The 104,257-nt window shown below is 41.3% G+C and overlaps 2 protein-coding genes across 7 annotated transcripts; one reads left to right on the top strand and one right to left on the bottom strand.

Moving 5' to 3' along the window:
- Positions 1 to 2,932: 2,932 nt before the first annotated feature.
- On the bottom strand, positions 2,933 to 19,534 carry DUSP13B (dual specificity phosphatase 13B). Of its 3 annotated transcripts, XM_087431997.1 has the most exons (8): positions 19,457 to 19,534; positions 17,815 to 18,214; positions 15,267 to 15,474; positions 12,670 to 12,873; positions 11,538 to 11,632; positions 7,148 to 7,321; positions 5,400 to 5,620; positions 2,933 to 4,705 (listed from the first exon to the last, which is right to left on the bottom strand). In XM_087431997.1, exons 2-8 carry the CDS (start codon positions 18,021 to 18,023, stop codon positions 4,503 to 4,505), a joined length of 1,314 nt encoding a protein of 437 aa, XP_087288123.1. In that variant the 5' UTR covers positions 18,024 to 18,214; positions 19,457 to 19,534; the 3' UTR covers positions 2,933 to 4,502. The 3 variants fall into 3 exon arrangements, with proteins under 3 accessions (XP_087288123.1, XP_014640294.1, XP_014640297.2); XM_014784811.2 differs by lacking the exons at positions 2,933 to 4,705; positions 5,400 to 5,620; positions 7,148 to 7,321; positions 11,538 to 11,632 and adding an exon at positions 16,804 to 17,021 and having other exon boundaries at positions 12,768 to 12,873; XM_014784808.2 differs by lacking the exons at positions 11,538 to 11,632; positions 12,670 to 12,873; positions 15,267 to 15,474; positions 17,815 to 18,214; positions 19,457 to 19,534 and adding an exon at positions 8,399 to 8,766.
- Positions 13,995 to 87,425, top strand: SAMD8 (sterile alpha motif domain containing 8). Of its 4 annotated transcripts, none has more exons than XM_087431996.1 (6): positions 13,995 to 14,099; positions 63,225 to 63,817; positions 75,808 to 75,903; positions 78,450 to 78,567; positions 82,441 to 82,591; positions 82,764 to 87,425. In XM_087431996.1, the coding sequence occupies exons 2-6, from the start codon at positions 63,240 to 63,242 to the stop codon at positions 83,066 to 83,068; spliced, it is 1,248 nt and encodes a 415-aa protein (XP_087288122.1). In that variant the 5' UTR covers positions 13,995 to 14,099; positions 63,225 to 63,239; the 3' UTR covers positions 83,069 to 87,425. The 4 variants fall into 4 exon arrangements, with proteins under 4 accessions (XP_087288122.1, XP_014640291.1, XP_004426988.2 ...); XM_004426931.3 differs by lacking the exon at positions 13,995 to 14,099 and adding an exon at positions 19,680 to 19,868; XM_014784806.2 differs by lacking the exon at positions 13,995 to 14,099 and adding an exon at positions 19,691 to 19,924.
- The last annotated feature ends 16,832 nt before the right edge of the window (positions 87,426 to 104,257 follow it).

Here is a 104,257-nt window from a genome sequence, read left to right as displayed (position 1 = left end):
CTTGGATGGATTGTTCTTCTGTTCCACGTGGTGTTGACTGAGGTCACTTGGTGGTAATTAGCTGGCAGATGTGCTGGTCTGGAGAGTTCAAGAAGGAGTCACTCAAATGTCTAGTGCCTTGGCAAGACACTGGCTGGAAGGCTGGACTCTGCTGGGACTGTTGACCAGTTTCCTTAACACGGCTTCTCTAGCATGGACCTTCCCCATAGGGTAGTGAGGATTAAATGAAATGTATAGTTTGACTTATTGGCTTTGATGAGTTATTTCATCTAAGCACTATAAACTGGGTCATCATTACCTTTTTCTTGAAGCAAGATTATCCATAATAAAGCCTCTTGAAGGTTTTAAAAGGATAACATGTGAATTTGCAGTATTTGAGGCCTGAAGCCAGTAATAATGGTACCATATTAATTCAGAATACTTCCTAAATGGAGTCCTAAAATCCATTTGCTGATGGGTTTCAAAACATAAATATATAGAGTAGGATGTTTCTAATTTTAAAAGTTAGTCAATTTATTTTTGATTTTTTAAATTAGGAAATATTTTAAAGAATACAAAAAAAAAAAAAGATATAACAAACACCTATATTTCCACAACTCAGTATGGTCAAACCTTAACATTTTGCTATATTTGATTTGTGTTTTTTCTGAAGAAATAAAACATTATGGATGAAATTGAAAAAAAGATGTCTCTAAAGCACTTAGCATAGTGCCTGGCACATGCAAAGCAGTCAGTAATTGTCAGCAAATTTTTTATAACTCTTTATTTTGAAACAATTTTAGATTTACAGAAGAGTTATAAAGATAGTAGGAACATTTCTTATATACCTTTCACCCAGCTTCCTCTACTGTTAACTTCTTACATAACTATGGCACATTTATCGAAGACATTAAAATTGGTGTAACACTATTAACTAAACTACAGACTTTTTTCAGATTTCACCAGTTTTTCTACTTATGTCCATTTTCTGTTCTAGAATCCCATCTGGGATACCATGTTGCATTTAGGTCAGCTAATTTTAAATCATTCATTCATTCATTCAACACACTGAGAGTGCTGCCAACTTTTAGTTCAAGACTGAGGGCTCTGTGTAGCAGACGATGCCAGGAGCCCCTGCATTATGTACTATGACAGTAATCACAGCTCTCATTTTTGAGAGCTTGCCCCATGTTGTATAAAGCCACTTCTGTATACCTCACTTAATCCTTACAACAATTCTGTATGTTGGCTATTATTACTTTAATGTTATAGATGAGGAAACTAAGGCATGGAGAGATTAACTGAGGTCACACACCTGGTAAAGGGCAGAGGTAGTACTTGAACCCAAGTAGTCTGGCTCCAAAGTCATGCTCTTAACAATATACCACTCCTTTCATGAGGCTATTCTAGAGAAGAGGGGGAGCAGACACATCATCACAGACTTCCTGGGGCAAGTGTGGCAGGCAGGAAGGCTTCCTGACAGAGGTGCCAGTCTGGAGCTCAACCTGTTTCCCTGGGTGCTCTGGAAAATGTTTGGCTTTCCCACCACCTGCCTTCTCAGAGCTTCCCCCCCCTTCCCCCTTCAGCCCTAGATTCTGAGCCCAATCCTCAGAGCCCCAAGAAGGTGACATGCTGAAACTCAAGCCCCAGAGTGCAGTTCTGTCCCAGCCTCTGGGCACCCTACCACAGCCGGTCAGGACAGGCTGCCCGCACTCGTAGACCCGGATGTTGATTTAGAGACTGGCTTCTGGAGCCACTATTTTGGATTCCGCTGACAGTGCATAAGCAAGAAATAGCAACGAGGGCTGAGTTGTCAGGCAGAGGAGGGATCCAAGGGAACTGAAGGTGGGCAGGTTAGGCTACTGAGTGGGGACTAGCTTTGTCTGCTCTGGAGAATTATAGGCCCCACCAACCTGAGGATGAACTGAGGACAGTTTTCTATCCCAGATTGGAAAGGAGCCCTGCCTGGTTGGGCACAGCAGCATCAGCCCTTCTGCCATCCTCCAGCCAGGATGTATGTTTACCCTTTGGAAAAGGCCCAGCGAGCACCTGAGGCAGCCAACAGCCAGCTGGGATAAGGACCAAGTGCTGCAGGGAGCAGAGGAGCTGGCTGGGCAGCTCCTGGACTCCTCAAGCCTGAGAGAAGTGCTCCTCCTCAGGCTCCCAGAATGTCCATCTACCCCTTGATATCACCTGTCACTCTGAATTATAATTGCCTGGTGCCTTGTCATTCTCTTCCAACTGGCTGTCTCTGACCAGGTTTTCTCTGGGCTCAAGGTCCCCTTGGCTCTCACACTCTCTGGCTATGACTCTGCCCTCAGGTATAGCTCTGTGGTTCCATGCCACTCGGCCCTCTCTACAGAGGCCACCAGGGGGAGTGGATCCCAGCTGGCCCCAGGACTGGGCCCACCTCCAAAGGGCACCTCCTCTCCTCCCAGCTCCACCTGCAGGCAGCATCTCACCATTTGGTCACCCTCACACCCTCTTCCCAGCACATCTTGTCCCTCTTGGCCTAGCTTTGACCCACCTCCTCACTCCCCACCAAGGCTCTCTGGGGCCAGTTCTGCCTTCTGGGGGCTTAACGGGGCTTTGCCCTTCTCTGCCATGTGGTCTATTTCCTGAGGGCAAGTGTTTTTACTTTGTGTAAATCAAAAAAGGTGCTCCTCTGGGCAAATCAGCCTTTTGGGCAGAAGCACTCCTAGCAACCAGCCTGGTCAAGTGGATGTAGCTCCAAGTCAGGGTGCCCAGCTGAGCTGAGCACAGGCTGTGTGTTAGCCCCCATTCACTCCTACAATTTATAAACTGTACAAACGTATGCCGCCTTGTCTGGGATGTAGGGATTACTATCCCCATTTTACAGATGAACAAACTGAGGCTCAGAGAAGATGAAACGAAGAAGAACTGACATCTCAACTGAGACTCAAGAAGACCCAGTGTAAATGGGTGAGGGTGGTGCATTCAAGTGGTACGACCTGAAGCATCTGCAAAGTAGCAGCGGTGAGAGAGTGTTGTACATTCTGGAAACTGCAAGTGGGTTTACCATTTCTTAATTACAGGGTATGCATGGGAACAGAATTATAAAAGATATGGCTGGAGATATGAGCAGGTCTCAGATAATGAAGCACCTTATACTTTGTCAAGGTGTTGGTACTTCAGGGGTTGTAAGCAGAGATATTTTATTTTAGTAAGATGTCTGTGTACTGTGTGGAGGATGGAGAGGCAAGGCTGGAGGCAGAGAGACTGTTAGCAGGCTGTTGCAAGAATCCAAGTGAGAGGTGGCTTGAACTTGGGTAGTCACAACAAAGATGAAGCTAAGTGAGCAGATCCAAGCAGTATGTAGGAAGCAGAACTGATAGGAGGTACAACTGACAATTGTACAAGAGGCAGGAGTCCAGGGTGACCCCCTCACTGAATTGGGTAACAATGACTGTCAGAACCCTTCACTAATATGGGGAACTCGGAAAAGGAGTGGGTCTGGGTGGGAGTGATGAAAAGTTCAGCTGAGTTTGAAATTCAAGTGTAATATTCAACAGAGGTAGCAGTGGGATACATAGGTTTTGAGCTTGGGAGAGAGACTTGGGCCGCCATAGGCGTCTGAGAGTCATCAGCCTAGAGATGTGAACTGAGGCTGTGGGAGCACGAGGATCTCCCAGGAGTGTGGGAACACTGGGGGAGAGAAGAGGCAGAGGCCAGAACCCTGAGAAACCTTGACGTTTAAGGGTCAGCTGGAGGGGACAAGGGTAAACAGGAGTGGCCAGGGAGGTAGAAGGAAAGACAGCCCATTTAATCCTCATACATACCTTGTGCCACTTACAGGTGAGGAACTTGTGGGCTTTTTACATTGTTTTATTTTATTAGGGCACAAGAACTAAGTAACCCAGAGCTAAATGTTTTGCTCCATCATATAATCACCCTTCACCTAAGATTTCTGGGGTGTCTGCACCCCAACCTCTATCCTCTTGTTTAATGCCTCTACTTTTTAGGTGTCTATAATTTTAGTCAGTCTTTTTGAAAGTAGAGTATAAATGAAAATATTGAATGGATTCAGGAGATGCTATTTGTGCACAGTGAATTTTGATAGTTGGTTTTTGATAGGGTGGGCATGGAGAGAGGATGGTGACACATCGAACTTTGGTCTTTATTCAGACAATGGACTCAGACTCCTCTAGGCCGCTATCATGCTAAATCAGAGTTGGCAAGCCTTCTGCATCCTCATGGCCACCCTGGAAGGAAGCCACTGCCCCACAAACCACTAGAAGATCTCCTGTCTTTATTACGATGAACCTTTTATTATAGAGACAGACTGAACTCTCTTTTGCATAAAGAATCTCTGGATTGGGTCAGGGAAATCCACCTGCTAAATGTCACCACCCTGCTCTCCCTGCCTCTGCCTCAGCTAAGCCACCACTTGCTATTTACATCTCAAGGTCACTGGAAACAGCAGAGGCTGCTTTCCCCAGGGCCAGGCTGGTTGGGTTGGGCCATGCTGGCCGGAGGGTCAGGGCTCCTGGCTGTCCACCAGGTCAAAGCCGCCCAGTCTCCCGCCCCAGTCGGTTGTCCAGAACCTGGAGCTGCCGGAGGAAACCTGAGTTGGGGCAGATATTGCGGTGGGCCTGAACCGTCCGGATGGCCTCCACCAGCGTCATGTTCTCGTAGATCATGAGGAAGGCCAGGACGACTGTGGCAGAGCGGCTTACCCCCATGGCGCAGTGTACCAGCACACGGCCTGCGGGGAAGACGCAACCTAGCGTCAGCTGCCTGCCCTTGCACTGCCCACCCCTTGGGGAATCAGAGATGCTTCTGACCATCCTTCAGTCCACCTATCACAGTCCTGGAATACTGACACTGTTCTCCCTATCAGACAGGGCAACTGAGGCCCAGAGAGGGAAAGATGCTGGCTCAAGGTCGCCCAGCAAGTTAGTGGCAGTACTAACGTTAGCAGCTGGGATTCCCTTCTCCTGGTCCAAGGTGCTTCCTTTGCAACTGTGGTGGGGTGGACAGGGACAGTACTCCTAGAGACCCCTGGGTTTGCAGCAGATTATAGGGGGTGTCCACGTACCTCCCCTTACCCCTAGTTCTACCCTCTCCTCTGCCCCTGCCAAGGCCTCATCTTAGAGGGGCCTGCTCAGCCTTTGCTAGGTCCTGTACCTTCTGCCCAATACCTGACCTCTTACTGAGGGATATGGTTACACTGACGACCGCACTGGACCTCAGTTATGTCTGTGATTGTTGGTTTCCAGGATGTTCCTGAAGGGGATGCTCACTAAATGGTAGTAGCTATTTGCCTCATGGGGTGGGAGGGTTGTTGAAGGGGTTTGTGGCTCTGGACACCCCACCCATCAGTGCTACCGGAAAAACGGAAAGCCCCAAAGCCTTCCCTCACCCCCATCTCCACCCCAGTGCCTTCCCCTGCAGCTCACCTCGGGGAACACTGAGGGCAGTTCGGATGTATCGAGCAACTGGCAGAAAGTAGACACTGAGGTCGAAGAAGGGGTTGTCATCAGCCTCGACGCCATAGTACTCCAAGGGCATTCCGTGGTAGAACTTGGCACCTGTGTCCACTTGAAACTTGCCTGCAGCGACATTCACGACGTGGGTGATGCCCAGCTGGGTCAGCTTGTTCTTGTCCCGGGCTGCATACCTGGAGGGAGGGCACAGGGGAAGTTGGGAAGTAGGGGCAGAGCTCACTGGGTCAGCTCTGGCTGGGCGGGAACTCATCCCCTTTCCTCTTCTGTCATTCCCCTCCAAGGGTGAGACTGGAACCAGTGAACTGGCCTGGGGTGAAGGGGCTCCTCTAGTTGGAGGTTAAGACTCTCCTTCACTCAGGCCACTCTGGGGGGCAGTTTGGCCATATGCATCAAAAGCCTTAAAAATGTACACATACTTTGCCCCAGCAAGTTTTCTTCTAGGAACTTAATTAAAGAAAGAATCCAAAATGTTCCCACAGATATATGTAAACTGGAACTAATAATACTTAAGATAGTGAAAAATTGGGGGAAAAAAATCACTAAATATCCTATAATAGGAGATTGAGCATGATATAGCTAAATGAAATACTATGCAACTGCTAAAATGTGGTCGATAGATGTGGGTAAACAAGGAAAGATGTCTGTGCTATATTGAGAACCTGTGAAAAATGCAGGATACAAAAACAGAACATTGTTTAAAAATGTTTTAAAAATATGCTGTGTGATTCCATTAAAAAGCTTTCTATGTAAAGCAGATTACAAAATGGAATTACAGCGTGATCCCATTTTTGTAAAAAAATAATTGTGGAAAAGCATATGGTGTGTATGTGTGTATGCATTTTTAAAAAATTCAACAGGGATTTTTATTACTGAGTATCTGTGTGTGTGTGGGGGGGGAGAATAGCATATTTGCCATATTGTTAACAAGATATTGATCCATGTTTTCTAAATGCTAAGGAAAATTTCTAAAATTTACATATATGGATCCATATGTTCTAAATTTTAAGAAAACTTTTAGGGAAAATGACTCACAGCTCTACTCTCTATATATACGCCCTAGAGTAATTCGTGTGTATGTACCCAGGACACATGTACTAGAATGTTCCTAGGATCACTGTTCATAATAGCCAAAGAATGGAAACGACTCAAACGTCCATATACAATAGAATGGATAAACTATGGTGTATTCATACAGTCAAGTAGTATACAGCAATGAAAAATGAATGAACTGCAGCTACACATAATAACATGGGTAAATCTTACAATTTTGAGTAAATGATGCCAGGCACAAAACACACACCATAAGATTCCATTCATATACCTTTAAAAGACAGGCAAAACTAACTACATTGTAGGTACATAGGTGGTAAAACTATAAAGAAAAGCAAGGAAATAATTATTTCAACACTTAGATAGTGGTTACCCACAGGAAAAAGGGTTATGATGAGAAAGGTTCAGTGGGGGCTTCTGGGGTACAAATAATGTCCTATTTCCTGACCTGGGTGGTGGAACAGTCCATATATACTCTATGCACTTTTCTTACATGTGTTGTATTTCCACAATTAAAGAATAAGACAAAAGGAAAGAAACACGTGGAATGAGATGGTGGTAGGCAAAGAGGTTGCCACCTCTGCCCCTAGGGGGCTCTGGGAGAGGCTCCCTTTCTGCTCCCTTCACCCCCCACCGTGGGTTGTATTTACGCATCTCCCAAGAAGAGGTTGGGCCAGACTTCATCGATGTGGCTCAGTGTGGCTGCCCGACGGACCCAGAGCAAGCGCTGCAGCGAGGCCAGTGTGGGCGGCTGGTAGGGGGGCACCCGGACTGTCCCGTGGATCTTGGGCCTCCGGAGGTCCTGCTTCTGCAGTGAGTCCATCCTGGAACAGAGTGGACACCGCAGTGGCTGGGGCAGGCTCCCCACAGGTGGGTCCAGCTGATGTGGAGGTGCCCCTGGGATGTTGTGGGAAGGTCCTCAGCTATTTTATTTTTTTTTTTATTTTTTATTTTTTTTTAAGATTTATTTATTTTCGCCCCAAAGCCCCAGTAGATAGTCGTATGTCATAGTTGCACAGCTTTCCAGTTGCCGTATGTGGGACATGGCCTCAGCGTGGCCGGAGAAGTGGTGCGTCGGTGTGCGCCCGGGATCCGAACCCGGGCCGCCAGCATCAGAGAGCACGCACTTAACCGCTAAGCCACAGGGCCGGCCCCCTCAGCTATTTTAGATGAGGTTATTTGCCAGCTCAGCTGGGCTGAGTCCTAGACCCTCTCCCCAGGGAACAAGGGAATCAGTCCCTTGTCACCATTGTGGAGCTGGGAAGCCCTCTCTCTGGCCCTCTCCAGAGTTCCCTGATGTTGGAAGCTCTGGGCAAGGGGCCCTTGGAGTTCCGTTTGTGGCAACCAGTTAGTGCAGACCCCACCCCTTAAGTCGCTGGTCACATAAGTCACTGGGACTTTGTGGGGATGGAGACCCCAGATGGCTGTGGCCCTCAGAGGGCATGCAGGAAGGACGCCCCCAATCTGGGCAGCTCCTCTGCTACTTCCAGGGCTGGTCCTCAGGCCCCTATCCCCTTCCAGTTTCAGGTGCTTGGAGGGCAGAGCCCGTCTCTGGAGTGAGAAGCCTGGGCTATGAACTGATGATTGTTAGCATTTCCACACTGAATGATCTAATGCCTCTTCTGGGCCTGGTGCCTCATTTGTGGTAAGTCCCTATTTTACACAGGAGGAAGCTGAAGTTAAGAGAGAATTTTTTTAAGTGGTGCCCAAAGCCATATGGCTGGTAAGTAGCAAGGCTGGGGTTTCAATCCGGTTCTGTGCTCCTTCAGCTCCATCCCCAAGCCTTCCAGTTACCATCTTGGGGACTCCAGAGAGTGGTCACTAACCCGTCCATCTCTATAGGGGAGCCTTGGTGTTGCTGTTACACAACTGCCTATAGGCCCTGGGATTTTCCTCCTTACCCCCACGACTCAGGCCAGCGCTGCAGGTCAGGCCTCACCCAGGTGGGGTGGGTTCTGTCAGGAGTCAGCTGGCTGAGGAAGTCCGGGACCCTGCAGAGCTGGGATATCGGTGGCACCAGAACCTGGGTCTGGTGCTGTGCTGGGAAGGAGTGCTTATCTTGGCTAACTGTCCCTGGCCCCTTCAACCAGTAACTAGGGAAGGTACAAACTGGGAAGAACGTCTTTTCTCTTTGGTAGGCAGTGCCAGGACCAGGAAGGGAAACAGGCACCCAAGAGGCCACTGGCTTGGCCAAGCTCACCCAGCGGGCAGCCGGTGGGCAGGGCGGAAGTGAAGACCCGGCCTTCCCCCTCATCCCCCACTGTGACCTCTCAGGGCAGGCTGAGTGGCCTGCCACCTACCTAGGGCATGGTCTGGGGCTGGGAGTGGGGGAGTGGGTGCAGGGACAAGACTCAGCACGTGAGCGGAACAGGGCTGGGCAGGTTCTGCCCAGAACACAAACGCTGTGAAGCGGCTAGAATTCCAAGTCCTTCCCTGGAGCCCAGGGGGGTGGGGCCTGAGAGCAGACCCAGGCTGCTGTGGACAGAAGTGCAGTCCTTCCAAACCCCCAGGCCCCCTCTCTGCCTGGAGTTTCTGGGATTAAAGGCTCTTGGTATTGGAACTCCCACAAAGATGGGAGGCTACCTGAGTGGTGGGAAGGGGGCTTTAGACAGAGGGAGGAGAGCCTGGCCACGACTCATTCTGTGACCTGGAGCAAGTCTCTTCTCCTGTCTGGGTCACAGGTTTGTTTCTCATGTCGAAGAGCCTGGCCTTGCCTGACCTGCAGGATTCTCTGGGGGTCTGACTTGAGAATGAGAGGAGTGGCTGTGTATGCAGTAACTACAGGGTAGAGAGCGGTGTAGTGTGTTGTGTGGGGGAAGCCCCCAGGCGCCAGGGTTGTCTGATGGCCACACTGGTCTGGAGCCGCCAGCTGGGGTTGCAGGAGCCCCAGGCGGGACCAGATGGGGCTCTGGGAAGCCTGGCAGGCGCCTGCGCAGGCCTCTGAGCTTGGCGTGGGGTAAGGCCGCCGCCCAGTGGCCAGTCAGTGCCTCACAGCCCAGTTGTGTCTGAGCAGGCAGCCAGGCTCCAGCTGAGACAGAGCTGGACCCTGCTCCTCCTAGAGGCTCCTGGGGAGCTGCTGGGAGAGGCAGCAAAGGGGTCAGAGATTGAGGACTGCTAGGCCACAGCCCACTCCTCAGCCTCCTAGGAGCCCAGGGCCCAGGTCTGGAGAGGGGGCTTTTCCTTGGACTTAGGGATACTCCTTGTCAGGTCCCACCTAGGGCCTCACTCCTGATGCTCATGGATGTACCCCCCACCTGTCTGCTCTATCCCACTGGGGGTCTAGCCTGCCTTGCCAGCCAGAGTCAGGCCCAGCCCCCTGCCCAGTGACTCATCCTTCAAGCTCCAGGCACACCCAAGGAAGGGGAGTCAGTCGTTACAGCAGCTCCTCTGGTTTCTGCCACCCCCAGACCTGAACTGCCAAGGACCCTGCCTGATACTTCCTCCCACATCTCCTCGGCCACCGCAGGGTGAAGCAAGGGCCTGATGTCCAGCGGAGACAGGGCCCGGCCTGGCTCTTCTCCCCACTCCCTCTAGCCTGCATTCTGCCTCCTTCCTGCCTCTCCCCCGAAGCTGAACAGCTGCCTCTGTGGGCGGGGGTTTTCCTGCTTTTGCGTTGCTGCTGTTGATAAGTTCAGACACTTGTTTTCTGTCTGTCTGTATCTTTCCTCCTCTCTGTGTTGCTCTCCCCAGTTGCCTCTGTCTCCCACCCTCTCACAGGAGCTCACGCTCCTCCACGACCTCCCAGCACACCGCCCTGCATGCAGCGGCTCAGGCTAAGGCGCAAGCCTCCTCAGGGCAGGAGGCAGCTGTCTGCCATCCACCTTCTCAGCTCCGGGAGATGTTCCCCTGGTCTTCCCTCCTGCCCGCTCTCTCTGCCTCCTCCTCCTCCTCCCAAGGCAGACCAGGTGGGACTGTGGCCACAGGACAGGTGGGGCCAGAGATCTTAGGGCAGGATAAGTGAGGAGTCTAGTGAAGGAAGCCTCAGGAGGGTGGCAGGCGGGCTGCCAATGGTGAGCTGCCAGCGGGTCTGTGCACTCAGCGTGCAGGCCTCGGAGGAGGGCAGACCTAGGAGGAGTTCTCAGGTCTGGTACTTGTTTCTGTATGGTCTTCTCTGAGCCAGTTTCCTCAGTGGGGCTGCTGTGAGAATTCCATGAGACAGTAAATGTAAGCCACCTCCCATAGGGTCTGCCTCATGGTAGATGCCTAATAAAAGGTGCATCTTGGGGCCGGCCCTGTGGCTTAGCGGTTAAGTGCGCACGCTCCGCTACTGGCGGCCCGGGTTCGGATCCCGGGCGCGCACCAACGCACCGCTTGTCCGGCCATGCTGAGGCAGCGTCCCACATACAGCAACTAGAAGGATGTGTAATACGACATACAACTATCTACTGGGGCTTTGGGGGGGAAAAATAAAAGAGGAGGAGGATTGGCAATAGATGTTAGCTCAAGGCCGGTCTTCCTCAGCAAAAAGATGAGGATTGGCATGGATGTTAGCTCAGGGCTGATCTTCCTCACAAAAAAAAAAGGTGCATCTTACTCTTATTATCATGACTATTATTAGTCTTACCCTTTCAAGCCTCAGCCATATCCTGGGTAACTTCCCTATGGGACAGTGGGGCTTGGTCTTTATCTTTGTGTTTCCTGACGTTTCTTCCTCTGGCCAGCAATAATTATTATTATATTCACCACTTACTAAGGATGTACTATGTACTGGACAAAGCCAAGTGCTTACACTTTCTCATTGAATCTTCACAGTACCCTTATGAGGCAGGTAATATTATCATCCCCATTTTATAGATGACGAAACTGAGGCTCAGAGAGATTAAGCAATATGCCCAAGGTCACACAGCCGATAAGCAAGGGAGCCAGGGTTCAAGTCCAGATCTTTCTGACTCTACAATGCTTTGTCTGTGCCTCTATCTCTGACCCCATCTGTCTCCCAATCTAACCCAATCTCCCCCACAACACACACAGGCACAGGTGCCCTGGCCCTCATTACCCAGCATGCTCTGTGGCCCCCCTGAAACAGGGGCACTCACCCACCTGTGGGGGTATCTGGCCCAGGCTGTGGTCTTCTCTGACACGCACTGTATGCTGCCGGCTTCCAGCCGCCTGTCTCTGCACACTTGATGCTGTTTCTATTTTTTGATTTGAGTTTAATTATAAAGCATGATGTGCTGCTCCCCTCTTCTGGCCTCCCCCTGCCACTCCCAACTCACCCACTGGTCCCATGGCATGGTCAGTGCCAAGTCCAGCTGGGCACCTGGCCCTGCTGGGAATAGAGGCCGCCTGGCAGGGGTCTGCCTGTGGTGCGTGTGTATGTGAACGTTGATTGGGAGGCAGAGAGAAGGCAGATTGAATAAACCATTTTAACAGCTCCCTTGGCCTTCAAGAGTGCTGTGGAGCATGGGCAGAAAGTTAAAGCTGGAAGGATCTTCCATAGAGGAGGACAGGGAAGAGACTAGCCAAAATCAGACACAAACTGGTGGCCTTGCCAACATCAGAACCCAGGTCCAGGGGCCCTTACTTGGGAGCTGAGGATTACAGGACTGGCCCAAGATAAGAACCAGAAGACGCAGCCTGAGGAAAGTGCAGGTAGACAAACAGACAAAGGCGTAAGTGGGGTTCAGAGCAGGTCTTTAGACCAGCCCTGGCTGGCAGTCAGAAGCTGTGTATCCAGAAGCCACTCTGCCCTCTGCCAAGCTCCTCTCTCCCCAAGAAGGCATTCCTGGCCCAGGCCCCACTGGGCCTTAAAGACTCAGCAAGATGGTCTTTAAGGTCCTTTCCAAGGCTAACTGTGGTCAGTTAGGGACCTTAGATTTGGGCCTGTTAAGAACACTCCCTGCTATCCAGAGACCCTCCTCATATACCCATACTTCAGGACTCTTCCCGCTCACACCCCCAGAGAACTGACACACACAGAGACAGACGCATACCCACAGCTGCCCCTACACTGGGTCTCTGAAGTCTGAGCTCCAGGGAGCTAGGGCTCAGCCCCTGCTGGGGCTCCCAGAGCCCTGGGGAGAAATGGTGGAAGCAGGCGTGGCCAAGGGCTATCATGAACACTAAGAATCCCCTCCCACTTTCCTCCCACGCTCCCCCGCCGCCCCAAGGAAACTTGGGGTCCCAGGCTGAATCATCTCAGGTCTTGGCTGAGAGGGCAGCCCATTCCCACCTGTGGGGACTGAAGACAGTGACTGAGAGGGAGTGCAGGCAGCTGGAGGAAGCAGATGGAGTAGCAGGCTCTAGGGCGGACCCCATACTGGGCTCTTACCATCTTCTGGGTATCCACCTGGGCCAGAGCCTCCAGCAGCACCAGCAGGGCCAGCGCCAGGGTGGCAAAGTGGCAGAGCCCTGTGGCAGGGTGTGGGGACCGGCTCTGGGGGAGAAATGAGCTCCATGTTACAGGCGGGTAAACCAAGGCCCAGATTGGCTGGGACTCGTCAAGGCAGGAGCAAGATTAGGAGCCACCTAAATCTGCTTCTGCCTTGAGCCTTCCGTGCCTGGTCAAGTGGGTACAGGTGCTGGGAGAGATGAGGAGGCGGGTTTGGGGCCCAGGGCTCATGGGGAGAGATGACTGTCCTCCTCATCTTTCAGAGTCACCAGCCCCAGGGCTGCTGTGTACAGCTGCACAGGCTGCATGCTGCACAACTCCTGGGGAATTGTGCAATGCTGTAGCCCAACTGACTCCTCCAAAGCCAGCTGCCTGATGAGAAAGATGCTGAGGTTGGAGGTCAGGACATTTAAGGGCCCAGGCCAAGGAAGTGGGGTGATTTGGGCATGATCAGAGATCTACTGCTCTGCCAGCTTCCTGAAACCTGTTTAGAGGAAAGAGAGTAGGACGGGAACATGCCATTCCTGCCCCTCTCTTGGCTCCTCATACCTGTAGAGCTCTCCACAACAGTTTCCCACCCACCTCAGCCCAGACTTAATCCCAACCCCAGCTATAACCCTAATTTTCTCCCATTACACTCACCCCCGAAACTCTAAACCCTCTGTCCTGCCCTAATCCCCATCGCCAAGATGCTCATCCTCCCGACAGCTTGTGTGAAGGGGTTGATATTGCTCAAGTGCTTCCATTTGGTTGGGCGGGTATGCATTCAGAGACAAAACAGCTCCTATGGGTGGGGCGCAGGAGGAGATTCCAGCCATGCCCCGGAAGCTCTCGGCAGGAGGAGAAACCTGCTGCTTTTCCAACTCCCAGGAGAGCCTAGGCCAGTCACCCACCCAGAGCAGGCAGCCCCTCTGAGCCAGTGGCTGGGGCATAGCCAAAGTCAGTGTTGAAGAGAGATGAGGGAAGGAGCAGTATGGGTAGCAGGAGCTGCAAGCAGGGTAGGGGGAGCGGAGAGCCGCCCCAGAGGCCTAACCCCAGCTGATGGCCCTCGGAGGGATGTGAGTGTGAGGAAGGCGGGCTGTTGGGGCCAGACAGGGACAGACCCAGCCTGGGCATGGTGGGAGAAGAAGGGCAGTGGGCACTCTGCAGCTCCCTCACAATCCTGGTGCCCTCACAGCCACTCCACCCCAGGAAGAGACACCCCTGCCTCCTCCCAGCTGAGCTGGAGGAAAACACGGGATTGATGCCAAAGAAATGGAAGCAGCACCTCGGTGAGCATTTGTGGGCTGGGAGCCTGAGAAGCAGTGTTGCTGCTGGGGGAGCCCAACTCCTTCTACTGGGCAGCTGGGGACACTGGAGCCTCCAGCAGGAGGGAGGACACTTGGGGAGAGGAGGTACTGGGGACCTGTTCCCCTTGTGCATCTTAAGGACCATCTGCTATTGCTCCAAATGCACTGAACACAGAACAAAAAGGCAGGGGGTAAACGGAAGCAGGAAGGAGTGAGGATAGACTTCAGGAAGACCTTTTTGTCCTAAAGGGGTCACCAGAACCAGAGAGGGAGGGCAGTTAGGGAGGGTCCTTCTGTAGATCTCTGAGCTCAGATTGGGGGAGGGAGTGGGGTGCTGGGTCCAAGGCAGAGAACTGAAAAGGCATGATGATAGGAGAACTTGGTATCAAGCAAGGCTTGTGTGAGGAGGTCCTGGCTGGGGGCAGGAGCACCTGTTCTCCTTCCCCATGATGGGAATGGTGACGGAGGGCTGACATGAGAATTAATTAAGCTTGGATTCATAGCACAGCCACACTCTACTTCCCCAGAGCTGTGGCTGGGGTCCAGACCTGAGGGGAAGGGATGCAGAGGTGCACGAAGGTCCAGGCAGCCCTCAGGTGCCAGGACTGGCTGTGTTGCTGCCTTGGTGGGGTTCAGGTGAGCCCCACAGGCTATCTGCCAAGGAGGCAGGGCAGGTCAGTATCAGGACCAGGGAGGAAGGCCTCACCTCTTCCATTTCATGCTTTCTACCCCTTTCCTTCCTAGCCTTTTCATCTTCTCTGGGGGCTCAGGAACCTGGGTGGGCTGGGTGAGAGAGAGGGTCCTACCAGAGGGTTGCTTTGGCTGGGGCCTGTTGAGACCTTGGGTTGGTGAGGGGAGCCCAACAGGTTGAGGAGTGGCCCAGGCTGTCTTCAACCCTCACTTCCTGCCACACACAGCCCCGACAACCAACCTCTGAACTGGTCCCACCCATGTCCCCTGCCAGCCCTCACCTGAGCCCTTTCTTCCAATTGTACCCTTGCCCCTGCCCAGCCCCTCATCTGACCTTTCACTTCCAGCCCTCACCAGCCTCCCCTTCCATTCTCCCTGCCCACCCCTCACCTGATCTCACTTCTAACTGCACTCAGCCCCCTCCCACCCCCGCCCCCACATGCCCTGCCCAGCCCTCACCTGGCCCCTCAGCTCCGGCCTGCACCACGCAGCTTCTGGTCCAGCTGGCAGAGCTGGTGGAGGAAGCCTCGGTTGGGGAAGATCCATCGGCGCTGCCTCACAGTGATCACCGCCTGGCGCAGGGACAGCTGCTGGCGAAGCATGAGGTAGGCCAGGACCAGTGTGGCGGAGCGGCTCACACCTACCACACAGTGCACCAGGACCTTGGCTGAGGAAGACATCCTGGTGAAAGACCTTTTCCCACCAGCCGGCCCACCCAGGGGCTGGGGTGGACACCCAACTTCCTTTCCCTGCTCTGCCTTAGGTGCATCTGTGACCCTGGGCAAGTCATTCAGCCTTTATGGGCCTCAGTTTCCTGATCTGTCAAATGAGTAGACCAATACCTCTTTTGCCTACCCTTGGGATGGGGTCCAACTCCTTAACATTGCTTACAAGACCCTCTGTGCACTGGCCCCTACTGAACCTGCAGACTCACCTCAGGCCATCCCACCCAACCCTCAGCTCTAGGAACACTGTGTAACTTTCAGTTCCTTGAAGCTGTCATGATCTCTGGCCTCCAGCCTTAGCACATGCTATTTCAACTACCTGTAAAATTTTTCCCTGCTCTTAGTCTAACTTCTACTACTAATCGGTAAGGTTTCAGCTGAGACATGGCTTCCTCACCTAGGCTTTCTTAACCATTCATGGTATCGCTTGAATCACAGAGTGGTTCATCCTTTTTGCATGTGGCCCAGTGAATACTGTTGTAGAAGGAAGTCTCCCCACCTCCCTTATCCTCTGAGCACTCCTGCCCTGTGCTGCCATAGCTCTTCACATCTGCCCACTCATATGAGTAGCACTCATAATACTTCCCATTTTGACTGTCTTTCCATGAGGGCAGGGACTCTGCCTTGTCTAAGTGTAGATTCCTAGTGTCTAGCTCTGTGCCTGGCACACAGAAGATAATAGATAGCTGGTGAATGAATGGATGAAGAACAAATGATGTCAAAGTGCTTTGGATATTAAAAAGTGCTATGAGCCATAGTTTTGTCTTTCCCATCATACAGATGAGAAACTTAAGTCCAGAGAGGGACACTGGCTTGCCCATGGGGGGGTAGCAAGGGCACAGCTCTCATCCAGGATGCAAAGGGCAGGGGCTCCAGCTTTCCCAGGCTCCTTTGTTGTACCCTGGGTATTAGGAGATTTTTTTCCATTTGGTAGTACTCTGGGGGAGAAACCAGATATCTAGGTACCAAATGGTGATTTCCCAAGGCTGAGTGATGCAGAGAGAAAGAACTATCTTGCTGTTTGGGAGATCTGGCTTCTAGCCCCAGGGCTGCTCCTAATTCATGGCATGACCTTGTATTCTAGGCCTCAGTTTCCCCATCTGTGAAGCAATGCAGTTGGATAAATTGCTAGAGCACTGAGCAGAGGATTTTAAAAAACTTGATGGCTTTTTAAAAACTAGGGATAGGAGGGGACTGATGTTTGAGGGGAAACTGGACATCCCCCCAGTGACTGAGCAGGATGGGATGAGGGTTCACACCCCAACTCCTACCCCCAGGTGTGCTGAGGGCACGGTGGATGAAGTCAGCTGCAGAGCAGAAGTAGGCACTGATGTCGAAATCAGGGAGGTCAGGGGCTGGCACCCCCAGGTAGGTCACACTGCTGCCGTAGAAGTCAGGACCGCCCTGGCAGAAGAGGCCCCCATGGGCAGCGTTCAGCACGTGGGTGATGCCCAGCTTCCATAGCTCAAAGCGGTTATTTGCTGTGGTCCTGGGGAGGGGAGGAAAGGGGCTGGATGCTGGCTGAGCCATGGGGTCCAGGAAGGTGGCTCTGCTTGGCCCCCTGTTTCAAAGGGATGAAGCCTTTAGGGTCCAAAGGGAGTTGGAAGAAACCCAGCAAGCTTGAGATGGGGTCCACAGCTCACAGCCCCACCCTCAGAGCTTTCTGGTGGAAGAGGTGGTGGTACAAGGAGTTATCTTTAGGCCCTCTTTGCTACTTGAGGCTATCTGCCCCTGCCTTGGCTAGGACAGGAGGGAAAGGATTGCTTCAGCCCTGGGACCCAGCTGCCCCTCCCTTCCTGCCCCGTGCTCTCCCACGCACATCCGGCCTCTCCTGGCCACTATCTCATACCTAATGATGCAAATGTTTAGAAGTGACACCTTCCCTGATTCACCTTCAGTCAGGCTTCCTCACCCACTCTGTGTCCAGAGGAGGAAGACTGACTGGGAAGGGGAGCTCTGTCACCCCATCTCATACCCCAAATCACCATTCCTCAGACCTCTACCCACTTAGACTCGCCAATTGTCCTGGTTGTGCCAGAAGACTCCAGGAAGTGGGAGCTCTCATCTTTCAGGCAGGCAAAGTCCATGCTCCCCCTGGTGGCGACACCTGGTCACTGCACTGTCCCCAGGACATGGGGGTCCTGGAGAAAGTCCTTGGCCTGGGATGCTCAGAGCAGAAGTATTTCTCCTTGTTCCCATCCCACCCCCATCTCTGGTAAAGAGCCCAAGAACGGTCTCTCCTTGTCCCCACCCCCACACCTCTTGGGCCAGCTACCACTCACGCATCTCCTATGTAAAGGTTCGGCCAAACTTCGTCCACGTGGCTGCAAGAAACCTTCCCCGCCCTCAGGAGCTCCTCCAGTTCCAGGACGCTGGGGCAAGGCGTGGCTTCGGCATCTCCCCTCTGCTCTGGGAGTGAGGCCTCAGCCATGGGCCAGCCCACCCACTCCTCTGTCTCTGCAGTCACTCCTCTCTGCCTCTCCAGTGTCATTTCTCCTTCCCGGAGATTGGCAGGGACAGGTGGGACAGCAGCAAGTGACTCTGACTCAGCAAGTCACAGAGGCCTATACAGAAAACAGGACCTTTTCCTCCCCAAGTTTCCCCCATCCCCAAACTCTGTGACAACATAGAATCAGACATACCTCTGCAAGTCACTTTCTCTCTCAATCTCAGTTTCTTCACCTGTCAAGTAAGATAATTACACCTACCTTACAGAATTGTGAGGATTAAATGAAACAAATGATGTTCTGTGTCTAACACATAGTAGATGCTGTAAAAAAAGGTGTTTAAATAACAGATTTAGAGCCCTGAATAAGGCTATTTGGTTGTGAGGACTGAATTAAAGTAGAGATCCAGGGTGGAGAGGAGGTTGTCAGCTCCAAGGATGAATGACAGAAAAAGTTTTGTAGGTCTGGGTGTGCCACAAACTAGGTGGGAACCGTATGACTGTTGGATGAGCCTTCGGATTATGGGGCCCAGGGGAAGTTTCCTGAGTTGTACAGCCACAGAAAAGTGGAGAGGAGGCATAGAGGACCTCATCTAAAGGGTGCCCACAGGGTTCATGGGGGAAGATTTGAAGAATGGTTCTGTAATGAAGATGGCTGATTTCTCAAAAGAGAAGGCTGAAAGGGGCCATGTATGTCAAAAGGGAAGAAGGGAGGTGGAAAAGTCAAAGGGCCTAACCATCATCAGAAACATTTTTGAGGTGGGAGGGAGATTTCCTCTGCCTATAAGGGCTTTTGTCCCCACAACAGAAACTGAGAGAGGTCTACATCTGTCCTTCTGTCAGAGCTAGTTATCGGCAGAAGAGGTGAGATGTCTCGCCCGCTCTCAGGTCACTGCATGAAGGTCCTGATGCGGCTGGGAGGGGTACGAACTGCGGTGGGAAGGCTCCCGGCTGCCCCTGGCCCTGAGTCCAGCTTGAGGGTAAAGGCCACACCAGGACATCCCTTGGAAGCAGTCTGCAATCATGTCCACCCCACCCTGCACAGCATGAGGAAGCAAGGCCAAGGAGGTGATAGAGCCAGGCAGCAGGTGGCTTTGGACTTGGTTTATGCCGATGCTAGGCCTAGGTTGGGGACTTCCCTCAGGATGGGGTGGTATAGCAGAGTGAGAAGAGCATAGATTCTGAGGTTAGACAGATTTGAGTAGGAATACTGGCTTTGGCACATATTAACTGCCATACCTCAGGCAAATTTCTCGGTCCTTCTATATTGTAATACCCCATAGAGTAGGCCCAAGGATTAAGTGAGATTTTTATATGGCATTTGACATAGGGACTGTTAAAGAATAAAGGGGCAATAAATGGTAACAATGATCATTGGGGGTTGACTCTTGGAAAGGGGCTGACTCCCTCCAAAGTTCTTAGAAAAACCTCCTTTAGCCCCCAAACCCCATTTTCTAATCCCAAAGGCCCCGCCCCACCTTCACTAGCCCCTTCTGCGTTGGCTTTGGGCCTGACGCATGCGCTCTCGGTTTTCCCTGCTGCGGTTTCCCTTCTCCGTTCTCCTCTAGAGTGCATCTTGAGCGCCGCGTCCCTTCCGGTTTGGGCCCCGCCCCCGCCGGTAGGGCCCCGCCTCCCGCCAGTAGGGCCCCGCCTCCCAAAGCAGTTCCGGTTCGGATTCCGGCAGCTGCCGGCGCGGCTGAGACCCAGACCGGAGCGATGCCTGCGCGCAGCCGCCACCGCCCCCGCGTCCACTCAGGCTCCCCTCCCCGGGCTCCGCCCCCGCCGCTCGAGGCTCTTCACTCCTGCGAGGCGCAGAGGGCCCTAGACTCCGACGGCGCCTCGGACGCCGACTCGGAGGTGGGTCCGGGGAGCCCGACTCGGACTGCGGAGGTGAGCGGGAGCAGAGGCGGAGGAGAGGGGAGTTTGGGGGGCGCCTGCAGCCGAGGGTGAGTGGGGAATCAGGGATGGAGGCGGGGACTGCTGAGGCCGAGGATCCGGAGGGGCCACGGGAGACGGTTGAGGGAGCTTGGAGCTGCAGCTTTAGAATGGAATCTGAGGGAAATGGAGGTGGTTGAGCCAAGGGCCTGAAGGGGGTGACGATGGCCAGAGGCTGAGGGGTGAGTGGAGGCTGACGGGTGACGGGGAGTGGGAGACCGATGGAGATGTGGCCTTGAAGAGGCAAGGGCTCGGAGGTTTTTGAAAGCAGGATAGTGAGGGAAGAAGATCGAAGGGGTCCCGCATGAGTGTGGGGCCGGAGGAAGAGATGGTGTGGGGGTGAGGGATCAGAGGAGCAGGACCAGGGTCGATGCTACCACATGGCGAGAGAGAGGGAACCGGGTTGAGACTGACGAGATCGCTGACCAAAGTGGGGGTGGGGGTAATTAGGCAAAGGATTTAGGTTTGACTGGGAGAAGGACGGGCTGTCCGGTGGGAAGTCGCTGGCCTAAAGGGCCGAAGAAGAGAATTGTGGTCAAGAAGGACAAGGAGCCCTCAGGGATATAATTTAGGGCTTTGGCATTTTCACGTGTGTCTTTCAAAGCATCGACGACCACTAGGGTAATGGATTATGGGGCTTTCTCGTTTGCGGACAGTGGATTCTTTTAAGAATCTGGGATGGGAGGGGCGGTGTTAAACACTGATTTGCCTAAAGGACTGGGAAAAGTAGTGAAAAGGAAGTGTTGTTTGGAAAAGATAGTGAAAGGAGTGATTCTAAAAATAAAGATATCATTTGGATTTCTTTTAACAGCAATAGTGTTTCTTTTTTTTCCTTCATATTTCTTTCTTAAATTTGTTTATTTTAAATACCAGACAAATTTAGATCTTTAAGAAAAAGATTTAATACATTACCTTTAAATTTAAGAAATTAAAGTCGAAACAAGAATTTGGACACTTAGGTTTTACAGATACTCAGTATTGAATGGTTCCACTTTGACAGCTTGAGTTGACCCAAGTATTTACCGCGGGGTAAAAATGTGGTCAATGGCAGGTGTCTGGGTTATAATGGTACATAAAACTAGATGTGAAATCACCACAGTCCAGGAGCTTACCAGATCTTCTTCTCACCTATAACTCCAAGATTGGAGTTACTTCGCTTGCAAATTGGAGGGGTACTTTTAACAGATTTGCAGGACCAATATTAGTGCAATTTTGTAGATACTGTATAAATAATATTTTTAGTAGAGTGATCTAGAAAAATAAGAATAGAGGATGCTTGTAGTTGGCAGTTAACAGAACTGGGACAGGTGGGTACACAGATGCTTTTTATAGAAGATATACTACCAAAACTATAATTGTGCCAGAAAAATAATGATTACAGTATGTATATTCACTTTGTTACAAGTGAGGTAATTTCCTTTTGTAATTGTTAAATTATAATGGCTTCATGAAATCTTTGACTTGAGCCACATCTCGTATGTTGTTTTACCGTTACAACTTTATCTGATTATAGGTTTTGCAAAGTTGTTGGCCATTTCAAGACAAACTTTTTAATCAAATATTTCTACTCTAAACAGGTATCTGCTGTTTAATCTTTGTGAGATGATAGTTTATAATTGCAACAAGCTTTAAATTAGTTTATGTGTGTAGACTCTATGCCATATCTTCAAATGCTCAGTGGACTAGTAATTATTTCTTCAAAGGAGACATGAATTCTTAGCTTTGCTTTTAGTTGTCAAAAGATTAACTCCCTTTTCTTTAACTTAATACTAATGATCTTTAGTTGAAGAAGTTTACATAGTATTACTATTGTTTATTTATGTTTCTGTTTACCCTCACCAGACTGAGATCCTCTAGAGACCTTGTCTTCATACTTAGCTCTAAGTAAAAGTCTTGTCATGTAAAAATTTGCCAAACTGAACGGAATTATAGCAACTCACTATTAAAGGTTACGTCTTAATGTTACTGCAAAATTAAAGACAGAAACTGTTAGCTGGAGTTGTACAATTAATATATTAGCATGCCTAATAGTTATTTTATTTTGGTTTCCCTTTGACAGTTCTCACAGCCACTTAGTATTTTATGGTAGAGCAGTTTCTCTAAGGCAAGAAAATCTATATTATTCCGGAGGAAGCCATCATAACTGCGAGAGCAGAACGTGCAGACATATTTAGATAAATCAGTTTTGATTTCAGTAGCACTCTTCTCCGTTCTGCAAAGACTCGTATCACATTGCACAACTACTTATAAACATTTTTATTTTGTTAATCACTAGATCCTCAATGCTTTTTCAAAACTTTACTATAGCTGATTTAGAGACATTTTCATTGCTTTTCTGAGAATTGAAATTTGAGCATTGTTTTTGAGAAACTGTTGAATCACAGATGTTCTAATGAATATTATTATTATTTTATCTTATAAGAACAACCATATTAACTAGCTGTTCTTTCAAAATTCTTACCTCCAGGCCTGATATAATATATGCTGTTAATAGTAGGGCGTACCTAGCATAGCTATTAACTTATGGATGGAAATTTTTCTTGTCTTCATTTTTTTATAAGGTGTGGTGTATTGTCAGTGAAGGTTGAATTCACTTTTTTAATTTAAAGCCTCTGCAGCTTTGATTCTTTCTGGACATTAAATTGACTTATGTGAGATATGAATACATTTCCATATTCTGCTAAATTACCTATGAAACTCTTTTGAAAAATGGTGGTATTAGTGAAAAAATACAATATGAGCTAAGTCTAATTCTTTTAATGGATCTGGGTTACAGAGAAAGACTACACTATCTCCTGCCAAGATTAAATGTTTTACTTTTTGCAGAGATTGGGGGGAACTTAATTTTTTTTTCACTTTTCTCTTGTGTTTGTTTACAAATAAGGTGTTACTTATTTACAAAATGCTGTATCTTGGTGTTTTTTAATTTTTGCTTGCATGTGGTTTTGGAAACTCTTTTGAAATCTGGTTTTGCTTTGTTTTTTTCTCTCAGGGGGTACAGGGATAATAGTTGGGCAAGAACAGAAAGAGCCACTTGACTAACGATATTATCATGACAGTGATTCTTACTTTAAGTCTTGTGGTTCTCTTGGCTTTGAAATATCAGGACATTAACTAAAAATAGGACAGCATGGCCAGGCACACTTGGAGAACAATTCAGTGTTTACATGCTGCCTCTGTCACTGCCTGGTAATTTGCTATCTGAATATGTGGGTATGGATTTGTGACAAATCTATGGTGTGAGTATGCCTGCACCCCCCTCCTCGTATACACACAGCACCATCATTACTGGATCTTAAGCCCAACCTTCTAGCTGAGTCTAGATTTCATGTTTCCGTATTGAAATGTTGTTACTTCACTACACACTGGGCCCTCCCGGTAATAAAATCACTTCAGTACAGAATGTAATATAGTGTGAGTTTATCTTGGCTGTTGGCTTAGGATGGTAGAAATTAGGAAAACTTGGTTAAAATAGTTTCACCACAGTGTTTCACCATAAAACAGTGTTTTGTGATATGCACCTCAAAAGAGTGTTTTGGAAGCAGTGACCTATATTTGTATTTGTCTTAAAATATTATTGTAGATTTAGTTAAGCTTTTGAATTGTGGCAGAGGACAAGAGAAGTGGTAATGTATCTATTATCTTGACCCTTTTTCTGTTCTCTTAAAATTCTTGACAGGTAAGAAATTCTAGTAGGATGTGAGAACCATGAATTCTGCTAATTTAGGGTCTTCTTATAAGTAAAACTGTATCACTGAGTTATTAGAAATGCCTGCAAATTGTTTTTAATTTGGAACTTTGAGACTAAATTAAATGGATGTCAGTTTCATCAATATAATATTGACATGAAAGTCAAAGATTGCCAAAACCATACGTTAAATTTTGGGTCCAAATCCAATATATTTTCACGCTATTGTAATGGAGTTTGAAGTCTTGAGCCAATTTCTCATTTTCTATTATGTTAATTTGATTTGAGGGTGTAGCATATTTAAAAATAAAGGTTTTGCCAATCAATGTGTCAAACCACTAGCCTGCCCAAATATTATTTTAGTGATTAGAATAAGAATTAGAGGAGGCTGGCCCCATGGCTTAGTGGTTAAGTGCGCGCGCTCCGCTGCTGGCGACCCGGGTTCAGATCCCAGGTGCGCACCGACCCACCGCTTCTCTGGCCATGCTGAGGTTGCGTCCCACATACAGCAACTAGAAAGATGTGCAGCTATGACATACAACTATCTACTGGGGCTTTGGGGGGAAAAAAAAAGAATAAGAATTAGAATTTTATATACTTGGCTTCTTTTTTTTTCGTGAAGAGGATCAGCTCTGAGGTAACATCCATGCCAATCCTCCTTTTTTTTGCTGAGGAAGACTGGCCCTGGGCTAACATCCGTGCCCATCTTCCTCTACTTTATATGGGCCGCCGCCAGAGCATGGCCTGACAAGCGGTGCATCGGTGCGCACCCGGAATCTGAACCCCGGGCCGCCAGCAGCAGAGCGCACGCAGTTAACCACTACACCATGGGGCCGGCCCCTACTTGGCTTTTTTTTTTATTGTGAAATTCTTGTACGTTATTGTTTGTCAGTCACCATATAAATGCATCCCTTCACCCCTTGTGCCCAACCCCCACCCCCCTTGCCCCTGCTAACCACCAAACAGTTCCATCTGTCTGTGTGTTGGTTTATCTTCCACAAATGAGTGAAATCATGCAGTGTTTGTCTTTCTCTTTCTGGCTTATTTCGCTTAACATAACACCCTCCAGGTCCATCCGTGTTGTTGCAAGTGGGACGATTTTGTCTTTTTTTATGGCTGAGTAGTATTCCATTGTGTGTGTGTGTGTGTGTGTGTGTGTGTATATATATATATATATATATATATACACACACCACCTCTTTATCCAATCATCAGTCAAGGGACACTTGGTTTGCTTCCATGTCTTGGCTATAGTGAATAATGCTGCAATGAACATAGGGGTGCATAAGCCTCTTTGGATTGTTGATTTCAGGTTTGTTGGGTAGATACCAGTAGTGGGTTAGCTGGATCATAAGGTATTTCTATTTTAAACAATCTCCATATTGTTTTTCCATAGAGACTGTGCCAGTTTGCATTCCCACCAGCAGTGAATTAAGGTTCCCATTTCTCCACAGCCTCTCCAGCATTTGTTGTTTTTTGTCTTGGTGATTATAGCCATTCTAATGGGTGTAAGATGATATCTTAGTGTGGTTTTGATTTGCATTTCCCTGATGATTAGTAATATTGAGCATCTTTTCATGTGCCTATTGGCTATCTGTATATCTTCTCTGGAGAAGTGTCTGTTCATATCCTCTGCCCATTTTTTGATTGGGTTGTTTGTTTTATTGTTGCTCAGTTGTGTGAGTTCTTTATATATTATGGAGATTAATCCCTTGTCAGATATATAGTTTGCAAATATTTTTTCCCAGCTGGTGGGTTGCCTATTCATTTTGATCCTGGTTTCATTTGCCTTGTAGAAGCTCTTTAATCTGATGAGGTCCCACTTGTTTATTTTTTCTTTTATTTTCCTTGTCTGAGTAGACATGGAATTCAAAAAGATCCCTTTATGGCAGATGACCAATAGTGTACTGCCTATATTTTCCTCCAGGAGTTTTGTAGTTTCAGGTCTCATCTTCAGGTCTTTGATCCATTTTGAGTTAATTTTTGTGTATGGCGAAAGAAGATGGTCTACTTTGATTCTTTTGCAAGTGGCTGTCCAGTTTTCCCAGCACCATTTATTGAAGAGACTTTCCTTTCTCTATTGTATGTTCTTAGCTCCTTTATCAAAGATTAGTTGCCCGTAGATGTGAGGTTTTATTTCTGGGCTTTCAATTCTGTTGCAGTGACCTGTGTTTTTGTACCAGTACCATGCTGTTTTGATTACTGTCACTTTGTAGTATGTTTTGAAGTCAGGGATTGTGATGCCTCCAGCTTTGTTCTTTTTTTCTCAGTATTGCTTTAGCTATGCAGGGTCTTCCCCCATATGAATTTTAGTATTCTTTGTTCTATTTCCATGAAGAATGTCCTTGGGATTCTGATTGGGATTGCATTGAATCTGTAGATTGCTTTAGGTAGTATGGACATTTTAACTATGTTTATTCTTCCAATCCAAGTGCATGGAATATTTTTTCCATTTCTTTATGTCATCATTGATTTCACTCAATAATGTCTTATAGTTTTCATTGTATAGGTCTTTCACTTCCTTGCTCAAATTCATTCCTAGGTATATTATTCTTTGTGTTGCACTTGTAAATGGGATTGTCTTCTTGAGGTCTTGTTCTGTTAGTTTGTTGTTGGTATATAGAAATGCAACCGATTTCTGTAAGTTGATTTTGTACCCTGCAACTTTACTGTAGTTGTTGATTATTTCTAATAGTTTTCCAGTGGATTCTGTAGGGTTTTCTATATATAAGATCATGTCATCTGCAGACAGTGAGAATTTCACTTCGTTGCCTTTGTATTCCTTTTATTCCTTTTTCTTACCTAATTGGTCTGGCCAGAACCTCCAGTACTATGTTGAATAAGAGTGGCAAGAGTGGGTACCCTTGTCTTGTTCCTGTTTTCAGAGGGATGGCTTTCAGTTTTTCCCCATTGAGTATGATGTTGGCTGTGGGTTTGTCATATATGGCCTTTATTATGGTAAGGTACTTTTCCTTCTGTACCCATTTTGTTGAGAGTTTTTATTGTAAATGGATGTTGGATCTTGTCAGATTCCTTCTCTGCATCTATTGAGATGATCATGTGGTTTTTTTTTTTTTTTTTTTTAAGATTTTATTTATTTATTTTTTCCCCCCAAAGCCCCAGTAGATAGTTGTGTGTCATAGCTGCACATCCTTCTAGCTGCTGTATGTGGGACGCGGCCTCAGCATGGCCAGAGAAGCAGCGCGTCGGTGTGAGCCCGGGATCCGAACCCGGGTCGCCAGCAGTGGAGCGCGCTCACTTAACCACCAAGCCACGGGGCCGGCCCGATCATGTGGTTTTTATTCATCATTTTGTTAATGTGGTGTATCACAGTGATTGATTTGCGGGTGTTGAACCATCCCTGTGTCCCTGGTGTAAATCCCACTTGATCATAGTGTATGGATCTTTTTAATGTATTGCTGTATTTGGTTTGCCAATATTTTGTTGAGGATTTTTGCATCTACGTTCATCAGGGATATTGGTCTGTAGTTTTCTTTCAAGTATTGTCTTTTTCTGGCTTTGGTATCAGGGTGATGTTGGCCTCGTAGAATGTTTTGGGAAGTGTTCCATCTTCGTCTAGTTTTTGGAGTACTTTGAGAAGGATAGGTATTAAATCTTCTTTGAATGTTTGGTAAAATTCTCCAGAGAAGCCATCTGGTCCTGGACTTTTATTTTTTGGGAGGTTTTTGATTACTGTTTCAATCTCTTTACTTGTGATTGGTCTATTAAGGTTCTCTGTTTCTCCTTGATTCAGTTTTGGGAGGTTGTATGAGTCTAAGAATTTATCCATTTCTTCTAGATTGTCCAATTTGTTGGCATATAGTTTTTCATGGTATTCTCTTGTAATCTTTTGTATTTCTGTGGTATCTGTTGTAATTTCTCCTTTTTCATGTCTAATTTTATTTATTTGAGCCTTCTCTCTTTTTTTCTTGGTGAGTCTGGCTAAGGGTTTGTCAATTTTGTTTATTTTCTCAAAGAACCAGCTCTTTGTTTCATTGATCCTTTCTACTGTTTTTTTAATTTCAATTTCATTTATTTCTGCTCTGATTTTTATTATTTCCCTCCTTCTGCTGACTTTAGGCTTTGTTTGTTCTTCTTTTTCTAATTCTGTTAGGCATAGTTTGAGGTTGCTTATTTGGGCTTTCTCTTGTTTGTTAAGGTGGGGCTGTATTGCTGTGCGTTTCCCTCTCAGGACCACTTTTGCTGCATCCTATGTGAGTTGGTATGGTGTATTTTCATTTTCATTTGTCTGCATATATGATTTGACTTCTCCTGTCATTTCATCAATGATCCGTTGGTTGTTTAGTAGCATGTTGTTGAGTCTCCACAACTTTGTCACTTTCCTGGGTTTTTTCCTTGTAGTTGATTTCTAGCTTCGTGGCGTTATGCTCGGAAAAGATGTTCGTTATGATTTCAATCTTCTTAAATTTATAGAAGCATGCCTTGTTTCCAAACATATGATCTATTCTTGAGAATGTTCCATGCGCGCTTGAGAAGAATGTGTAATCTGCTATGTTTGAATGGAGTGCTCTCTATATATCTATTAAGTCCATCTTGTCAAGTTTTTCATTTAAGTCCATTATTTCCTTATGGACTTTCTGTCTGGATGATCTATCCATAGATGAAAGTGGGGTGTTAAGATCCCCTACTATTATTGTGTTGTTGTTAATATCTCCTTTAAGGTTTGTTAATAGTTGCTTTATGTACTTTAGTGCTCCTATGTTGGGTGCATATATATTTAAAAGTGATATATCTTCTTGGTGGAGTGTCCCTTTTATCATTATGTGTTGCCCTTCTTTGTCTCTCATTACCTGTTTTATCTTGAAGTCAATTTTGTCTGATATAGGTATGGCAACACCTGCTTTCTTTTGTTTGCCTTTAGCTTGGAATATTGTCTTCCATCCTTTCACTCTGAGCCTATGTTTGTCTTTAGAGCTGAGATGTGTTCCCAGGAGGCAGCATATTGTTGGGTCTTGTTTTTTAATCCATCCCACTACTCTGAGTCTTTCATTGGAGAGTTCAGTCCACTTACATTTAGGATAATTATTGATATACGAGGGCTTATTGTTGCTATTTTATCGCTCATTTTCCAGTTCTTTTGCATTTCTTTTGTTTCTCATCCCATGTGTTTAGGACTACCAATTCAGTTTGGTAGTTCTGTATGGCAGTTCTCTTAGTTTTCTCTTTATTTATCATGTGTGACTCTGTTCTGATTATTTGGTTAGTGGTTACCGTGAGGTTTGTATAAAAAAATTCTCATGGATGTGATAGTCCATTTTTTTGATAGCCTGTTATTCGCTTAGACTAAGTCGATTTGATCCCTTTCTTCTTCCCCTTCTAAGTTATTATTGTCACATCTTATTCCTTCTTGTGTTGTGAGTTTGTCTTTAAAATGATGAGGTTATATTTATTTTTGGAATTTTCCTTCTCTTGATCTTAGGTTTTATAATTAAGTGTTTGCTAATCTGTTCTGATAGCTGCAGTTTTTCTGGTTTTCTCAACCTATTTTCCTCCTTGTTCAAAACTTTGAATCCCCTTTCTCTCTTTTTCTCAGGCGTGAGGGCCTTCTTGAGCACTTCTTGTAGTGGGGCAACAAACTCCCTTAGCTTTTGTTTATCTGAGATAGTTATTATTTCTCCATCATATCTGAGGGATATTTTCGCTGCATAGAGTAGTCTTGGCTGAAAGTTTTTGTCTTTCAGAATTTTGAATATATCGTTCCACTCTCTCCTAGCCTGTAAAGTTTCTGTTGAGAAATTGGATGAAAGCCTGATAGGAAATCCTTTGTGCATTATTTTTTTTTTGTCTAGCTGCCCTTAATATTTTTTCTTTGTCATTGACTTTTGCCAGCTTTACTACGATATGCCTTGGAGAGGGTCTTTTCATGTTGATATATTTAGGAGATCTGTTTATTTCATTCACTGGTGTTTCCAGCTCCTTCCCCAGGTTTGGGAAGTTCTCAGCTATTATTTCTTTGAACAAGTTCTCTGCTCCTTTTTCTCTCTCTTTTCTGGAATGCCTATAATCCTTATATTGGATTTCCTAATTGAGTCAGGTATTTCTCAGAGAGTTTCTTCATTTCTTTTTAGTCTTAGTTCTCTTTCCTCCTCCATCTGGAGCATTTCTGCATTGCTGTCCTCAATATTCCTAATTCTTTCTTCCATAGTGTCAGCCCTGATGCTTAAGTCTTCCAGATTTGTCTTTATCTCCTCTACTGTGTTTTTCATCTCTAAGATTTCTGATTGATTTTTCTTTATAGTTTCAATCTCTTTTGTGAAGAAACCCCTGATTTCATTGAATTGTCTGTCTGTGTTTTCTTGTATTTCATTGAGCTTTTTTATGATGGCTAATTTGAATTCTCTGTCATTAAGGTTATACATTTCTGTGCTTTTGATTTCTGGTGTTGATTTCTGGGTGCTTGGTGTTTTCCTTTTGGTCTGGGTATTTAATATATTTTTGCATAGTGCCTGTCGGTGTTGGCTTCTTTTTCCTAATAGTGAAAATATCTGGTTGCAGTTTCCTCTTGCCGCCGCTGGGTGGGGGTCAAGGCCTTTTTATTCTGTGCCCAGCTTGATCTGCGGGCACTCTGGTCAGCCCCCAGCTGAGCTGAGGCGTGGCTTGGCTGAAGCTCAGCTGATCTGAAGCACAGCTGAGCAGAGGCTGCTGGGGGTGAAGCATGGGAACAGCTGGGACTGGAGCACAGCTAGGCCGAAGCAGCTGGAGCTCGGGTGTGGGTGGGTTGAAGCAGCTGCAGCTGAAGCGTGGCTGGGCTGAAGAGGCAGGAGCCGGAGCGCCGCTGGGCTGAAGAAGCTGGAACTGGAGTGCGGCTGGGCCAAAGTTGCTGGTGTCAAGTCAGCTGGAGCCTGAGCATGGCCAACCCGAAGCAGCTAGAGCCAGGGGGCAGTCGAGCCGAAGGAGCTGGGAGTGGGGCGTGGTTGAGCCGAAGGAGGTGGGGCAGTGGTGCGGTCGAGCCAGAGCATGTGGGGCTATGGCACAGTCTAGCCGGAGCAGCTGGGGTTATGGTACAGTGAGGCCTGAGCTGCCACTGCCTCTGGTGTGGAGGCATGGGCACACCCTGCCGCTGGTGGGGCCGGGGCGCTGTGGAGTTGCTGCTGCTGGGGCCTGTGCCTGGGTGAGCCGCCACTGCTGATACCTGGGTGCCAGGGTTCCGCTGCCTCTGGGGCTTGGATGTGGGTGCACTGCCACCGCTGGTGGGGCCTGGGCGCTGGCGGGTCACTGCTCCTGGTGACTGGGCGCCAGGGGGCCGCCACCTCTGCGGCCTGGGCGCAGGTGCGCTGCTGCTGCTGCTGGTGCCTAGGCACCTAGGGGTTGCTGCCTCTGGGTCCTGGGTGCAGGCGCGCTGCTGCTGCCACTGGTGCCTGGGCACCTGCAGGCCGCTGCCTTTGGGGCCTGAGTGCAGGTGTGTGGCTGCTGCTGGTGGGGCCTGGGTGCTGGGGGGTCACCACTGCTGGTGCCCAGGTGCCAGGGGTCTGCTGCCTCTGGGAGCGGGATGTGAGTGCACCACTACCACAGGTGCCGGGGCTTTGGGGAGCCGCAACCTCTGGGGCCGGGCTGAGCTGATGTGCCGCTGTGCTGAGGCTATAGGGCTGTTGTGCTAAAGCACCGGGTGGGTGGGTGGGGGAGGGGAGCTTACTTTTGCCTCCCCGATCTCAGAGGTTTTTTCCCTTGCTGTCGCTCTCTGCTCTCCTAAGGGGCTAGCTTGTGGAAAGTACCCTTGCAACAGTTCCACTCCCCCCGTAGGGGGATTCCCCACAGGCTGTGCAAGGTCTTGGAGAGTGCTGGTTTTCCTGCAGAGAGCTGCCCACCCCCTCCTCCCCCCGAGAGCAGGGTGGTCTCAGTCTCAGGGTCGCAGTCCTTGGGGAAGGGAGGGATCTCCTTTTACCTCCTTCCACTTACTCTGGGGATTCCAGCACCTCAGTCCTTGGGTTTACGGCTGTGTGGGTGCCTCAGACCTCCCCTGTGTTGTGTGAATAGCTTCTGTTGGAATATGAATGTCCTTTTTGTTGTATCTTAGAGGAGGAGAGTTCAACGGGGGAGGCTCACTCTGCCGTGATGCTGGCATCACTCCTCTATACTAGGCTTTTTGTGTGTGTGTGTGTGTGAAGAAGATCAGCCCTGAGCTAACATCCAATGCCAATCCTCCTCGTTTTTTTTGCTGCGGAAGATGAGCCCTGAGCTAACATCTGTGCCCACCTTCCTCTACTTTATAGGGGATGCCGCCACAGCAGGGCTTGACAAGTGGTGCGTCGGTTCGCGCTCAGGATCCGAACCCGCGAGCCCCAGGCCACTGAAGCAGCACGCACACACCTAACCGCTTGCGCCACTGGGCCAGCCCCTGTATACTTGGCTTTTTTACTGGTGTGATCTGGCATGCAGCCAGGTCAAGAGCCCTTCATCAAATTTGCCACTAAATTTTGATCGTTGTGTAAAAACTTTTACTATAACTAGGATATAAACTGGACAGTGTTGTCTATTAGATTGTTATTCATTGACCTGAGATAGTTCTGGATGTGGTACAGAATTAGGTGCAACCTGATAGTGTGAGTCTTAGTTTAAAGGCAAGTTGGAGCCAGAAAAGTTTTGTGTTCTTTGGTATACATGACAACCTTTTTTTTTTTTTTTTTTTTTAATAGTATATAAGAGTGCATGGTCTGGGCAGCAAAAAATGTCCCAGAACTGAAGTGCAGCCAAGAGAATGATGATGTAACTGAGGACGCAATTTAATTTCTTCAAATGCGCTGCTCTGAAGTGGGACATAACAAAACAGTAGAAAATCACTGCTAAAGTTTCAAAAATGGATGGTAGGAATTGATTCTGGGTCTTTGAAACTGTTTTGTAATTATAGCAGATTTCATAGATGTTTTGGAAACAAGTGCTCTGAGCTTACTAAGAAAAAATAAACTATCTTTTGATAAATTAAAGATAAAAGAATAGTTTTTGTTTGCTCAATGAAAAGATTTTAATTTAGGATTAAAAATTAAAAATCGGATTAAAAAACAAAGCTGCATAGTCCTAAATACTTCAAACCGCAGAGCTAAATGCCCAGAGTAAACCTTGTCCTTCTACATTATAACTTAGGCTTTTTGCTTTCATAAAAATTACTTTTATGCTCTGGTTTTTGGGTCTGCAAACTGGTAAAATCTGTCTCTATTGTGTGCATATTAAATAAGCTTTATTAGATAAAATTGGCTTTAACCTTATTTTAGTGTGAGTGCAACTATAATATATAATTGCCTTAAGGAGAATATATTAACATTAATTTTACATAATTTTAAAAAATATCTTCCTCTTTTTTTGCCTTAGGATATGGATATTATTTTTTTAGGTTTTATACATCACTTGGAAATAATAGCTTTTTAAAATTTTTACTGTATACCACATCAGTAATAACTTCCAAAAACAGCACATTTTGTATTTATGAATCGAGTTTCATCAATTGTTCTAAATTCTTTTAGGGGAATTTGAATGTATGGTTTTTAAAGACAATGTATGGTGTTTAAAGGGGACAGTTGCTGCAGACAGCTATACTCTAGTGCTTTAGCATATTTTATATACACACACACAATCTAGTGAAACTACAAGAAAAAATCCAGCATATTTAAATCACTGCACTCACCATCTGAACATAGGCACTAGTTCTGTAAAACACATAGTGAAGGTTTCATTTTGTTGATATATATTCTAAAGATTGCATAATGGTAAATTAGAAGCCATTTTGGTCTCTTGTGTGTTTGCATAGTTAAGATCAGTGGGATAGCTTGTGTCTTTCTACTTATTGGTGCCTGTTACTTTAGGAAATTTTCCCAATTTCTTCCCAAATTGTTAAAGTATAAAAATACTTGTAAGTATCAACAATAATCAATTGCATCAACCTGTAGCATACGTTAAAAAAATGTTGGTGAGTAGTATGCTCCTGTTGAAATATTTTTATTTAGTTAAATTTGATATTAAATAAATCTCTATATGAGAGACTCATGTTGATGTGTAGAATTCTGCTTTGATTAACTGGAATCTATTGTATTGTTATTCTGTTTTTCAGTTCACGTTACCTGATTGCTTTGTTGTTTTTCTGAAAGATTCAGAATTCCATCTTGAGCAAAACCTTTGTAAGATTTAACAGTTGTTTTCAAATACTCCTTTATTTTGTATTAACCCAAAGGTTTCGAGAATTAAGAGTGGATTTGACTATTAGTTGATAGATGACTGTCCTAATGATTTAATTTCAGGCCTAGGGCAACACTAGCAGAAAGAGGAGTTGATGATGATGGCAGTACTAGCTTACATTTACTCAACAGTTTCTATTTGCCAAGCATTATAACAAGCGCATTACATGTATTATTCCGTGTAATCTTCACTACAAGCCTATGGAGTAGGAACTGGTATTATCCTCATTTTACAGATGAAAAGAATGAATCCCAAGGAGGTTAAGTAACTTCTGCAAAGTCACATAGCTCTAAGTGGTAAATCTGGGATTTGAGCCTATGCAGTTTTATTCCAGAGCCAGCCAGCACTCTTAACTACTATGTTTTCTGGGTTTTATGTCAGATTCTGTTGCAGTATAGCAGTCTGAAATTTATTTAACTCTCTAGCCTTAGTTTCTTCAGCTGTAAGTTGAGGAATGCACTAGATCTTTCAGGTCACTTCCAATTCTAACATTGTGAGAATTCTGTCATCCTGATTTACAAAACGTGATGTGTTTAATATTTCTGAATAGTTTCTGTTCGTAATCTCTTGATCTCTTAGAGTATAAAGGTTAAGTCATTTTCTAGAGTCACACTGTTAATGGGTGATGGAGCTGGATCTATAATCAAATCTTCTCTTGGACTCTTGGGTCTTGCTAGTTGCCTTACTATTTCTTGACTTTTATTTAGTGTGTATATGCATACATGGGTTAATAATGGAATTTAATTGATTTTTTAAATTTTCTATTCATATCTAAGTATAATGTGCTTCAAACAGTGAGAAATAATATTGTTTTCATTTTCTTAAGAGAACCTTTCCCCTCTGATTATCAAGTATTATATACTCACTGTGTAAAATTTAGAAATTTTAGAAATATTTAATGTAGAGAGTGAAAGAGAGTCTACTAGAGGAATAATCATTAATAGTTTGATTATTTATTTATTTATATACATGCTACATATGCTATTTTTTAGGACATTTTGCTTCTTAAATTTTTTTAAAAACTTTTTATTTTGAAATAATTATAGATTCACAAGAAGTTGTAAAGATAGTACAGAGAGATCTCCTGTACCCTTTACTCAGTTTCTCTCAATGGTTACATCTTACGGAATTATAGTACTGTGTCAAGACCAGGAAATTGACATTGATTCAATGTGTTTGTATAGTTCTGTGTTGTTTTATCATAAGTAGATTTGTGTAACCATTACTCCAATCAAGATATAGAGTTATTCCATAACTATAAAGATCTCCATTGAGTTACCCTGCATCCTCTGTCACACACTGTCTCTAACCTCTGGCAACCACTAATCTGTTTTCCACCTGTATAATTTCGTCATTTTGAGGATATTATATAAATGGAATCATAGAGTATGTGACCTTTTGAGATTGGCTTTTTTTACTCAGCATGATGCTCTTGAGACCCATCTATTGTGTGTTTATTAATTTTTATTGCTGAGTAAGTAGTCTATGGTATGGATGTACCACAGTTTGTTAAACTATTCACACATGGGGTATTTTGTTTTTATACATGTTTCAGCTATTACAAGTAACGAAGCTAGGGGCATTTGTGTACAGGTTTTTGTGTGGACATTATTTTTCATTTCTCTGGGATAAATGCCCAGGAGTACAATTGCTAGGTCTTATGGTAAGTGTGTGTTTAGTTTTTTAAGAAATTACCAAATTGTTTTCCAGCATGGCTATGCAGTTTAACTTTCCCACTAGCAACGTAGGAGAGGTCCAGTTTCTCTGCATCCTTGCCAGCATTTCGTATCATCACAATTTATTTTAGCTGTTCTAATAGGTGTGTATTGATACCTCACCATAGTTTTGTGTTTCCGTAGTAGCTAGTGATGTTGAACATCTTTTCATGTGCTTATCTTCCATTTGTATATCCTCTTTGTGTCTTTTTGCCCATTTTCTAATTGGATTTTTGTTTTTTACTGTTGAATTTTGGGAATTCTTTATATATTCAAGAAATGAGTTCTTTCTGAGGTATGTGGTTTGCAAATATTTTCTCCCAGTTGGTAGTGTGTCTTTGCATTCTCTTCACAGGGTCTTTTGTAGAGTAAAAGTTTTTAATTTTATCAAAGCCCAATGTATTGGTTTTTGGTTTATGGTTTTTTTGGATTGTGCTTTTGGGTGTCATGTTTAGAAACTCTTTGCCCTAGGTCCTCAAGATTTTCTCCTATGTTATTGTCTAAAAGTTTTGTACTTTACCTTTAAATCTGTGATCCATTTTGAATGAGATTTTACATAAGGTGTGAGATTTGGTCAAGATTCATTTTTTGCCTATGGATATCCAGTTGCTCTAGCGCTATTTTTCAACTATCTCCTATTGAATTGCTTTTACACCTTTGTCAAAAATCAGTTGGCTGTACTTGTGTGAGGCTATTTCTGGGTTCTCTATTCTGTTCAATTGATCTATATGTCTATACCTCTATCAGTATCACGTAGTCTTGATTGCTATAGCTGTATAATAAGTCTTGAAATTGGGTAGAGTGATTTCTTCCACTTTATTCTTGTTCAAAATTGACTGAGCTATTCTAGTGTCTTTACCTTTCCATATACATTTTAGGATAATCTTTTCTATTTCTACAAAAATATCTTGCTGGTATTTTCATAGGGATTGTGTTAAACCTTATATCAATTTGAGGAAAATTGACATCTTTGCTCTGTTGAGTCTGCTAATCCATGAACATGGAATATCTCTCAATTTATTTAGGTCTTCTTTGGTTTCTTTCATTAGAATTCTCAACATAAAGATCCTATACATGTTAGTTAAATCTGAGTACAGGCATACCTCGTTTTATCGCACTTAGCTTTACTGTGCTTCGCATATACCGCGCTTTTTACAAATTGAAGGTTTGTGACAACCCCACATCAAGCAACTCTATCAGCGCCATTTTTCCAATGGCATTTGCTCACTTCAAGTCTCTGTGTCACATTTTGGCAATCCTTGCAATATTTTAAACTTTTTCATTATTATATTTGTTATGGTGATCTGTGATCAGTGATCTTTATTGTAATTGTTTTGGGGCACCACAGACCGTACCCATATGATGGAGAATTTAATCGATAAATGTTGTGTATGTTCTGAGTGCTCCATTCACCAGCTATTTCCCCATCTCTCTTCCTCTCCTTGGGCCTCCCTATTCCTTGAGACACAACAATATTGGAATTAGGCCAATTAATAACCCTACAGTGGCCTCTAAGTGTTCAAGTAAAAGGAAGAGTCACACATCTCTCGCTTGAAATCAAAAGCTAGAAATGATTAAGCTTAGTAAGGTAGGCATGTTGAAAGCTGAGATAGGCTGAAAGCCAGGCCTCTTGTGCCAAACAGTTAGCCAAGTTGTGAATGCAGAGGAAAAGTTCTTGAAGGAAATTAAAAGTGCCACTCCAGTGAACACACGAATGAGAAGAAAACGAAACAGCCTTATTGCTGATATGGGTAAAGTTTTAGTGGTCTGGATAAAAGATCAAACCAACCACAACATTCCCTTAAGCCAAAGCCTAATCCAGAGCAAGGCCCTAACTCTCTTCAATTCTGTGAAGGCTGAAAGAGGTAAGGAAGCAGCAGAAGAAAAGTTTGAAGCTAGCAGAGGTTGGTCTATGAGGTTTAAGGAAAGAAGCCATCTCTGTAACATAAAAGTGCAAGGTGAACCAGCAAGTGTTGATGTCGAAGCTGCAACAAGTTATCTAGAAGATCTAGCTAAGATTTTTAATGAAGGTGGCTACACTAAACAACAGATTTTCAATGTAGACAAAATAGCCTTATATTGGAAGGAGATGCCATCTAGGACTTTTCATAGCTGGAGAGGAGAAGTCAATGCCTGGCTTCAAAGTTTCAAAGGACAGGCTGACTCTTCTTGTTAGGGGCTAATGCAGCTGGTGACTTTCACTTGAAGCCAGTGTTCATTTACCATTACAAAACTCCTAGGGCCCTTAAGAATTACGCTAAATCTACGCTGCCTGTGCTCTATAAATGGAACAACAAAGCCTGGATGACACACATCTGTTTACAACATGGTTTACTGAATATTTTAAGCCAACTGTTGAGACCTACTGCTCAGGGAAAAAATAATTCCTTTAAAAATATTACTGCTTGTTGACAATGCACCTGATCACCCAAGAGCTCTGATGGAGATGTACAATGAGATTAGTGTTGTTTTCATGCCTGCTAACATAGCATTCATTCTGCAGCTCATGGATCAAGGAGTAATTTCAACTTTCAAGTCTTGTTATTTAAAAATTACATTTCATAAGGCTATAGCTGCCTTAAATGGTGATTTCTCTGATGGATTTGGGAAAAATAAATTGAAAACCTCTGGAAAGGATTCACCATTCTAGATGCCATTAAGAACATTCGTAATTCATGGGAAGAGATCAAAATATAAACATTAACGGGAGTTGGGAAGAAGTTGATTCCAACCCTCGTGGATGACTTTGAGGGGTTCAAGACTTCAGTGAAGGAAGTAACTGCAGATGTGATGGAAATAGCAAGAGAACTAGAATTAGCAAATGGAGCCTGAAGATGGGACTAAATTGTGCCATCTCCTGATAAAACTTTAGTGGATGAAGACCTGCTTCTTATGGATGAGCAAAGAAAGTGGTTTCATGAGATGGAATCTACTCCTGGTGAAGATACTGTGAAGATTGTTGAAATGACAAGAAAGATTTATAATATTATATAAACTTAGTTGATAAAGCAGCAGAAGAGTTTGAGAGGATTGACTCCAAGTTTGAAAGAAGTTCTACTATGGGTAAAATGCTATCAAACAACGTCACACGCTATAGAGAAATCGTTCATGAAAGGAAGAATCAGTCGATGCGGCAAACTTCATTGTTGTCTTATTTTGAGAAATTGCCGTCACCATCCCAACCTTCAGCAGCCACCACCGTGATTAGTCAGCAGCCATCAGCGTTGAGGCAGGACCCTCCATCAACAAAAAGTTTACAATTCACAGAAGGTACAGATGATGGTTAGCATTTTTTAGCAATAAATTATTTTTTAATTAAGCTATGTACATTTTTTTATATATAATGCTATTGCACACACTTAAAAAACTACAGTATAGTGTGAACATAACTTTTGTATGCACCAGGAAACGAAATAATTCGTGTGACTCACTTTATTGCGATACTAGTTTTATTGCGGTGGTCTGGAACCAAACCTGCGATATCTCTGAGGTATGCCTGTATTTCTTTTTTTTGGTGATTATAAATGGTATTATATTTTTAATTTCTTTGTTTATGTGTTCATTGCTAGTATATAGAAATACAGTTGATTTTTGTATGTTGCTCTTGTGTTCTACAACCTTACTGAACTTACTTATTAATTCTAGGAGGGATTTTTTGTAGATTCCTTGGGATTTTCTATGTAGACTATCATGTCACCTGCAAATACATAGAAATATTTTTATTTCTTCATTTCCAATATGTATACTTTTTATTTCCTTTCCTTGCCTTATTGCACTGGCTAGAAGTTTCAGTACCATGTTGAATAGCAGTGTAGAGAGTGGACATCCTTTCCTTGTTCCTGATCTGAGGGGGAAAGCATTCAGTTTTTCACCATCAAATGTGATGTTAGCTATATGGTTTTTTTATGGATGTTCTTTACCAAATTGAGAATTTCCTCTCTACAGGTATTCCTAGTTTTCTGACAGTTTTTATCATGAATGGGTGTTCAAGATAAAATTTCTGTCAGATGCTTTTTCTGCATCAGTTCATACAATCTTGTGCTTTTTCTTCTTTATCTGGTTATCGTGGTGGATTACATTGTTTGATTTTTGAATATTGAACCAGCCTTGCATCCCAGGATAAACTCTGCTTGGTCATGGGTGTGTGTGTGTGTGTGTGTGTGTGTGTGTGTGTGTGTGTTTATTTATACTTATTTATATATTGCTGAATTCTGTTTGTTAACATTTTGTTAAGGATTTTTGCATCTGTATTCATGGGGGATATTGGTCACTCATATTGTAGTTTTCTATAGGTGCTGCCTCCTTAGTGCCAGGTAGAGGTTCAGGTTTTCTACTCTGCTGGCTGGGAGGGGATAGAGTGCCTCATTGTTCCCCTGATTGGGGATTTGGACTGTGGGAGAATGGGTGGGTGTGTTTGGTGTCTACCACTGAGTGGTGGTGTTAATCCTGACTCTCCACTGGGCCTTCACTGACAGTACCTCAGCAAGGAGGGGGAGTGGTACTGTATCAATGCTAGGTGGATAGAAGTCCAGGCTCCCCATATGGTCTCCGCTGACACCGTGTTAGCGGAGAGGGGGGACTTGTTAACTGCTAGGTGGTTATGGCAGACTGTTCTCTACTTGGCCTTCTCTGATATCAACCCAGTGGGAGGGGTTGAGGGAGGTATGGCCTAGTAACAGACAGACTGACTGACAAAGTTAGAAATCTAGGCCCTCCACTCTACCTTTGCTAGCGTGTGTAGGGGTGGAGGTGGGACATAGTTTTTTCCATACTGTTTGGCTAGAATAGAGCAGTTATCGTTTAAAAGTTTTGTCTTGCTTAGCTGCATCTTTTCTGGTCCTCAAGGCTTTTCTTGGGGCTCTTTTTTGTCTGCACTGCTCGGCGTTTCCTGATTGCCAGCTTCATCCCCGTCTGGGATATTTGTGACAAAACAAACAAACAAACAAAAACCCCCAGACAGCTTACTATTGTGTTTTTTCCTCCGGTCCTGACGTGCCTAGCCAGTCTGCCTTCCTCTCCACCTTTCGGAGTCCTCTTATGTTTGTGTTATACGTAATGCCCAGGGAGTAATAGGGAAAAGTATGTCTACTCCATCTTTCCACAAGTAGAAGTCCACATGTGCTGTTTTTAAAAAATGTTCCTGTCAGAAAGTTTAAAGAGTGCAAACAGTGGTGTCTTTTCATTTGCTGTATTTCCTTAATCCCATGCCTCTACTTTTTAGAAGTTGTTTCCTTCATTCAATCTGTCGTTACTTTTCATCCTAGCTTCAACCCTCACAATCTGTTTTACACTTGTCTGACAATTATTCTTTATAAAGCACACTTTGATTATGTCATTCTCTTCTTCAGAAATCTCTAGTGGCTCCACGTTGTTTATAGAATATCCTTAACTTGACAATTAAAGGTTCCCATGCTCTGGCCCCAATTCATATTTTCAACTTAATATCCTAATACTCCCTTGTGCCCTATGTATACTAATGTTCTCTATTGTTTTCTGTCTTTATACCTTTACTCATGCAGTTTCCTCTGCTAGTGTACTTTTCTTTCTCTATCTCTAGCCACAGTTTCATCTATTCTTTAAGGCTCAGCTCAAATGTCACTTGCAAGAACTCTTCTCTAATCTCACCAACTGGAAATCACCTCTTTTTAAAAACTCCCTGAACTTTCCAATTTTTAACAAGTTATGTAACTGCTTTATTAGTGTTTTGAGGATTAAGTGAGCTAATATATATGAAGAAGTAGCAATTGTAATTCCTTTTACCTCCTTTTTTAATGACTTTCTTTTAGTATCCTTTTCTAGACTGTAAAATCATTTAGGGCAGGATCTGTTTCAGATTCATCTAGGTAAATGCCACATTGCCTACTGCAATACCCTTCACATAGTATGTGCACAATGAATATTTAATAGGTAAATAAATGTAACATGAGGACATCTTTAGGATACTGTCTGTATCCCCAGTGCCTTAGTATCTGACGTTTGTATATAGCAGACAGTAAATGTTTGAGACTCAACAATGCAAAATTTATGATTCAAAAAGCCTTCATTATTAGGCAGTCTCATTGATGTAATCTTTCTCTAATGTAACTGAAGACTAATGTAACTGAAGACTAATGTCTCTAATGTCATGAATTCCTCTGCTGATAACTAGAAAATATTTAATATTCATGAAATTCAACCCTTAGAGAGGTAGAAGAGCCCTCAGCTCATATGAGGCAGTGTGGTGTAGTAAGAACATAGACTTTGAAATGAGGTTGCCTGGGTTGAAAACTTGTCTGTACTAGTTACTAGTAAAAGTTTATCTTGGGCAAGTTACTTAACCCATCTGTTTCAGTTATACCATCTGTAAAATGAGGAAGATAATACCTATTTTATATGGTTGTTGTGAGGGTTATTTGAGCATATAAGTAAAACACTTAGAACAGTTCCTGGCACTTTGTAAATGCCTTAAGTGTTAACTAATCTAGTTATTACCTGTTGTTACTTCCTGAAAATGCACTGAACACAGTTCGGAATTTAAGGAGTGTGTGAGTTAGGATATATATTCTTTTTAAGAAACAACGTTCTGCAGACGTCAAATGTCTTGTACTTGCACATCCTGCCTACTGTATTCCTATACCAGTAGGTATTGAATGAATAGCTGATAATCCTGTTCACCTCATCGTGCTCATCATACGAAAGTTAAATAAACAAGTCCTCCTGGGACTTTTTAGCTCAGAAAGGAACTAAAACTATTAACTATTAACTATTAACTATTTCACACCAAGGAACAATATGTACTTTTGTCTTCTTCCTTTGAAGGATATAACAAACTATTAGTTCTGGTTGAATATGCCTTCCTATTTTGTGCAGTTAACTCTTCCTAGGTAATATACCCTTTATTTTGTCTTAATGGAAAAATTAAAATGACTGTTTAACATTTCCTATATTGTTTTTAATCTTAAGTCTGTTTTTATCAATTTAACAGTCTTCTAACTGTTTTCCAAGATTAATTTGGTTCAGTTTTTTTTTTTTAATAACAGGTTAATTCTGCAGTCTGCTTTTGTATAAGACTTAAAGGATACGCATGGTTGGATTCTATTCATATAAAATACAAAAGCAGGCAAAACTAAGCTATATTGTTTGGATATTTGCTTAAGTAGTAAAGCTATAAAGAAAAACTATAAAATAAAGCTATAAAAAAAAGAGAGGATTATCACAAAGATAGGTTTGTGATTACCATGGGATAATGAAGAGGGTTATTGATTGGGAGTATATACAGGGATATTGGGCTAGTAACCTGGTAGTGATTATAAAGTTTAAGGGAAATAAATAGTTGCAAGCCTGAAATGGAAAGATTTGCTTTTTATTTAGCTATTTCTATTGTATTATTAATACATGCATTTGTCTGGTTTTGATACCTAAGTAGCACAGATTTCCAGATAAACATTGAGGAAAATATATTATTTCTCTCTGCGCAAGGGTCTTTTAACAAAAGTTGACATTTTTATAATAAAGAAGCCCTACTGTCCTCCATAATTCTTTTCTATATTACAAATCCCCAAAAATCATCTGAATTTTGTTTCTAGTGTACTTTTCTTATTGTGAAGATATTTGTTTTATTCTCTTTTGGACTTCTTTAAAGTTAAAATGATTAACTAGGCTCATTTGACCTCTTGAGATTTAAATTTGGTTTGTTTATAGAGCCTTAGGTATATAGTAGGTAAAGGTGACAATAATGCCATTAATGTTTTAAGAAACACCCCCAAGACCATCTGAATCCTTATTGTTGGAGATCTATGTTAATTTTAGCTGTAATCTTAACCTGTGTCATCATAGCATAGTTGCTAAGAGTAGAGAAAATAAACAACTAGGCATGGGCCGGCTCCGTGGCTTAGCAGTTAAGTGCGTGTGCTCCGCTGCTGGTGGCCCGGGTTCCTATCCCGGGCGCGCACCGACCCACCGCTTCTCCGGCCATGCTGAGGCCGCGTCCCACATACACCAACTAGAAGGATGTGCAACTATGACATATAACTATCTACTGGGGCTTTGGGGGGAAATAAATAAATAAAAATCTTTAAAAAAAACAGCAACTAGGCAAATCCAGAATATAGGTCAATCTGCAAAAGAACTATCCTGAACTGAACCCTTCTCTCTCCTTCCCCCAAAAGATGGAGCATTGTTCTAGACTAAAGGATACTAAAGAGAAGTGATGCCCAAATGCAATGTGTGAACCTAAATTGAATCCTGATTTGGGAGGGAAAACAGATATAGAATACATTCTTGGGACAATTAGGGGTCATATTATGGTTAATTTCCTTAGGTCTGGTAATGAGTATTGTACTTATATAGGAAATTGTCATTATTATTGGAAGATGCGTGCTGGAGTATTTATGGCGATTATCATAATGTCTTCATATTAAATGGTTCAGCAGTGCACGAGTATGTGTGTAAAGCAAATGTTGCAAAATCTTTGAACCCTGAATTTGAATCCTGGCTGTGCCCATTTCAAATTGTAGGACTTTGGTCACTTTTCTTAAATTTTCTATGCCTTTGTTGTCTCATCTGTAAAATAGAGATAATAGTAATATCTGCCTCATAAAACTGTTGGGAGGATTAAATAAGATCATTCAAATAAAGTGCTCAGGATAGTACCTGAGCATTCAATAAATGTGGCTGCTGCTGCTGCTGCTGTTACTGTTTTGTATTATCTGTCACTTGGAAGAGAGCTTGGAAGTCTCAAAAGGTGGAAAATGTAAAACAAGTCCAGATAGGCAGAGCCCCTAAAGCAGCTAGGCAAAGATGAAGCAGCAGTTATTAAATGAAATGACATGTGAAATCACCCTGCACAGTGTCTGACCTGTAGCAGGTTTTTATAAATGTTAGTTTCCTTCTATTGGCCCTTTCTTTCCTTCCTCATTTTACAGATAAGGGTATTGAGATGCCAAGAAGTTAAGATTATTTTAAGTCACCTAAAGAGTTAATATGGGTGTTGAAATTAAACTCCAAGAATTTTAACAACTAATCCAGTGTTGTCTACCACACCATGCTGCTTTTCCTTGGAGCTAAAGGACAGGTTGAAAATAAAGCTATCAAATCCTACCAGGAATTTTTTAGCCTTCTTACCATATTTTGAAGACTCATTTATATCCTTATTCTTAAAATTATCAGAAATAGAGCCAGCCCTGATAGCCTAGTGGTTAAAATTCGGTGCTCACCACTTCGGCGGCCCAGGTTTGTTTCCTGGTCGCAGGACCACACCACTCATCTGTCAGTTGCATGCTTTGACGCTGGCTCACATAGAAGAACTAGAATGACTTACAACTAGGATATACAACCAAAGCCCCCAACTGGGGGCTTTGGGGAGAGAAAAAAAAAAAGAAATATGTAAATTGTGGCTAAATTTGATTAGCTATTTATAATAAAATTCTCTGTTTTCTGGGTATTAGATTTTGATATTATATACAGACTCTAAACAGTTATTTTTAATATAAAGTAAGTACAATTTTTCTTAATATTATATACTAGCAGTCAACCCTAGAGTGTATTTCTTTTCTGGCAGTTCTATGTATATGTTTAACTATATTTTATTCAATTGTATCACATAGATTATAATATAAAAGAGACAAGAACTCAATGTGAAATCAATATATAATGGATGAAATAAGATGTGTGCACAGGTACCTCAAAGATTAAATGTTATCCAAGCCAGAAATAGAAGAACAAACAGAATTAGATTGGGTGGTCTAACATAGTGCTTTGAAACCCTCACTACGTATCAGAATCACTTGGGGAGCTTTTAAAAAAATATAGATGTAAAGCTCCTGTCCCCTCAGAGATTCTGATTCAATTGTCCTGCGGTGGGGCATGGACATTGGTACAGGCATGTTTTTTAATTTCAGATGATTCTAATATGTAGCCAGAATTGAAAGCCATTGTATATATAGTTTCCTTGGAGCATAGGCAAAGGAGGGGTCAAAGAGAATTTATAGTTTGCAGTGGCTAGGAGAGAGAGAGAGAAGCTGGGAGGTGTGAACAACCTTTTCTAGACAGATACTCTCTGTGTAGCGCAATCTGGATTAAATTTTGCTGAAGATCATCTGCTTTTCTTTGCTCTGATTACTTACTCTACAAGTAACGTTTTGCTTATTAAATCAGTTTCCTAGGTACTTCAAAATTATAAAAGGGTGTGCCTGAGCAAGGTGCTTGAGCATTCTTTCTACATACCTTAGTGTCTAGGATTGGCATTCTAGTTTATCCATCAGTACCTTGTGAGTTTGCTCTTAGTCTCCCTTGGTTTGATCAACTCTGTGGTACTGACAAGATCAAGTTTTCAACCTTTGAGACTGAACATCAGATCCTGACTTCTTATGAATTTACCAAATTAGTGACCAGGGATAAATGATCTCTTGGCAATTAGACATTCTAAATTTGTTGATATAAAACTGTCTGAAGCTCTGAAGAATTTGTAATAAAATTTTGTAGTAAAAAATATGCAGAAATAAAGGGAAAACTTAAAATCTTTTTAATAGTATGTATACTCTTAAGAATAAAATAGCTAGTCTAAAGGCAGGAGGTTTTTCTGTTTTGTTTTTAATGATCCTGTTTGGGAGGACACTGGGGAATTGAGTTATTAAATTATTTTGATTTCTCCTTTTTTGCACATTCATTTAATAATGCTTATTGAGAACCTACTATGTGCTAATCATACAGGCCTTAGTAATGTTCTTATTAATCCCTACTAGCTCCTCTAAAAAGTAAATCAAAAATAACCTAACAAAAATCCACTAAGCTCTCTTCCTGTCCTAGGTGCTAGTTAATACTTATTTATTTATTTTTGCTGGGTACATTCTTATTTTCCCTTTTCTCCCCTTTCTTTAGTTTGTAGTGTGGTATTTGTCTACTTTCTTATTCTTGATACTCTTGAACGTACTTAATAGATGAAATGGCCAGATCGGAGCCCTTGTTTTGTTTACGTTATTATTGAGACATTTTACTGCTTAAGTCTTTTTTCACTAACACAATGTGCTTGGTTGAGAAAAAAATAGTTGTACAGCTTATTGAAATAAAACATGTCATTCATTCCAGAGGTAATGCCAGGGTATATATACTTAATGAGAAGAGCAGATAAAACCATATCCTGCTTAATTAATTTCCCAGGAAATTAAAGGAAACAACATAAAGTTGTTTTGCCTCACCAAAATTGAACTAAAATGTGGACCTTATGAGAGAGTTCAAAGCCTTTAACTTTGGGTAATTCACTTGCTTTGAAAGATGACAACTTGAAAGACTGAGGGGTCTATACTGGTATATTCAGTTAGGGTTTAGTTGCAAGAGACAGAAACTACTCTGGGCTCTGGGCTGGGCTGATAGGAATGACTTCTAGAACAAGATTTGAACTGGCATGCCAGAAGAGTGCCACAGTCAGCAAAAGTGTTAGATATTAGAAGGCCAGCATGAAACTATTAATTTAAGAACATACCATCTCGACAACAAAAATACAGTCTGATTCAAAAATGGGCAAAGGACTTGCATAGACATTTCTCTAAAGAAAATATACAGATGTCCAGTAAGCACTTGAAAAGATGCTCAACATCACTAATCATTATAGAAGTCAAATCAAAACCACACAGTGAGATACCACTTCACACCCATTGGGATGACTGTTAGTTAAAAAAGAAACAAACAAACAAAATAACAAGCATTGACGAGGATGTAGAAAAATTAGAGTACTTGTACATTGCCAGTGGGAGTGTAAAATGGTGCAGCTGCTTTGAAAAATGTATGGTGATTCTTGAAAAAATTAAACAGAGTTACCAAGTGACCCAGCAATTCCACTTCTGGATATATAAAAGTGAAAGCAGGAGTTGAACAGAGACTTGTATACCCATGTTCAGAACAGCGTTATTCACAATAGCCAAAAGTTGGAAGCAACCCATTGATGGATGAATGGATAAACAAAATGTGATATATACATACAGTGGAATATTATTCAGCCTTAAAACGGAAAGAAATTCTGACACATGCTGTAACATGGATGAACCTTGAAGACATACTAAGACAAATAAGCCAGATGCAAAAGGACAAATATTGTATGATTCCACTTACATAAGGTACCTACAATAGTCAAATTCATAGAGACAGAAAGTACAGTAGTGGTTGCCAGGGGCTGGGGGGAAGGGGCAATGGGGAGTTATTGTTAAATGATTACAGAGTTTCCATTTGGGATGATGAAAAAGTTCTGGAAATGGATGGTGGTAATGGTTGTACACAATGTGATTGTACTTAATGCCACCGAACTGTACACTTAAAAATGGTTAAAATAGTAAACTTTATGTTATGTATAGTTTAACACACACACACAAACACAAAGAACATACCAACATATCTGTGATGCAGGTATTAGAAAGCCAGTAACTGCAGCTGCTTCATGACTGCAGCTGCTTCATGACACTCACAAAGTTAGTGACTGAAAACTGGAGAATTACACGCACACACACGCAACCAACAATTCCATAGTCTTTCTTGTGGATAGCCAAAACTTCAGGAAAATGGCCCCTACTTTACTTTCTGCTTTCCACATCTCGTGAGAGCGTTTAGTTGGCTGAACCTAATTCACATCTAGAACCCTAGTTGCAAGGGATCCTGGAGAATAATTTTTAGCTTTTCAACCTCTGCAGTAGCAGAAAACAACTAAAGGGAGATTGGAAAGGATTCTGAGTGCCAATTCATCATATTTGTCACCTACCCTGAGTCAGTAGTGATTCATAGAGGGCAGTGCTCCTTTTAGTCAAGTCATCATTTCCAGTAATGGCCAGATTGTCCTGCAGCTGGTCAGTCACAGAGGTAGGGCGGGGCAAAACAAATAGCTTCAACAAGGCAGAATTGGGAAAGAGTTTGTTGATAGTCATTATCTCCTTTTATGGTTCTGGGCTGATTGTGTTTAGTTTGTTAAACCTAACATACAGTGTTTGCAGTTTTAATATGGTAGAACACAACTGAGTTATTTATATTATTGTGAAGAGATTTGGGTCACTCTAATGGGATGCATTAAAGGCTCATTAATTAAGGAATAGTTATGCTACTGTTAAGAAATACCAGATTTAACGTTCTTATGTTATAATAAGCTTTTTTCATTTTATTAAGTATGGAGATAAGAACATAGGAGATATACTGAGCTCTTTTGCTCTCAGGCTACTGAAATCTCTAATTAGTATGAACTAAATTTGGAGAGAAAATGAATAGGTTTGCTAGTAAATAAAAGAGTTGATGTGCTGAAAATTGTGTTTTTTTATAGTTTTCAAAAATTTCTAACCAGAGTCCACCCAAAAGATAAGATATCTTTTGTTCCACTTTGTACAGAACAATCAGCTGCTTTTGTTTATCCATTATCTATGACTTGAAACTAAATTTGACTGGTGCTTGTTGATAGTAAGATTCTGCAGGAGTGGTCTGTTCTCTCAGTGCCTTGATAATACAGTATTGACCTTTGATAATTAAGTAATTTCTTAATTGCTCATGATATCAGAATAAACTTCTTTTAAATTTTATCTCACATTGAAATGTTGCCTTTATATGTACGAATTAACATTTTGCAATGCTTTTTAATATGTATCAAGCTTTAATGATGTACCTGAGAGTTTGTGTCTAAATAACACCTCAGATTCTTTGATATAGTTATTCCACTTCTAGAAATGTAACCTAAGACACTGTAGTACTATTTGTAATAGTAATAAAATTGTGAAGAATTGCCAACAATAGGGAGGCGACAATTTATTGTAGCCATACAGTGGAACATCCTTTTCAAAGGATAAATTAACATCAGACAGGATTCATGTAATGATGTTAAGTAAAATGATACAGAACTATCTGTGGTATTATTTCCTTTAAAATTCTGTGTGTGAGAGATATATAACAAATCACAAGCAATAGTTCTCTGGGGGGTAATTTTAAAGTTATATTTTAAATGTTCTTCAGTGAATATGTACTGCTTCTATATATTTTTCTGTCTTTTTGTTATAGAAATATATGACTATAAAGATTCAAACAATGCAGAAATTTGCAGACTAAAAACGATATAAGTCATTCAGTCCCCTACTTAGACTAATGAAGTCCAATTTATCAATTTGTTCTTTTATGGATTTTGCTTTTGGTGTCATATCTGAGAAAGCTAAGGTCAAAAAGATTTTCTCCTATGTTTTCTTCTAGGAGTTTTCTAGTTTTAGGTTTGACATTGTCTATGATGCATTTCAAATTAATTTTTGTATGTGGTGAGAGGTATGGATTGATTTTTTTTTTTGCATATGGATATCCATTTGTTCCAATACCATTTGATGAAAACACTATCCTTTCTCCACTGAATTGCCTTTGCATATTTGTAGAAAATCAGATATCCATATATATGTAGGTCTATTTCTAGATTCTCTATTCTGTTCCATTGATTTGTGTATCTTTATGCCAGTACCACTTTGTCTTCATTAGGATAGTGTGATAGACAGAATTCTAAAATGACCTCCAATTGTTACCACCCAAGGGGGATCATCTGCCCGCCTCAAGACATGCCAATAGTCAAGAGGCAAAGCGGTAGGAGAGAAAAGGTTTTATTACAGCTTGCTAGCAAGGGGGAAGATGGCCGACCAATATCCGAAAGAACAATCTTACAGAACAAAGACTACAGGCTAGTTTAATAGAGGGCTGGTCTCTGGGTGGGGCAGATGTTTGGTCTTCAGGTGGGGCAAACATCTGGTCTTCAGGTGGGGCAGATATCTGGTGTCCAGGTGAGGCAGACATCTGGTCTTAGTTCCTGATAATATTTTTATTACTGGATATGCAGACACTTGAGCAATGCCCAATGCCCTGATTTACTTTAAAGATAACAAGAATCAGAAGTCATTCAAAGTTACAATATGGGTTTTTTTCTACAATATGGCTTCCCTTATGTCAACCTTGTGTTGAGCCGGTATCAGTTCCCCCCTTTTGTTGCTTGTTCCTCAATTTTGAGGGATACCCTGCTGATGAGGGGCATAGGTTGTTCCATCTCATTGAACCAGCCTCTTAGTAAGAGGGTAATGCAGGTGGGCTCCCAAAGTTAGGCCTATATTGTGTAAGCATGTAACCAGGTATTCAATAAGAAGCATTTCTAGAGAAATAAAGAGAAAAACAAAGTTAATGATGGGAGCAAATTATAAACCAGTTTCTGAGCCCAGGAGGCAGCCAGTCAAACAATTTCTAGGTGTCAGAGTCGAAGCATCTTTTGCCATTTGAAATATCTCTGATGATGTCATCGGGTGTTCAGCTATTTTTCTGAGTGGCTTACACAGCAGCAGACATGAATCTGTCCTAAGTTTATGTCAAGTTGTCCAGCTTCAGTTTGGAAGGCTTCAGGAAAAAGGGCAGGCTCAGTTCTCAATGATTCAAGATGAAAATGACGGAAAAAATTGAAAACGTTAATTTGAAGATTTGTAGCCAGATATTTCAGGAGACTAGAAGAATTCAGGATCCAGTCCAGTTAACAGATATAAAACAGAAACCTCAAAGACAATTAACAGAGCCAGAATCTAATATCCATGAATGTATACTACAGTTTCTACTGAAACATAATTTTTGTCTCTAATATCACCCTCATTTTCATACAAAAGATAGCCAAATTAAGACTAATTCGTTTGGAAAATAAGTCTAGTTTCAATAAAACTTGGTCCAGTTATTTATATAAGTCCAGCAAGAATAGCAATTGATTATATAGGCTTTTTAAAATCTGCTTTGCTAGAACTTTTTATAAGGAATCTCAGATTGAACTTTAAAGGCCTCTCAAGGCCAGGAAAGCCAAGCCAAGGATTTGTCATCAGGCTCTACCTGCAGTGCCTTAGATTTGGGTGAATTCTTCTCTTCTCTTGAGGTTCCCCAAAATATTTTGAGGCTCCTTGCAGCTGCCAGAGAAGTGACCTTTACTCACCTGGTAAGATTGCTGGGAACCCTGTAAACAAGGTACCAGGGCAATATTTCCAAGTGGCTTTATTCCCTAAAGTCCAGTCTTTATCTTTTAAAGCTCAGTCATATCTGAGTCTGTGCATATTTCTCTCAAATATGACATTCCAGTCAAAGCCTTGGTAATATAACCAGTGTTTCCAATTGTGTCCTGTTATAAGGAGATCAGATTCTTATGGAACTTATGTAAATAATGGTATTACCATGAAAACAGTACTCAGTCATTCACTAAGAGTTTCCAAATTCTGGAGGGATGAGGTAGGGGGAAAAGATAAATGTTTCAGTTCTGCTTTCAAAGGTATGATTTAAATGAACTATATAAGTCATAGTTAGCTTGAGAGAAAAGAAAAGATTTCCTTAAATCTGGAAAAACAAAATATTAAAAAAAATCAGCAGTATCTCAAACAAAAAGTCATAAAAATTATAATCAGCCTTATCAGTTCATTCAGTCCTGTGTAATTGATCCTTGATCTTAATCTTCTGTTAGCAGTTTCATGAAGTCATCAGTTTCTTTGTTAGAGTTCTGTAATGTTTTACCTAGTTCAGTTTTATGAACTGAAAGTTTATCAGAAATCTATATTCTAGAATCCTTTCCATGACTTTCTCTGAAGATGAAATACATCTGTAAAAACATCAGAGTGAAACAACAACTATCTGCAAATGACAAAAGACTCGAAAAGGGCAATTGACAAAGAAACTTGGCTATTTCTGTGACATACAACACTTCAAGATAATAACTGAAATTATGGCTGGCAACCAGGGCAGATCAGAATTTTAGAAAGTTGTATAATTTGTAAAACATTTATATTGCTAACATTTACCTACACAACATCATAGGTCCCCATGAAACAATGCTTAGCTGTCCATTCAACCGTGGTGACAACCAAAGATCTTGAAAGCAAACAGAGCCAAATAGTTAAAAAAATAATAATAATAATAGAGAGACCTCAGTCTTTCTGAACATAGGAAATTATTTTAATGAAACACAGATTTTCTGTCTTTTACATAGATTTACTCAAAGGTAAAGAAAAACCTTTTATAATCTCTTTATCAAGAGCACACCAAAAGTTATCCCCCTAAAAGAGAGGAGACCAAATTCCAGTTTTGCACCAGCCCATTTTTGACATTAAAACTCATTTACTTAATTGGATTTACTTTAATATTAGCCAACTTGACCATGCATAAAACTCCTCAGGGTTTTACTTTCACAAACTTTCTGTCACTTTTTATGTTCAGAATTTGTCACAAGATTTTTCCCTTTTTCTTTCCTAGTACTTAGGACAAATTTATCTTTCTTAACAAAACAAACAAATATCTCTATTCTTTATACCTTCTCTACTGAAAACGTTTTACTTTCCTTGTATACAGACTTTCTGGAAATACATTCTTTCTCATAGAAAATTCCTCAGCATGTACAAAACATGTCTATCAACAAACCCAAGCATTTTTAGTTTCTCTGAGATAAGAAACCAGAGGCAGACAAATCTATGCTTAATAATCAATTTCTAATATTTTATGTGGAAATGATCTAGATACTCAACAGATTTTTATCATTTAACTTAATTTAGCAAAACTCTTAAAGTTTTAAGTTACTAAAAAGAATTTGGAAGCTGATTTTTCAAGTATACAGACTATAAAACATAATTATTGTACCCAAAATACTCTTAACCATTTTCATCTATCTAAATCATTTGTTTCCAACAATTGTGTTTTGACTACTCGTGAAAACTTCATGAGACATTAGACAAAATTAGCTATCATTTAAAACTATTATCTTGTTGACAAATTTGTAACGGGGCAACATGAGCCTATCTGACTAGTAAACCCAGGCTGCACATCTGCATCATATCCAAATACTGACAACTCTCAGGACATGCCCATTTCAATCAAACCAACAAATTTAAACAAGTTTTCATTTACCAAAGATTAATTTATATCATGTTAACTTGAAAGACATTTGGGTTAGTTTCTATTATGTTTAGAAATAATTTATATGAGTGCTTACTTTAAGCCAATTAAACAGAGCTCTTAATTTTGGCCATACCATCTGGAAGTAAAATATCACACATATGTAACATACATATAGACACACATAAGCAAACAGGTAGACACAGACAGAGACCTTATAGCTTCCCTTAAAGTTTTATGAGTCAGGTGCAATACAAAATTCACTAGTTTATGAGAAACATTTTCATTTCAAACAATGGCTCTTAGGTCCTAGAGAAGATGGGAAGAGAGAATTTACATCATAAAGGCAAGAGAAAGCAGTCAAGTTTTCTCCAAGATGGGGTTTCTGGGGCATAACACATCCAATTGAAGTATTTCCAGTTAGTTCAAATGCACCTGAGGGGTGAGTCTCCAGGGGTGCTTGGGGTATTCCTTATGGCAGTAAAGCTGGTGTCTGACTGACAGGGGGCCCAGAGAAGGGTGCATTGCTCAACTGAGGGTGTCAATATAGTTATAAGATTTAGTCAAGTCCTGCTCAGCCTGGGCACTTCGTCCCTGAGCCGACACAAGGCAAGCCAGGGAGGCAAGAGGCAAAGGCCTAAAGCAGGCCGGGGGCTGGGGCTCCCAACACCGGAGTTGAGAGTTAAGTCCCTGGCAAAAGGTTTTCAAGTTTTCGATTTTACAGCAGATCCAGGTTCTGCTCAGGTCCAGCCTGAACTTAACCTTGGCTTGGTGACAACAGAGGAGGTGACGAATGAGACAAAGAAAGGAAAGAAGTGATCAGGCCTTGTCCTCACAGCCTCTTCCCAAGGGTTATCAAGATAAGGGTCACACAAACAACAGTTTCCATGCTGTGGCACACAACCCTGGCAGGACAGTTTATAGAATAAATTACTCACTAGGCATCTAAAATACTCAGCAGGTTCTTGACAGGAGACAAAACAGGGTTCCAGATTGTCAGTCAAATGACTGACCCAGAGGCCAATCTGGAATCACTCTAGGTACCCAAAAACCAGAGGAGAGCTCCCACAGGTGGAGTGTGGACTCTCCAAAACCAGAAGCCAGAGGAGAGCTCCTAGGGGTGGAACACGAACTTTCTGAAGCCAGAAACTGCAGCCTTGTCAGTCAAAGAACTGACCCAGGGGCCAACCTAGAATCACTCCAGGTGCCCAAAGAGATTAACAGAAACCAGAAACCAGGACCACCAAGAGAGGGCACCTCACTTGGGGTCGCCGAGCTGATCAAGCCCAGAAACCAGAGGAGAGCTCCCAGGGGTGGAGCCTTTGACTCTTTAAAGATTTCTTTGTTTCTCAGTTCAAAAGCTCAAAAGGAGCCCAAAATGGCCACTGTAATTTAAAATTTTCCCAGGTTACCTTGCCAGCTGTTTACAGTTGTCTTCATTTTAAGGGGCTTTTCCCAAGGTGGCTGCAACAAACAAGGTAATTTTCTAAAGAGAGTTTGTTACAATCACCAGGAAACTGGGTCCCCAAACAGCCAATTTTAGGCTTCTGCTGACACAGACAAGCCAGACACCAGTGAACTAGTTCGCAGATTTAGGGTCAAAAAAACCTACAACTGTTCCCACTCTGAGTGCGTGCCCAGATGGTCCTGTTGGACCCAAGAGGGCCCTGCTGTAAATGGAAGGACCCCAGATGGAGGAGAAGGGAGTTCATGGGCATCCCCAGGGTGACTTACCCTATTCCATTTTGAGCCTGTGGACTCCCCAGACATAGCCATTTCATTTCCTACCACAGTCAGCATTGGGAGGCAGCCGGCATCGGTATGGGAAAGCTGGAAGGGCAGATCCCCGAGACAAAGAGAGCCTCAGGAGCTGTGAGGGACTTACCCGACAGGTTGCCCATTCAAGGTTGTCTGGCCAGGAACAGGACTTAATATCCCACCAGAGTGACCAAATTTGTTACCGCCTGAGGGGAGTCATCTGCCCGCTGCAAGACATGCCAATAGTCAAAAGGCAAAGTGGTAGGAGAGAAAGAGTTTTATTATAGCTTGCTAGCAAGGGGGAAGATGGCCGAATAATGTCCAAAAGAACCATCTTACAGAATAAAGACTACAGACCAGTTATATAGGGAGCTGGTCTCCAGGTGGGGGGCAGACATCTATCTGGTCTTAGTTCCTGATAGTCTTTTGTTTTACTGGATGTGCATCACAGACTGGAGCAACGCCCTATACCCTGATGTTTCAGTCATCATTGATGATGGCTGTCAGCATAGACTCTCTGCCTGGGTGTCATCACATTCCTAAGGAACGCAAAAGAACAAAGTTATCAACTTCCGGCAACTGGAAGGGGCCATGAAATCTACAGAGCGTGTCTGGGTTAGTTAATCAGAGGTCATTAAAAGTTACAATATGGTTTCTTTTCTACAATATGGCTTCCCTTATGTCAACCTTGTGTTGAGCTGGTATCACAATGACCTTTGTATAATGGGAGGGACCTGTAAATATGATGGGCTATCACTCCTGTGATTAGGTTGTGTTACGTGGCTCAGAGGACTACAAAAGGGAGATTATCTTCAGTGGACCTGACCTAATCAAGCAAGCCCTTAAAATGACTGGGCTTTTCCTGGAGAAAGAGATTCCAAGCACAAGGGGGATTCAACACGGAAGCTGCTATTTTTTGGAATAAGAGGAGGCCACGTGGCAAGAAATTCGTGGCCGCTAAGTTTATGGTAATTTGTTACATAACAGTAGAAAACAAATACTGTATGGTAAGTCTTGAAATCAGCTAATTTTATTCTTTTTCAAAGTTCTTTTGGTTATTCTGGGTCCTTTGCATTTCCATATGAACTTTTGAAATAAGTTCATCAATATCTACAAAAAAGTCTTTTGGGAGTTTGATTGGAATTGCATTGAATCTATAGATCAAATTTGAGAGAGATTGACATCTTAACAATAATGAGTCTTCTGACCCACCCATCTCTCACTATTTATTTAGATCTTTAATTTCTCTTAGCAGTGTTTTTAGTTTTTAGTGTACAGGTCTTTCCCATGTTTGTCAGATTTATGCTTGATTATTTTATATTTGTTGATGCTATTGTAAATGGTGTTGTTTTATAAATTTCAATTTTTGATTGTTTATTGCTAGTATATAGAAATACAATTGACTTTTGCGTGTCAATCTTATATCCAGCAATCTTGCTAAACTAACTTACTAGTTCTAGTAGCTTTTTTGTGTGTGTGAGGAGGACCAGCCCTGAGCTAACATCTGATGCCAATCCTCCCCTTTTTTCCTTGAGGAAGATGGGCCCGGGGCTAACAGCCATGGCCATCTTCCTCTGCTTTATATGAGACTCCACCACAGCGTGGCTTAACAAGCGATGCGTCCATGTGTGCCCGGGATCCGAACCTGTGAACCCCGGGCTGCCGCAGCCGAGCGCACGCACTTAACCACTTGCGCCACTGGGCTGGCCCCTCTAGTAGCTTTTTTTAATGTGTAGATTACATTGAATTTTCTACATAAATGAGCGTATTGTCTGCAAATACAGTTTTGTTTCTTCTTTTCTAATCTGTGTGCCTTTTTTTCTTCTTCTTGCCCTACTCTGCTCGCCAGAATGTCCAGTGTTTTATAAAAATGGTGAGAGTGAACAGTCTTGCTTTGTTCCTGATATTAAAGGGAAAGTATTCAGTCTTTCATCATTAAGTATGATGTTAGCTATAGGTTTCTCAAAGATGCCCCTTATCAAGTTGATGAAGTTTCTCTCTATTTCTGGTTTGCTGAGAGTTTTTATCAGGAATGAGTATTGGATTTGCTTTTTTTGTGTCTTTTGAGATGATCATGTGGTTTCTCTGTTTTAGCTTGTTAATACGGTGAATTATTTTAATTTTCAAGTGTTAAACTAACTTTGCATTCCTGGGATAAACACCACTTGGTTATGATGTATCCTTTTTAAACATTGTTGGATTTGATTTGCTAAGATTTGTTTAAAATTTTTGTACCTATGTTCTCAAAGGTTATCAGGCTATAGTTTTATTTTCTTGTAATGTCTTTTGTTTGGTTTTGGTGTCAGGGTAATACTGGCCTCATGCGATGAATGCAGAAATATTCACTCCTTTTCTGGAAGAGTGGTGTTTTAGTAGTCCATTTCTGCCAAATTTTGTGCTATTGTTGACATATATTTTACTTATATATTTACCATATGTAGTTACCATTTCTGGTATTCAGCACATGTGTAGATTCATATTTTCATATGATAGCATTTTCATTCTGCCTGAAAGACTTCCTTTTAACATTCCTGGTAGTGCAGGTATACTAGTGATGAAATCGTTCAGATTTTGTGTGTCTAAAAAAGTATTTATTTTATCTTTGTTTTTGAAACATATTTCACTGGGCACAGAATTAAAGGTTGCCAGTTTTTTTCTTTCAGTGCTTTAAAGATGTTTCTCTGTCTCTAGCTTGCATTGTTCCCAGTGAGAGATCTGCTATCATTCTTATCTTTGTTCCTGTGTACATAATGCATCTGTTTTCTCTTTTTGCTTTTAAGATTTTTTTCATTGTCATTGGTTTTGAGCAATTTGATTATGATATGCCTTGGTGTAGTTTTCTTTGTGTTTCTTAAGTTTGGAGTTTATTGAGGGTTTTGGATATGTGTATTTATAGTTTTCACCAAATTTGGAAAATTTTTGGCCATTATTACTTCAAATATTTTTTTCTGTCTTCTCCTGTCTCTCTCCTCCTTTGGGGAGAACAATCACACATCTGTTAGGCTGTTTGAAGTTGTCCCACCTCTCACTGATGTTCTTTTCATTTTTTTAAATCATAGTAAAGTATATATAACATAAACTTATTTTAACCACTTTTAAGTGTACAGTTCAGTGGCATTTAGTACCTTGACATTGTTGTGCAACCATCACCACCATCCATTTCCAGAACTTTTTTGTCATCCCAAATGGAAACTCTGTACCCATTAAATAATAAGTTTCCTTGTCCCCTGTCCCCAGTCTCTGGAAACCACCATTCTACTTTTTGTCTCTATGAATTTGACTATTCTAGGTACCTCATCTAAGTGAATCGTACAATATTTGTCCTTTTGTGTCTGGTTTATTTCACATAGCACAATGTCTTCAGGATTCCTTTAAAGGCTGAATAATATTCTCTTCATTTTTTAAAATACTCTTTTCTTTCTGTGTTTTATTTTGAATAATTTTATTGTTATGTCTTAAAGTTTATTATTCTTATCTTCTGTAATGTCTAAACAGCTGTTAATCCCATTTACTGTATTTTTCACTACATATATTGTAACTTCATCTTTAGAAGTTTGAGTTGGGTGTTTTCTGTGTGTTCATGTCTCTATTTAACTTTTTGGACACATGTAATACAGTTAATGTAACTGTGTTAATTTCTTTGTCTGCTAAACTATTATTTGTGTCAGTTCTGGGTTGATTTCGACTAACTACTGCCTGGTAATCTTTGATTGGATGCCAGACATTGTGAATTTTACCTCTCGGGTACTGAATACTTTTGTGTTCCTATTAATATTCTTGAGCTTTGCTGTGGGATGTGGTCAAATTACTTGAAAGCAATTTGATCCCTTTGGATCTTGCGTTTAAGATTTGCTTGGCTGGACCAGAGACATGTTTAATCTAGGGCAGGATTTCTTAATATCAGCACTGTAACATTTTGGGTCGGATAATTCTTTGTTGTGAGAGGCTGTCCTGTGCATTGTAGAATGTTTAACAGCATCCCTAGTCTTTAATCTTTAGATGACCCCCTAGTTTTGACAACCAAAAATGTCTCCAGAAATTGCCAGATGTTGGGGGTAGGGGAAAATTGCCCTCAGGTGAGAACTACTGCTTTAGGGTTAATTTTGCCTCACTACTATGGCAAGGTCTTCCTGTATACTCTACCCAAAGCCCCATGAATCATGAGATTTTTTTTTCAGTCTAGTTGTTTGGGGTAGGTGCTTTTATTGGCTTTGTGTGAGTACTGGGCAGTGTTCCCTCTACTCTTTCTGGGTAGTTCTTTTCTCAGTCCTGTTTGGTTTCTTCACATATGTGCGCTGATCAGCATTCAACTGTGTATTCAAGGGAGACCCTTTGCAGATCTCTGGAGTTCTATCTTAGTCCGTTCAGGCTGCTGTAACAAAAATACTATAGACTGGGTGGCTTAAACAACACACATTTATTTCTCACAATTCAGGAGGCTGTGGAGTCAAAGATTAAAGTACAAGCAGATTTGGTATCTGATGAGGGCCTGCTTGTTGGTTCATAGGTGGTCATCTTCTAGCTGTGTCTTCACATGGTGGAAAGGGTGAGGGAACTCTCTGGGGTATCTCTTATAAGGGCACTAATCCCATTCATGAGGGCTCTGCTCTCATGACCTACTTACCTCCTAATATCATCACATTGGGGGTTAGGATTTCAACATATGAATTTTGGGGAGACACAGACATTCAGTCCATAACAGGTTCTCTGTCTGTGCATCTTTCTCCTCTCCAGTATTCTATCCCATGAACACTAGCCTCCCCAGACTCTCAGTTCCATCTTCTCCACTCAGTGAGTCTGCCAGGCCTCAGCCAGTTTCCATCCTGTGCCGCTGATGGCGTAGAAACTCTCAAGGCAGTAAGCTGGGACAGTAGGGCTCACCTTATTTCCAAGTAGGCCTCTGTCTCCCATGTATCTGATAAAGTTTGTAAACCTGATAGAGGCTCGAGAGCAGTAGGGCTCTCTCAGGGATCTCCTTTGTTGTCTGATGCCCAGTGTTTTGAAGCTGGGCTTTTTTCCCATATATTTTATTTATTTTTTGGTTGTTTCAGGTGGGAGGGTAATCTGGTCACTCTTAGTATATCTTGGTCAGAAGCAGAAGTCGTTTTAACTGATAATTGATTCATATTAATTATTGGTTAAAGCTGAAAGTGTTCTTAAACATTTGCTGACCTAATTTCTTCATTTTTTCGATTTGTATGAAATCTGTAGCTGTCATATTCTTTGTTCAAAATCTTCTGTTCTCTGTAGTTCCTATGGTACATCATAAATATTAAATTGGCCCTAAAGCCTTTTATCATCTTTTAATATACCTCTTTAATGCAGATCTTCACAGTGTTATTTAAATATAGGCCTCTAACTATATGGGTAAAATACAATTAAAGTACATGCCCTGACCTGATGAAACACAACAGTGACATCATGTTTTTAGGGCTTTGCCACAGTGGGCTCAAAGACTTCTAGGAGGCTTCCTGTATGATAACTCATATTTTTTAGCAGCTAAAACACCCACTTCAAAGCATTTGTTAGCCTGATTGAGAGTGTAAAGAACTGGTAATATAAGACAGGAAAAAAAACATGAAAGAGAAGATCATTTTGAGCAGTGTATGAGATGAAACTGTACTAAAGAATAATGCTACAAGGATGGGAGTGACTTGGAACCCACTGGTGGTAAGCTATTAGAGAAAGGGGAAATGTACCCAAATAGAAATAAAATGACAGAAGAAATCTGGGCTTGTTTTGTGTGAGATGAGTTTCTCAAATTTGCTACATTGTAACTTCTGCAGAGTTTATAGTATGTACTTGTTGGATATTCAAGGATATAGTAATTTATTCAGAGCATAGCTTGGGGAAAAGATTTGTATGTAGTGGGTAGGATGAAACCATCTGGCCATGTATGTGAACATAGCAAAATCATATTTTTAATGAAATTTTATACATATATAATAAATGATATAAAATGATACATAAATTTGTATAAATTTCATGTGTTAAAGTGAATAAATCATAATTCCTTGGCCTTTGGGATGGCAGTGATGTAGTAGCTAAAAAGAAGAGTTGAGTAAGAGTTTTTGTAGCTCTACAGTATATAAGGATTAGATAGCCTTTTAAAACATACAGATTCCTTATAGATAGATGTGCTGTTAATTTTCTAAGACTGAAAAGCTATTGTGGATAGATAATATTAAAAACTCTGTTTGGAAACAAAATATGATTTAAGGCTTCCAAAAACTAGGATTGCTTTTTAGTAATTAAGAAATAAATATTTAATAAGTATATATTTCTTGTTTGCTGAATATTTTTGATGCTGCAAGTGGTGCTCATGTAGTTAAGTATCTGCCTTTTTCAAGTGATTATAAGTCTTCATGGCAAGAGTTTGTGTGGATAGGGGAATAATACAAAACAGTAGCAGCTTTTTCTTTCCTCAGCATAAAGAAGTATAGAAGATTTTTCATAGCCAAAAATGCGTATTATAAGGGAATTATAAACACCAAAATCAGGAATTATTACATCTGGAAGGAGGAAGGGGATGCTCTCAGGGAAAGACATTCACTTACACTGAAGCTTTGTTTTGCTTGTTAAATGAAGTTTAACATACGTAGAGAAAAATATAGATCATAAGGGTACAACTTGGTGAATTTTCACAAAATGAACATACCTGTGTAACTAATACTCAATTAAGAAACAGAACATTTGTATTGGAATTGTTTCTTTTTTTTCAAGCTGGGTAGTGGGCACATGGGTGTTTGTTGTATCATTCTGTATTCTTTTTTTTTCATGCTTTAGGTTTGCCTAGAATGTTTTTTAAAAATCATCTCAGTAGGAGAAATGGTCTTTAGAGATCTGGAAAATGTCATAAAACTCACAGGCTTTAGTAGTTGAGAAAGTACTTTAGAGAAATAGGTTTTTTCCACGTAGGCCTTTGTCTCCCGTGTATCTGATAAAGTTTATAAACCTGATATACACCCAAGTAACTGAAGGTTTTAAAATGGAAAAAGAACATAAACAGATCTGTGTGGGATCAAAGTGGTAAAAATTATTAGTACTTTTTGAAACAGTACATTATTGGCCTTTTATAATTGCAATATAAAGTTTGGGTCTTCAGATTTCTGGGTACATTGAAATAACAGCTTTCTTTTGAAATTTTTATCACTAAAATTTCAATGATAGTTTAAGAAGGAAATTCCTTTTTCAGTTCTATAATGAAATATTCAAGATAGAGAAAGAACTGAGCTATGAAGATATTTATAGATCTTTATATCTAGTTTAAAGGATTTATATCTGTTGTAGAAATTGTTATCTATATAGAGGATAGAAATACGCTTAATCCAGGGCCGGCCTTGTGGCTTAGCCATTAAGTGCGCGCGCTCCCCTACTGGCGGCTGGGTTCGGATCCGGGCGCGCACTGACGCACTGCTTGTCCGGCCATGCTGAGGCAGCATCCCACATACAGCAACTAGAAGGATGTGCCACTATGACATACAACTATCTACTGGGGCTTTGGGGAGAAAAAGGGGAAAAAAAAAAAAAAAAGAGGAGGATTGGCAATAGATGTTAGCTCAGGGCCGGTCTTCCTCAGCAAAGAAAAAAAAGAAAGAAATACACTTAATCCAAGGGGTTTCCTGAAATTAGTTATCTCTATTTGCCTTTGTGGTGGTTTTTATTGTTCTTTTCTTTTTAGAGGAGGGGGAGATACTTACTCCATGAACATTTCCAAAATTTGATTTACTTTTACATGTAACAAATTTTTCTGTATATCTCATTTTATGAAAAGTATTAAAATGGGATTTTCCTAATTAAGTTATGGCTGCTATGGTGTGGAAAAGCCATTTGTAAAATAATGTTTTGTAAACATGTTTGGTCATTAGCCCTCCTTCTGCTACTGGGGTTATATGATATGCATAAAATTATTAGAATGTTAATCTATTGAAAACCACTCATATTGAATAATTTTTGTTTCTTTTACTCTCTTGTAGAAGCCAATAGGGCAGTACAGGTAAATTGTTGTTTCTGGTATGTTAGTGTGTATTTGGTCTTCAAAGGAGTTGTTAGGACACATTCAAGTTTTTGTTTTGTTTTCCTGTATTCCCTTGACAGGCAGTGGAGGAGGAAATGGCCGGTCCTAATCAACTCTGCATTCGCCGCTGGACAACAAAGCATGTAGCTATTTGGCTGAAGGATGAAGGCTTTTTTGAATATGTGGACATTTTATGCAATAAGCACCGACTTGATGGAATCACATTGCTAACGTTGACTGAGTATGATCTCCGGTCTCCTCCTCTGGAAATCAAAGTCTTAGGGGACATTAAAAGGTTAATGCTTTCAGTCCGAAAATTGCAGAAAATACATATTGATGTTTTAGAAGACATGGGATACAACAGTGACAGTCCCATGGGTTCTATGACCCCTTTCATCAGTGCTCTTCAGAGTGCAGAGTGGCTCTGTAATGGGGAGCCTTCACATGACTGTGATGGACCCATCACTGATTTGAATTCTGATCAGTACCAGTATATGAACGGTAAAAACAAACACTCTGTTCGAAGATTGGACCCAGAGTACTGGAAGACCATATTGAGTTGTATATATGTTTTTATAGTATTTGGGTTTACATCTTTCATTATGGTAATAGTCCACGAGCGAGTGCCTGACATGCAGACCTATCCCCCACTCCCAGATATATTCTTAGACAGGTAAGTTTTGTTTCTAGTTGCCAAGTTTGTAGAAGATTGCTATAACAGTAATGATAATACTATATTTATGATAATTATGTTTTTTGTTATTGTTGTTTTGGTTGATATATACTTTCCATTTGCTTTACTTTGAAATCACCTTTTTCTCTTAGAGTAAATTAGACCTTAAGCCTAGGTGAGTGGGAAAGACCACTGCTTAATTTATTTTTCTATAGCTATATTATAGTTCCTTGGGCACTTCAGATTTTAAAAGGGTTTCCTGGATGTTGTTTGTAATAAATGGAATTTGGTTACTTTGTGTGTGTGTGTGTGTGTGATGAACAGGATTCTACTTTTCCAAAAAATATGGGAAGTTCTGTATCACCAAATAAATTGGAATTTTCCAAAATAGTACAAACTGATTCATTAATAGTATTCTATTGTTTCTATGAAATACTGAATGCATAAAAAAGAATATAGTATATGTATATAAAAAATAAGAATAGAAAAAAACTCAAAAACATTAATTTTTATATGTTTGCTTTTTAAAATCTTTTTAAAGTTTGTAGTACTTTCATGTTTGTTTTTATAAAATATTTTGCCTTTCTCAAAGTGCCTTATAGTATATGTTTTTTAAAGTAAAATGAATTAAAATGTCCACATTAAGGTGGCAGAGTGACATAGATATCACATTTTGTTCCCTCTCAAATCCTGACGAAAAGTATAGCAAAGAGATTTTGTTTGTTTGTTTTAAGTTGTAAGCCCACAAGGATGGGGCAGATAAGAGAAGAGAAAACAGCTATACATTTTTGGAAGTTTTAAAGCAGATGGAGGCCCAGCTTCAGTGGCCTAGTGGTTAAGTTCGGCACACTCCACTTCAGCAGCCCAGGTTTAGTTCCTGGGGACGGACCTACACCACTCGTCCGTCAGGGGCCATGCTGTGGCAGTGGCTCACATACAAAAAGAGGAAGATTGACAATGGATGTTAGCTCAGATTGAATCTCCCTCAGCAAAAAAAAAAAAAAAAAGGCGGATGAGTGGCAACTAGCAGACCTAGAATAACTTAATTCTAAAACAGCAGTTGGGAAAACTGAGAATCAACCCAATCTATGTTGCAGATTTCTCAAAGCTGGATACTACAGGTGAAAAGGTTGTGGTAAAATAAGGAGAATTGAATGAAAGCTGTTTAATAAGCTGTTAGATCCCTATATCTCCTCCTCTGTTCTATACAGTTTTCCCAACTGTAAACAGAAGACCCTAAGGAAGTAAGGAAGAAAACGTGTGGCTGTCTGGGGAAAGAGTACTCTACGCAGAGGAAACAGCAAGGTGCAAAAATCCTGAATTGGTAGTGTGCTTAGCATGTTTAAGGAACAGCAAGTGAGAGATGGGGAGAACAGTTGGAGATGCGGTCTTGAGAAGAGACAGGAACCCAGATTGTGTAGGAACTTTATAGATCATTGTAAGGACTTTAGCTTTCATTCTGAGTGAAAAGGCAAGCTATTGGAAAGTATTTAGGAGAAGGGTAGAGTGATCTAATTTCCATTTTTAAAAGGTCACTCTACTTGTATTGAGAATAGCCTGGAGGTGGGAGTGGGAAAACAGGGATTAAATTATTGAATTCATCTAAACAAAGATGGTGGTGGATTGGATGAGGGTTAGTAGTGGTAGAGATGGTGTGAAAGAGTAAAATTATGTATATATATATATGTTTTGAAAGTACAGCCAACAAGATTTGCTGATAGATTTGCACGTAAGGTGTAAGAGAAAGAGGGAAGTCAAGGATTATTCCAAGATATTTGACCTGAGTATCTGGAAGGATGGAGTTGCCCTTTACATAGAAGAGAAAACTGGAGAAGGACCTGACCTGAGAGAAGATTAAGGGTTTGCTTTTGGACATGTCCAGTTTGAGATATCTTTTACTCCAATCAGGTGTCAAGTAAGATATGGAAAGTTGAGTTGGAGTTCAGAGAGATCTAGGCTGAAATTTGGGAGTTACCAGTAAAGCCATGATGTTAGATAAGGTCTCTTAGGAAGTAAGAGTTCAGAAGGGAAAAGAAGACAATTGAAGATGGAGCCCAAGAACATTATAACATTTAGAGGTCAGAAAAGTAAGGCAAAACCAGCAAAGAAGACAGAGAAGGTCAAGGCAAAGAGAGAGTAGTATGCTGGAAGCCAAGTAAAAGAGGTATTTTAAGAAGGCAGGAATAATTAATAATTAGCTGTGTCAGGTGCTACTGAGGGGTTAGGTAAGATGAGGATAATTGACCATTGGATTTAGCAACATGTTGGTCATCAGTGACCTTGACAAGAGTTAATAAGCACAAAAGCCTGATTGTAATGGGTTCAAGAGAGAATGTTCAAGAAGAATTTACCTAAAAGTATATCTCCACAAATATGAAATAGCATATGCACAAAGTTATTCATTGTGACATTATTTGTAATAATTGTAAATATTGGAAATAATCTAAATGCTTATCCATGGAAAACTGGTTGAATATACTATGGTACATCTACACAAAGGAGTACTATTTAATCATGAAAAAGAATGAGAAAGATTTCTGTGATATGAAATGATTTGCAGGATAAACTTAGTAGCAGTGAGACCATGAGGATCCAGATCATGGTTTCTAAATACCAAAACCTACTAAAAGGAATGAGACTAGGGCTCCTTAGAGAAATGACTGGTTTTAGGTCTGGGGCAAGGAAAGTACAAAATGAGCCTGAAACAGATCTTGTGCTATAAAGCAAGAAAGTGCTCAAAACTAATGGAAACATGTCAAAAGAACATAGGGGCTGGTTTGAAGGGGCTCCCACTGATCGAATTAGTACAATTGGGACATCAAAAAGAATAATTACGGTAATGGATCATAATATATTGAGTAAGAAAAAGAATCTATGAATCCATAGTGATAAACAAGCAAAAAATGATAGGGTGAGAGGGGAAGTTTTTCAAGAATAATACCAGCAAATAAATGTGGATGGCCTGACTGTTTTGCAGCCTCCCATGTAATAATTTATTCAGGAAAGTCATTAGTGGATGCTAAAATCCATTAGGTAAAAGGCCATTAAGGAACAGGATATTCATGTGATGTAAAAGTATCGTCTCACATATTACTTAATTATAGGGGCAATAAGGTTCCTTTACAATGGCAAGATCTGGCATGCATCATTTAACCAAATGATCGTTCACAGCATCACCTATATAATAATCTTGCCAAAAAAAGGAAATGTAACCTAAATCTAATCATGAGGAAATTATCAGACAAATCCAGAACATGGAACATTCTGTAAGACAGCTGATTTGGACTCTCCAAAGATGTCAATGTAATGGCAGACTAAAGCCAGGCAGGGGGAATTGTAAGGGAAATTGAAGAGATATAACCAAGAGCAATGCATGAACTTTAATTGGATCCTATATTAAGAAAAAAGTATTGCTATAAAGGACATTTTGGGGACAATTAGGAAAAATTTTTTTTTTGAGCAAGATCAGCCCTGAGCTAACAACCATGCCAATCCTCTTCTTTTTGCTGAGGAAGACTGGCCCTGAGCTAACATCTATTGCCAATCTTCCTGCTTTTTTTCCCTTTTTTCTCCCCAAAGCCCCAGTAGATAGTTGTATGTCATAGTTGCACATCCTTCTGGTTGCTCTATGTGGGACGCCGCCTCAGCATGGCCCAACAAGCGGTGCGTCGGTGCCCGCCTGGGATCCGAACCCAGGCCACCAGTAGCAGAGCACGTGCAGTTAACCACTAAGCCATGGGGCTGGCCCCAGGAAAGTTTGAGTATGGACTGCGTATTAAATAATGTAATGTAACACTAAATCAGTGTTCCAATTTCCTGGGTGTAATAGTGTATTGGGTTATGAGGAGGACATCCCTGTTCTTAGCAGATATGTGTTGAAGTATTTAGGGGAGAAGTGTCATAATGACTGCAACTTACTTTGGGGGGTTCAGTCTCCTCAAAAAGAGTATGCATGTATGTGTATGTAGGTATGAAAGAGTGAAATAAAGCAAATGTGGAAAAATGTTAATTATCATAAACAATTGATGGATTTAGGTGAAGAACATAAAGTGTTTATTCTTTCAGCTTTTCTTTTGGTATGATCAAAATTTTTCAAAGTAACAAAATTGGGCAAAGAAATGATGAGAGAGAAATAGAATGAGAAGAAAGAAATTGGAAACAATCAGGTCTTACAAATTTCCTGTAAGGTTAGCAGAGAAATGGAGCTGTAGCTTGGGAAGGGGAGGAAAGGATGTGGCGTCACCAAGGTTTTGTTTTGCATGGGCTGTATTATAAGATGTTTGTTGTATTGATGATAGTGATGACCCAATTTTGGGGGAGAGGGATGATGTTAGACGAAAGAGAGGCTACAATTGTTGGAGCCATGTCCTTGAGTAGATGAAAAGGGATGCGATCTAGTGGGTGGGAGAGGCTGGTCTTAGGCACATAATAAAGCGGAAGGTAGAAAATATGGAGACGGAGGTAGAAGGTAGGTAAATGTGGTGATGAAGCACGAGGAGGTGCTCCTCTGAGTGTTTTTATTTTCTCTGTGAACAGAGAGTAGAATGGAGAGAGGGTTGGAGGTTTGAGGAGAAAGGATGAGGTGTAAAATACTCATGTAGGAGAGTGAATAGACTTGTGTGATGGAGCAGTAAAGGCCTCCTTGAGGTTAGTAGTCATGTTGGCATTGTGTGGTTTTACCAGCCTCACTCAACTGCACAGATACAGGTACGGAATTGGTGGATAATTGGGTTTAAGCAGGTTATTACTAGGCAGTGTGATGAAGGAAGAAGAGGCAAGGGAGTGATTTTAATGACTGACCATGGACTCAGGTGGATAAGGAGGGATGTGAGGATATGAGGTAGGTGAAGGACAGTGAAAATATAAGATCAAGGGGTTTTAGGTCTCAGAATTATTGAAGTTGGAGTACTAGAAGAAGTAAGCTGGAAAGACAAGAGATATTGGTTAATACAGGATTCTTGAAATTGAGATTATGAAGAATAATCTTGGTAAAGATTAGTGTAACCTTGGGAGTGTGAGTCACTGAAGTAGAGTAAATGACAAGATCATAGGAGGAGAAGTAAAAAGAGAAGTGAGTGAGAAGAACACAAATTACAACAGGGGAAGTTTTGGAGAGAGTGACAGTGAGCCAGAGCTAAAATCTTCAAGAAATGAGAGAACAAATGCTGAGGTTCTATAGATGACTATAACAAGGCATAATGGGAGAAGGGAGGGGAAATGGTCTGGAAGAGCAATGAGGATTTTATTTTAAAGTGTACAATTCAGTGGTTTTTAGTATATTTACACAGTTGTGCAGCCTTCACCACTAATTCCGGAACATTTTCATCACCACAAAAAGAAACTCATATCTGTTATCAGTCACACCCCATTCCCTCCTCCCTCCAGACCCTGGCAACCACTAATCTACTTTCTGTTTCTATGGATTTGTCTATTCTGGACGTTTCATATAAATGGAATCATACAATATGTGGCGTTTTTTTGTGTCTGGCTTCTTTCACTTAGCATAATGTTTTCAAGATTCATCCATATAGTAGTATGTATCAGTACTTCATTCCTTTTTATTACGGAAAAATATTCCATTGTATGGATATGCTACATTTTGTTTATCCATTCGTCAGTTGATGTATGTTTGAGTTGTGTCCACTTTTTGGCTACTACTAATAATGCTGCTATGAACATTTGTGTACAAAGTTTTGTATAGACATATGTTTTCAATTTGCAGTGGGAATTTGAAATCAAATTTTGCCTAACTCTCTACAGTGCCACGCACTACAGAGCTCCGTGCTCTTCTGCATCTGAACTTGATTCATAGGAGAATGGTAGCAGGTGCTGTCAGCGTTCCTCCTGTATCCCCTCGGATCTCTTTTCCATTTTCTTGCATCTGGATACTCCCAACATCCAGCAAATGTGTCTCTTTGTTGGAGAGCTGCTCTTGGGCTGCTAGAATACACTTTGCCTGCTTGAAAAGAGAGCCAGACATGCTTGGAAATTTATATCCCTCCAGCAGCAGCCCTTAACTAATGACTGATGAGGTGGGGGTATAAATATTTCATTTCTCTTCACCCTAATCGGGACAACTTTTAGGTCAGACCTACACTGTCTCCCAAATTCCCCACAGGACTGAGCCAAAGTTATCCTTGCCTGAGTTCCCCACAGGGCTTTGCTTGATGTCTCACCTTTGCTTTGTCTTGCTTCCTTGTCTTCCTGATCTCATTTCCTCACTACCCTATGGTTTTCCTTTGGGAATACTCCCAATCACTTTCACACTGACCTTTGTTTCAGAGTCTGCTTCTGAAGCTTGACACAATTGCAAGAGCTTCAATACATTGTTTAAACAAAATTAGAAGGAGACAGGGATGCTCCTAGAGGCAGCCTCACTTACAACAGTGAGAAGGGATAGCTGATAACCATAATAGCAAGGGAGAAGACAGAAGCGTGATAAAAAGCAAACATAAATAATGGAAAAACCACATCAATCTGAGGCTTAACTCCCCTTTATTTCTCAGTAGTCCCTGAGGTCATTACCATGTTCAGTGTAATAATCACTGGTGACAGTGATGACTCTGAATTACCAAAGAAAATTAAATCCTATACAGAAAAAAAGGCATATACATATATAATGCATTTTATTTTTTTATTTTTTTTGTGAGGAAGATCGGCCCTGAGCTAACATCTGCCAATCCTCCTCTTTTTGCTGAGGACGACTAGCCCTGGGCTAACATCCATGCCCATCTTCATTCACTTTATATGGGACGCCGCCACAGCATGGCTTGACAAGTAGTGCGCATGGCTTGACGAGTAGTGCGTCGGTGCGCACCAGGGATCCCAACCGGCGAACCCCGGGCCGCCGCAGTGGAGCACGTGCACTTAACCACTTGCGCCACCGGGCTGGCCCCTATAATGCATTTTAGAAAGCTTTACATCAAAGTAAATATGAGATATTGAATACACATTTGACAGATTCCTCACAACACTCCACTAAAATGACAGTAAAAAGCGGGGGGGCGGAGGGTGCCTATAATGCCATGAAGGCAAAAACAGTAATAATAATGAAAATCTGAAAAGTAGAAAGCTAAGTGCCTGTTTTGAGATTGGAAGTGGGTACTAGCAGTGCCCAAGAGGTGAGTTTTTTTTTACTGTAGAGCTCCAGAAAAACACTCAGGACAGGAGGCACCAAGCAAATACAGATGGGAGCCAAATATGGGAAAATTGGTTGAAAATCAATTTAAGAAGCTTTTAGACCTGCTCTACTCCAACAGAAGACAGGCAGTATGTTCTCTAGAGTAGTCGAATGTGAGGGACTCTGGACTTGGGAACACCATGCCCAGATGAGAACAAAGTACATGTTTTCAAGGAGATTAACTATAAATCTATCTACTGATCACTGAGACTTCCAGCTCCCCTCCTTAAGTAGCCAGACTTAGTTCCCATCCCCACCCCCACCCAGGCCCAATCCTCCAAGTAGGAGAACAGATTCCTCTCCTTGGAAAACCTGCACAAGAGGAAAGGACTGTAGATACTGTGGTAAGGGATATGTCCTTATCTTATCAACCAGACCTCTGCTTGATCACTCAACAGTGAAATCTACAACTTTACAAGCTCAGTCCATGCACATAGAGCATCAAGTTATTTTTTTTTTGTAGTTCACTGTCAAATATGAATTGTCAGTCAAGAATTACCAGACATTTGAGGAAAACAGACCGAGGCAAACAGAAAAAGCAAACTGAGAAGCACAAAATAGGGAGCAGAACACTTCAAAAAAAATAACCATTCATATTCTCACAGATAAGAAATGTTGCAGTGTGTGAGACAGTAACAATAGGCTATAAAAAAGGAAAATTCAGAGAAAAAAAGCTTTTGGAAAATTAAAAATGAAAGTAGAAATTTAAAATTTAGCAAGATAATTGGAACATAGATTTGATGAAATTGCCCAACATGTAGAACAGAGATGAAAAGTAGAGGAGAAAAAGTAGGATCAATCCATTAGGCCTAACAGTGAACAAATAGGGGTTCTAGAAAGAATACGTAGAGAAAAGGAAGGGGAAGATATTATCTAAGATACAGTACAAGGAAATTTCTCAGAACCAAAGGACCTGACTTTCCAGGTTGAAAGGGCCCACTGAGCACCCAGTACAAGAAATGAAAAATTTCAGAACACTGGGTACAGACAGAAGATCCTAAAAGCTTAAGAGACAAAACAAGTAACATACAAAGATTGGAAGTCCAAATAGCATCAAAATTCTTAACAACAGTGGAAGCTAGAAGACAGTGGAACAATGCCTTTAACATTCTGAGAAACAGTAATGTCTAACCTAGAATTCTCTGTCCAGGCAAACTACCAATTAGATATAAGGCTAAACCCAAGAATATTTTTAAATTTTCAAGTCTCAAAAAATTTACTCTCCAACCCCACACCTACTAGAATTGCTAAAATGAAAAAAATTGATAATAACAAGGCCTGATGAGAATTCAGAGCAACTGATACTCTCATACATTACTGGTAGAAATACAAAATGATCCAACTGCTTTGGAAACAGTTTGATAGTTTCTTAAGTTAAACATGCAATTAAAATAGGACTCAACAGTTTCACCCTAGGTATTTACCCAAGAGAAATGAAAACATGTGTCCATGCAAAGACCTGTATGTGGTCTTTATTCATAATCACTCAAAACTGGAAATAGCCCAAAATAGCCTTCAACTGGTGAATGGATAAATAAATTGTAGAAAAGGAATGGATAAAGAATTGTACATGCAGTAATATGGGTGAATCTGAAATGTATTATGCCCAGCAAAAATAGCCAGATATAAAAGGTACCTGGAGAAATACTGTGTAATTCCATTTATAGGCCATTCTGGAAAAAGAAAACCTATAAAGGACAGAAAACAGATCAGTGGTTGCCACAAGACTGGAAGTGAGGGAGAGGATTGACTACAAAGGGGCACAAGGGAACTTTTGGGAACCAGCCTGGTGTCGTAGTGGTTAAGTGCGCGCGCTCTGCTGCAGCGGCCGGGGGTTCGCCCCTTGGGATTCCGGGCGCGCACCGACTCACCATTTGTCAAGCCATGCTGTGGCGGCGTCCCATATAAAGTGGAGGAAGATGGGCATGGATGTTAGCCCAGGGCCAGTCTTCCTCAGCAAAAAGAGGAGCATTGGCAGATGTTAGCTCAGGGCCGATCTTCCTCACGAAAAAAAATAAAAATAAAAAAAGAAAGTAGAGGAGATGGGCACAGATGTTAGCCCAGGGCCAATCTTCCTCAGCAAAAAGAGAGGAGGATTGGCATCAGATGTTAGCTCAGGGCTGATCTTCCTCACATAAAAAAAAATAGTTCTAAATCTTTATTGTGGTGGTTACATGACTGAAGATGTTTGTCAAAACTCATTGCACTATATAGCTAAAAAGGGTGAGTTTTTGTTTGTAAATTAAACCTCCATAAATCTAACATTAAAAACAAGTTTATCCTATTGCCCCTCTATCTCAGAAAACACCTGGAGGATACGCACCATCAAAACTAAGGAGTAAATGGAGAAAGAAGAGGACGTGGGATTCAGGAAACAAAGAATCCAGTATAAAAAAGAGGAATTCCCAAGATGAGGGTTAAGTTTTATTCTGACAAATAGCCATGCAGGAGAACTAGAAAATGAAACCATTCTGAATTGGAACAAGAAGAAAAAGAGTTCTAGGAGAGACTTTCCCCAAGGAAAAATTGAAATTGATAGAATAGTTTGGAGATGAGTTGGTGGTAGGCACACAAGAAACAGAGCAAACTAAAAAAAAAGGTTATTTGTTAACTCCAGAGAATTATAAGTAGTTATACAGGAAAGGGATTTAATCACTCTACTGATTTAGCTATAAATGCTATTTAAAACTTACATTAAGTAAAAGCCAAAAATTATTTTAAATAAAATTGTGAAATAATATTGAAAGCATGGGGGGGAGAGAGAGAGTGTGTGTGTGTGTGTTTGTGATGTGTGGCTAAAAGATATAATGCCAAATAAAACAGAATAGCCAAAGTGATTGCCTCTGGGGAGCAACAATTAGGTTTCAGTTGGAGGTGGGGCAGAAAACTTATTTTCATCATAAACATTGTAAAACTACTTAAAATATATATATACATACACACATACACATATATATAATTTTTTTAATGTTCATTTTAAAAGTTTAAATTTTTAGGGCCGGGCCCGTGGCTTAGCAGTTAAGTGTGCACACTCCGCTACTGGCGGCCCGGGTTCGGATCCGGGCATGCACCGAGGCACCGCTTCTCCGGCCATGCTGAGGTCATGTCCCACGTAACAGCAACTAGAAGGATGTGCAACTATGACATACAACTATCTACTGGGTCTTCCGGGGTCAGGGCGGGGAAGGAGGAGGATTGGCAATAGATGTTAGCTCAGAGCCGGTCTTCCTCAGCAAAAAGAGGAGGATTAGCACGGATGTTAGCTCAGGGCTGATCTTCCTCACCAAAAAAAAAAAAAGTTTAGGGCCGGCTCCGTGGCTTGGCGGTTGAGTGCGCGCGCTCTGATGCTGGCGGCCCGGGTTCGGATCCCGGGAGCGCCCCGAGGCACCACTTCTCCGTCCAACGTGAGGCCGAGTCCCACGTACAGCAACTAGAAGGATGTGAACCTATGACATACAACTATCTACTGGGGCTTTGGGGGGAAAAAACTGAATAAATAAAATCTTTAAAAAAAAAAAAAAAAAAAAAAAGTTTAAATTTTTAGAGGTCATTTAAAGGAATCTTTCTTTCATTTGAAAATTTCTATGTGAAATAACCCTTTCCCCAGTAATGCCAGATAAATAAGGCAATAGATTAAAAATACATAAAAGAATCTTTTTTCTGAGGTAACAGCTAAAAGATGAGTCCCTGAATGAAGATGACTGACTCTCTTCAGTTACTGTGAATAAGGTTTGGAGTAGACTGTTAATATCTTTCTTTCAGGGGCCGGCCCAGTGGCGCAAGCGGTTAAGTGCGCGTGCTCCGCTGGGGTGGCCCGGGGTTCGCCAGTGTGGATCCCGGGCACGCACCACGCACCTCTTAGCAAGCCATGCTGTGGCAGCGTCCCATATAAAGTGGAGGAAGATGGGCACGGATGTTAGCCCAGGGCCAGTCTTCCTCAGCAAAAAGAGGAGGATTGGCAGATGTTAGCTCAGGGCCGATCTTCCTCACAAAAAAAAAAAAAATCTTTCTTTCAGATTTCATATTTTCTTTTTAAAACACCTTTATTTCCTTAGTTATAAAATTAACATGTCATTGTATAAAATTTTTTGGTGGAAATGTACAAAGAATAAAAATAAAACCATCAATAATCCTACCACCCAGAGATGACCTATTTGGACTAATTCATTTCCATCTCCTCCCTCCGTTTCCTCCTTCTCCCTCTCCTCCTCCTCCTCTCCCCCCTCCTTTCTTTTTAAATTAAGAAATATGACATGTGTTTTACTAGTGGATAACCACAGGAGCTGTGGATTGGTGAGGAAAGAGATCAATGGAAAAGACAGAAGAAAACAGGAGTATAAAACAAAAGAGGACAGAGAGAAATAAAGGAGTAAAACAAAACAAAACAAAAACTCTATTTACTGCCTCTAAAACAAAACCAAATATACTAAAAAAGAGGAGTCAAGTTCAAGCCCTGGTTGTCTGGATTCTGAAATGAGCACATCATGCAAGATGTGAGCCTTTTTCTCATTGTCTTTTGTGGGCAGTCCTGTATCCAGGTCTACTGTGCTATAGGGAGGGAGAAAAGAGTTGTTACTTCTTTACAGAGAACCATGCCTGGGAATAGGCAACAAAGAGGTTCTAGTAAATGGGGTACTTTATGAAACAGTTTTTTTCCCCAGGTTCTCCAAATATCATCTCCTAAAAGAGGTAAAAGTTATAGAAAGCAATTTTAAGGTCATTATTAGAAGAGAATCTTATTGTAAAAGGTGGCGTCATTTATGTACATATACTTCTTGTCAGTTCAAAATGTAATTTTTTTCTGTTCCAGCGTTCCTAGAATCCCATGGGCTTTTGCCATGACAGAAGTATGTGGCATGATTCTGTGCTATATTTGGCTCCTGGTTCTTCTTCTTCACAAGCACAGGTATGTCACTTATTTCATTCAAAGACTGAAAGTGTTTTGATTGTCTTGTGTAAAGGTCATCAACCTTGTTTCTACCTTTGCAGTTTCCTTGTTAAACAAATTTCCTCTCTCTAATTGTGACATTATAGTTATTAACATAGGAAAATGTTTTGGGTTTGATTAACAAAAGAGTCAGCCTGAGGTAATACCTACATATTTAGTAATACTGTGAATGTATTTTTCAGGGAAAGATCAGAGATGGTGATGTTTAACCATGGGCCAATCAATGACAGCCTGGCCTTATTTTTCTTTGGAAACAAATCAGAAATGTCACTTTCTGTAGAAGGATAGAAACTCCTTCAAGGACAGTCTTTGGTCATATGTTTGGATGGAAGAAGTTGTTCTCTGCTTGAAGAAGGCCCATTAAAAAAGAGATTATTTTGCACATCTTGCACATCTAGTCAGTGTGGTTTACTTCAGATGGTATAGGAAATTGCTGAATAGGGAAAGTGCTTCTTTGGCACTTTCACCAAGAAATAAAGAGAAAAGAATATTTTTTCATCAAAAAAAGAAGAGAGGGGCCGGCCCGGTGCCGTAGCGGTTAAGTGCGCACGCTCCGCTGTGGCGGCCTGGGGTTCGGATCCCAGGCGCGCACGGACGCACCGCTTGTCAAGCCATGCTGTGGCAGCATCCCATATAAAGTAGAGGAAGATGGGCTCACATGTTAGCCCAGAGCCAGTCTTCCTCAGCAAAAAGAGGAGGATTGGTGACAGATGTTAGCTCAGGGCTGATCTTCCTCACAAAAAAAAAAAGAAGAAGAAGAAGAGAAGCATAAGGGGAGGCTCCTCTCCTGGTTCAATGAGGGGAATTACTTGATTTAAGGAAAAAATAAGGCATAGCAAAGAAAATATTTAAAGTATAAAGTTTATGGATCTGCTATCCATTGGTCTTCTACACTGAAGAGGAATAGGGACACTTGCTTGAGTTTTTGATCTTTCCTCCTCACTAGAGAGTGCTTGAGGTAAACCACAGTGATGAATTTTAGGTCTAAGCAGCAGTTATTTCCATGTTTTGAAGGTGAAAAGAAAGGTTGATGATTGCCATTCTTGTTATACTTGTAGGCCATATTGCACTTCATTCTCTGTCGTCTTGAAGCAGTATGTTTAACTGGATTGCTTAAAACCAGAGGTGGTTTAAAAAACACGTGTAACACTGCTGCTTTCTGGTTTAACTTTGCCTCACAAGACCCTGTGGATTTGAATTTATCTACTCTTCAAATCAAGAGTTTACCTTATAGGAAACCTTGGTAGGTTTAGTCAAGTGTAGCAGTGGCCAGTTAATGCAAGTTTTGATGTTTAATTAGTCAAAGAAAGTGATTCTCAAAGTATAGTCTTTATACCACTTTCATTAGAATCACCTGGGCTCTTGGTAAAATGCAGGTTCCTAGGCTCCATCCCAGGTGTACACACTGAAGTTTGAAACATACCTGACCTTGTGTTCAGTGCTTTTTTTGAGGATGGGAGGAGCATTTTGAAAATGTGTAAAGCATAGTCTTATAGTCTGTTTTGGTTTAAGACATTTTAAAAAATAATGTAATAATACAAGTGATGTCACAAAGCAGTTCAAAATTTTTGTTAGCGATATACTTAATGTAAAACTTAGTATTAAAAAAACTTAGTATTTTATAGCTTACGTTTAGAAGAAGTTAGAGAACCTTTATTAGATAGCTACTATAATTAACGAATTTACAATATTATTAATGAGCAAAAAATTCTCTGGAATTATATGTTTAACTTTACTTCTCATTAAGTAAATAATTTATGAGCAATATGTGAGTTATAGGACTAACACTTAGCTAAGAGTCAGGCTAGGTACTAGTCTTACTTCTCTCTTGCATAACTCTTTTACCTTCTCTTTGCTATATTTTCTTATCAATGAAATGGTGCTCTTAGGTCTACACTGTCCAACATGGCGCACACTAGCCACATGTGGCTATTTATTTTTATTTATTTATTTTTTTGTGTAAGGAAGATCGACCCTGAGCTAACATCTGCCAATCCTCCTCTTTTTGCTGAGGATGACTGGCCCTGGGCTAACATCCATGCCCATCTTCCTCCACTTTATATGGGACGCCGCCACAGCATGGCCTGCCAAGCAATGTGTCGGTGCTCGCCTGGGATCCAAACGGCGAACTCCGGGCCGCCACAGCAGAGTGCGCGCACTTAACTGCTTGCACCACCGGGCCGGCCCCTGCATGTGGCTATTTAAATCTAGATTAATGAAAATGAAATAAAATTAAAATTCAGTGCCTCAGTCGTAGTAGTCACATTTCAAGTGCTCAAGAGCCACATGTAGATAGCTTATTGGACAGCGCAGCTATACAACATTTCCATCATTGCAGAACGTTCTATTGGACAATGATCCTTTAGATGGTCTCTAAGATTTCTGTCCCCATCAAACTCTAGTGGTTTTCCTGCTTGCTCTCCCTTTAAGTAAACATTTGATGCCCGGGGTATTTTGGTTTGTTTTCTTCTGATTTTCTCCCTCTTTGGCCAATCTGTTCACAGGTCAATACTTCTGCGAAGGCTCTGTAGTCTGATGGGCACTGTATTCTTGCTTCGCTGCTTTACCATGTTTGTGACCTCCCTCTCCGTGCCAGGACAGCACCTACAGTGTACTGGAAAGGTAGCCTGCTACCTTCTTTATCATTCTTTTCTCTTGTTCTTGGTGGATTGATGGCACCATATATGCACTAGGGCTAAGACTTTGCTTTTAACATTAAAATGTGCTTTTCAGTATTTTCAGTATCTATAATAAACCTCTAGAAGTAATTTGGTAAAAATCTTAAGCCAAAATCTACCTCCCTGTTACGGCTATTCATTGACTAGTTTTCCACTGTGGAGCAATAGAAAAAAAGTTTCTTTTAGTTATCATTTTCCCTTTCCCACCATCCTCAGCATCTTTAGTTCCTCAGATGACGTGACATGACTCTGATCCCTTCACTATCCTCATCACTCTTTTTTTAAAAGTGTTTCAGTTTGACCATATCCCATGTAAAATACAGTACGTACTACTCTAAACTTTACAGAGTATATCTGGGATTAAATAATGGCTGATTTTTTGTTTTTGTTTTATACTCGAGCTTGTTTTGGTATACTGTAGACTTCTCTTATGGTTAAATTGAGAAGGGAGAGATTATGCAGATGGGAACAAAAAAACAGGGTAATGAATTACTTTAAAAAATTTAAAAAACCCTGAAAATCACCTATGCTTTATATACAAAGTTGGCTATTGTGACTTGTTAAATTTGGACAAAAGAATTTATTATTCCACTTTTCTAAGCCTCTGTGCTTTAGTTATGTGTTTCCAAATATTCAAATATATGTATTAATACCTTTGTTATTATTTTAATGTTGGTAAAGTGTAAAACAAAATTAAGTGTCAGTTCTTCTACTGCAATATAAATAGCTGAAATGCTGACAAGGGAAGATTAAGCAGCCAAAGGAGATGAGAAGCTAAAAATAGAGCCCTGAGCTGAAAGATGACACAACTTTCTCTTGGTATTGGGAGACTGACCAGTAAGAAAGAGGGAAGGGTTAATATGACATTTAGGATTTATTATAAAGGAAATATTTTATTTTTAAGGTAAAAGCTGTTTTGTTTCTTTTTTTATCAAAAAGGGAAACTAATTTTTTCTAATTATAAAGTTATATGTTTATTGTAAAAATTAAAATTTTATAGAAATATATAAATTAAAAAGTAAAAGCTCACATAATTTCCCTCTTCTTTCACCACACCCCATAAATAATGCTAACAGTTGTTTATATAGCCACATAGACTATTCTTAAGCATGCTTATACATTCATATGAATACTTTTTAAACAAAAGATAGGATTATATTGCAGATGTTGTTCTTTAGCTTATGTTTTACTTAATAGTATGTTTACTTTTTTCTAAAGAAATACGTCATCTTTTTAATAGCTGCAGAGTGTTCCATTGTATGATTTACCAGTCTCCAAAGGATATACGTTTAGGTTGTTTCCAAATCTTACTATTTATAAACAATGCTACTGTAAACATCCTTGTACATTTATGCTTTTTCACTTATTTAGTCATCTCCATAAGATAAATTCCTGGAAGTGGGATTATGAAATCAAAGAACATGCACATTAAAAATTGTGATATGTATTGCTCAAATGTCCACTAGAAAAGCCTAGTTTTTCACTACTATCAACAATGTATGCATGTCCGTTTTCCCACCCGCGTGCCAGCACTGCTTATCACTGCCATTCTGATCAATGAAAGATAATATCTGAGACTTTTATGGTCTTATGTTTTATATTTAAATCTTTAATCTGTTGAATTTTTTTTTTTAGACATGGTATGAAGAGGGATAGAACAGTTTCCCCTAAATAGTATGCTAGTTGATTAGAAGAGATTTAAAAGAAGAAAAATGTAAGTTTATTACACTGAAAGGAGAATTTCCTGTAGCTGAGGAATTTAATTGGGGGTCAGCCACTTTAAGGAGGATATATGTGCATAGGGCTGCAACATGTGCAACAAAAATAAATTAGATACCCTCCCTCTACAGTATCGACAGCCATTTTTCTGTCTCTAGTGACTGTTTTTCATTATCAGTTACTTATATATGGACATTTCTATTCAAATCTGCCCTAAATACTGTTAATTGCTTTGACTTATAATATAACCTACTTATTGACCTGTATTATTCACAGCAGTCCTTAAAAATAGCAAGTTAAGGTGATAGTAACTAGCAATCAAATCCCTTACAATGAACGCCATAGGGCATTTTCATTGTAATAAATTAATTGCTTGAAATCTCACTCCCAAAAGTGGGAGGTTTGGGGACAGAACCAAGAACATGCCTGTTTTTGAAATTTAGCAATAGACCCACGTTAAGGAGAGAAACACTTAAAGCAAATTTCTACACTTTGTCTCATCAAAGCATCTTATTCCTTCTGTTGTGTTTCAATTTTTATTTTTCTGGAAGAATATTTGGGACATTTAAGATTGGAAAGAATAGGGAGACTTGAGTAATTGAGCAATAATTGCTTTCTTTTGATCGGCATCGCTTGTTTTCTGTCCTTGGCTGAGACATTTTCTTAGCAGTCTGTGTTCTTCACTGCCTGATTTTTTACTTTCATGAGAGTAACATCTCCAACCCTATTCTCATTAGAGGTCCTGGAAGAACCAAACCATGTGTAATTTAGTACGTTCTCTTTCCTTTTCTCTAATAATAAATTCCTCTCCCTCTCCCACCCTCAACTGAGGCAGAAAGGGAAAGCTGGGTAGTGTATAATCAGCAAGTGAGATTTCTAATGAAATTGTGATATCTAATGAGGTTGTTTCTTTTAAAAGTTCATTAGCCATAGCGGAGTCTTTGGAATTGGACTTCTGGGTTCACATCCTGGTTATGTTACTTACTAGCCAGGTGACCTCTCTAAGCCAGTTTCCTCATCTGTACAACTGAATCACTTCACAGGATTGTTGTAGAAATTAAATGCAATAGCACATCGAGCACTTAACAGAAAGCCTCGCACATAGTAAACGCACATAAAATTTTAGCAATTTTTTGTATTGTTCTTATGTGTTAAATCCATCTTTTTTGTGTATGACTATTGCTCAAACTCTTCCTCAAAATGTATTGCTTTTTTAAGCTTACGTGTGGGAGTTGGGATTAGATTTGGCTGCTAATAATAGGAAATTCAAGATGGCTATGGTGTAATAAACAAACAAACAATGGTTTATTCTCTCTTGTAAGGTAAGTCTGAAAGTAGGTACTCCAGGTCAGATATGGTAACTTTATGGAGTCATCAAAAACCCATGATTTTTCTGTCTTTCTTCTCTCCTATCCTAGCACTTGGCTTGCATCCTCAAAGCCATTTTGTGGTCTAAGATGGCTACTGGAGCTTCAGCTAGCATGTCTGAGTTGTAGGCTAGAAGAAGGAAAGGTAGAAAAGACTTCTAAGCTGTTGTCTCTTTCCTTTATAAATAGCCTTCCCGGAAATGTTTTACATTTCCACATACATCTTATTATACAGAACTTAGTCACATAGCCACACCTAGCTGCGAGGGAGGCCGGGAAATGCAATGTTTTGGTTGAGTTCATTGCCACTTCAAATAAATTTGAGATTCTGTTACCAGTGAAGAAGGGGAGAACGGATATTGAATGGTAGCCATTGTCCCTGTCATAGCCTATTTCTTATTGGCAAGAACAGCCAAGAAAATACTACTATATTATTGGATTAAAAACTTGGAAATATTTTTGTGTTAGAGTGACCTTTTCATTGTAAAGGAACTCCTAGTAGAGAAGTTTGAATTACATTCATTTCATGTAATTACCAAAATATTTCTGAGTACTGTCAAGTTTTTACCACCCATTCTTGATGTCTGGAATTAATTAGACTGGAAGTCTGGTTGCTTTTGCTTAGATATTATTTCTAAGTCATTCAGCATTTGAATTTTAATGGGAGTGGATGTTGGGAAGCCCCTACCTCCGTGAGCATTTGAAGCACTAATTCATAGCTTTCTTTGTAGATATATGGTAGTGTATGGGAGAAACTACACCGGGCCTTTGCCATTTGGAGTGGCTTTGGTATGACCCTAACTGGCGTTCACACCTGTGGAGATTACATGTTCAGTGGCCACACAGTCGTCCTAACTATGCTGAATTTCTTTGTCACTGAATGTAAGTATCTCTTTAGTGCTTCTATGCATATTAGATGACTAGCTGCAGAGGAGGCTGTGGAAAGGGTGTCAAGTTTTGTGAAGAACGGGAGAAACAGATTGACCTAAGAAACATGACTGAGAAGCATTGGAAGGAATGTGATTTTAAAATGATCTTTCTGTCCTTTTCCCAGATACACCACGAAGCTGGAATTTCTTGCACACTTTATCCTGGGTTCTCAACCTCTTTGGAATCTTCTTCATTTTGGCTGCCCATGAACATTATTCCATTGATGTATTTATTGCCTTTTATATCACAACAAGACTCTTTTTGTACTACCATACTCTAGCCAATACCAGAGCATATCACCAGAGTAGGAGAGCAAGAATTTGGTTTCCCATGTTTTCTTTTTTTGAATGCAATGTTAATGGTACAGTACCTAATGAATATTGTTGGCCATTTTCAAAACCAGAAATAATGAAAAGACTAATTGGATGAACAGTGTCTTGGTAATGGGTTCGTGATTAAATATACAGTAGTTGTTGAAAGTGAATAACTTTGCTTTCTCCCCCTAGGTTGTTTCTGGATGTCTTGCTTTTTGGCTTATGTGTTGACAAAGTAATGTTCCCTGTTCTGAGCAAGGTTGTGATTATAGAAAGCAAGAAAGAACAATCAAGAGTCCTTACATATTTGTTTGAACTGAAAGCTTAGGTAAATGTTTTCTGCCCCTTCTCTTTAGGCAGACTTAATGTTATGATTGAAGTCAGGCTGTTACCCTTAACCTGTTGAGTATTTGCTTATTGAACTTAAGCAAATCAACTTAAACAATTTGATGGTTGATAGATTTTTTTTTTTTATTTCTAGTAGGACTAGAGTCAATAAATAATATTTTTTGAAGCTCCTTATTATCTTCAAAGGAAAAAGCGCCACCAAGTGAGCAGTACTTATTCTTTGAACTAATCTCTGTGTCTTTTTGAAAAAGGCAACTCTGGATATTGATCTATTTTACTTACAAATAATTTTTGCCTTCTGAACCATCTTTAAGAAAAGTATACTGAACATACTAGACTGCCTGAAACAAGAAGAAAATAAAAGGGGCCATACATGAGGTGACAAAGTACAAATCTATTGCTGGCATTTTTCACCAAAGATGCAACAAAAGATGCATTTTGTTCTGAGGGTTCAGTATGACCATCAGTAAGTATTCATGAGGGAAAAATGGCTGCATCCGTAAAAATAAAATTGGATTAATTTTAGTGATGTAGGTACCTGGAATAACTTTGTGCTATAGCTGTTAGTTAGACAGATGACAGCCCAATTTTATGCTTTTCAGTGACGTTATTTAATGAGCAAAATAGTGGAGTGTTTTACCAGATGTTATATAAAGTTCTTATGTCTTTAAGTTGGGAGATATGCATGCAAAGAATATTTTTTCTCTTTCTGAAAAGAAATTTATAACAGGTTGCAGGCATAATATAACTTTTTGGTTTTTGAAATTTCTCATTCTTGGCCATCAGAAGTAAGCAGTCTCAGACATATTTGGATATGAAAAGGTTTTGTTGTTTTTTATTTTTAAATACAATGTGTACATACATTCTTTCTATTTGGTCTTAATTTGGCAGTCAGGAAGTGATATAACTTAATTACTATTTACAACACTAGAAATTTAATACCTTAAGTAATTTGACCTCTGTGATAACATTTGTCACTTTACTTTTAATGATTTTGTATAGTAGTTATGACAGTAGGATGGTTATGGAATTGAAATTTGAATCCCAACTGTTGAGCTTTGTCACTTAGAATATTAATTGTAGTTTTTACATTCCATTTTCAAACGGAATTAGAAAAGGTGCTGGCATATCGAGATCTAAAATTAAGGCACTTAGCAGAAGTCTGCCCCTCATATGGGTGAAATATTTTATTTTTGCACTTTGAGTCATATTCCCACCCCTGTATAAGCTACAGAGGAGCCTGAATGGATTGGGCAGGAAAGGAATATTATGCAAATGAGTTTCAGTCAGTGCTGAATGACCTCAATTCAGGTCTGCTCTAAACATTATTTTTTATTTCTCACTTGAGAAATGGCACAAGGCAATTCAAGTTTTATTATGCTTTTAAATCTCATACTTCAGATCTTACAGTATCTTAAATTGTTGATTCTGTTACATGCTAGGGACAAAATGCCAACATTTCATCTAAGGAAATTGCATATTCATGAAGGGTGAAGGATGTTTCCTATGCCAGTTAGAGTAGTTTGACCCTTGAGGTCAAAAGATGTGTTACTGCCATTTTTCCAAATGACAGAACAGGACCACAGTTAGCTAGGAAGGGACTGATGTTGGCTTTTGGGACAATGTTTGAAAAAAGTCTGTGGCAACATGAATTCAAGAATGTTAAATAGCAACTTAATGGCAGATTTCCTAATGTCAGTCTTCTTTCCTTCATATGGATTCTATTCTAGAACAAAATAGAAAAAAAAAATTGCAACTAACTTTACAGAGCTATTGACATTGAGAGTACCTAACAGCAGACTGCAATCAGGGTTGTAAAATAACTTTTCAGCCTTGCATTTATCGTATCTGTTTTGAGGAAAAGGTAAGCTAGATTTATAATTTATTGTTAAAACTATTACAGAGTAGTGTTTACATAAATTAATCATCTCCAAGTCTCTTTCTTGGAAAAACTTTGAAACAAAATTCTTTTCTGTGTTTTTTTAAATACGAAACCTATATTTTAGTCACTTTTTGTTTTGTCCAGAAATTTCCAGATTTGTCTTTCTATTTTTTTTTTCTTGTTAAAATCTAAACCATAGAGAAGGTAGTATTTACATTTACATTTTGGGTGTGAATGTGGCTAGGTAGAGAAGCTACATGCCTTATAGCTACATATTTTTTGACTTTGTATTAGGTTCTACAGTTGCAGACTTGTGAGAGGCTTACATCATTAAACATTAACACCTCAAAAGGAACCAAGAAGGTTTTGGTTTGAGGATGCAAACTGGAAGTTATATTGCAAGTCCTCTATGCATTTTCTCTGTTCCTGGGGGCAGCATTGCCTTTTTTTTTGGTTTTTCTCTCTCTTTTTTTTTTAAGTCCATGCAAGGCAGTGTTACTGAAGGGTAATTGAAGTTCATAGGGAGTGGGAGGTTTTGAAGAAGGCAAGTTTGCTGTTATCACCAAATAATTTGGGATAATTTTTGGCTATGCTGCAGATTTTTCAACATGGCTATCATCTCCGTAGTTCTCTGTGGCCAGAATTGCTAGGGTAAAAATACATCTTCCATATGCTGGGTCTGTTTATTAGTATCCTTTTAAATCAGTAAGCAGTGAGCTTAGCCTTAGAACCAGTCAGTTAAATAAGTGTGCACTGTTCACAAGAAAAAACCCATTGTCTGAGAGGCCTGCTGGTAGTGTAACTCTGACACTGACACTGCAAGTGGCATTATTCCCTATCCTGTACCTGCTGTTGCTTAGAATTCCAAGAATCTTCACATTTGTAAATGGAGAACAGAGGAGCCAAATCCTTTTATAGCTGATATGAAACAGTCTATTTTAGGTACATCTCTTTGGAAAGTGCTATTTATATATTCAAAGTCATATTCATAACACTAACGTGCTTTGACTGCATTCAGCAAAAGGCAATTTCATATTAGTTTCATGGTAAATTTTTTTCAAGGATTCTAGTTCCAAATTGCTTGAGAACATTGACCATATTCTTGTTTTAAACTCTCTGATCTAATAAATTTAATTCTTTGATAGTCTTTTTGTAGATTTAAGTTATCCCTTAATAAAAGTAACTATAGTAATAGTCATTTGTCAGTTCTTTAAGGTATTCAGGCATTTGAGACAAGAAAGCTCTCTTTTAGAATAGTCCAATAGCTCTCTTCAAGAGTATTGGTTTCATTTAGATAGTTTCAAAGCCAACAAAGCACGTTAGTTTTAAGGCCAACTGTATTTGGCAGTTAAGACAGTTTGCATTTGTAAAAAATTTAGCCTGAATTACCCCTATATCTCTGTAGAGGAGAATTGTTAGTATCATCAAAAATCAGACTGCTTCAGGTGACCAGTGAGAAAGGAAAGAGGTTGAAGTTTTTTTTCCCTGTCTTTGAGTGGCTTTGAATGACTGAAATTACTATGGAAGTAGGTTTTGGTCCCCCTCTCACCGACCCCTCACCTGCAGTGAATTCCACCAATATCAGGTAACTAAAATGTGGCCTATTACTTTCCATCAAGTTCAATAAAAATATCTATGAAATCTATAAAGTCATAATTCAGCTACCAATAAAGTTGGTTTTTAGAGTATGTTCTACCCTAAATTAACCAAAGGACTTTTTATTCAGTGTACTCCATGTTTAAGCATAAGGAAGCTTTGTGCCTAATATGGAGGGAGAAAGAATAATATGTTAATTTCATTGTTATTTCAGGTCTGTTTCAATCTGAACTACTGGGTTGTCTGAAGGTAGCCAAGCAGTGTTATCAGTAATGTCATCTTAAAAATGCTTAATTTTAATTTTTTATTCAGAGATTGTTAGATTGTCAGGACAATTGAAGTATTTCTGATATGGAACAAAGAAAGTGGAAACTGGTACTTACTGGGGCAAGCAAAATTAGCATGGACTAACATGGGCATGTTTTGTTTAAGAATTCTACCTAAATGTCACCTTATCCACACCAAAACTAGTATTACTTGAAGATGCGAAAGTTCCTGTGGTAGCCATACCTTGAAGCACAGTATTGTATATAAGTAAATATCTTGATTCTAAATTAAATCCAGATTTAACTAATATATATTATTTTATATCTTTGTTGTATTAAAATGTTTAAAAACACTAAAAATAAAACATTTGAAAGTTGGATTGCAGTCTCTTATTTAAATGGCTTTGCATTATTAATGCAGCAGGTCTATTTTCTATACAGTGAATTTTTATTTTTGCAAATGATTGGGCCCTGCAACTTTAAATCCTAATGAAGAATCTAGTCCCTGACATTTACTAATTTTTAGTTGGAAGTAGGTTTTGGTCCCCCTATTAGATAGGCCATTTGCTCTTTCCCCTTTCTTTTCTGTAAACTAGGAAAGAAGAGTGATCTTCCTGAGGGTATTAGAATAATTGTGGACTAAGTTGAGAGGGAGGGAAGAGAAACAAATAGCTACTTATTCCTGGACACGTTCAAGTTTTTTGTTTGTTTGTTTTGGTTTATTTTAATTGTAGATTATATAAGAAGATGGCATCATCCTGTCAGGTCAGCTTTGGAGATAATCATGAATGTGAAGACAGTTGTTAGGGGTAGCCCAGTAGCCCAGAACCATGGAGTAGTTGGTACATTAAGCATTGTCACAGGACCATATGAGGTTAATCCACAACTAAACTAGTCTTCATGATCACTACTAATTGTAGCTTCTCTGGTGCTGGCCTCAGCTGGTCTCTCTTGGGAACTCTGGGAAAAGAATAGTCTAGAACCGACCTAGAGGCTGCTTGGTGGAATAGAAAATGCACTGGATTTAGACTCTGAGGACATGGATATGAGTTGCATCTCTCCTGTTGATTAAATTGGGTCTTTTCTTCCAGCTCCGCTTAACCTCATGTGTAAAATGGGGGGGGAAATGCCTGCTTCATAGGTTGTATTAAGGGCCAAATTATGAAAGTACTGTAGCCTTTCTGGCTCAGTACCTGGTACATAATGCTGAAATATTAATTGAATTTAGGTCAATAAAACAGGGCCTTTCCCCCCAGGGAATTAATAATCTAGCTGGGAAGATGATTCCCAGATGATAAAAAGGTAGATAACAACATTCATTGGTGGAATAGATCAGTTTTAAAACTGCCTGGCTGAACATCTTCATGGGTAGGGGAAGAGAGTTGGGGCTTGTACCATTTTCATCTGGAGTTGGTGTTTTACATATTTGGCTTTCCTAGTAGGCTTTCTCTTTGAAAAACGGGTTGAGGATAGGGAAAGGAAATGTTTGGAAACCACTGAGGCAATAGACAAATTTACTGTCTTCATTTAATGGTACCTTAGGGGAGGAGGGGCTCACTGGGGACCAAGGGTCCAAAAATTCACTGAAGCATGTGAAACTTGAACTGAGCCACTTCCCTGAAGGATAATTCATAAGGACATGATGAAAGGCTTAGAGGGCTCTAATTGTCATGCAAAAAATTGCATTTATTTGTTTATGTATTAGGGAACTGTTGACAGGGTATGTGTTTGATTTTATTATAAATGGAAGCATTGGGAATGCCTGTTGCTAGGGTCTAAATTGTGGGGACAGGTATAGTAGTACTATAAAATAGGAATTAGTAAAGGGCAGAAGTATAAGTCAAAAAGAGAGAGGTAAGATGGTGGGAAGTACACAAAAGGTCAAACTAGAGATGAAGGGAAGGCTAGAGACCGCAAGATAGTAGGTCAAGGACCCAGACTGGGTACAGCTTGAAAAAGGCCTTTGCCCCCAGCCAAGGAAGATGAAGACACCAAACAAATGAGCTGCCAACTTCTACTGGCTGGTATAATATGAATATAGGATATAATATACTCTGTATCCAAAATTATCTTGCTTGTGGTCGTGCACCTAACCCACCTGTTGGAGTGCTGGGCTGCCAGGCGTGAAGTGGAATGGGAGCCGGCTTTGGTGGAGACTTGAGGAGAGTGCTAGGGTAAGAGAATGCCTCAGAGGAGTTCCAGTTATCACCCTCAGCTGTAACTTTGAAGAATACCAGATGATAGCTATAAGGCCTCTGCTAGACTACCATGATATTTAAATACCATATGTTCGCAGCTCACAGGGCTCCTCATGAGAACCAGAAATAGGCAACCACCATGTCCTATTCATATTGCAGCCTTAAGAGCCCTGGATCCCACTCTAAAGAGAATATCTGTACTTAATGATTTTTGATACAGACTAATCAGCAGCCTTCATCAATAAGACATCAAAGTACAAGAAATTTGATCCTGTTTTTTGACAAAGACTGATTTTGGAGGCTTAGCTAGAGAGCATTTTGGCAGTAGTGATGCAATTTGAGGGACTTAACATGGTTGAAATCTCACATGCAGTAATTTGGTAAGCCTAACCATCCAGGCAAGATGCTGAATTTTCTTCACTATTGATTCCACAGTGGTGCCTTTGATTCTTACTATCTTTTTAAAAAGTTATTAATTTTAAGTAAATGATTAATGAACATGGTAACAAACTATATATACTGAAAACTCTTTTCCTCCCACTCCTGTGCCCCAGCCTTTAGTTCTCCTTTCAAGAGGCAACCATTTTTAACTGGTGTGTTTTTCCAGAGGTATTCTATGCATATACAAACAAATATTTTAAAAATTTATTTTTACCTTATTTTACACAAATTGTAGCATATACATGTATATGTACATATATGTACATGGTTTTGCACTTGCTTATTTCACTTAACATGTACCAATTGCCTTCCTCTCCAGGGACATATCTTAATTAAAGAAGTGTGTTTATTGCTCATTGCAGTGAGGGAGAACGCACACCATGGGGAATTACAGGGCATCTCAGTTGGAGGGTGTTGGGAAAGGACTTTTATAGGATCTGGGTTTCAATTAGGTGGTTTCGGGGGAATATGTTAAGGAAGCATGGATTTGCTCTGGATTGGATGGTTTCAGGATGCTGAGGCCATTCTATGATTGGGTATCTTAATAAATCTTGACAATAAGGCAGGAGGAATGAATTGAGGCTAACGTTACAATTGGTAAAGAAACAGCAGTCACTCATATTAGACAGGATAGAGGGATATTGGGTCATCTCTGTGGTTTCAATAATGCTCATGTTTTTATTTGTGTTCAGACATGATGACTGAGTAGTCTTGTTTTTGTCTTGCTCTTTCATGGTTACAGATCTCCTTGTCTGATGTTGATGTTCTGTGAAAGTTTTTATGTTCAACAGGAAAACAATAAGGCCTCGCTGTGAGTGCCAGGCCAGCTCCCCAACATCAAGAGCTGCTTTCTTCTTTCTCATATGATTTATTAGTGTTCTCCCCGTATAGTTATATAATGAGATTTCCTCATTCTTGTTAATAGCATCGTGATATTTCATTGTATGGATATCATAATTTATTACTCGTTCCCTGAAAGATGGACATTTAGATCGTTTACTATTCAAACAATACTGCAATAAATAACATGTTACTTTACATATGTGTAAGTTTATCTGTAGAATAAATTGCTAACAGTGAATTTGTTGGGTCAAAGTCTTTGTGCATTTTAAATTTTGTTAGATATTGTCAGATTGACCTCAATAGAAGTTGTACCAATTTATTCTTCCACTAGCAATATATGAGTTTGCCTGTTAATCCACACCATTGCCAAAGTAATGTGTTATTGAACTTTCTTATTTTTGCCAATCTGATAGGTTTAAAAATGGTATCTTAATTCCCTTTCTACCTAAGTAAGCTGCAGAAGTATTTTTAAATTGTAATATAATAAGGGAATGGTGGAATGGTGCCAACTTTATTGGTATGCAAATCTTTCTGGAGGACTAAATGAATCGCAGACTATGTCATATATTTTTTTAAAAAATCCATATGACTATAAGATGTTGAATGGGAAAAGGAAGATGATTTAACAGGTTGAGTGTTTCTCCCATTTTATTTGTAGCATAGTCTTTAACTTGGCCATCTCTTGCTATTGGAGAGTAACGTTTTTTTCTGATAATTATCTTCCCTGAGCACCTGAAAGAAGCTAAGTCCTGTCTAGAAGGGAGAGTCTAGAGGACTCAGTTGCTCTCCATGTTTTAAAGTTCTATAAAGGGTAAATGTTAATACCTGTCTGCCCACCAGCAGCTACTATGGGCTCTGCCATCGCCTATGAGATGTTCTAAGGACCTGAATTTACCTGTCCCAGATATAGGGCGCCATTGTAGATGTGTAAGACCCAAGGTATGGAAGCTGCTTTGAAAGAATATTTATCAAACATTTATTGAGCACCTGCTATGTGCTAGGCACTATTTAAGCACTGGTGCTTCAGTGGTAAACAAAACCAAGTCCCTGCCCTCAAGAAGCTTAGTTTCTAGATAATAAGTATATATATGAGAAAGAAAAAAAGCATCCCTTACAGCTGTCAGCTAGTAACTGGCCTAGTTACAGTGGTGTTCCACCACTGAACATAAGCAATGTTATAGAATATCAACATCAGATGAGGACTCTGCATGACCGTGATGAACTATCTTCACTCGTAACCAGGCCTAAACAGACACTACGCAACACAAAAATAACTATATATCCCTCCTCCTGAATAATATGAGTAACTAAGATACTGAATTGCCCCACTTTCTGAAAACATCCAATTCAGATTAGCACTCCACTTCTTTGTTTTCTTGAAACCTCTGTAAGATCACCTAACAGGAGCCCCAATCCTGTAGAAGCCTCTCCTAATACCTTCCTGCTGAGATTCCTCACTCCTCTCCATGGTGTTTAGTCTCTCTTGCTGCAGGAAGTTTAATTTTAAAAACTTTGATGTGTATTCCTGGTGATCTTTGGCTGGTAGGAATTGACTCTTTAGGTAGCCAAAAGTGCCATCTCACACACACACTCATATACACACACACATACACACAATAGAAAACAGATAAGGGCCGGCCCCGTGGCTTAGCGGTTAAGTGCGCGCGCTCCGCTGCTGGCGGCCCGGGTTTGGATCCTGGGCGTGCACCGACACACCGCTTCTCTGGCCACGATGAGGCCGCGTCCCACATACAGCAACTAGAAGGATGTGCAACTATGACACACAACTATCTACTGGGGCTTTGGGGGAAAAAAATAAAATAAAAAATTAAAAAAAAAAAGAAAACAGATAAAAGGACAGAGAGTGACACGGAGCGCTTGCTACCTGACAGCACTAAAAGGCCTCCTGCAGAGGTGACATTTGAGCAAGGGCCTGAATGAAATGAGCGAGGAACCATGTGGCTATCTAGGGGTAGAGAGAGTAGCAAGTGCACTGGCCTGTGGAGCAGGCTTGGCGTGTTCTACAATTAAGAGGCCAATTTGGCTTCAGAGTGAGCAAGGGAAAGGGTGATGGGAGATGAATTTAGAGAAGTAGCCAGGGATCCAATCATGCAGGCCTCAAAGGTCCTGGTAAAGACTACATTTTGCTTTGAGTATTATAGGAAGCCATTGAGAGATTTTGGTTTTGTGTAGGGGAGTGACTCACATCTCCATCCCACATCTCCATTGTAGACAGAGTGACACTGCCCTTAGGCTAAGGCAGAGAAGGCCTTATCCACCCATCTCCTGTGTGGGCGACTTGCCCGGCCTTGGGGACTGTTATCCCTGAAAGTTTCATCAAGCTCTTCTGGGTCCTTTATTAGAAGTTTGGAAGAATGAAGGATGCACAAGGAAATGCAAGCTGCAGCAGAACCAAAGGAGAATGCACCATGATCTCAGAAATGCTGCGGTGGAACGAGGCAGCAGTGGATGTAATAGGAAACAGGATTTTTCTTAACTTTTCTTCACTTTAAAAAATTCACAGGCTGGCCAACTAGAGTTATGAGAGCCTTGTTTTTGGTTCAGAGGTCGGCCTTGGCAGATGGGCACCAGCAGAGGGTGCTACAAACCTCTAGCAGCCTGTATGCCTTTGTCACTTAGGCACAGAATGAACTATGGAAGTTGTTTTGAACAAAGTATAGTGTGCGCATCAGAATCACCTGGCTTGTTAAATACACAACGCTACATCCTACCTCCTGAGTTTGATTCTGTGGATGGAGGAATTGTCATTTCTAACAAGTTCCCAGGTGTTGCTGATGTTCCCAGTCAGACTGGTTCTCTAGAGGTGGTCAGAATCACCTGAAGAGCCTTTCAACTTGGCTGAGGCAGCCTCCCCTAAGGGCATTTCAGAATGGAGTGGAGTGAGAATGCAGGTGTTCACAAAGCTCCCTAGTTCACTCCTCCATCCTCGTAGGCGGTTGTGAATGTACTCTCAACTGAAGCTCTATACAAATGATTACCTTAAGCATCAAGTTTAGCTTTTTTATTCCCTCATTCCATCTTTTAATTTTGGTTTCCAGTTGTACATTACTAGTGTATAGAAATACAATTGATTTTCGGATGTTTACCTTTTATCCTGTGACATTGCCAAACTCATGTATTAGTTCTAGAAGTTCTTTTGGAAATTCCTCAGGATTTTTTACATGGTTGCAGACAATCTCATCTGTGAATAGGGACAGTTTTATTTTTCCCCCATTCCATCTTAACTCTTGTTTCTCTGGTGGCCAGAACTAGATCTGCTGACCCCATTCTGTCATTATATCCAGGAGCAGATACACCAATTCACAAAGCAATTGATGGTATTCTGAATCTTAAGTGACCACTAAGGACACTTAGGGGAAAAAACATCTGAAATGATAATAAGGGCATTGGCCCTGAGATGAGAGACATTGGCCAGAGCTAGAGAATAGAACCCCCACCTTCCTATAGTGGAGAGATTATGCTCCAGCCAGGAGTGGAAAGAGTCTAGCTTTTAGCACAATCCTGCCACTCTGAGCCAGGAGATCCTGCGTGGGTCAGGTATCTGAGTTGTAGCATCCAAGGGGACTCTTGGGTTAAGTCTTGGGGTGGACCAGGGCTTGGCAAACGTGAAAGTAGCCCTCAGCGCATTTGACAGGTCATGGGAATTGGGAACTGCATTCTCATGGAGGGCTCCAAAGTAGAAAGCAATAGATGGGGTTTCTAATCTAGGCAGCAGGAGAGAGGAAGTTTGCCCTTTCCTGGGCACTAGTTGAGTGGGGATAAATGGTATCTGGAGGCATGACCTCCCTTGGTCCTCCCTTTGCCAAGCCCCTTTTCCAGGGCTCTAACTTCTGGGGTCAGTTCACTAAGCAGCTCCCATTTTCACAGCTTCGTGCTTCCTCTGCTTCTAAATTTAAAGGTAGCTGTTGTCTTCTCAAGGAAAATATCAGCATGTCTAAAGTGTATTACATTTTCATTTCCCTAGCCGTAGGGTAGCATGTTTTGGAGTAGATTCAGAATTGGCATTGCCTTTGGCTTCCCACTCTGGGCTCCACCTTTCACCCCTTATAATCCTTCCTGTTAGGAAAACCATTTAAAATAGACATGGCTGATAACCTCAATTGTCACACTGTAGTAGGGCTTGGCTTACAAGGGCAAGACCTGAGTTCTGTCTCCTAGTCATGATATAGTGGGACTGTGTGTGGGTTCAGGCAAGCCACCAAACCACTCTGTCTCAGTTTCCTGATTTGATGTAATGGGATGATAATATTTGGAAGACAGTATAGTAGAGTGGTTTAAGGGCATGGACTCTGAAGCCAAGTGCCTGGACTCAAATCTTGGCTCCTCTGCTTACTAGCCACGTAATCTTAGGAGGTTACTTACTCTCTTTGTCTCTCAGTTTTGAGTTGGTAATAGTACTTACCCTCATAGGGTTATTATGAGGATTACTAAGTTAATACATGCAAAGGATGTAAAATAATCCCTGGAACGTCATAGGCATAACATATCATCATGATGATCATCATCATCATCACATTATAAGAATCCACTGAGTTCATGTTGTAAAAGTTAAAACTGAAAAGTGATATCCACTCTGTGACTATTATCTTACCAAAGGTATTTAATAGTGGAGTTGGCTATGCTTAGCCTGCAGGGTGAGGAGGGCTGTTTTGAACGTCACCTTCCCAAAGCCTCGATAAGCTGCCCTTGCCTGGGCAGTTCCTCTGCCCACAAACTGGCATGGAGGACCCAGCTCCCCATTATTTTTACAGAGCCTTAGATGCTGGGGAATTAAGAACTGAAGATATCACACTCCCAGGGAATGACTTAACCACCTCTGTAGGAAGGAGTTGGGGAGGGAGGCCTCAGGCAGCATCAGGGACAAGGACAATACCCTGGCACAGGACAGAGACCTGAAAGGGAGTTATGAGAAGCCTGGCTTTTGTGCTAACCTTCTGGGGGACTGGAACATAGTCCCTCCAGGCAGTAGTGTCCTTATCTCTAAAGGAGGAACAAGAGTCCCTGTTCTGCTCACTTCATAAAGTGCTTGAAGGAAGACAGTGAGTTAATTATCTTGGCTATAACAAAGAAGAGGTATCATTGGAGTATAAGGTTATACTATTACTTGGCGAATTCCCATACTTGAACCAAATCTCCCTGAAAGTGAGCTCTAGTAGAGAGGGTGTGTGGGTGAGCAGTATGCCCTCTTTTGATATAAGGCTCTCTTGCTGGCCCTTATGTTTGCCGTGTCTAGCCTTTTCTGCTAGATTGTTCTCTAAATTGCACTCATTGAAGGCTTTGGTTGAGCCTGCAGAAGTTTGGCCTCTCTGCCACTCAGTTTTTCCAATGTTCTGTATCTGCATGGTCAGGGGCCTGGGGAAGGCTTTCTTTGCTTTTCAGCCCTTCTGCATTCACCCCACACCATACAGGTGTTTTTGCAGTGGGCACCAAGTCCTCTGTGGTAGACTGTGTACTCTTTTGTAATGTGACTTCACTGCCTCTTCCATCAAGTGCTGAAGTCTATTTCCCCACCCCTTGTAGGGGCTGTCTTTGTAGCTGGCTTTGACTAATAAAAATGTGCTGGAAGTGCTATTATGTGACCCACGAGGCTACCACTTTCACCCTCTTGGGATGCTGGCCTGAAACTGCTGTGCCATGAAGGAGCCTGGGATGAAGGATCTTATAAAGAGAGGCCCAACTGACCGAGGTATCCCAGCTGAGCCCAGTCCCCAGCTGAAGCAGCTGTGTGAGTAAGCCCAAGGGAGAGCAGGAGAAGTCAAGACACAGAATCACAGACATAAACTAGTCTAGTCAATGCACAGAATCACAGACATAGACTGTTGTAAGCCACTAAGTTTTGGTATGGTTTGTTAGGTGGCAATAGATGACTGATATAGCTAACATTTTATTTCTAAAGCCCTTTCCCACTGGTCTTCTATATCTTGAAAGGCCTGGCTCTACTTCTTTAAGAGGTCATAGTGTGTTTTTCCAAACTTTCTGGCCAATATCCAGTTCCATACTGTCCTGAAGTCTTTTTTCACAAGGCTGGTCTTGGCTCTGAGGCTGTTGTATTTTAAATGCAGTCTCACTGGTGAGTCACTGGTGCATTCTCACTTGGCTTTGCCTGGAATTAAATTGACCAACATATATGCTTTCAAAATTTTTCAATTAAGAAATTATAAATTTAGATTTCTGCCTTGGCCAAGATGGAGTAATAGGGACCAGATTTACCCTCCCACTTCATTGATGCCCCCTAGATTCTCACAATTGTCCTAAATATGATACCCCAGATGTGATGTGGGCCCAGTACTGAGAACAGGCAGCCCATGCTCCCCGTGATCTGGACTCTATATGTCTAGCATTATATGCTTGTAATTTCATGAAGGAGGTAGAACCTGAGCAGGCATTATGTCGTAGGTTGCAATCTGGACTCAGCTGACCTTCCCAGCCCGGCCTTGCTAGGTAACCCCTCATCCTGCTACCTCCTCCCCTAATATCCCATCTGTTGCAATTTCCATATTATTGTAGTTCCTGAACATTCCATGCTGTATCATGCCTGGGCATCTTTATTATTATTTGCAGTTGCTGAACATTCCATGCTGTATCATGTATGCCTGGGCCTCTTTCCTTATGTGCTGCCTTTCCCCTCCTTGTCTGCCACACAAACACATCCTCCATTTTTAAGAATATTTAACTCTGAGGCCTTCTCGATGCTCTCAGGGTGAACTGACTCCTTCGTAACCCTACTGTCCTCTGTTCATATAGCAATGTTTGCACCTACAGCACTTTACAATACTTGTTCATGTCTGTGTCTCTTTCTAGACTGTGAGATTGTTGATTTTTAATTAGTCTCCAGCACAGTGCCTGACACATACTAGTTGCTTAATAAACATTTGTAAAGAGGAAGGAATGTGTGTCACAAAATCTGAAAGAATAGGGATGGCCCCTTGGCTGGAAGAATAGCCCATGCAAAAGCTGAGTGTTCCTCCTGAGTGATGAGTACAGTAACTTGATTTCATGCTAACAGAGCCATTGTGGCATTAACTGAGACTTCACTAATTTTGAAGGAATGACAAGTTGAATGGTTCCTTTTACACCATTTATAAACACAAGGTTTGTTCAACTAAAATACTGTGATATATTGGGCCGGCCGGTGGCTTAGCGGTTAAGTGCGTGCGCTCCACTGCTGGCGGCCTGGGTTCGGATCCCGGGCGCGCACCGACGCACCGCTTCTCCGGCCACGATGAGGCTGCGTCCCACATACAGCAACTAGAAGGATGCGCAACTATGACATACAACTATCTACTGGGGCTTTGGGGGAAAAAAAATAAAATAAATAAATAAATAAATAAATAAAATAAAATAAAAGACTGTGATATAAACAAGAGCAAGCATTTCAAGTAGCCTTAAACTCTTGACAAGTAACTCTTTCCATATAAACAATTGATGAACTGAATTAGAAAATATTCTCATCTGTTCATTAAAATAGGTTTCCCTTAAGACCTATACTGAGAAGCAATTTATTATCATAGTTCAACTAGATTCCTGAAGGTAATAAAACAATTTTTTTTAATATGCTTTATGATTCAGTCAAACCAACTCTTGTTAGATGGACCTAGTTAATCTGAATTAACTATATTTGAAGTCCTTGGCACTGCAGAGAGCAGACTCATTCATTCAAATGGTGTGTCTTTGTAGCTTGTCTCATAAAATTGCTGGAAACTCAGAGAAATCTGATGCTGTTTTGGAGGAGGTGAAACAGGTGTCCCTGGTACACTTTGGTCTCTAGATTTGGACCTCATGAGCTTGGTGGCTTTCTACTTGTAGAGGAACTGTAGCAGCAACCTTAACTCTTAACAACAGGCACCCCCATAACATTCCCTCCCTACAAAAAAAAAAAAAAAAAAAAGCCCACTTCTATACATATATCATACCCACAGAATTTCCTGTGGCATAAGAGCCTTAAAGGAAGAAAAACACAGACTGGTAATGGAGGGTCATCCTGTTAGAACAGAAGGGTGTTGCCTGGGGAGGAAACCTTGCTGCACATGAACACACTTGCCTGTTGGGAGAGCAAAGAGGCCATTAGTGCTGGGCTGTGCCTCCCAAACAGGGCCTTAGGCATTTCTTTACAGCTATGACTTTTTTACTCTTTGCTAAAATTTCCTGGAGGGGGGGTTTCAAGGAACTAATAAGGCTTTGGGAAGAGTGGAAGTGAGTGTGAAGGCTCCTCTCCCATCAGAGAGCAATGCTGGCCTTCTGCGACAGATGATGTACTTTCCTGAGCCTCCCCAGTGGTGGAGTCACAGCTGGGCATATAGGCAGAAAATCTAGGAATTCCAGTAGCTTCCTCTTGCAAAGACCCACAACAGGTTACTTTGGGGGCAACCACTGCTGTGCTATGGTTTCCCCCACCAAGTCAGACTCCATGAGAAAACCCTAAAACCAAGGTGGCCTGACACCTGAACTGAATGAGAAGGCAATATTCTGAACTAGGCAGGAAAGCCCTGGTTCTGTATGTTCTAATTGTGCTAATGTTCTAATTCGTTGACACAGTGTTTCTCATCGATCTTTGCAATTTCCTTCCTTGCTTTCCTGCCATTTTTCCTAGTTGCACTGAGCTTGGGTGTGAGGCTTTCACTGCTAAAATAGCCCTTCCAGGTTGTGTTTACAGGGCACAGAGTGCCAACCTCTGCAAAGGGGCCTGGGAGCACACCTGTGGTGTCCCTGGCCCTCTTCTAGGCAGTTATTTCTGAAATCATGGTTCTTTTATATATTTAAATATTATATATATAATAAATATCTATTATATAAACATTTTCTATTTTATACATATATTATATATTTTGAATATTTACATTTCCTGTACCATTGGCTGAGTCTCCTGATTGCCCCTCTTCTGTGAGATGCCCTTTCTTTCTGCAAATGGCCACTTTTTTCCATTCAATTTAACAGCTATTTGTTGGTCCACTGTGAATAAAGCCTATATTGTAGGCCCTTCAGGGGAGTTAAAGATGAAGATTACACTGTCCACATTCAAGAGTTTATAATCTGATAGAGGAAAGTAGAAAAAACACAAATGACTGTAAAGGATCATAATCATTCTGTTTATTGAGCACCTGCTATATGCTCAATGCTTTAAATGTAGTATTTCATTTAATCCTTGCAAGCCTTGCAAGATAGTGATACCATCCCCCACTTTACAGCTTGTTGAAGAACTTCCTTAAGGTTATACTGCGAGTAAGTGACAGAGTTGAGATTCAAACCTGGGCTACTGTCTTCCAGAGTCTATGAGCTTCTCTACTGTACCAGAAGGCCTCTCAGTGCAGACCACAAAAGGCAGATGCCATAGAAGTGATATGAGGCTCCAGGGAGAAGCTGGATCTGAGAAGGCTTTAGAAACACATTTGAGATAGGTGTGCTAGTTTATGTCCTCTGAGCAGCAGATGCCAAGATAGAATTAAATGTGCAAGAGATTTGTTGAGGGATTTGCCTATAATGGACAAAGGAGACAAAGCAGAAGCTTCAGATTTCAATACAGGAAGGAAGGAAGATTGGATAGGAAGAGTCTCAGATGGCAGCACAGTTCTAAGAAAGTTTTGGCAAGGCCAAAAGGGCATCCTCAAGCCGAAGTCTCCTGTTAGAGGAGTCCCATGTTTTGCAGGGATGGACCTGAGTATCACTCAGTCGTTGGCTCAGTCATCTGCTGGGAGCAGCCTATGTGGCTTCATTGGATCCAGAGGGGCAGCAGCTGGAGCAGTGAGTCTGTCGTGTTCCTCACAGCAGCAGATCTGAACAGTGCATTTTCATGGATACCATGATAGTCTTAGAAGAATTGGTTAAATTTCAGGAGTAGCTATGTTGAGAATGACATTTAAGATAGCACACTTTCTATGGAACACTAGTCTCTTAAGATCTTTCTTGAAAAAACTGGGAACATATTGGATTCTCCTTTCAGAGACTCATCATGCACAATAACTCAAGGCTCTGAGAAGTTCTACTTAAAGAAATGGGTTAACCTTGGTTTAATCCAGCAGTTCTCTATTTGATCACAGAGCTCTTTCTATATATGTATATTCTATTAATGCCTTGTGTATTAGTGTTCAATAAACCTCGGTGCTTGCTTAGAAAGTTAGGTTTAAGCCATATTGTGGAGGACTTTAGCCTGTGTTTAACCTGGTGCATGGATTGCTTTATGGAGGGGGTCTGAAGAGGGGAGTCATGCACTCAGAGTTATGTTATCTGGCAGTGGTCTATAGTGGGGATTGCAGCAAGAGAGTGGCCCTCAAAGTTAATCACTGATTAGTTACAGCCATAACCAGCACTGGGACTGCCCCCAGTCTCTAGACATAGCATGTGAATCATATGAAATCCAATTGCTTTACTTCTAACCAAAGGTCTAGGAGAACTCAAATTGTTGGGAAGGATGTATCCTTCCCAGTATCAAACTGACCAACCTCCTACAGCCAGAAATAATGGTCCATTGTCCCTCTGGCTTCCTCATCAGCTTCCCACTGTACTTAGTGTCCAGGCGGCTGGCAGCCAAGCTGCCCTTGTGACTTTCCCAGGCCTCAGAACTCTCCCTCACTCTCCTTCCACTGCTTCCCACACCAGCCCCAGAGACACAGGGCAGCCACACAGTAGATGCAGGCAGCCGTGGGATGTGAGTCATGAGACATTCTCAGTGCTGACCCAGTGACAAGTCTGTGGAGAAGCCAGCTTCCCTATCCCCCATGTACCTTCATTGTGGAGGCTCACACCCTCATCACAAATTTACCAGGGAAAGTTTTTTAAGCCAACTATCTCTGCTAATGGGCCATGACAAGGATGGTCCAAAGCAGTGGACTCTTTGAATGTTCCATAAATATGATTAGTCACCCTCAATGGGTAAGGCTTGGACAATGGGGAGGCAATGTGAATGGTGGTTAAGAGCATATGATCCAGACTCAGACAGAGCTGGGTTTCAGTTTTGTCTCCACCACTTACAGAACTAGCTATGCATCCTGGGCCAGTTACCTCACCTCTGTAAGCTCATATTTCTTATCTATAACAGGTATAACAAGTATCTTTATAGTATATTATATAAGAATCAAATAAAGCATACTAAATATTTAGAGCAATGCCTGGCACAAAGGAAGTGCCTGATACGTGTTAGCCCTGATTATTTTGAGTGTGTTTATCATTACTAATGTCATCACTATTAGATATTGGATGGGTCAGTGGGTGGGGATAAAGTTGTGTAAGAAATCATTCTCACCATTAAAGAGTTTGATCATGGAGCCAGCCCTGGCACAGCGGTTAAGTGCGCGCGCTCCACTGCTGGCGCCCGGGCGCACACCGATGCACCGCTTGTCAGGCCATGCTGTGGCGGCGTCCCATATAAAGATGGAGGAAGATGGACACCAATGTTAGCCCAGGGCCAGTGTTCCTCAGCCAAAAAAAAAAGGAGGATTGGCATGGATGTTAGCTCAAGGCTGATCTTCCTCACAAAAAAAAAAAAAAGAGTGTGATTGGGAAGACAGAAGGTACAAGTATTTTTTTGAAAACATGATATGGAGGTAAATTTTACTTTGAAACAAAAGAACTGTAAACAAATATTGAACTCTAGGTAATGATATGCATGCTGAAGTCTTTAGGGGTGAAGTGTACTGATATCTGCAACTGACTTTGAAATGTATCAAAAAGGTAAGAGGAATTGATGAATGGATAAATGGATAGACATGGGATAAAGTAAATACAGCAAAATGGTAGTTGTGGAATCTAGGTAGTAGATATATAGGTGTTCATTATACAATTCTTTCAACTTTTCTGTATGCTTGAAAATTTTCATAATAAAATAATGGGAAAATATGTAATAAATGCCATAAAGTAACAAATGCCATAGAAATTTAGAGAAAGTAAAATGAACCTGTAGCTGGTAAGTCAGAGAAAAAACTGTGGTGTGGTGAGAATACATTTGAGTTCGGCTTTAAAAGGATTCAGGTGGTTTAACTCAAAGCAGTGGGAACAAGGAAGCATTCTAGGTGGAACAAGAAGCATAAACAAAGGCAATGACACTAAAAACACCATGATTTGAAAACAGTCTGTGACCTGAATTAGCACACGTGGCTGGTGGGAACCATGACTGATGGAAGGCAGAGTAGGACCATGGTCCATCTTCCTTATATCAGGGACCTTATCCTATAGGTAAAGGGGAGCCACTGAAGTCTCTGGAGCAGGATTCTCTGTGCCTTTTCCCTGTTACTTTGGGCTAAGCTTTCCCATAGAGGAAGGTGTGAGCTTTTGCAAGGAACAAAGCAATGTTTCACCAGTGCTCATCACTGTAACATCAGTGTGAACAATACACACAGGGTTCACCAGTGTAATTGGAACTCTGAGCAAGATTGGAACTCTGAGCAAGACCACAGGTTGCTGACTGGATAATAAACAGCTTTATATCAGTCTCTACATCAACCCAGAATCACTACACTGGAATATCAATTGACAGAAACTGCATGAAGCTTGCACTTAATTTGTGTCCTGACTGTTAAGCTGTAACTCCACCCCCTGCTTTAATCATCACATCTTATATTAAATACTAAATCAGAATGGAGTCCACCCTGCATGTAATCTGGAAAGCTATAGAATGCTCCTCCTTTCCCCTAGTCACTGCTGGGATTTGATAGACAGTCTAGATCAGTGGTTTTCATGCTTTAGTGTGTCTATGAATGAAAGCCCAAAGTTGTATGCACAAAACCAGGCACACTGTCCTTTTTGTGCAATTTCAGTGATTTTTCACAGGTACTGGCTTGACTTTCAAGCTCAGTTAATCCTAGGATGCCCCTCACCCTCAACTGTAGGTCCTAACTCCCCCAAATTTTTTAAGTCCCTGGCCTTAGTTTTCATCCCAGTCCTGTCTGTGCTTCCTGCTTCCTCGTCTGTCCTCCCACTGCTGCCCTCCCTACCACCCCATCCCACAGTGCCCTCTAGAACATGGTTCTATTGTAAACAAACTACCCTAAGTCCTCAGCTTCACCACTAAATGCTCTTTCACACTCCTCATAAAACTACCTTTTCCCCTGGATATTGGGTCCCAGGGAATACTGCTCATTCTCCCACGCCCTCCCCAACCCTAGGGCTGGACCTGGGCATGGGACGGGTGGCCACTTTCTTCACTCCTCCACCCTCCTATAAAATCACCTCCTTTGAGGTTCATGCCATCAGTTCTACCATCCTCTACTTGTCATCCTTTATAACCAGTTTCCCATGCTCCCTGAGGACTTTGGCACTTAACTCATAGTTTTCCTCTCTACCTCTTTTCCTGGCAACATCCTGGTGACTTCAGTTTCCCTGCCAACAACCTGAGCCTATCCCACCATTGTGCATTGGATATGTGTGGGGCAGATGCCTCCAACAACTAAGCCTCACCCATCATCCTTGACCATCTCAACTCCAGTGAACTTCACTTCCACCACCCAGAATGCTCCGCTGCTAAATCTTACATCCCAACGTCCCACATTCTAACCGTAACCACAGCTTACAGTCTTCTTTCTTTCTCTCACTCTCTCTTCTCATCTCAATGTTTATTTCCATTGCATGAAGATTCCCAGTCCCTAACCCTAATATTAGACCTGGGCAAGAGGGGCCCCCACCCTGGGCCTCATACTTTAGAGTGACTCACTCTAACCCTTCTCACATTGTGCCTTTTCCTATGGGGTGAGGAGTCTGCAGGGCCAAGGGAACATGCCCCC

This window comes from Ceratotherium simum, chromosome 6 (assembly GCF_057802395.1).
Source record: "Ceratotherium simum simum isolate JZ-2026a chromosome 6, ASM5780239v1, whole genome shotgun sequence".
Lineage (NCBI taxonomy): Eukaryota > Metazoa > Chordata > Mammalia > Perissodactyla > Rhinocerotidae > Ceratotherium > Ceratotherium simum.
Note: the sequence above shows the minus strand (reverse complement) of the source record. Positions and strands in the feature narration are given on the sequence as shown.

Coding starts and splice junctions, on each gene's coding strand:
- SAMD8 (XM_004426931.3), top strand. CDS start 19,695: ATGCCTGCGCGCAGCCGCCACCGCCCCCGCGTCCACTCAGGCTCCCCT. Junction 19,869..63,224: donor GCCCGACTCGGACTGCGGAG/GTGAGCGGGAGC, acceptor TTCCCTTGACAG/GCAGTGGAGGAGGAAATGGC. Junction 75,904..78,449: donor CTTCTTCTTCACAAGCACAG/GTATGTCACTTA, acceptor ATCTGTTCACAG/GTCAATACTTCTGCGAAGGC.
- DUSP13B (XM_087431997.1), bottom strand. CDS start 18,023: ATGACACTGGAGAGGCAGAGAGGAGTGACTGCAGAGACAGAGGAGTGG. Junction 15,475..17,814: donor AACCTTTACATAGGAGATGC/GTGAGTGGTAGC, acceptor TGTCTTCCTCAG/CCAAGGTCCTGGTGCACTGT. Junction 7,322..11,537: donor TGGGCCAGATACCCCCACAG/GTGGGTGAGTGC, acceptor ACTCTGTTCCAG/GATGGACTCACTGCAGAAGC.